The sequence below is a fragment of the Plecotus auritus genome (assembly GCF_963455305.1).
Source record: "Plecotus auritus genome assembly, chromosome: 4".
Classification (NCBI taxonomy): Eukaryota; Metazoa; Chordata; class Mammalia; order Chiroptera; family Vespertilionidae; genus Plecotus; species Plecotus auritus.
This window is the reverse complement of record NC_137775.1, coordinates 13,045,098-13,189,276: the sequence shown is the minus strand read 5'-3', so window position 1 is coordinate 13,189,276 and position 144,179 is coordinate 13,045,098. Positions and strand designations below refer to the sequence as shown.

The following is a 144,179-nucleotide window of genomic DNA, read 5'->3' as shown; positions in this document are numbered from 1 at the left end:
AGAAGGGAAAAATACCTGATGATTATTCAAAACCAAACCTGGTAAATTGGGAGAATAATCAATCCAGTTGTGAAGAACAAGGTGTGAGTGATAAAATTAACAAAATCAAATTTTCTTATGTAAGATTGTGAGATATACAATGATTAGGTACATCCTGTATTTCCATCACAACACACTTTGGCCCCAACCCTGATGTTCATTAGGGAGCCTGCACAGGGACCTACTATTGGCTCACCTATTCAATGACTGGTGTCCAAGAAAGGGCCAAAATGATGATCTAAGGGAAATGCATTAATTTAGCAGCTGGTGAACTTCGGAGCAAGACAGATGGTGGAGGTAATGATCTTGCAGGATTTCCCTTCTCAGCAAGATTACCAAAAATGTGCTCCTCTGCTATTTTCTCAACTGAGGAGAAAATAAGATGTAGGTCAGTGATGAGCATGACCTTCATAAATTCTTATGCATGTTTTAAATGGGGAAAAATTAGTTTCATAATGATAAAACAGTAAAATGTTCTTTTGTTAGGACTTCTGAATTTATTCTATTTAAAGTTTTGATTCTGTTTCTGGTATAGTTGGTTGTTTGCCACATACAGCTAAATGTAGCCAAAATCAGACTTATCTTCTGTCCCTGCCCTCCTTACAAACCATCATCAGATCTGAAGTTTCCTGTTGTTATCAAAGGCTCCATTCTCCTGCCAGCCTTTTATGTTCCTAACTTTGTCAAACCTTTGCTTCTATTACTTAGTCCAGAAAAACAGCAATCCCATGATTCCTTGCTCTACAGAGCTTCTCATAGCCATACACTGTCTTTATTCTCATTGGTGCAGGCTGGATTGGACCTCAGCACCATATGTAGACAATGGGAATAGCTTTTTCTTCTCCCACCTTGAGTTTCTTCCTTATTCAAACCATCCCGACCAGCAACAAGCATTCTTTTCATGACTGGCCTGACAAAAAACTCACTGTCTTGTATGCTCCTGCTGCGGCATCAAACCTTTATCGTCCCTTGCTTTGACCGCTTTCCACCTCTGAGGCATCCACAGACCATTCGGCCTGGCACCTTCCACCAAGTAATGCCACTTCATCCCTTTCCAACACTGTTCAAGATTGTCCTTTGTCATGAGGTTTTCCAGAGTATATGAGTTTTCCATGTTTCATTACCACAACTCTCAACATCCTTTTATTCCTTAGGCACTGAATTATCAATACAAATAAAGGTAGAAATTAAAATTTTACATGCAATTGTGTTTGCATTTCTACCCTCTCCATAAATTGCTCAAACTTCTTTTGTGCAAGAGTCAATCTCAATTTTCTTTTTTTGTCAGTCTCATTTTTCATGCCACACCCAGGCCTTGGGCAATCCCCCCACACAAGTCAGGTTTCCATTAGTCCCATCCCATACCAGGGTCATCTTTAAAAATTCCACGTTGAAAAAACAACTTTGAAGTCAGAAAGTCCTTCCCTGTTCTATGTAACCAAACCTCTCTTGCCAGATTTAACCACCCACTGAACAACTTGATCTCCTTTGCTGAGCATTTTCTCCACAAGGAAATCATTGATTCTAAAGGCCGGGTTTAAAGAGAATTCTTTCTTTGTACTAAATCTTATTTATTTAATGTTGTGTGGCAAAGGAGGATTTGAGATTTTTAGAAAGCAGTTTCTGTCTAGATAGACAAGTTGTTAATCAACCTGGAGTTAAAATGCCTACTAAGCTATTCAGCTAGGATATGTTTATTTTTTAAGTACCAGAATTTGATAAGTAGATTCATGTGTATCATTTACCCTCACAATAATTCTTTGAGTTAGATTTTGTTGTTCTTATATTATAGGCACTGAAACTGAAGCTCAGCACGTTAAACTACACATTCAAGGTAACAAAGCTACAAGTGATAGTAAAGTAGGACTGGTCCTTAACCAATTTAACCCTTTCTTACCATCTACACCCTGCACTCTCCTAATCCAGAGCTGTTCTGTGCTAAGGGCTTCTGGTTAGCACTGAGCCTCTTAATGAGGAAGAGGCAAAGGACCACATTTGCATGGTTGATGATGGTGGTGAGGCAAACAGACTCAGGGGAACGTGCCAGGTTGCTCAGATATTACATTTCCGTATGCATTTGGAACTATTTCTGGGCATTAATTCAGTTCCATTTTTTACCTGTTTATTTATGGGTTAGTACCACACTCTTAGTTATTGAAGCTTTATATTTCAGTATCTGATAGGACTAGTCCCTCCCCTACTACATTCTTCTACATTTTTCTTCTTGTTTTACAATCAGTTTATCTAGTTCAAAACATCATCATGAAAGTTTTGGGATCTTTTTGGTGTCAAACTTACAGATTAAATTAGGGAGAGTTGACATGTTGAAAATATTTTGTGTCTTCCCAGCACAGAACATAGTAGGTTTTTTTCATCTGCACCAGTGTTCTCTTGTGTCTCCCAGTAGTAGTGTTTTTACTAGATTATATAGGTACATCTTTTTTTTTTCCATTTAAAGATAATCTCCCCCCTCAGTTCAGTCTCTGTGTTTCAATGTTACTTTCTTTTCCTCTCTCTCTCTCTCTCTCTCTCTCTCTCTCTCTCTCTCTTTCTCTCTGACTTTCACACAACACACATGGGCACATATAGTAACTTCTTCATTCACAGTGTCATCAGGGCATTTGAAAGAAATTGAACAAAAAAAGTCCTGGACTTTCGCCTGGCTGGTGTGGCTCGGTGGTTGAGCATTGACCTATCCACCAGGAGGTCATTGTTCAATTCCTAGTCAGGACACATGCCTGGGTTGCAGGCTTAATCCCCAGTGAAGGGTGTGCCCGAGGCAGCCAATCATTGATTCTCTGTCATCATTGATGTTTCTATCTCTCTCTCCTTCTCCCTTTCTCTCTGAAATTAATAATATATATAAAGTCCAGGACCTTCTGTAACAGGTAGTACACAATGTGTTCTTTCTGCCTGGAAGAGCATGGTTATCGTGGGCTTCATGATGGAGGGACTTCGATCTGTTTTGTTCACTGCACTTTTCCAAGTGCCTAGAATAGTACTCAGCACATAGTGGCTCTCAATAACTATTTAATGAGTGAATAAGTGAAAAATCTAAAACATGCATCCCTAACTCCTATTGGAACACGTAAGGCCCTTGGTTTGTTTTGCCATCAGGTGAAACTAACCAGGTATTTTGTTGAAAGTCTGTTGAGAAGAGAAGCAATGATAGAATATAAATATCTTCCTGTGCGTGCCATACTGACCTATTTCTCTATTCGAGTATTAACAATAAACACCCAAAGCTCTATTGAAAATAAATTACCATATTCCTTTTTGCTTCTTATTAGCCAAATCCTTGAAATTCACACTTGCACAATGATGGCTCTAAAATGCGTCCTGACAGATGGATACTCATGAGCTGTCATAGGCCTATGGAGAAAATCCTGTCAATGTGTGAGTTAGTCGGCAATGAACAATCATCATTTTGAACCACATTATAAAGCAAGGCACCAGCTCCCCATCGCTAGAGCGTTTCCCAGCCGCGTGCAGGAAACACAGTCACATTGTGGTTTTACACGGGAGCTCAGGTTGCCTCTTATGAATATGCATGATGAGGCTGGATCTTGCTGTGGCCACTGGAGTTTTCTTGAGCTTCACGTAACCCCCACAACCCCATTTCCTGCCTATCATTTGAAGACGTTCTTTGAGGAGATTTGAAAAAGTGAGTTGTTTCTCCAATTTTACTGTTTTATTTCTCTTAAAGATGACAAACTGCACCCCCCCCCATTTCTTCTTATTCACTGTGAGTCATTTGCTAATCTTATTTTATAGATAGTATTTTCTACATCTTACTCAGAGGGAGATGGGAAAGTTCAAGGAAAACACCCTCTGGAAAGAGGAAAAGTGCTCTGGTCTGGATGTGTGCGTTGGTGTCATTGCTGGGGGAGTGTTGCCACGAGGGAATAAACAGATGGCAAATGGTCCTCGCCAAGCAGCCTTTACACTGGGCTTTCTTTGTTGTAGAATGGACTGCTATTCTGCTCTGTCTGTGAGCTCCACGCACCCCTGAGAATGCAAACACAAGTTGGAAACCCTTCCCCAATATTCACGGAGCAGGTCACTGGATCTGAAGAGCGCTTGGCCCGTGGGGAGCTCGCACGCACACTTGCTAATTGTTATTGCGTGTTGTCCCTGCGAGAGGAAATGGGGGAGGGGAGAGCTCCTCTGAAGCCAAGAGGCAGCCCTCCAGGAGCCCACGTGGTGAACAGCATGTGCTGGGAAATGCCAGCATGTGTTGCTCCTCAACTTGGCACGCAGACTCAACCCCTGTTTGACAAAATTGACAAAGCAGACAGGGAGCAGTGGGGGTGTTTTCCCTGGACAAAGAGTAATGGGCGAGGAAGTGGCCAGTGGAGGTTGCTATGCAGTTGTTTTGCTGTTGACATGGGAGCGATGCCAAGGAGCACTTAGACTCTGGGAACATTTTCGTTATTCCATGGAGGTCCCAGCCTTTCCGTAGAGAACCATGCTAATGCCTTTTCCTTGGAGGACAATAGTTGGGGAGAAAGTGTGCCCCCTTTCCGGATGAGCTGCTCTGGTTTCTCTGCAGTCTGGCCGTCCCTTCCTGAGATCTGCTACTCACATCGCCTTGGTCATCAAAGATGAGGAGTTTCTAAAGAGCTATCTGTTGTGTTTGCTTGCTTTTAATATTAGGCATTCCTTTCCTATATAGCATTCATGCTTTTAAAATTGCTCAGCACTGTTTTGGCATTTGAAGTTCATGATTTAAGAGCTGATGATTTTGCCTCGTTGTTAAATGATGAAATAACAGGGTCAAAGTGAGGTTAGCAGGATTTAGAATTACAATGTGACGGAGTCTTTCCTTCTCCTAAAAAGTGGTGTGGAAAAAGAATGGAAGGAAGGAAGAAAGGAAAGAACCAAGGGAGGGGAGAGGAAAGGAGAAAAAGTCTCCTCAAGGAAGGGTTGACTAGGTGAATTAATGACTAAATCCCAGTCTATCTGGGCTAAACGTTCTTATGTGCTCTTCTCGGGTCTTACTTGATTGGTTCAACAGATACCTTTGAAGAGTGTGCTCTGTACCAGGCATAGGAACAAAACAGCATTTTTGGCTACTGTTTAATAATGCAGTCTTTTGATTCTATCCCCAAAATGCAAATCCTTTTTACATTGTGCATCTCCTATTCTGTCTCCACTGCCATTAGAACAATTGGATTACCTGTGACTTGTAGTAACATGATTTTGTTTCATGAAAGTTTATGTTTTCCCTATGACCAGTTATCTTACTCTCTTAAGCTGTCCTGGACCACAGAACTTCATTCAAAACCTTAGAAACATGCTGTATGTTCCAAAGTCATGCAAATTTACTTTTCAGTGAGGTTTTGGCAGCCCTCCATTCCAGCCCCCAGGCCGGAGTGCTTCCGTAGCACCTCTCTCAGGAGCCCGCACTGCTTGTGTCCATCTCCCTCATTGGCTGTTAATGCCCTGAGGGCGGGGCCTGTGTCTTGTTCATTTCTAAAGTGATGGCAACATAGTTAGCACTTAACAAATATTTGTAGAAAGAGATGAATACTGCCCAAAACAGCTTTGTTTATATATTCTGAACTTTTGGCCTTTTATTTTTATGGAATTGGATTCTAGGAGTGGGTTTGTTGGTAAAAGTCTACATATGTTTTTAATATTAATAGATGCTACTAGATGGCTTTCCAAAAATATAAGCGAAAGCAACTTTCTCTGATATTTTCACCAGTAATAAGTTTTACTGATCTTTTAAATGTTTGCCAGTGTATAGGTATAAAGTGATATGCCATTGTTTAATTTTCATGGCTATGAATCGGTTTGAATATCTTTATGTGTTTGATGGTGATTTAGATTTGCTGTCGTGTTAACGTTTTGTTCATTTTGACACAAAAGTTTGCATTTATTTCAATATATATAAAAACAAAAAGTATAAAGTCCTTTTTTACCTAAAAATTCCAATTCCAGGTATGTATCCTACGGAAACACTTGGAGGATATGTAGACAAAACTATATGAATATGCATTAGACCATTAGACCATTGTTTATAGTAACAATAAAATAAAGTTTAATGGCAAGAAAGTAGTTTAATAAATTATGGTGCTTCCTTATTGTGGAAAAGAATGAGGAGTTAAAAAGAATGAGGTAGAATCTATTTGCATAGTTCTATCCAAAATTACGTGTGTATAATTGTAGAAGAAACTGACTTTCTCTTAGGAACTATCAGAAATGAGTATTTGACTCATATTGCAACAAGCATATAGCAATGATAAAAGCTAGGTCAAATTCCAAAAGATACACTGATTATTTATAATGTGGGAAATATATGACTATTTCAAGGTGGGAAAGAAAGATAAAAATATATAAAACCCAGTGAGTCAGTTCCCCAGGGGATCAATTAGTTCTGAAGTGACTAACAAGAGGCACGATTTATTATCTATCAATCATATATTGCCATACGTTATGACTTTCTATCTTATTTTGAACATGTTTCACAAACCCTGATATGATAACTAAGGGTAGTTTACACTTCAGATTGGTATGAGCTGTGTTTGTAGTAAAAACATCAGAGTCCTTATCTATCTTTACAGATCCTGTCTGTTTCCTTATCCTATATAATAAAACCCTAATATGCAAATCGACCAAACCATGGAATGACCGGCGGAACAACCAATTGCTATGATGTGCACTGACCCCTGAGAGGGAGGCAACCAGCGGTGGTGGTGGGGGGGGGGGGGGGCGGCGGCCAGCGGGCAGTGCCAGGTTGCCAGCCAAGATGGGTGCCAGCAGGGGCCTCCCAATCGCCCCACCCGCCGGTCGCCCCACAGATCAGCCCTGATCACCGTCCAGGCCTAGGGACCCTACCCTATATATTGGGAACAGCCTCTTAGATTTAAAAATTAAAACCTGGCCAGGCTACTCTAACCTGAAAAAACAGGATGATGCAGCGATGACATGCGTGGACTTGGGCTTGCACATTTTGTGGTCAGCCCAGATTCTGACACTTATAACTGTGTGACAAAGCCAATTACTTAACTTCTCTCTGCTTCAGTGTTTCCACCCATAAGATGCGGAAAATGGTACTACTGCCTCAGAAGGATCACGTTATGTACTACTTTTTATAATCAGGGCAAAAAAATGTAGCTGCCCATACAACAGCAAGATCCCTTTCACCTGTATGAAAAGTATGGTCGCTGGAGCATACAGTGTCCTGGATTGCGACACAGATTCCGACTGCTGGGAATCGGGCCTAAATCGGCAGTCAGACATCCCCTGAGCGGTCCCGGATTACAAGAGGGCACAGGCTGGGCTGAGGACCCCCGCCCCCCCATTCACAAATTTCGTGCACCAGGACTCTAGTTTAGATATAAGTTGTGACAAAAGCAAGTAACAAAATTTAATTTTACTTGAGATTATCATCTCAACCTGATGAGTCAGCAAGTAAGTTCTTTGTTTTGTTTTCTGGATCATTACTCGTTTCTATCATTTAGCTTGCTTATCAGCTTATAGAAAGTAGCTTAAGTTCAGGTCCAAATGATTTGCTTCATAGGGAATGAAGTTAATTCCTATTTAAGGGAAGACACTTCTTTCTAATGTTTCCCTTTCCCCTGCTCAGAACGACATTTAACCAGCAGTTTTCACAACTTAGATGTGTATGCATATGTCTGCAAACCGCTTCTTGTTGTAAACCCATAGAAAGGAGAACTGTATGAACACACATCAAGCTCTTAACAGGACTTATGTGCAGGGACAGGAAATGGGGTAGGGCAAGGGGTGTTGGGAGAGTTCACTCTTCTTCTGAGTACTTCTATAATGTGTGAATTTTTTTAAAAATGAGATTATTTTCATAGTTTGTACTTAGTAATATTAAAAATGAAAAGAGAAAATTAGTAGTTAGAAAAAATTAATATTTCATGTATCTCTTGGGACAATATATAAGGAGAGTACAACTTTTTAGAGTGAGCATACCCTTTAATGATTGAATAATTTTCTGGACAGTCATATGATAGGAGTTGCACACTTAGTATTGGTTTAGAAAACAAACAGCAAAAGGTACTACAAAACCTTTCTTTTATTATCTTGTTCATAGTGTTTCTCTCTAATATCTCAGCTCCCTTGCCCTTCATGAGCATGGTAAAGCCCCAGCCTTGAATGAGTTCACATTCATGTTTCCTCTGCCTGCACCCAGGCTGTTGAGGTCTCCTGGAGAAACAACACGATTCGGCCATGTGTGCTAGTCCGACTCCATGTGTTCCCATCAACCCTCCTGTGTTTCCCAAGCCATTTTGATGCCCACTCACCATAGTAAATATTTCACCCACGCACTATTCTCCTAAAAAATTAGCCTCCAAATAATTCACTTCTCTTAAGTTTATTTAATTTCAGTTTCTAGGCTAGATTTTTAGCTCTCTGAGGAGTGAGACCTCTTTATCTCCTAGAACCCAATATGCTGCTAGAGTGAGCATCCAATAAATATTTAGGGAATGAGTAAATACATGAATGAATGAATGAATGAATGAATGATGCTTTATAACAGCAAGTAGATTCAGAGGAATATGGCAGCTTTGAGGAACCCATGCTTGATGACATGGAGCTGAAATGGCAGAATGTGCTGTTTCTCCAGAAGACCTCAGTAGCATGGGTGCAGACGGGGAAAACATGAAGATAAACCCATTCAATGCTGGGGATTTGCCAGGCTGCTGAGAAGAAAGGGCTTGAAATACCAGTACTAGAGAGAGTAGTCCAAGTGATGGATCACGGGATCTCGGCTGGTTAGGGAAGGAACGAAGAAAGGAGGAGACTAAAGGGAAAGAATAGGACGGAGCCCATGAAGGGAAAACTCTCATGGGGTGTGTGCAAGGTAGCTAAATGACACCTGGAAGAGGAGGGCATTATGGTTGGAGAGAAAATTTTTCACCGAAAGGTTTCAGAGGTGAAGCAGTCCCAGGGGATGGGTTGAGGTTGTGACTGAGGAGGCTGTACTGGCTGAATGTAAAGGGGTCATTAGTTTTGAAACTTCAAGACAGATGAGAGACCTTAGGGCACTGAATATATCACCATGTACAGGTTCCCAGTGGGAAGTAAGTTGGTTTCTGGGAAGACTGCCACAATTTTCAGTGACAGAAGGAACTGTGAGACTGTAGATCACACTGATAAGGAGGGATGAAAAGGGATAACTGAAGTAAACATAGAGAGATGTGAAGAAAAGAAGTAATATGACATAGGTGGTGTTGACCGATACCTCAAGTTTGAGAGAAGAGAATTAAAAGAGAAATGAATATGGAAGGGTAGTGAAATTTTTGTATAATTCTCTGTTGTTTAAAGTAAGCAGTACCATAAAACAAAAGTTCCAGGAACTTCAAATACATATTTCGTTAATTGAGATAATGATAAAAACTGCAATATTAAAATTTTATCAACCTCTCAGAAGGCCTAATATGTCAAAAGAGCTTGATTCCAGAAGGAAAATTGTACTAGCTTGCCAATTAGTTTCCAGTTCTGGTCAGGCATTCTTAGAATACCTTGGAGTGGGTTTTAGTCTCATAGGAATCCCACTTTCAGAATATCAGCAGGTCCTGACAAGTAAGGCTCTTGAAGTTTTTCTCTACTCAAATGCTCAGTCTGCAAATCAGGAGAGTGACAGAAAGACATAAGCTTCATTTCTAGCCATTTGATTGTTGATGAACTTGGACTTTAACACAAAGAAAACTGTGTTCTCTTCTCTAGAAAATGAAACTAAAAACAACTCCCTGGTCAGGGTATCTGAGTTCTGTGATTAAATTTAAGGCAATTTATGGAGTAGACACTACAGGTAGGATGTGAGTCCTTCCTTCACAGTCAGCAGTACCTGAGGAGTAGGAACACACACCCAGTGAAGGGCTATGGTGTTATAAACAAAGCAAGCCCCAATGCCCCGTTAGCTCAGCGCTGACTGTGGCACAGAGCTGAGAGCATCCACGTGGGGCAGGGTTACCAGGGAAGGCCTCTTAGGCATTGCATCAATGCACACGGAGAGAGAAAGAATTTACACCAGGGAGGGAAATTATTTCTGGCATTGCAAGGGTGAAAGGAGATGTCTTCAAGGTCCTGGTATCTCTGTTACTCTGTCCTAGCGTGTGGACACATGGAGTCAGTATCACCATTAAACTATTAAAATGTGCCGGAGACTTGGAATCTCTTAAGAGCAGGTTGTGAGGAGGGCTGACACAACTCCAGTTATGCTTTTGGTCCAAGTGCCCTGTCAGATCGATGTCTGGAAAAGGATTGAGATTTGGAAAATGGCACAATGAGTTCTTGTACTGCTTTTATCCTTTATTTTGTGTGAACCATGCTCAACGTACCATTAGTAGCTTCATCACAACTCAACAAGAAAAAGGTTTGTAAGAGGGACTTGCTAGCTCTCTTGATCCCTAATGGAAACCTCTTAAAACTTGGATTTGCTTCAGGGGCTAGGCAGAAGCCCTTGTAGCTAACTTTAATCATTCTTCCTTTTGTTGTTCCTTTATCAAAAAGCATATCCCTCCCTCCTATCCATAAATGGTTTCAGCTCAAAGGGATGTTTTGTGCTTTTTTAGTGTTTTCTCACAGCCTAGGGCAAATCATCAGCTAAAACAAGAAGCCAACATCTAATAAGAGGAGGCAGGGTGCGGGAGGGTGTGTACCCCCTTGGAATGAAGAGAACACAGAAGCGCCCTTCATTTCCTTTAGAGACCATTTGACCTATGAGCTTATAAAAGCAGCAGAAGAAATGAGCAGAGAGTGGAAAAGGGTGTATGTGGGTGATGTTACTTAGCAACAGAGAAGCTTCCGGCTGATGTTCTGAATTGAACAAAGGCTAACAGCTAGGACAGCATGGAATAAATGAATGGGGGAAAAATGAAATGGAGGAAAGCAAATATGATGGTGAGGGAGAGGAGAATGAAAAACAAAACAGTAAAGAGAAGCATGAAAATGAATATGGTAGTACTTTATGCATAAAAGTCATTTTGGGGAAAAAGCAAGTGAAAGAAAGGTGAAACCAGCCAGAAGCGTAAGAAAGCATCTGCAGTGGAAGCTGCCAGGTAACTGGTGGAATAAATGAATGTAGTGAACTCTCAGCTTAAAGCGCGACTTTTTTCTGGTGTTTGAGGTCATATCAGAGTGGACTTGAGGCAGGTGCCTAGAATGAACGCCAAGCCACTGGAGTCTGACTGGGCCACTCAGAAGATTAGCTAAAGAACATATATGCATAACCCATAGATACAGGCAATGGTGTGGCGTTGGCCAGAGGAAAGGGGTGGTGGTGGTGGTGGTGGTGGTGGTGGAGGCTGGGTGGGAGCAGGCAAAGGGTATGTTGCGGGGGGCGGGGGGGCGGGTGGTATGGGAATGTGGACATCTGTAATAGAGTCAATAATAAAAATAAAGTTTAAAAAGGAAAGATGAGCCAGGAGGTAAGGATGCGTAAATATTTTCTATAATATTTTATGATAAGTATGAACCCTTAGAATGACCCCAAAATAACATATAGGTTTTAAACCACTGCATCAGGCCTGAGTCCCCTCTTCCCCCAAATGCCTGATAATTGGATGTACTTTAGATCAGGCAAGAAAACTAATAATTCCAATTTCAATTCCTCCAAACAGCTTATTGCAGTGTCATGCAGAGAGGGTCATGCATATTTACTATGGACAGATATGCCGTGACGTTTTCTCGGGGCTTCTATCAGGGCATGGGTGTGTTTATTTCTATTACATGACAGGTACTTCTAGATCTGTCTCTTGAAAGGGCAACTGTGTTTCCTAGCCCATCCTCCATATTTTTTGATCATTTACATGTGCAAGCAAAACTATTGTGAGCATTTCCTTCCAATGTATGTATATTTTAATTCATAAACGATATACATATTTTATCTTTTGACATATGGATCATTAGAATATGATATACATATTAAGAATGATAAGAAAAAATTAAATATACAGTATATTTTAAATTTTATTTAATTGTTTCAGAGTTTTATTTTGTTTAGTAATGGAACCTTCACCTCCCCATCTTCAACTTCAAGTCCCCACCCATCCCTCAGTTTGCCTGCCTGCCTAACACTGGGCATAACGCAATAGCACATAGAGGGGCTCATTATATATTTTTAATAAACAGAAGTGGAATGGTATTTTCCAAGTCCCCACTCAGGGTTATTACATCATATTTTATGGGGATGCATAGAATTACTTACTAGTATGTTATCATACTGTCATTTGCTGAGGTCATCTATCCCCATCGTACACCCAGAAACTGGATAAATAATCATGCAAGGGATCAGGGGCCTAGTCACCATGGGAATGGCAAATACAGATTAGCTTTCATGATTGGATTGCTGAACCAATCACCAGGAACGGGGAAGGAATTAACATGATGGCTCAACCTAGTCCATTTACTCCTGAACATGAGGTTAGGTTGCATACCACTGAGGCTTCCATTAGGAAAAGGAATGGGGAAATGTCCATATAGTGTAACTTCTACTGATATAGCACAACATCTATTGAGAATGAGAAATTTTCTTTCACTCAGTAGTCAGAGAAGAGTAAAAATAACACATATATTATTTAAGGTTAATGTGTAATCTTGGAAATAAATGCATTATTTTTTCTTTATATTTACTCTCCATAGATAGCTCTGCTTTGGCATAATAGGACTTTCACTTTTTGATATCATTTTTTAGTTACATCTACTTAGATATATGCCAACTAAAGGGCAGAATTCCCACACTGACTCCTAACCTGCTGAGGGGAGGCTAACGAAGTTATCATGGTAGGGAGGGCTTAGTGAAAGCTCAGGAGCTCAACTTCCCAACCAAAATAGTAAATCATAAAGAATCCTGCTCTACTTCAATAAAAAATCACTGTAATTTTAAATTTTATTTGATTTACTTTTAGGCAAATCGCAAAGATGAGGCTGCTATGTTTTCTAGCACATCCCCACTTCTAGCCAGTGCAAAAGATGGGTGAGTCTTGAGCATCACAGGGATTACTGTAGGTGAAGTGGTGACCCCAACTGCATAGGGTCTTCTGAATCCAGAGGCTTTATTGTAGCAAACCCATATACACTGTGGCGTACGGACTGCAGCTTTTAGCTGGACAATCCTTTTTCTCTGTTCCAATAAGCAGACAGTACCAGAAGTAGTTTGATTTCACCTAAAATGGCAGAAACATATTTTTAACTCAAGCTTATTTTAACTCTCTATTCTCAGTGCCATAAATGAGTCTATAAGAACTAGGTTGTCTCTCCAAACCCAGGACTAAATTGGTGATCAGCTCCAGAGAGCAGGTAGTAGTGAGTAGTTTAGATAGAATTATGTGTGCCAGAAAGTGGGAAATAAATCCTAGCAGAGTAAAGTTTCTTGGGATTTGTGTTGTGTGGCATGTGAGTTTGTCCTCTCCAAGGTCAAGGACAATTTTTCTCTACCTCTAAAAAATGTCCTGTGATTGGTGGTGCTCCTTGAATCATAGAAGCAGCATATATCATATGCTGTGTGCCCTGCAGCTCTTTTCTGAGTGACCTGAAAGGCCGTCAGCTTTGAGTAGGGTTCAGAGGAAGAGCCTCCAGCCGGTCCATATGGCCTTTTCCATATGGCCTTTTAGGACCCAGTGAGATCGATGGTGCTCAAAAATTAAGTGAAATCTGTGGTGCAGAAAGACCGAATACACGGTTCACAGCAGAAACATCAAGGTTTTAGAACAAAGCTGTACCTTCTTCAGTGAGTCACCACTCCTCTTCGATGAAACACTACTTGGCTTAGCTGGGCTCCGGTAGAAACCAGGTGACTCTGAAATATAAGCTACCTATTGTGAACTCAGTGTTATCTGACCTACCCAGCTATAAAGGCAAACACATCCAAGTGGAAATAGTATATAAGTGAGTGCATCTGAGCAGGTCCTGAAAGCTCACGTTTCACATGCTGATGTCTTCCTAGTATGCCTACTTATACACTGCCACCTCTTCACCAATCAATACTTACAACATCATGACCAATTCTCTATTATCAGTTAACTGAATTAAAAAAGAAATACCATACTTCATAGATGGCTTTGCATAATCAGCTGACACCAGCCTCAAATAGATTGCTGAGTCCCACTCCATCCACTGAAGTGAAGGTGGAAAATTCTCCTTCTGTGTATAACTTTGAGTGGTATAACATCTTTGCTTTTTCCTGGAAAGAGAAATGAGTTGATGGACAGTAACAAATGGTGTGGTCAGATTGTCATGGACATGGAAAGAGTATGAATACCAGAGGATTAATGACAGGGGATTTGGGAAGAAGCATGTGGGTGTATCCACTAAATGGGCCCATAGTGTAAGGACATTTGGGTTCTGTATAAATGTTCACCACATGAGTTGTCAACCCAATAGCTATTCTCCTTCTTGTGAACAAAACCACAATTTTGTACAATCATCCATGCTCTTCTGTGTGACTTTATATTCCAAGGAAGGCTAGTCACATCTTTATCCCAGCAAGCAAATCAATGAATATAGCCAATCATGGCTAGTCTAGTCTCCTGAGTGGTTGGCTTAAAAAGGGCCACGTGACCCAATTTTGGCAATAAGCTATTGAAAGTCGGCTGTGGGGTTAGTTCTGTGAGAGTTTCTTTGTTTATTAAAAAGAAAATGAGAAGTATTCCCTTCTCCTACCTCACTTGGAATTGGGAGCTGGTCTTACAAACAAAGAGAGAGCACGTCTGCTTGCTGTGGTTTCCAAGCCTTGCCAGGGGCATCCACGTAGCAGCGAATGCATAGTGCCAACAGCGTCACGGCGCAAGCTGTGCTACCTGACACTAAGTGGCGGCAGCCTCCGTGTTCTCACGGACTCGTTTTGTGCGTGATTTGGGTTGTATCCCTGGCTGCATGGCTTCCGAGACTGATTGCTCTCCTGGGGAGTCTGTGAGCTAACGACTGTCCTTTTGGGAATCTCTTTTCTGCCCAAACCAGGCAGAGTCCATTTCTATTGATTGCAATGAGGCTCCTTAGCTAATAGAGTTCTTCTGCATCAAGTTATCTGTGAGATATTGGTCTAAAAAATATTTTTGCAGCACTAACATTTTTCAGAATTGAGGGTTTCTTTGTAAGTTTTATTTTTTGATGTTATTCAAACTTAGGAAAGACACATTCTATAATAGAAAGAGCTCCCTATCTCCTCTAATTCCTAATGGAATCACAACAGACCATTTTCCTCACAGAACAGCTGAAATCACCTATTCTCTGTAAAGCAATGGAAAAATATCCTCAAGTGAGGATTAACAAAATAATAACAAAATAAAACAAAAAAAATAACTGAGAGGCTGAGGATTTGAAAACAAGCTAATGTCCCTATGAACTATAATTTTTCTTACTAAAGAAGTTGAAAACCCATTTAACCTGAGATACTTTGAGCTTTCAACTTGGACAAATAATTTACAATGTAAAACCCTCCAAAACTATGTAAGTCATAGACCTAACTTGCTTTCCCTGAAAGCAGAGGCTGAAACAACTTGGCCGCAGGTCATTTATTAAGGAGGTGATTCCAGAAACAGGAGTAAGGAAGCAGGGAGGGCGAGACAAGAGAAGAGGAAAAGTCTACCAGCCGTGGGCAAACTACGGCCCGCGGGCTGGATCCGGCCCGTTCGGCTGTTCTATCCGGCCCGCGGAGCTCAAAGAGTGGAGGGTTCTCTTGCTCTCCCCTCCGCTCCTTTACTTTGAATTTATATTAGTTCACACAAACACTCCATCCATGCTTTTGTTCCGGCCCTCCGGTCCAGTTTAAGAACCCATTGTGGCCCTCGAGTCAAAAAGTTTGCCCACCCCTGGTATACAATGGTGTGTTATCCAAGTCCCTGCTAAAGTACAGGAGCTCAGGTTGGTTGGGACTTCTGCGAAGTATAATTTCCCCCAGAATTTTCTATCTGAGGGCAGTGAGGATGAAGCCCGGCTCCCACATTGGGTGATGGCTGACATTCACCCTGGAGAACATTTACATAGCCCACTTCAGGCCATACTTATACACATTCCCAGTGGCTCCCGGGCATGAGAAAGGCTGAAGGCGGAAAGCTGAATCATTCTGTACCTGCTTGATGTGGGACCTAGCCAACAGGAGGTGAGTCCGAACTCTCAGCCACTGACACAAAGGTGGCCAAAGGAACGGAAAGAGGGCTCCAAAATGTCTGCTACATAAAACAAATATGAGAAGGTCAAATATGGTACATGGTTTGCCAGTATCGGACTTTTAGCCCCTTGGCTTAGAAGTTCACAGATGAATTCATAGCATGGTCTCACTCATTTCTCAGAGATTCTAGAGATAGTGAATTGTAAAAAAAAAGGGGGGGGCAAATTCTGCTTTTTTCCCTCCAAAAATATACATATATATTTTATTTCAGAGAGGAAGGGAGAGGGAGAGAAAGATAGAAACATCAATTATGAGAGAGAATCACAGATCGGCTGCCTCCTGTGTGCCCCCCACTGGGGTTCGAGCCTGTAACCCGGGCTTGTGCCCTGACCAGGAATCGAACCGTGACCTCCTGGTTTATAGGTCGATGTTCAGTCACTGAGCCATGCCGGTCGGGCTCTGCTTTTTATTTATGCATTCATTCAACAAATTTACTAGTAATGAACATTTACCACATGCTAGGTGCTGGAGATATACATCAATGAACAAGATAATAAAGAACCTGCCTCATTGAGCTGGGATTCTGGTTGGTGGCCAGTCAGTAAACAACAAGAAAGAGAATTGTAAGTTATTCATTATAGGTGCGAGTGGAAAATGAAACAGCGTAAGCACATAGTGAGAGAAGCGTGGCTGCTCATTTAGGTAGGGTGGCCAGGGAAGGCTGCTGCACCTGCATGATATTTGAGACGAGAACTGAATGAGAAGCAGAGAGCCAAACGAAGATGAGGGAAGAGCATACTAGGCAACCGGAATAGCTTATGCAGGAGCCCTGAGGGCTAAATAAACTTAACAAAATCAACACTGTTGAAGTTGAGAGGAAGAAGCGGAAAGAGATGAAATGAAACATGCCTGCAAATGTCGGGCTAGACAGGGCCCTGCAGGCGATGGCAGCACTGGGGCTTCATTCCGAGTGAGATGGGAGGACACACGGAGAATTTTAATCAGCGGAGGGATGTGATCTGATTCTCTGTTTTAAAAACTTCACTCTAGCCCTAGCTGGTTTGGCTCAGTGGATAGAGTGTCGGCCTGCAGATTGACGGGTCCCGGGTTCAATTCTGTCAAGGGCATGTACCTTGGTTGCAGGCTCCTCCCCAGCCTGAGCCCTGGTCGGGGCATGTGCAGGAGGCAACCAATCGATGTGTTTCTCTCACATTGATATTTCTCTTTGTCTTTCCTCCTCCCTTCCACTGTCTGTACTGAGTATGTGTATTTTCCTTGAACAAGTGAATCTCTCTGCCATGTTTTGCCTAAAACACATATAAGTGTTCACACAAAGACTTGCCTACAATAATTCTTAGCAGTATTATTTATAATAGCCCAAAAGTGGAAATAACTCAAATGACCAGTAACTTGTGAATGGGGAAACAAAATATGCTCATCCTCAAGCACCTATCCATACAATGGAAAGCTGTCTATCTATCTATCTATCTATCTATCTATCTATCTATCTATCTATAAGCCTAAGCAACCGTTACAACCAGATGACCGGACGACCGGCTGGTAACTATGATGTGCACTGACCACCAGGGGGCAGATGCTTAACGCAGGAGCTGCTCCCTGGTGGTCAGTGCGCTCCCACAGCCAACCTCCCGTGGCTGGCCAACCTCCTGCAGTCCCTCCCCCCCAGCTAGCCAACCTCCCGTGGTTGGCCAGCCCCGATTGGCCCCCATCAGGACCAGGCAAGACGGCCGATCGGCTGGGAGGGACCCCACCCGTGCACGAATTTGTGCACCCAGCCTCCAGTTTAACAATAAAAAGAAATACTGATAAATGCTCCAACATGAACATCAAAATCATCATGATAAATGAAAGAATCCAGACACGGAAAACCATATATTGCAGGATTCTATTTATATGAAATGTCCAGAAAAAGCAGATCTATATATAGAGAAAGCAGATTAGTGATTGTCTGGGGCTGGAAGTTGGAACAGATTAACTGCAAAGGAACAGAAAGGGTCTTACTGGAGTGATGAAAATATTCCAAAAAGTGTATGATGGTAAATGTACTAGTGTACAACATGGTAATAAACCTACTGAAAATCATTGAATTGCATACTTAGGTGGATTTTAAGGCATGTAAATAATAACTCAATAATATATTTTTTAAAAATGTATAGATATTTCTAAATTTAGAACATATATCTCCAGATTATATAGACCCTTTGTCTCCATAGACTGTGCTTGGCCTGACCTGAGATTCTCCTCATCCCCCTAAGCTGCCCGGCTTCCCACAGTCAGCAGTGGCCTGCTTTGAGAACCAGTTGAGTTAATGCTTCTTTCTCTCCCAACAGTTTCCTCTCGAGATAGCATACTCATTCCAAGATTTCCCCATTTCTTCTGTTTTCAGAACTCTCAGGTTGGTTCTTCGGTAAGAAATGTCTATCGTCTATATTAGTTCATTCACTTTTTCTCTCTTACTTTTCTAATTCTTGCCAACTGTTTTAAGAAAATGTCTTTACTACTTTCTTTTCTCTTTTTTTTCTCTTCGCTTCCTCCCTTTTCTGCCTCTATTGTCTTCACTACCCCTCATCTTTCTTTCTCTATATTTGTTCCATTTGTGACACCTCAAAACAAATATAAAAGTCATGGCCTGTATGTGGGAGAACAGTAGTGGGAACGCATTACTATCAAGAGACAGGAAAGACTAAGCAATACATTACCATATCAACTTCTAAACATGAAAGTACCCAAAAGTCCTTCTCAGGAATATTCTATAAATTTCTTTCTATCTCACTGTTGTGTATTTAACTTGCTCTCTCCCTAGAACATTCACAGAAAATAAAAATGTTGTTATTAAATCATATTTTAAAGTTTTGCATATTGTATTTTAAAATTATTTTTTATTATGAACAATAATATTTCATTACAAAACATATTTTATTTATAGCACTGTACTTTAGTGGACTGACCCAGCAAAAGGAACACTATCACATTATTTCTCTAGAAAAAAAGATGTCTTAAGTCCAATCAATAACTTAGAGTTTATTTTTGGTTTATTAATTGGAGATTGCCATTACTTCACTGATTTTAAGGACCTTTAGGTATTCTTAAGTACTATGCTGTCATTGTTCTATTGGCCAACACATATTTTGTTTCATTGCAATTTTCTTCTGTTATATTCTTAAAAGCAAAAGGACAGTAATAGATATAACTAAGAAAACTACATTTCCCTGTCAGTAGAATATATGACAGGTTCTTAATTTTCTGGTCTTCCTTTCATGTAAAACATATCATTCTAGGAATTATTAGCATGCTAATAGTCTCTGTTGTCAGAGTTCATTTCTTGGTAACAAGAATGTAAAAAAAAAAAAAAGAGAGAGATTCTAATTTCTTTAAATTCAGTTTTAAAAACAACAGTCAGGACTGCAGGTCATCATGCCCTGTTATGTGAAATCAGGGTTATTATTATGTCTTGCCTTAAGGGAGATGAATATATTCAGACATGCTGTGGCAGTATAAAGAAACTGGGGTATAAAGAAACTGTTTAGCTGTGTTGGGAGAAGCGTAGAGAGAAATGCTAAGCTTTCATTTCCTGTAGGTTGCTCATAAATTATGAAATGTGTCTGCAGCTTCGAATACCTTTAAGCTTTGCATATACTTGTTAAGCCACAATAATGAAACTCAGATCATAAACAGCAAAACTCCATTTAACTGCAGGGCAGATTTTTTTTAACGTAACCTAGGGGGAGCATATCTCAGCAGAACTTTATGTTTTGGTTTGTAACTGTTAATTATAAAATAAGCTGCCATAGAAAAGGGTGTGAGTTTGTTTTAGCCTTGGTTCCCACTTCCTGCATCAGTCCTTTGGGATGGATGCTAGGCACAGATAGGAGACCACTGGGAAAAAACAAACAAAGAGGAAAATATTATTATGAAAAATAAAACATTAATTTTCCACTTAGTTCTTTGACAGGAAAGTCAATTTGGCAAGGCAAAAAGGACTTTGGCAAAACATTGGCCCTGAGGCCTCCACCTAGGCGCCCCGCAGAGAGGACCCAGTCTTTTGAAAGATCCTCTCCAGACAGGAGCAGGCCAAGAGCCAGCAAATGCTTCTTCACCCCACAGGTTGAAGTCTGCAGGAGACAGATGATTAAGTCTGGGGCTTTTACAGGAGTTGGCCACGCTTTTGAATTCTGCCCTTTAATTAACTATAAACTTCACAGCATGAGGTAGCTGTAATAGACATAGTTACACCCAGGTGCTGATCACTTATTTCAGTAAGAAAAACATGGGAATTTACAAATGGACATCGGTCTGTCACTATACGATCTTTGTCAAACCACACTGCAAATGCACCCAAACCTGCATTAATGTTCCCACTTTACTCCTGCAGTTGGGAAGGAGACTTGAGACTGGCCAGTGTCTACTTTGAGGAATATTACTCTCCTTTGGGCCAATGACTTCTGGAAATGCAGCTTATAAGAGATTTAAAAAGTTAAGTTTTCGTATAAAAATGTTTATGGTTTGTCTTTCCATATAAACATTTAAAGGGGGGAACACTCCCACCAGCTTGAGATGGAAAAGTTTGGATTCTCCTCCAAACGTTGGTTTGGAAGTCTTCCCAAAAGAAAGCTCTCGGATCGAATTGCTAACATCTTAAGTCGTGAAAACACAATGCAATGTATTTAAATGTAGCTATCAGATTTTTCTGATTATAGTCTAAGAACCCTCAAAACCATCTTGCCGGGAATCTTCAGAAAAATACACACCGTTGTGGTTTAGGATGCAACCCTCTGCGGAGGACTCCACAAACCTCACAACTTCTCTTAGTAGCAACCACTGGATTCCAACTGCCTCATCTTCATGTCTGTACACACGCGTGCCTTTTCACATTCAGGCCATATCTCCCGCTTGGCATTGTTCTGGTTTCCTTGTCCTCACTGGGGATATTATTATCACCCTGGAAATTCAAGAAAAACTCAAACTGATGCATCTAAGCTCTAGAAGCATTTCTATATTGGATCTGTGAACTGTAAAAATAACGTTTCATTGCTATGTACTTGATATTCAAGAGCAAAAACTTAGAGCAACCTGAAAGTGTGTGGGTGTGCCTGGGTATTTCAAAAGTGGGAGGATTTAATTGTAGGGTATAATACAGGGGTGAGCAAAACCAGGTTTACAGTTGTAATACAAATAAATAATACAATTAATAAATAATAATTCAAGAATAAACTCTGGCCCTGCTGGCATGGCTCCGTGGTTGAGTGTGGACTTCTGAACCAGGAGGTCATGGGTCAATTCCTGGTCAGGGCACATGCCTGGTTGCAGGCTGTACTCCCAGTGTGGGGCGCGCAGGAGGCAGCTGATCAATGATTCTCTCCCATTATTGATGTTTCTATCTCTCCCTCTCCCTTCCTCTCTGAAATCAATAAAAAAAATTTTTTTAAGAATTAAAAAAAGAATAAATTCTATGTTTTGTGTGCTCACAACTGTACCTTCGTTTGCTCATCTCTGAATTCAAGGTTTCACCTGCCTCTACCTGAAGCACACAAACCAAAAAATGTAAACAAATAAGGAGTGAAGGGGACACTTAGTTTCCTTGTGCCGGACGAAATCACTTGTTTCTTTACCACACATACACGGCAAAGACACTTCTTTAATGCTTCTTCATGGCATTAACCTGTGGGCTCTTGGAGGTGAGGCCCACATTTCACATCCAGAGAGCCTGTGATTCTGAATCCCAGCATCTAGTATAATCCCATTACATAAAGTACCAAATTGATGAATAAAAGAAATCAATGAAATAGTAGCCATGTATTTACAAACTGGTGTAACTATGAAGTGTGAGGCCTTACTTAATAAAATCAGTTTATGAAATTAAGCGTGAATGAACAGGTGCTCGGGTTTTGAAAGCTACCACACTTTATTTTTCCTTGATTGTTTTTGTTTTTCTGAGATTATTTTGAAATGAGTATTAAAGTAGGTGAAAATATTATTAGAACTGCATGATGGTATTTATACCACAGGTTTAATTATAGTAAAGTAATAAAATAGACTTGGATTTTAAAGGTACCTCTAAGAGACTAAAGTTTTCTAATCCCTTATCTAAGATAGTCTTAAAACTCTATCCCTTAATATCCTAATGGCATTACAGAAAAATTTCACAGGGGTACCAATACTATTAAATAGAAAATTTCAAAAATTTAAAAATTCAGTGGAAAAAAAAAAGAACTACAGATATTTTAAAAATCTTCTAAATTTTCTTGAAAATACTATTAACATTAGGTCTGCTTATGATTAGTAATGTACATATTATCTTTTCTACTCCAAATCCTTGATAATGAGTATTCAGACTAGTCCAATTTCTTCCTCCCAACCATTCTCCCTCTTATGAGTCTATAAGATGAACCCAAGAATACCTGAACATAATACACTCTAAACAAAAATAGCAGTTTCTGGTAAAAAAAAAAAAAGAAAAAAAAAAAAGTGGTTTTGTGTTTTGTAATTGTCTTCTCTCATTTGACCTGCATAAATCTACATTTAAAATTTTTCAGGACTGTACTCAATGCTTTAAGATAAAAAACTACTTTTTTATGTTGAGTTACTGGTACGTTTTCTATGTTGAATAACTTGGCAACCAAGTGAAGCTTGTTTACGGACTGGACTCAAAAGCTCTTGTTTACTGTCCATCCAGAATTCAGTTCTCAAGGCAAATATCATACACACAATAGTCCTGTTGTGGATTCAGAACCAAGTTCCATTTCAACAATTCTAAACTCCTCCTCTCCAGGCCTGTCCCACAGACATCTGGTTTCAGGCCCTTCACGGTCACCTCAGGATGTCTTTATTAGTTCACTTGGGTCATAAGTGCTTATAGATACACAGCTGTTTAGAAAAAATTTTTTTTCCTGCTTACCAGCTACCTAGCTTTGAGTATGAATATCAATGCCATAATTCTACAAAGCACCTCATGCATAAACTAAAATGCCAAATAGAGGCTGCTCACTGGTAGAGAAATTTTGAGAAATTATTTTCAAATTTTTTCCTATATCTTCCAAAAAGCTTTTGTTAATTTTGTAACAGAAGACCATTTTTTTTGTTTGTTTAGAGAAAAACAAAAGCAGTACCAAGCGTAGATATCAAGATATTTTGTATAGAAGGAAAAGATTCTTTCTCTCCCCGCTCCCCTCCCCCCTTTTTTTGGCCACCAGTGAAATGTCTGATCTAACATTCTAGGAGATTGTGAAACCACTTCAGAAAGTATTTATTTCTTACTAGAAATATAAAAACATCCTCTTTTTTTTTTTTTTTACCTGTTAAATAGGTTGCCCTCATCTCTTCTCACTCAGTTTCATTATAGTTGAGAAAATACTTGATTTTCAAATATATAGAAGTGGAGGTAAACCAGCATCTTGCAGACCACATCAAGACCCAAACCGGTGTTGTTTGGTGACCACATGACTTAAAACTTGAAATTGAATGCCCTTCACATGAACATTTGGTTCCCCACGGTCCCACCACACCTTTAGGTACTCTATTTGGCATCAGAAGGCATTTGACATTCTTGGACTAGCATCTAGTAAAAAAAAAATGGGCTGAGAGATGACGAGACTAAGCTATGTTAGGCAAAGCAACAATTGTGCTAATGTCATCACCTGTTGTTCATTTTGTATGTGGGAAAAACTAATTCTGGAAATAAAGAATTACAGCCAATTCACTTTTCATGTACATGTCTCTTATATAATCTTATAATCTTCTCCTCTATATCTTCCTCCCTGTTTAGTTCATTCTATACACACTTCCTAGCTGATATTCTTAGAACTTAATTTTATTCATGTATTTATTGTTTATTAATTCATTCTTTCATTCTTTACCATGTGCCAGACCCTTTAGGTGCTAAGGAAGTAAAAATGAAAAAAAAGATCACAGTCTCATATCCCCTGAAGGGGATCAGATGTGCAAATTAAAGGTAACAGGATTGTGGGAGTTGACACGAACTGCTTCTGTAGAAACACAAAGAATGAATATTGTGAATATGTCTGGGAAAGTTTTCCAAGGGTGACAACTGAGCTGACTCCTGAAGGAGAAGTGGGCATTCAGCTGATGATCAGGTCAGATGAAGGCATTCCAAGCCAGAGTAAAAGCATGGGTTCAGTGGAAGGTGTGGGAGATTCAGGGACCTGCAATTGGTTTGGTTTGCCTGGAGCACTGAAGAGTAAGGAATGGGGAGAAAAGAAATCTGTATTATTCATTTATTTAAGGATTCATTTGAAAAATTATTTAGTGACTTCCTGTGTGCCAAACATTGAGGATGCAACAGTGACTTATACAGTCAAAGCATGTGTTGCACAGAGATCACAGTCTAATGAGAAATACAGAGGAGTAAAGAGGCAATACAATCGAGTGTAGGAGGTGTTATAATAAACAGTGGGGGTCAAGGAACACAGAAGGATGTGCACAAGTAGACAGAGCATGGTAGATTTTCTGATGTGCTGCCCAGATCCCCCTTAAGGAATGAAGAACTTGGTCTCCCAGCTTCTAGGAGTGCTTCCAGAAGACAACCTCAAATTATAGTGTCCCAAGTCATTGCTTCCTTTCAGGGACATCTTGCATTTGATGCCTGATCAAGGTGTTAAATAAAGCTCTGGTTCCCTCACTGCAACTTGGAACTATTCTGAAGGGCCATGTAGCTACGGAGCTCTCTGTGGGATGGGCTGAGAGGCCTTTGTTGAAACTGCAGCACAGCTCAGCTTCTCCTTCTGCCCAATCCTGCTTCCTTCTTCACCCTTCCATGAGTAGTGACCTTCAAGGAACTCTCTAATAAATGTCCTGAACATTAGTCTATGTTTCAGAGTGTTTTTTTTTTCCTGGGCAGATTATAAAGTATCCTTGAATGATATTCTAAGTAACTTTGGTTTTGTATTGCTATCAATTAGAGCCAGAGAGGACTTTTCACAGAGGAACAATTTGATCATATGTGTAAGTTGAAAGGGTGCAAAACTGAAGTTAGGTTAGTTAGAAAGATGTTAAAATAGTCCAACCAAGAAATGTTTAGAATCTGAATAAAGACAGTGACAATGGAATGGAGAGAAAGAGATAGATGTAAGAGGTATTTATGGGAAATATTGGCAGAATTTGGTGATTGATTATAGGTGGCAGATAAGCAAAAATCATGTAGGAGCTCTCCTAGAATTTTGAGTTGGGAGAAAGAATAAATTTTTATGCCATTAATCAAAATGGACAATACAGTGGAAGAAGCAGGATCATTAATGAATATGAAAAGTTCACTTTTTGAAGTAAGCTCAATGCAGTAAAATGCAGGTGATGCTTGGCAGATAGTGGAAAATATGAATTGAGAGATGAGAAGAGGTTAGTGCTAGACATAGAGGTTTGTGTACCATTAGTATATATGTGGAATTTAAAATAGATGTAGATGATCTCAGACTATCACTGTTCTTTTCTAAAGTGGTCAGATCTCTATATTGCTTAACAAAGTAATTCCTAACTCCTTCCAATAGCATTCAGACAAAACAATGATTGTTCAGCACTATGGACAGGGGCAGGGTTGCTTGCCTTCTTTCTCCCACCCCCACCCCGCCCCCATTTTTTAATTCTGTTAGATCAGGAATTCAACATCTCCTCCTGTCTAGCTTTCTTCCTTTACCTCCTACCACTCCCTGGCGCATATCATATATTAAAGTCAACTGTGTTAAAAGTAATGTAGTTCAAGCTTTTCTTTGTTTTTATCAGCTGACAACCCGAGGCCCAAAGAGGCTAAATAATTTTCTTAAAGCCATGTTCCTCGTTACTGGGAGCTGGGACCCAGACCTCCAGGATCGTGGCTGGCTTAATGTTCTACTGCAGTACAACATGGGATAGTGACTCCACAATTTTCCAAGCAAGAAGATTTAAGCCGACTAATGAGGGTAGAAAAATAAATAAAATAAATAAATAATAATAGAAATAAAATTAAAAAAATAACTTCCACCCGAGTCTCTGGATCTTAACTTCTGCTCAGGGAAATTTTAAAAAAATATTTATTTGATGAATTATGCTATCCTCTTAAATATATATATTAGATATCTTAGATCTGTTCCCAGTGCATCTCTGACTTTTCCAAGAAATTTCAAGAAGGCTCACAACCACTTATACAGCCAATTTTCAAATTGCTTGGGATAAGCACAATTTCTCCCAACTTACAGAAACCAGAGAGAAATTTATCTAAAGGCTAAGTGTAGTCTGACACCATCTTACAGCCAACACAGCTGTTTCATAGAAGTCATTTTCCAATATAGGCTAAGGACACACAGGTCTTTACACAGAAAGTTCAGTAAACTGATTTTATGTTGGGCAGTGTTTTCAGCTGACAATCCTGCCTGTGGCCCTAATGAACATGTCCATGGTCAAATGGAAAGGCCTCGACACATCTAATGCAGCTCAATAGCCTTAAAGAAATTTTCAGATCAGAGGACATATTGTTGGATAAAATTCACCAAAAAACTGAAAGTGCAAGAGATCTATGGTATCAGTCTGCTACAATAGTGCTGCATAACAACCAACCACAGCTTTTAAAGACTTAAAACAAGAAATGCTTGCTTTTCTAGCTGAAGGTTATGGTCAGCTCCACATCTTTTCGTTCTTGAGTCAGTGGTTCTGCCAGTAGATTACAGAGGCAAAGGAAGTAAAGCCAAAGACAAACCGGTTTAAAGCCTCCGCTTGCATCACATCTGCTAACCGCAGTTGACCAAAGCAATTTACATGGCCAAGCCCAGTATGCATTAGGTGGGGAAATAGACTCTGCCTACTCGGGTGGAAGGTACTGCGAAACCAAGGCCACATGGAACCCTATGAGTTTAGTTCATGAGATAAATATATGATTAATGTTCTAACCTTCAATCTCCAGAGGGAAAAGCCTAGATTGGCTACGGATGTAAAGAGTTTGGGTAATACACTGAAGGGAGACCTTAAAATCTAGCGCCTGACTTGGAGACATTGAAGAGTTTTTTTCTAAAGGAACTATTAATAGAGTCTGAGTTGTTATTTAAAAATAGGTAATGTTTCCAGAAGGAAATGTTTAGCTTGTTTCCCAGTTGCTTACTATTGTCTTCCTATTTCATCTGACAAAGAATCAGACGTAAGAAGGGGCAGGGCGGTGGGTAGGTGGACTGAGGATGGAAGCTTGCCAGAGATGGAGGAAAGATATTAAACAGGCCTTTTCAAGTTGACTTCTGTTTTTTAAGTTTCCCTGATGTCCTCCCTAAGGTAAATCACTCATGGCTATGTGTTTGGCTTACTCCTCAAAAGCAGATCCGAGCTGGTAAGCGAGCAGAAATGCACTGAAGTAGGGTTTGCTTTGAGAGACGGGAACAGCTGTTCTGCCCGGAGTCCCCAGCAGACACGGAGCCTCTCCATTGCCTCAGTGTTCCTAGATGGTATTGCTTACAGCCCTTTTTGTATTCTGTTTAATGTTCCACTTCTGTAGGTCAGTTTGACCGAATATTACTATTTTTTAGAAACACTTAATAGCTAAGGTAGTATTTGTTATTAATGTCCTTGCCCAAGTTTGGCAGCATCTTTAACATTTCATGGTTTTACATCCAGTTAGTTTACTTCTGCGAATCAGCTCTCCAGGCAAGAAACTTGATCCCTGTCGATGATATTATCTCGGAGGAATGCAGGGCTAGGCAAGAGGGTAGTTTTTCTGAGAATCAGTGATCTGACCACACTTAATAAAGCCAGACAAGAAGCAGTCATTCAACATGAAAAACAAGAGTAATAATTTAGCTATACAACTTTCAAATAGAAACACAGGAAAAAATACAAAATATGTATTAAAATAATTATTTCCTATATTAATGTTGCTCTGTTGCCTTTATTTTAGCCTGGAACAGATGATCCCAAAATTTTCAAGAATGATCCCATTTTTAACAACAACAGCAAAGGAATGTCATAGAACCCCACATAATAGTAATGGTGATATTTTAGAATTTGAGAAAATATAGGACAAAACACTGTTATAAGTTTAGTAATGCTTATAATGAAAGTCATACTTCATTAATGAAAGAGCATTTACTTTTATTTGAGAATAGGCATACATATCAATGCAAGCCACCTTATTTAAGATTCAGATAAGTGTACTTTATGGAACTGTGGAGTCCTCTCATAATAATTTTAAAGCCAGTAGATGTGAATGGCTCATAAGTTGGGATCTAAAGATCTAACCTTTTGCCTGGCTGGTGTGACTCAGTGGTTGAGAGTTGATGACCTATGAACCAGGATGTCAGAGTTCGATTCCTGGCCTGGGTTACTGGCTCCATCCCCAGAAGGGAGCATGCAGGAGGCATCTCATCAATGATTCCCTTTCATCATTGATGTTTTTCTCCCTCTCACTTCCCCTCTCTGAAATCAATAAAATCAATCAATCAATTAATAAAACAGTATAAAGACCTACACTTTTGTCCTTTATCTCTTATGCCTGTCAATTTTGGGAGCTATCCAATGCAGTGATATCATTGGTCTGTCATCTACACATGTACTGCATATTCTTGCTAGTTGGATAAAACAGGGCAATATAATGAACTGAGTCCTGTCTTTTTTAAAAGTCCGAAGGCTGGAATTTGGGGTCTTTTAAAAAAAATTTACTAGTACGTTCCTCTGAGGAAATCAATATCTTTGAGACTGTTTTACCTTTTTCAAAATTAAGGATGTGGGCTGGAGAGATACTTGCTCTGTTCAACTCAACAGATTATTGTGAGGATCAAATTAGATTGTGTAGGAACAATAATTGGTAGCTGGCCAGTCAGTATTGTAGTACAATGTTCCCATTAAGAGCTCAATTCTTTGCTGTTACAGTACTAGCAATGTATATTTCACCCAGAGTTGCATTGGCCTGGGTGAATGTCATGCTCTCCAGACTCAGTGGCTTGGGGGCCAGGGATTGGAGATCTGCAGTAGATGGGCCTAGTTTTAAGATTTACCTCTGCCGCCGAAACCAGTTTGGCTCGGTGGATAGAGCGTCAGCCTGCGGACTGAAGGGTCCCGGGTTCGATTCCAGTCAAGGGCATGTACCTTGGTTGCGGGCACAACCCCAGTGGGAGGTGTGCAGGAGGCAGCTGGTCGATGTTTCTCTCTCATCGATGTTTCTAGCTCTCTATCCCTCTCCCTTCCTCTCTGTAAAATATCAATAAAATATATTAAAAAAAAAAAAAAAGATTTACCTCTGCCATTTCAGTGACTCATTTAACCTCTCTGGTTTCAGTTCTTTGTTGATAGAGAAATGGACCAAAATCTCAGAGGTGTTCACTTTTTGCAACGAGGCTTTTTTTTTTCCCTCCTAAAGAAAATATTGGGAAATTCCAAAATATAAACCTGATACAAAACAATGAACAATATTCACATGCAGTTTAAAACTTGCGTTGTTTGCAGATGAGGCCCTAGAAGTACAGCTTGAAAACCGCTGTTTCATTTATTTATTATTATTATTATTTTTTTAATTTTATTGATTTTTTTTTTACAGAGAGGAAGGGAGAGGGATAGAGAGTTAGAAACATCAATGAGAAAGAAACACCGATCAGCTGCCTCCTGCACACCCCCTACTGGGGATGTGCCCGCAACCAAGGTACATGCCCTTGACTGGAATCGAACCCGGACCCTTCAGTCTGCAGGCTGACGCTCTATCCATTGAGCCACACCAGTCAGGGTGAAAACCACTGTTTGAGATCATATTTAAAATCCAGCTCTGAAGGAAGATGTCCATTTATTAAGGAGCGAGGTGTTCCTGCCCAAAGAATTGCTGGGGGTCATCTTCGTGGGCCATCTTGCCCTGGGGGTCATGTCTACTCAGGAAATAAAACCTTAGATCAGAACTTTGAGCATAAAATAAATCAAAGCAAGTTCTATATTCTTGAGAACTAGTTCCATCAAACAATGTGAACCAATTTAATGCCCTTCATTATGCTAATAACATTTTTCTCTACTGAACGGGACAGGGAAATCGAGACTCTCAGCACCATCCCCCACAGACCAGCATTGGAAGAAACACTCACCATAATCTTACCCTATGTCTTTTTATGCCTCCAGATAGATCTCCATACGCCTCTCGACATGACTCTCTTCCTAACATTCAGAATATGGATCGTGAACTCCAGGATGAGAATCTTTCAGGTTATCATGTTTGAATGCTCTTCATAGAATCCTGGCCAGGTGGTCATCCAGGCGCTGCTTGCCCATCTTCTATGCTGGAGGGTTTGCTACCACTGGCAGTACAGCCATTTCTCTTTCCTCCAAAGAGTAATCTTAGACATTACCTTCATACATTTACCTAAGATATGACTCTCCATAACTTCAAGTATTGTCAACTGTGTAGCTGTCTAAGGAATACGTCATATCACAGCTTGCTCTAGATTGCACAAGATTCTGAGCTACTCTAGGACTGAGCCTGGACCTGAAGGATTCATCTCTGTTTGCTAAGTGCCTAACAGTCCCTGCCTTACAGAGGACACTTGAATGACTAAATTGAATTTGTAAAAACTCATTAAGCAAGAAAAGACTGGATTACATTATTATTTTCAAAAGTAGCAATTATTAAGTTTATAATTCAGTTTGTCAATGAGCAAATCTAGGTGAGACCCCCAACAATGCCCCTTCATTCTTATGGCTTCAGAAAACTGAGTTTCCAAATCACACGGATCATTTTGAGAGTGCAGATTGAACTGTCACCCAGTATCTGCCTTCATTTTTAGTCACTGAAAGCATGAGGCTGGTAGAGCATGGCAGCTAATGATGGGAACCAGAGACCGATGACCCAGGTTCTCATCTTGATCTTTCCCTTTGTGAGCCATGTGACTTTGGGTAAGTCACTTCCTATCTCTGTATCTATCTAATGGATGTTAGCTAATATGAGGATTTAATGAATTAAAGCCCCTAAAGCTCTTAGGACAGACCCAGGCATGTTGTAAATATTCAATAAGTATCGACTCTCATGAATTCAGCCTGGTTTAGTGGAAGGAGCATAAGCTTTGAATTAGGCAAGCCAGGCTTTTAATTCACAAATTCACACTCTGGCTCTTTTTCTTGGGTAATCATTGACTTTCACTAAACTTGTTTCGTCTTGTGTAAAATGTGGATAATAACATAGCAGTCCGGGGAGAATGCCACTTAACACTACAGCAGACTACAGGCCTCTGATTCCTAGACTCTTAAGTTTAGAAAAACAACCTGATGGGCCTGCTTTGGATATGAAGGGAGAAGACCTAGGCAGAGAACGGAATCGCTTGCATGATAAAGTAAGAATTTTGATCATCCCTAAGCTTGACGTGAAAGCACCAACCCCAGAAAGGAGAGATGTTGGGCAAAATAGCCAGAAGCCTGGGGCTCTATTTGGTGCAATGGTCTACATATACAATGATCATTTGTTTATTAATTGGCACTGCAGTGGACCATCCCTTACTTTTTGACCAGAACATAAATAGATGTTTATTACACCAACAGTAATACATAGGTGATATTTTGGGGAGTGAAGAAATGGGGGGGATGTGTTTATGGTGTTGGAAGGTGATACAGCAGAAGAGAAAGCAAACATCGGGAGGTGTAGAGGAGAGGTGGAGAATTTGGCCTGGGCAGAAAAACAGAATACACAGGAAGAGAAACCCAAAGATGTAAGGAAGAATAGCAGATTTCTCACCAGTGTGTGAATGGCAGTCAGGCATGTCATTTTACACTGATCTTAAAGGATAAAAAACAAATAAACAGACTAATCAGCATGGCTCAGTGGTTGAACGTTGACCAATGAACCAGGAGATCACAGTTTGATTCCTGGTCAGGGCATAAGCCTGGGTTTCGGGCTCGATCCACTGTGTAGGGCATGCAGGAGGCAGCCGATCGATGATTCTCTCTCATCATTGATGTTTCTATCTCTCTCTCCTTTTCCCTTCCTCTCTGAAATAAATAAAAATATATATTTAAAACAAACAAACAAGCCCTAACTGGTTTGGCTCAGTGGATAGAGTGTTGGCCTGCAGACTCAAGGGTCCCGGGTTCGATTCTGGTCAAGGGCATGTACCTTGGTTGTGGGCACATACCCAGTGGGGAGTGTGCAGGAGGCAGCTGATCGATGTTTCTCTCTCATCGATGTTTCTAATTCTCTATCCCTCTCCCTTCCTCTCTGTAAAAAATCAATAAAATATATTCAAAATAAAATAAAAATAAAACAAACAAACAAACAAACATAGGGCCCGTTGAAGAACCTAAGTACCCTTAGGCATCTGAGTTATACACTCAGCAGGATTCTTAAAATTCGAGTTAATGGGTGTAAACTTCTAGTACAAGGTAATCATTCTATAAATGATAACTATCATCATTCATCCTGCTAATGCATATATTTTTCAGTGAATATATATCTAAACTAAGGAAGCCAGACAAAGAGCAGCTGGTGTATGCAGGGGGCAGTGGAGCATACAGGTTCATTCACCTTCCCTGTGGGGGACACTTACCTACCACCCCTCTCCCTCCTCCCACATCTCCACCTCTGACCTCTGTCTCCTTTCTGCACAAGAAAATACACTTCCTGAAGGAACAACATCGGCTTTCGGGTGTGCCAGGGCTGTGGCTCTTGGGGAGCACACTTGTGTGATTATCCAAGATTGTTCCTAAGCCATGTTCATGCTTCAATGCCTGTAGACTGAAAGGTTTAAAATTATTTCATTAATCAACTCAGTTAAGGTAGGAGCGACAAGCAGTGTTCTAAAAACATGCAGTTATTTTTCCCATGATCCATTTTCCAGGAAGAGACTACCAAGATAGCTGGTGCACAAGAATAGGTAATGGCTTTGTTTTCCCAAGATGTAGTCATTGCGATTATTTTTAGATAAAAGATTTGGAGCCAGAAGCACAGCTCACAATTATGTTGCTATGATTTGACAACCAGTTGTTTTGAGGCATTAACTCAACCGTGACAACTTTAAAGTCACCACATTTTCTGAAAAAAATAAAAAATAAAAAAAATCAGCAGATAAAACCCGAAAATAACGGTTTCCATGACGTGAAGTGCTTCCTCCTGCAATCACCTCACATCTTTCTACTTTTACAGCTTGCATGTCCTCTTCCCTTAGGCCCCCTCCTAGTCCTCAGCTCCTACCTGCTCTACCAATTATTGAGGCCCACGGACATTTCTAAAGACCCCAGCCTGATGGGTCTCCTCCTCCTCTGAGCTCCTACAGTGATTGTGCATTGTCTACAACCTTCCTTGGAACTTTTCATCACCTCCCTTGAATTCTTGTTTGTTTTCATATATACCTCATCATTTCTTGGTTCATGGGTCGACGCTCAACCACTGAGCCACACCAGCTATCTCATCATTTCTATAGCTAGGTTGGTACTATGTAATAATTTTGTATTACAAAAACATTTAGTCAGAAATCAATATTATGAAAAATTTGAAAGAGAGAGGGAAGAAAAATATTCAAATCTCATCGCTTGAACACTAATTCTGTGTGCATCATTTCAGGGTGTTTTTTTTTTCTAAACTTCTTTCTATGCGTATTTTTCACTGATTTAATTCTAGTGGATATGCAATTTCATGTTTTACCTTTTTTTTCAGAGGAGACTATTAACCCATGGCCCTGATTTATCAAATCTTAACACATTTCCATATTTCACTAGTTTTACATAAATAAAATATTACATATACAGTTGAAGTCTTGGTATGCCCTTTCCCAATTCCACTCCTTCCCTCCCGCTCCTTAGACAGCTAGAACTAAATGTTTATCATTCCTTTGCATTTCCATTTCCATATCATTTAATTGTTAAATCTTTGATTACTAACGATGTTAAGCCTTTCTCCATAGCATAGCTAATATTAAGGTACTCAGGTTCTAGAGCATGTTAAACTGGTTTTGAATCCCTGCTCTGCCACTTGCTAACCTTCTCTTCTTGGAGACCTTTCTGTGCCTCAGTCACCTCATGTATAAAATGGACATAATAGTCATTCCTACTGTTCTTTATTGTGTTGTCACGAAGATTAAATGAGACAGTGCAAGTAATATTCTCGGCACTCAATACCTTTCTTTATTACTCTAGATTCTCTCTTTTATTACCCCCCATCTTCTTAAAAAGATTTGGTGACCTAAAACTTAGAAATACTTTATCAAACACGATCGTGTTTAATCGAACCAGCAATTTGGTTAATGGGTTGATGCTCAACAGCTGAGCCACACCATCTGGCCATTAATGTATTAGTAATAAACATTTCAATTTAAATAACGAATATTGATGCTGATTATTTATTAATAGTTAGCTGGAATAGGATTACAATTTTATGATTTATAAAAATTAATTTTAAAAGAAAAATAATAAGGCTTATTAAGTATATTTCTAAACCATATTTCTCATACACTATTTTTAATATTTTTCAAGGCACAAGGAAAAAGTATACTGGATATAGGTTATCATATACTCCTGCATGCATTAATAGGTCACATTTATAAATATCCATTTTGTTTACACAAACTTTAAACTACAAGAAAGTTTTAAAGTTGTCATTTTATGGTAATCATATTTTTCTCACTTTATCAACACTCACTTTTTTCTTTGAGTAGTCTGACATCTCTCCCATTAAGTGACATTCTCCTTATCATTCGTAAGAAAATCAGACTCAAAGCACCCAGGAGGGTTGGCGTTAATGAGGCAGTTACAGACAACATTGCAAAGCCTGGGGCCTGGTGAAAGGAGGGACCCTTAGTGGCAATTGGAGGAGCAGAGCGCATCTCAAGATTCAGGAAAAATGTGAGTTAGCGGACACACAGTATTGCATTTAGTGAAATAAATGCTGAAGTATTTAGAAAAGACCAGTATAGATCCAGCCAGCTTAAATTCAGTGTTTGTTTTGGTTTTATTTCAATAGGAGAATAATCGGGTCCTTTTTTCTTCCAGAAACCACAGAGTTCAGATAAGTGGCAGTAAGGTTACTGCCAGTCTATAAAAACCGTTACTTTATAAATGACAGTCTGCCCCTCACCTGGCAATCTGCCAGTTCATCCAGCTACTCACTGTAGCAGTACCCTGGGTCTGGCCTTTGGCCAGTATCTGAGAAGGGATCAAGGCATCCGAGCCTCACTGTAGCTCTCATTTGAGGGCTCCTTCAGCGGACACCTTCTCCGGGAGGCCGGCAGTCATCGTAACCGCCTGGATGAAAAGGCCACGGAAACACGACAGTGCCTGGGACCGGCTTCCTGGGTAGCAGGTAGGTATTTAGAGGGTGGTAACTACCTTAGCCCTGAGAGATGCACACATTCTCATCTGCTAACTATGAATCATTTCCTCTAAGAAATTTTAAGCAATCTGTTATAAAAGATGGCATGTGGGAAGATGAAAATTCTTTGAGAAATTCGGTAGTGAAACCCCAACTCAAAACCGGGGCCAAAGTGGCATTGCTCTTCCATGCTTCGATTAGGCAGCGGGCTCAGGAGTTGGACGAGTTCAGGGGCCATGTTAGGGCAAGCCGGGGGGATTAGATGTTCCAGTCTGCACTGTTCTCCTACGCCTGCCATGATCTGAACTTGAGCCTTTGAGCCTGGGCCAGAACCAGATTGATGTCCCAGGGTGAGCAAAGAAGGCAGCAGCCTTCAGGCATCTGCGGCGCAGAATTCTCTAGATAATTTTCTCTCTCCTCTCCCAAACACTGGTCAAATGTCCCAAACTTCTTTCCCCGCTTAGTGTCACTATTGGTCCCTACTGCTGAAATCATGTACCTTTTTAAGATTATGTAAATAAATGCTGTCACCTCTATCTTTTGAACTCAGTTGAAAAACAGTTATCGTTCAGCAATCTTTCACAGTTTAAGTAACTTGCTCAGTTTTACTAAGGCTAAAGTTTGCTCCATAACTTCATTAGGAAATTATCTGTAATGGAAAATAAAGTTATTTAGTATCAAGAACAATTAATATAAATATTTGCATTATATCCCAATTAGGAAAATGTCATAAATGTATATCATATATATATATTTGTAATTTATTTTGTCATCATTCGCAGTCCATGTGGGAAGAGTAAAAATTTCATTATAGATGCTTTATTCATTGTTAATTCATTTCATATTCTCTGTGAGAACTTATGATGATGAATGCATTTGACATTCAGGTGGCTTTCCGGTGCTTTCATTTGCAGTTCAATAATTGGTGATTCAGGGTACATAAAACATTAAAAAGCAAAATGCCTCAATTACTTTAATGAAAGTATAAATTAGTTATTCTACTGGGTTTTTAAAAACTTTTAAGCCTTACAGGATTATAAGAAAAGTCTGTGAGATGTTATTCTTTCTGAATTCAGTTTTAGGTGGCATGTTAAAAATAGACTCCCCTAACATAACATTACAAAATATGAGAAATATTTTTAAAATGCCTTGTCTGTGGCTCCAAATAGAGAAAAAAAAACAATTTTAATTAATTTAGTCCAGATACGTCCAAATATAAAGTGATCCCATTTGTTTTCAGGTGTATTTAAAAATATGTTTGGGGCCACTTAATATGTTAAAATGTTGGGATATTAGTGAAATGTCCACACAATATTAGTTTACTTACATATATTAAATATAGAAATTTAGGTTTGTATTTGTAAATGTTGCTTTTTTTTCACAGTCACATTTAATATATATTTACAATCACTGCAATATGATAATTATTGCACTACATTGTAAAGTTATCTTTTAAAAGCTCAGATTTTACAAATTGAATTTACGCTAGACTAAGTGACTTCTCCCATCAGTATGTTGTTGTTCAAAATAAAGTAATTAAAAGAGTGACCCCTTAATATGAGAGGCCGTAAAAAATGGAGTGCAAAGTGACTTCATCTTTTCTGGGAGGTAATTTGGGTTAAAAAAAAAAAAAGTTAAAACAACTCTCACCTTATCTATAATATTTAAAGCATAATATGCTAATTAGACCAGACAGCCGAACCACCTTCCTGACGGACCTTCTGGACGAAGCTGTGAGGGCTGAGCCCCTTGCACGAATTTCGTGTATGGGGCCTCTAGTAAATATATATGTATGTTTACACAATAGAAATAAAAAAATTATAAAGGATTTTAGTGAAGTAAGCCAGAGTAAAGTTCTCAACAAATATTTACTAAATAAATAATGAATATTTTTATACTATCTTCTTTCTGTTTGTTAATAGGTATTCTTTTTTACAAGCCGAAAAAAAGACACAAAAAGAAATTTATTCCCCCATACACCTGAAAATTGTAGCTAGATGTTTCATTTTCTGAATACTTGTTAAAATTTCTGGCCTCCGTTGAAATTTTGGCACGAAGACCCAATCCTTAAATTAGCCCAGATCACTTTGGGGATTGTGTTATTGCTGGTAACTATCTGTAGTTCCAAAGATCCCCATGTTCTTGCATTGTGAAAGGCAACAAGGGGACAACTCTTTGGAATGAAAACCTACCCAAGTTAACAGTGATTGCAAAGAATTCTCTTCAACTACCTACAAGTGAGGAAGCCACTGTGAAACTGTCTTAATGTTTTCACATTTATTTGGGTAGTGAAGTTGTAACCGATTTAACTCTTATTGAACTCTTAATTAAAATCCTGCTGACCTCAGTGTAGTCAGTACGTTTCACAGGGTGTAAGTACTTTGGAAACTGGCAAACTTTTCTAACGAGGGCAGCAGCTGCCAGGGCCAGCCCAGTCCAGTCTATGGGGGACTTTCTCCCAGGAGTTTCATGTGTGCCCACGTGGTATTCTGAATCCACTTAAACCTGCGGCTCCTCTCAATCCTGCCTTCCTCTGCTGCTCAAAATGTCAGGCGTGATTTATCCGTACTATTGAAGAGTTTTAGTCCGTGTTGCTATGTGCTGCCTTCCTGGTAACTCGCTCTGGGTTGAGGTCCTCAGAAATCTTTTCATCATGCTCTGTAGAACCTCCACTTTACTATTTAAAACAAACAAATAGAGGCAAACCCAACTCTTTTAGATTCTTCACAGATTGCTTCAGTTGGCTTCTCTGGGAAGCAGAAGCTAAAATGGAGTTAAGAGTACAGGTTTGTTGGAGGGTAACACCTCTGAAAGATAAAGGGGGCAAGGAATCAGATTGGAAAGGTCTCGGTGAACTCAATGGTGAGCTAGAGAAGAGCCTGATGATTAGGAAGTTCTGCCTGGGAAAGAATGGCAGGCCACAGGTCTCTGCAGTCCTTATTCATTGGCTGGGGCTATCCAGGAAAAGTGTGGCCTCCACTCAAAAGCCGAGGCAGATCCCACAGGTGCTAACAGCTGGAGGCTGTCAGCCAACTGTGCTCCTTGAGGCTGAACATCAAGGTCTTTCTGGAAGGGAGATCAGAGAGACAACTCCAAATGCCTTATAGATTCATTCCTCCACTATGCCCTCTGAAATTTTAAACTCCAACAGCCTAGCACTCACCCTAATGCCCTATCTTTTCATCATTCACTCCTTTACTCCCCTATCTGTTGATTTCATATGAAACTTCTACTCTCTTATTCCCTCAACATTCTTTCAACATTTCAACTCTCTCCTGATTTCACTGTTTTCTCCAGATAGGCTAGCCTCAGTTCTCTATCATTTCATCAGTTCTACAACCCATTTTCTTAAATTCTTTACCACTCTGTCCCAAGTGCCCACATTGCAAGACTCTGTTGATCTATCTGCCTTCTTTCTTCCTGTACTCAAATTGCTGGCTGCAGCTAAAGAAAATCATACAACACTGCAGCTTAATGTCACATGGTTTCCAATCTTGGCTGAACCCTAAACATTGTACAGAAGTCCTATAATTAGGTACTTCCTTCTCACATGGCATCTGAAGAAACATCTTATAATTTTCGTTTTGCAACATGTTCGAGAGCATGATGGGGAAAAGCATGGACTTTGGGGTCATATGGATTAGGTTTGAATTCTACCTCTTTACTGCCTGTAAGGCCTCACTTGACTTCTCTGGGTCTTTCTCAATCTTTAAAATGGAGCTGATATTAACTATCGATGACAGATTGTTTTGAGGATTACAAAAAATATGGTTTAGGGAGATGGGTTAAATCATCTAACATACTGGTATATACGCTAAGGTTTTTCCCAGTAACTGCTACCAACTGTACAAAAACCCCTTTCACCCTAGCTGGTTGTTGTTCAGTGGATGTTAGAGCATCAGCCTGCGGACTGAAGGGTCTCAGGTTTGATTCCGACCTCGGTTGCAGGCTAGATCCCTGGTCCCAGTTGGGGTGCATGTTTCTCTCTCTCCCCCTCCCATCCATTCTCTCTAAAAAAATCAATGGAAGAAATATCCTCGGGTGAGGATTAACAACAATAAAACAACAACAAACACCCTTTCCACTGAGTATATCTAAATCCAATTCCACAATGTTTCTATCAAATATCAATTGTTCTTTAGGAACTATTTTAATCATTATTGGTTTGTTTGATTTTTCTATGTTCTTTTTGTTTTGGTATTTTTTTTTATTTTTGTAAACATTAACTTCTCTTGAGATTTCCCCATATTATGCACAAGATTTTCTTCTAATTTTAAAATATTACTTTAATCAATTGTTATATCACTCTTCAGTTCTCTGGTTGTTGTTTGCTAACTATGACAAACTTATATAAGAAAAATACATGTAAGTTCAAGTTAATAAGTTCAGAGATTCATATCCAAAGAATTAAATATTTATGAGTGGAATGGTTATTTTTCATTTTAAAATAATCTCCTTTGAATGTAACATTTAAAATAAAGAGTTTAACATGGTTTTATATTAACTATGGTGTTTTAGTACTATTTTCCTTTATCTATTTTATATTTTTTAAAAGTTCCCTCATAAAACATTAAGTACCTGACTTTCACATAAACAAATAAATTTATGTACATGTACAGACGCACAAGTCACTATTTTCATTACTTGCATTATATTTGTTTAAAAGACTAATTACCAAAATACTGAAGTTCAATAATAAATGTTTTTGCTTGAGACTCTCCTTGTAGTCTTTACAGTCTGTCACAACAAAACAAAAATATGCCAGTTTACAACATTAGGCTTAGTGCTGGTTAGGTAGTCCTAGGCTCTGGATCTTGTGCTTTGATAAATTTTAATAATTTTGAGAACCATGGATACTGGGTATATCATGATTGTGGGGGAAAATATAAGCTCAGTATATTCTCAGAATCCATGTTTTAAAAAAATGGATGGTTACAATCTAGTTCATATACATAATATTTTCACTTAGTATTTCCATTACTTTAATTGCATTAGATCTCTATCACCCCCAGTTTAATTAGTAGGAAAACAAAAATATTTCTCTTTGGTGCCAACTGCCAACATAGCAACTTGTTTTTACTCTTTGCCTTTACTCTTGTAATGGGTATTGAAATATTTTACATAGTCTCAACTTCGTATGTACTTTGTGTGTGTGTGTGTGTGTGTGTGTGTGTGTGTAGTAACATGCCCTTCACATTGATAAAAACGTGGAAAACTGGAATAAACTATTTTTTAAAAATACTGTTTAGGATTGAGTGGCAGTTGGCCGAGTTTGGGAATAACAAGTATGTATTACATTCCTGAAGGACCAAGGTATATGTATAATAGTTACGACCTTTTTCCACCCCCCACAGTGACCTATAAACGATGTTTGTGTAATGAACGGGGATGATTTTAATCCCAATCCCTAACGAGACCGGGAATCCCTTTCCCTTCTGGATTAGTCTTTATCTCAGCGGTTGTGTTGCGAATGCAGGTCTTGCAGGTCTCTTTGAAAGGTGCCCTGCAGGGCCTCAGGGATTATCCAAGGAAGATGGGGTCCCGGGCCCCGTTACCGTCTTTTTCTTCTATCGCAGGGCACGGAGATGGGGAAGGAGGGATGCAGCTAGCGGGCTGGGCCGACCTATTCCACCAAGACCAAGGGAATACCCATCGCGACCCGCCCGCAGTCCCGCCCCCCGCGCCGCGCACGCCTTATGTAAGCGCCGAGGCCCCTCCCCTCCAGGCCCCGCCCCTCCACGCCCCGCCCCCGGCCAGCTCCGGCCCGGGCCCCGCGGGCGGAGGGGGCGGAGAGAAGCAGCCGCTGCAACTTCGCGTGGAGCCGCGGAGCGTGGGCTCAGCCGGACACCGAGCCGCCGTCGCCGCGGAGCCGCCGCGTCCCCGGCCCGGGCCCCAGCCCAGCCGGCTCGGCATGGCCCCCGCCGCCGCCGCGGCGCATCCGGCCCCAGCGCCCTCCGCTCGCCGCTGAGCAGCCGTTATCAGCCCGCCCTCCCGCCCGGCCGCCGCGGCCCAGGCTCCGCGCAAGTTTCCGCCGCGGGAGGAGCGGGAGGCGAAGGCGGGGGAGAACGGACGTGGGGAATCGGGCGCCCCCAGCCCACCGCCCGCGATGTGGGGGCGCTTCCTGGCCCCGGAGGCCGGCGGCCGAGACAGCCCGGGCGGAGCCCGCAGCTTCCCGGCGGGTGAGTAACGGGACAGTCCCCGGGCTGGGGTGGGGGTCGCGGCCGAGCGCTGCGCTTTGGGACCCGCCGCCCCCTCCTCGCCCAGGCCTGGCCTCCCGCCGCCGGCTCCCCGACGCCGCCAAGCGACCGCCCACCCGCGGCGTGGCCTCCCTGCCGCCGATACCCCGACCCCCGGGCTGACATCTGGCGGGCGGCGTCCCCGGCCCTGTCCGCTCGCATCGCGGCCCCAACGTAAAGCTCTCCGGGACCTTTTCGGATTGGGCTTTGTTGTCCGTCCTCCTCCCTTTCCCTCGTGGGGTGTGTGTTGCAGACGTGGATAACTGGGCTCACGGGGACCCGAGCGGGAAGGTCGCTGCGACCGTGCTGCGGCGGCAGCGGCGTCTTGGGGCGCGCTCGCGGGGCCGGGGTCTGCTAAGCCCACGCCTGCGGCCGCCGCTTTAGGGCGCGTTTAGGGGCGAGAGGAGGTTGCTGGTGATGCCCTCGCAGCAAGTGACCCCCGAGGGGAGTCAGCCCGGCACTGAAACCTGGTAACCGCCCGCATCCCTCTCGGAGTAAGGGGGATGCCACACGTTCTGCAGGAGCCAGTGGATCTTGGCGCAATGAGGGTGTTAATCCGTTTGCAATCCGTTTGCATCTCCCTTTCAGTTTTGGGGTTTGCTGGCTTGGGTGTACGAAGGGAGCTGTTTGTGTCGGACAGCCATTTCACGCCAGCATCGCTCAGAAGTTGCGTAGGAGCCACCAAATCAGGATAAATCTTACCCCAATTTGGGATAAAAAAAAAAAATAAGGCTAGGGTAGTCTGTGACAAGTTGTCTGAAGTTGACAGTTCCTCCAAGCCCTTTAATCTTAACTGGATTTTTAACCCCTTTGAGAAGCTGAAAGTTATATGGACCCTTTATTCAGAAAGAAACTTCGTATGTATATACACACTCCCCCCCCCCTACTATTTTAGGTGGTTCTAGGACTCCTACTAAGTAACCTTGTTCCATAAAATGTTTGCGCTCAACTTGTGTAACTGACATTTTTGTGTACCTTTTTCAAAGCTATTTGCAAAACAAAAAAGCAGAAGCAGTATTTGGAAGTGGCTTTTTTTTTTTTTCCTGGTAGTAGTTTCTGCTGTTTAAAAGTATTGAATACAAACTCAGAAGATTGCTAATTAAAATGTCAAATAAAGCAATTCTATGACAAATGGAAATTGTATATTCAAGGTGTCCTACTTGATGTTTTCATATGTATACATTGTGAAATGACTCCCACAATCAAACTAGTTAACATATTCATCACCTCAGTTTTTTTTTTTTGTTTTTTTTTGGTTTATGCTGAGGACACTTAAGATCTACCCTCTTAGCAAATTTCCATCATACTATACAGTATTGTTAACTCTAGTCAACATACTATATATTATACCTAAATATACATAAATTTTATAACCCAGGGTTAGATTTGAAATTTCTTGTTAAATTTGATCATGCAACACTTTTAGAAATAATGGTAAAAAATATAAATAGGGAATTATTTTCTCTAAAATGTATAATATTTGTATACATAATAGAGGAAACAGCTGTTGAGAGGGTTCTGATGCTTACTGGATATTTACAATCCTGAAATCAAAGTAACTTAAGTGAGAAGACATTTCTTTATCCCTAATAGGCTGGAGGGAGTCTTTCAATTATTAGTACATGTCAAAAGCCATCTGTAATGTTTTTGTGACTTAACCTCTTAAAGTTTATTTGTAATAATAACATGTTTAGTGGTGTAATGTCATCCAAGCATTGTATCAATGTTTCCGTTGTTATATCTATGATAGAAAACTATCATAGTGCTTAGAAACCTTTGCTGTGGTAAAGAATATAGAAGAAGATACCTTATAAATCTACCCAAGTTTAAGGAATTTGGACAGTATTGCTTTACAAAGCATATATTTTATCTCAGCTTTGATATTGTTGGTAAGTCAGGACTTGCCTTTCCAATAAAAAGTTTTTCAGCTGTATGCTGATAATTGATTATAGTAATAGTGACGGCAGTATTTATGTTTCTTTATTCTGTTCTTGAGCAAACAAATATTAAATTTTTTTATTTAGTTTAAAAAAGTTATATGTTAGATGAAAAACTGTGTGGTTTCTTTAGCAAATGAGCAGATGGTTAAGGTCAAGATAATGACCTCTTAATTGATTCATGTAGGGATTTTTTTCTGTTTCTGAGAATTTGAAGAAAATTCATAGTTTTTGAAATTATTGTCCAGTACATCTTTTGATTAACTTGAGTGATTTTAGAGTTTTTCTGAAAACAAAGAGAACCAGTCTTCTGATTCAGTGTATCAGCAATCATTTGGTCCTGAGTGCCAGTGTGAAGGCATGGATAAATAATTCCTGCTATTTAAATAAATTTATCTCAGTATGTGGGTCAATTCTAAAACTAGTTTGTTTATACAGATATGTAACTAAAGGGAAACATAAAGGCATTATAGACCTAGTGTTCTAAAAAACTGGAGGAAACTTTCTTTTTAAAGCAGTGGCAGTAAAAACAAATAGAAATAATGTGTGGTTTGGAAAATACTGAACTTTTGACCTTTGCTTTAGGATTTAACTTGGTTTTGGCTTTACCAACAATATTTCAGCTTTATAGATTAACTGTGTTATAAATTAAAATAAGATAATCATTTTCTATATATCTGTACAATGAAACACCTTCCCCCTTTTTTTCTATTGGCTTGACAAGTATGGTTAAAAAAAAAAGCTAATTTTAAGTAGAACATGTGGTTTGTCATTATGCATTTGGTTGATTTTTCAAGAACAACCTATTCAAAATGTAGGTGCCAAAGTTGGATGAAGGATGGATGTATTTCCTTTAGGTGTTAAAAATCTAGTATGATATAGAGCTATTTTGAGTACTTATACTTAATTATATTGAATTTGTTCCTTTTTGTAAGTCATACTCTAAAGATATTAATATATTCATGTGGAGGCAGGAGATGCCAGTTTAAAGTGTACCAAAAGTAAAATGTTATAGAAACACTTACATGATCTGAAGAAGTGTCACTTGCTCAGTGCCTCCAGCTTTTAAATCTACCTCTTCCTAGTTGATGCATGGCCATAGGTGTTTCGTGATGTCATAATGAGCGTGGTAGTAATTGGTATGATCGCAGCAAATACTAAAGGTTTCTGCTGTGGTTCTGAATTAGATGGACCTATAAGTACTATGGTAACAATGAAACATAACTCTTTTGCCTAAACGCAGTTGGACATGTTCTTTTATAATAGGCAGTGGGGGGTGAGGGCTTCATCTCAACTTTAGTGATGACTTTTGTGAAATGAACTTGATTAGTAATTGAAGCTCTGTCACTTCTTGGCTTGAATGAAGTTAATTTGAGGCCAGGCAATAAATGGTGAGTTGACAACGTCTTTCGTTTCACTGTGAATATTTCTGTATGTTGAGAACAGAAAGGCTTTACAGAGTCGTGATTTTTCTGACTGGATGAAATGTGTTGTATGTGTACTCTGAGAAAAAGATGAAGATGTGAAGGCTCCTAGGTAGTATTTTATTGAGTGATAGCTTAATTAGTTCCCTCAAATTGTACATTGAAAAATGGAGAATGTGGTTGTCTAGATTCCTAAAGCTACAGTGAGATACTAATTATTTTGCCTACTTTAAGGATATTCATATTTTACACTGGCAGAATAATATTCTAAAAAGTGGAATTTATTGTATAAGGCTATTCATTTTAAGAACAGGATTGATCAACATAAAAAGAGCATGAAATTGCTCTTTATACTAATATTTTACTTCTAGTTTCTATTTTTCTATGATTAAAAAACTCCATTGTTGTTACTTAGCATAGTGCGTGGCACATGAGCACATAGTAAATGTTTGTGAGTGGTAGGCATTGTGCTGGACTCTAAGGATACATCATTGAATAAGAACCATAAGGTCCCAGGTCCCTAAGGGAGCTTACAGTGTAGTGGAGATAAACAGTCTATAAGTAAACTAACAACAAGACAATTCTGCTAGTGTTAAGTACTACAAAGAAAAGGGAACAGGGTGAGATGGCAGAGGATGGGTAGAGAAATTGCTTGGGGTAGGCTGGTCAGGGAAGGCCTCTCTGAGGAGGTAACACTGTATTGAGACCTGAAGCATGAGAAGGAGCCAGACCTGAGGGGTGGAGCGTTCTGTACCTGAGGGTACAGAAACAGTTCCATGATGCGAGTGAGTTTGGGGAGTTTGAGGAAGGTCACAACCAGAGAGTCTGGAGCAGGGGTCCTCAAACTTTTTAAACAGGGGGCCAGTTCACTGTCCCTCAGACCGTTGGAGGGCCGGACTATAGTTAAAAAAAAACAACTATGAACAAATTCCTATGCGCACTGCGGGCCCGGGACGAGTCGGCTGCTAAGCAGGACAGGCAGCAGCACCCAGCGGGTGGGATAAATGTCCTCGGAGGGCCACATGTGGCCGCGGGCCGTAGTTTGAGGACGCCTGGTCTGGAGCATAGTGAGCAGGATGAAAGGTGAGGGAGGCCTGGTAATGGAAGGCATTGTATGAAGTTTGGATTCTATTCTACATGAGGGGAAGCTACCCATAGAAGGGTAGGAGAGATGACCATTCATTCTTTCACTCAGTGCACATTGAGTGCCTGCAATGAGACAGGCATTGTTTATGGACCAGGGAACGAAGCAGGCATTCCTTATCCTTGATATTTACAGATCTCTCCTGGCTTTTTTTTTTTTTTTTGCGGGGGGTGAGGGGGAGGGAGAAATTGTGGAGGGGTGAGGGAAAGAATAGCAGTAGAGAAGTAGGTTAATAGGTCATTGTAGTAATTATGTGGGCGATGATGGCTCAGACTGGAGTGGTTAGATTGGATTAGGAGAGAAGATAATGTGTTTGGAATACATACTTAAGAAACAAAGCTGACTGAATTTACTGATAGTTTAGAGGTGGGAAAGGAGAGTCAAAGATGGTATCTTAATTTTGGCTTCAGTAATTATAATGGATGGTGGTGTCATTTCCTGAGGTGGGGGAAGAGTGTGAGGAGAATAAGTGGACTAGAGTTCTATTTTGGCCATGTGAAGTTTGAGATGCTTTTTTAGAGGTTCATGTGATAGTTGAGTTGGAAGTTGGGCATACAAGTCTGGAGCTGAGTAAGGACATGGGAGAGGTGGAGGTAGGAATTTTGAGTGTTACCTGTGTATATATGGTGTTTAAAGGTGATCACATGGAGAGAGTCTAGAGCAGATAGCGGAGACTATAGATAAGACAGCAGAGGATCAAGCTCTGGGACACTTGATGTTCTGGCCAGGTAGAGGAAGAGGGACCATCCAAAGAGACTGAGGAGGAGCAGCTAGTGATGTAAGAGTGTGGTGTTCCAGAAGAGAGGAGACTGATGAAGAGAGGAGTAATCACCGAAGTCTGTGCTTCCAGGAGGCCATGTAAGATGTCAGAAGAGAATGGATCACCTTAAAACTGGCGGAGATGAGAGATTCTCTAATCTAGCCAGCTCACTTTATTATGGAGAAATTGATGTATAAGGTGGTTACATTATGCTTGTAGAGGCAAAGATTGTGTGTTGACTGACCATTAGAAATACATATTGCCTTGCCATGACATTACTGAAGCTTTTCTGAAGCCTTTTCATTAATACTGAGCATTCTATCTCATTTTAGGAATAATTTACTGAAAAGTTTGACTAGAAAGTAAGTTCCTTATTATTGGGGAGATATTTATAAATTTCCTCAACTTATTTTGGGGTGTTAGTTTTAATACACTGCAAAGTAAGTTGAAATTTAACTAGACTTCTATTTGTCTCCATGTACAAAAATTAACTCAAAGTATATAAAAAAACCTAAATATAAGACCTGACACAATAAATTACATAGAAGAAAACATAGGTACAAAACTTATGGACCTTGGTCTTAAGAAGGATTTTCTGAATTTGACCCTAAGGCAAAGGCAGTAAAAGAATTAAATGAATTGGTCTATATCAAACTAAAAAGCTTCTGCACAGCAAAAGAAACTACCAACAAAACCAAAAGGCAACCAATGGAATGATAGAAGATATTTACAAAAAACAGCTCTAACAAGGTATACAAAAATATAAAGAACTCATACAACTCAACACCAAAAAAAGGAAAGAATCCAATTAAAATATGGACAGAGGACCTGAACAGGCACTTCTCCCAAGAAGACATACAAATGGCCAACAGATATATGAAAAGATGCTCAACTTCACTATTAGGGAAATGCAAATCAAATCTACAAGGAGATACCACCTCTCATTTGTTAGAATGGCTATTATCAACAAGACAGTAAGTGTTGGAGAGGTTGTGGAGAAGAAGGAACCCTTTCATTCACTGCAGGTGAAAATGTGAACTGGTACAGCCAACTATGGAAAACTGTGGAGCTTCCTCCAAAAATTAAGAATAGTGACCATATGATCCAGCAAACCTCTCTTCTGGGTATCTATCCGAGATATTTGCAAATATTTATTTGCAAAGATTTATTTGTACCCCAATGTTCATTGCAGTATTATTCACGGTGACCAAGACATGAAAACAACTGAAGTGTCCTTTGAGAGGCGATTGGATAAAGAAGATGTGGTACATATATGCAATGGAACACAACTCAGCCATAAGAAAAGATGAAATACTGCCATTTGCGACAACATGGATGGATTTTGAGAATATCAAGCTAAGTGAAATAAGTCAGAAAGTCAAGACTACATGGTTTTACTCATGTGGGGTATAAAACTGAAAGCAGCAAACGAACAAACAAGACAAACAGCTCACAGAATGGAGGTTACCAGAGGGAAAGGCTGAGGGGTAGTAAGGTAAAGGGGATAAATACACGGTGATGGAAGAAGGTTTGACTTTGGGTGCTGGGCACACAGTGAAATGTACAGATGATGTGTCATACAGCTACACACTTGAAACATGTAATTTTATTAACCACTGTCACCCCAATAAATTTAATAACCAGAATTTTTGTTTTAGTTTTTGCCTTTAAATGTATTGTGTAAAGTACTTCGGTTCCCAGTGTCAGAAAATAAATGGCTAATTGAGAAATAATTAATCTACTCTGCTTCCTTTGGAAGCCAATGCTACATAAATAAAAGTAGCATGTACAGAATTAGGTCTAACAACTTTTTTATTTAGGAAGTGTCTTTTAATTTTTTCCTGGGTAATGATAATACTTCCTTCTTAGTTTTCCCATCATTTGCTACCTTGTAGAATATTTTTCTACTAGTTGATATTATTAAATAATTATATTTAAAAACAAAGGTGTAAACCCCTCTGGAATACCACTTGGTATACTCCCTCACGCTTGTAGTGGTTAAAAACTTACTACTTTTTACCATACCTTGTTTTTTCAGTTTATAAACAGAAACAAAGGCTATGAGAAACTAAGTTAAATATGTGGCCCTCATTCCTCCTATCTACCATAAAACTTTTGAATGCAGCATTTCATGTAACCAGAAGATAGGGCTCTTTGGCCCGTCACACACTGAAATCAACAGGCATGTAATTTTTTCATAGAAGGAGATAGTGTTATCTGTGTTGGTTGCTAACTTAACCCCTCTTAAATTCCTTGTTTTCATAATGAGTACTTGGGGTGAATATTTATTGGTTTGAATTAATACTTTTACTGTGAAAGGAGAACCACTTATTTATCCATCTGACTATTGTTCTTAATTGAGGTAATTTAAACCTCAACCTGAACCAACCTAGTTTGAAGCTCTTCCTTGTTACACTAGAATTGAAAATAGGAAATTCAGAATCACTTCTGAAGAATATAGTTTTATACCTTTTGTGGTAATGTTTTTAAAGTTAGTTACAGTAGTTAATGAATGAACTTCCAGATTTTTTTTAAATTTAGAAAGCAAAGAATACTAGCTGTCAATTACTTAGAATTCAGTTTAAATCCTTAACTGCAAGAAAGCCAATTCCAGTTGGATTGAGATATAATTGATATATAATATTGTATTAGTTTAAGGTATGCAATATAATGATTTGATATATGTACATGTTGCAAAGTGATTACCACAGTAAGTTTAGTTGACATGCACCACCAGACATAGTTAACTTTTTTTCTTTATGATGAGAACTTTTAGGGTTTACTCTCTTACCAGCTTTCAATATGCAGCATAGCATTGTTAACTATAGTTACCATGCTGTAAATGAATCCCTAGAATTTACTTATCTTTTCACTGTAAGTTTGTGCTTTTTGGCTACTTTTGCCCATTCCCCCATCCCCTGTCATTGGCAACCACCAGTCTGTTCTCTGTTTTCATGAGTTGGCTTTTTTTAGATTTCACATTTAAGTGTGCTCATATGGTATTTGTCTCTGGCATAGTTAAGGTAGCATAATACCCTCACAATCCATCCATATTGTAAGAAATGGATGCAGGATTTTCTTCTTTTTTTAATGGCTGAATAATAATATTCCTTGTATATAAACATCACATTTTCTTTATCCATTCATCTGTTGATGACACTTACGTTGCTTCCCTTTCTTGGCTGTTGTAAATAATGCAGTAAAACATGGGGGGTTGTGATATCTCTGAGATTTTGTTATATATATATGCCCTGAAGTGAGGATTGCTGGATCATAAGGTAGTTTTATTTTTAGTTACTTGAGGAACTGGAATAAAGAAAATAAAGTTTCTTCTATCTTAGTTAGTAATTCTCCTGTGTAGAGCAGGATTTTCTGTTTTCTTTTTTTCTTTTTTGTGTGGTTATTATTAATATGAATATCTTAAAATGTGTTTTAATGTTACATTTAAAATTTTCATTACTTTTTTTGGTGCTTTGATCCTGTTGGAGATTGTTTCCCCATGTTTATTTGGAATTTTGGCTATGAACTCCTCAAACCACTTGTAATTATTAGTATATTTTTAGCTGCTTTGGAAAATATTTACTGATCTTTAAATAGATACTTAAATGTACACTAGCTCCAGGGAGAGTTTAAAAACTCCTGTATTTAAAAATAAACAACAACAACCAAAAAAGAAAAAAAGAAAGAAAAGAAAACCTTCTTCTTCTAAATGGAAGAATATTTTTTTAGATCTAACAGTCTTTGAGAGTTTTAATTTTATACCACGGACATTTATCGAGTACTCAGTGGTAATAATAACAGCATTTATTGAGACCCTGCCTAACTGTGAAGCTCTGTGCTAGAGACTAAGAAAAGAAAAGAAAAGAAAAAGTTGTTTTTCAGTGTTCCCAGTTTGGTTATGGTGAAGAAAGTCATAGACATATGGGTTAATTTAGATTAGTAAATGCTGTTACAGAATTTTGAATGATATATTGGGAGAGCACAAAGTAGTAATTACTTAATAGCACCTGGAGGAACCAGAAAACACTTAGAGCAAGCTAATTCTGTACTGGGACTTTTAAAGAAGGTACAGCAGGGAAATAGCTTGGAGTCACCAAAGAACCTAATCCGTTTGGAGGCAGTGATTAGGTATGTGTGGCTGGAGAGTGTTTGTCGGGGAGCCGGAATTGGGGAGGTAGGGTTTGGGAAGTTTCAGAAAATGAAGCTTCTAATTGATGAAGAAGTTTGCCAAACTTAATGAGTTTGAGTTTTATTCAATATGCAGTAAAGAACCAACAGATCTATGTAAGCAGGAGAATGACATAAATATGTTGATTTTAAGAAGATAATCCTGATAGTAGCGTAGAGGCTGGCTCTTGATAGAGTTACCCTAGCAGGAGATCTTTGCAGTAGTCAAGCCAAAAGGTATGATCTGTGACAGTGGGGATGGAGAGGAGGGCTCTAATTGAATTGGCACTTCTGAAATGACTGAACAGTTTCAGAAATAGATTAGATGTATGGGTTAAGGAAAGGAGATTTTTTTGTTGTATTCTCTGCATTCATTCTTTTTAAGTTAGTTGTACATTAATTTCTATTGATGGTAGAATAGGGCAATTGAAGGCCAGTGCTCTGAACTTTGTGCAGAAATACTGTGTACTTGTTGACATTTCAGAGATATGTGCATCTTATAAAATGTGAGATATGTGCGTCTCATGATGTCATATAAGGGTTAATGTGCTTTGATATTTTCTGTTCTATTCTCTTTTATTTAAAAAGGTTGGTCTCAATCTACTGAATGGGTGATAACCTTCACTTTGAAAAAAACACTGCAATTTGTATCTATGATTTGTAATATGTATTCAGCTTTTTATGGAAAAGTGTAAATCTGCTTTGTCAGTGGTCTTTTTTAAATTTTCTTTTGGCTCAGAGTTGTCATTAAAAAATAAGATTAGTTGTTTTTCTAAATGTAGTTACAGGCATATTAACATATTGTAGAAGACTTGGTATTGTATGCATTTTTGCTTCCAATTAAATAAAATCTTCAGAAACAAAATATAATAGGTTACTTTTTTAAAATGTAATCTTCCTATATTTTCAGTGTGAATTTTATTACTACTGGGGCAGTCAATTGTCTGTGTAAAAGGTTTCAAATTTATTTTAAAAAATGTAACATATTGCCTTCCAAAGAGAAGTTCAAATGTATGCTGTCTTGGGATCTTTGCTATTCTTACAGAAATGCTCTTTGTTCTAGAGAGAACTGATTTTACACAATTATTCAGTTACTTTAATATGAAAGGACCTAGGTAAGACTTGATTGTCACAGTTCACTGAACCTTAAGTTTTTGTTAAGTGCTTAGCACATATCTAGAAATTAAGTAGTTCCTCTTTCAGTAGCATAGTCATAACTATTATGTGAGAAAATTATCCTAATGTATCACCTGGTGAGTATATTTCACAGCTAGTTCTTACTGCTTTGTGATTCTGGATTGACTTGAATAGAGACAAGACATATTATTCTTTGATGCAGTCAATCTAAAATAAAGATTAGAATGTTATTCATGATATTTGTTAATTATAATCAATATTCTAGTTACATAAAATACATTGAATCTTTTTTAAAAAGAAGCATATTTAAGTGTTAAGACAAATCTGAGTTCAGGCTGGAGGAGATCAACATATAGATAATTCTATCATTTTATTATGTTATTGTCATTTTGGGAAACCTGAATGATTGCTTGGCTTTCGTTAAAGGAAAAGTTTGACAAAAATAAGATCATTGTGCCGAAACCGGTTTGGCTCAGTGGATAGAGCGTCGGCCTGCGGACTGAAGGGTCCCGGGTTCGATTCCGGTCAAGGGCATGTACCTCGGTTGCGGGCACATCCCCAGTGGGAGGTGTGCTGGAGGCAGCTGATCGATGTTTCTCTCTCATTGATGTTTCTAGCTCTCTATCCCTCTCCCTTCCTCTCTGTAAAAAATTAATAAAATATATTTTAAAAAAAAAATTAAAAAAAAAAAGATCATTGTGATACCCTCATAAACAAATTAACTCGAAAGGGAAATGTGGTGTTAAACATTTATCGAAAGATAACTGAAGAAATAAAATCAATTAAAATAATGCAAAATAATTTTAAATTTTAAGTGATTAGGACCGTGGTCGGCAAACTGCGGCTCGCGAGCCACATGCGGCTCTTTGGCCCCTTGAGTGTGGCTCTTCCACAAAATACCACGGCCTGGGCGAGTCTATTTTGAAGTGGCATTAGAAGAAGTTTAAGTTTAAAAAATTTGGCTCTCAAAAGAAATTTCAATCGTTGTACTGTTGATATTTGGCTCTGTTGACTAATGAGTTTGCTGACCACTGGATTAGGATATTGTAGAAAAAAATAGATTTTTTTTTTTTACCTTTCATGAGCATAATCTACTTATATTGCCATGCCATATGATTCAGTTAGACTTTATCTGAGCCCCAGTTCTCAGCTAATGCCTGTGTGTGGAATCACAGATGCCTACCTATCAAATATTCCAGAGCAGAGTATTTCCAGATACATGGATGATGTGTTTGACATTTTAAGTAAGAGAACAGTATGTGTTTGAAAGTTCAGATATCTATATGCAGATATCAGAGTCCTTCAGCCAGAGGAAGCTGCTAAATCAGCATTGAATTCAAGTTGAATCTTACCTACCGTTGACCTATTTTAACTGTTTTGGGCAGAATATAACCTGATGTGCATTTTTTTTTACAAGGTTGAAAAAGATATCTTCTTTCTACTCACAGAGATTATAAATGTATTAATTTTTGCACATTTTTCTTTGTAGGCCCAGATTATTCTTCATCAGCATGGTTACCTGGTAGTGAATCATTGTGGCAGGCCACAACTGTTCCATCCAACCATCGAAATAATCACATCAGGAGACATAGTATAGCTTCTGACAGTGGTGACACTGGCATCGGAACTTCCTGTTCTGACAGCGTGGAAGGTGAGTTAAAATTCTTAATGTTTTGATATAACTACTTGGAGAATGGTTGAGTTGAGAGCATTCAAGGGATATGTTTTATTGTTTTAGACCAAGAAATTTAAAAGTAGTGTTTGAATATTTAATGATGTTCAGTGTTGCTATTTTGAATAAATTATAGATTCACATGCAATTTTAAGAAATAATACAGAGTTTCTGTGCACCTCTCTCCCCCATGGTTATATCTTACAAAACTACAGTATAGCATCACAACCAGGAAATTGATTTGTTATAGTCAAAATACAAAACATTTCTGTCAGCAGAGAATACCTAATGTTGCTCACACCCACTTTCCCCTCCTCAACTCCTGGAGACCATGAATCTCCATTTCTATAATTTCGTCATTTCAAGAATGCTGGATAAACAATCATTCAATATGTAGCCCCTTGGAATTGTTTTTTTTTCCCACTGGAGATTCATCCAGGTAGTTGTGTATATCAATAATCTCTTCCTTTTATAGTTGAGTAGTATGTATATAGCAATGGTGGTACTGAATAGACCACATTTTTCTTAACCTTTCACCCGCTGAATGACATCTGGATTGTTTCTAGTTTTTTGCTAGTAGGGATAAAGCTGCTACCAGCATTCATGTATAGGTTTTCGTGTGAACTTACGTCTTTATTTCTCTGTGGTAAATGTCTATGCAATGGCTGGTCATATGGCAGTTGCATGTTTACTTTTGAAAGAAACTGTCACACTATTTTCCAGAGTGACTTTTCCATTTACATCAGTAATGGAAATGGTTTAGAATGTGTAACCCAATATTCTCTTTATCCTTGCTAGTATTTGGTAGTTTTCAAATTTTAGCCCATTTGATAGGAATTAAGTGATATCTTATCGGTTTTAATTTTCAGCTCTTTAAAGATTAACAGTGTTGAACATTTTTCACATGGTTATTTGCCCTCTGTGTATTTTCTTTAGTGAAATGTCTCTTCATGTCTTGCTCATGTACTAATTGGATTATTTCCTTTTTTTAGTGTTGAGTTTTGAGAGTTCCTTATATACAGGGTGTCCCCAAAATGTATACATACTTTTAACAGCTGATAGCTCAATTTTGAAAATGAAATGTATTTTAACAAATACTGCCTTTATAATTACTTATATACAGGGTGTCCCCAAAATGTATGTTTTCTTGGGACACCCTATATTTTAGATACTAATCCTTCGTTGGTTTGCAAATATTTTCTCCCACTCTGTAACTTGTCTTTCGTTCTGTAACAATGTCTTTTGCAGAGCGAAAGTTTTAAATTTGATGAAGTTAAGTGTGTGTGTTTAGGTGTTCCCAAGACCACGTTTAGTCTTAGTGATTTGCTAGAAGGAATCGCAGAACTCAGAAAAGCTGTTATACTAACGGTTATGGTTTGTTACAGCAAAAGGATTCAGAATTCGGTCAGCAATAAAAATAGAAGTAAAGGGCAGGGTCCAGGAGACAACAGGCCTACACATTCAGTTTGGTCTTTCCCAGTGAAGTTGATGGGCAGTGTTTTACTCTCCCAGCAGTGGTGAATGACGCCCATATGGAGTATTGCTACCTAGGCAAGGGCACCTCGTTATTGCTGGATGATGGTGAATATCCAGGTGATTAGGCCTCCCCTCACATAACCTGAGTGTGTGTGGGTGGTGAGGGTGGGGGCCTTTATACTCCCAGAGAGAGAGGAAAGTCTTGTTTCCCTCCTTGACCTTTGTTACAGATGGGTAAGGTTGGAAGTCCAGGCTCCCTCTTTGGCTTTTGTTGGCCTGGGTGGAGGAAGGGCTACAGTTTTTCCTTTGGCTGTTGTCTGGACAAGAGTAGCTACTGTCTGAAAACGTTCAGTCTTGTTAGGCTTCCTCTTTGGTCCATTGACTAGGGAGAGGAGGTTTTTGTTGGGACTTTTCGGGGCTGTGCCTTTTGGTTCTTTGTGTTGTTGATTTTTTCAGCTTCAGTTCTGGAAGATAGGAGGCAAAAAGAAAACCCAGGGAGTTTACCAATGTCTTGTTCCTTGGGTCCTGGGGTTCCTAGCCAATTTGCTGCCTTCTTTCCAACTTTTAAAGTCTATATTTGTTTTATATTATAATGTCCAGGGCTTTTAGTTGTTCTTAGTGGGAAATTTAGGGAAGGGTATCTTTTCCATCTTCTAACAATAATTTTTTATGACTATTAACAAAATCTTGTTTAACTACTACTGTCATAACTTTGCTAGCAACTACATAGAATATTAACTTTATTATGGTCTTGTATCTAATATCAGTTAACTAAAACAGGGCTGGGGAACCTTTTTTCTGCCAAGGGTCATTTGGATATTTATAACATCATTCGCTTAATGTAATTCACGTAATATAAATTTATGTTGCTATGAAAGAAGTTCCTGGATTTATTGAATTTCAAAGTTCTGCCTGTGGTTGCTTTGGCAGGGCCAGACCAAATGATTTCATGGGCCTTATACAATGGCCCGCAGGCCGGACGTTCCCCATGATCTAAAACATACAACTCAAGCCCAGCTGGCATGGCTCAGTGGTTGAGTATTGACCTATGAACCAGGAGGTCATGGTTTGATTTTCGGTCAGGGAACATGCCTGGGGTTATGGGTTCGATCTCTAGTGTGGGGCATGTAGGAGGCAGCCAGTCAATGAATCTCTCATCATTGATGTTTCTATCTCTCTCTCTCTCTCTCCCTTCCTCTCTGAAAAAATACATTAATAAAAATATATACTAAAAAATAAAAATGTAAATTTAATTTTGGGGGTATAGATCAAAGTATATGGAATAATTTTTATTTAAATTCTGTGGTATATTGCTTTAAGTAAAGAGTACATCTGTGAAGTAAGTCATCCTCAAACAAACAGAATGTTACTGTCTAGTTAGACCCCTCACTGCCCCCTCCCCCAAACCCTCTCTGCTCTTTAGTATTGTTGGCTGATTTTCCAAGTGATGCTCTCTGGACACTGCTAAATCATCTAAGCATCCTGTGAATCATCTGAAAAGTAACTTGCATTCTTCTTTATTTTAATGTTGTATTTTATTTTAATTCTTTAAAAACTTAAAATTCATACGTAAGTGTAAAATAACTCAACACAGAATATAAATGCACTATGAATTACAAATACACAGTTTTATAAGTGACCATTATATAAATAGAGATACCTTTCCTTTCCTTCTCTAACCTACAGCTTTTAGAGGGCCATTCATTTTTTCACTTAATAAGTACTTATTCAGTTATTGCTGTGTTTCAGGAACTGAAGAATTGGAAAGAGCAAAATGGAGGAGAGGATTACATCAGAGTCTCAGCAGGGATGGGACTTAGGACAGAACAGTATTCTGAATTGCCGTTGGGTGATTTGCTTTTAGCTGTGGTATTTGGAGATTTAAAATACTGCTAAATAAGGGTGTGAGATTTTTACATTTAACAAGAAGTTGAAACACTAATTTAACATTAGCAGCATCACTTTTTTAGCTGTGGTAATTTGTTCATGAGGTGTCGAGTTCCAGGTCGGTAGGAAATAGACCTGTGACATGAGGCTGGATGCATCTGCAAGCCTACCAAATTGTAACATAAGTCACACCAGCAGATCACCAGTTTCTTCTTAGGTTTTTCTTTGCCAAGACCTGAAGGCCATGTTAATAGCTGTTGCCACAGAAATGCGTTTGAGAGGGAGTTGTTTTTGAAGTATGCAGCATATGTTGTGTAGGGCATGACCTATAGATGTAGTGCCAGAGTTGAGTGATTAAGGGAGAAGCAGAGGAAACTAGGAGTGGAGTATAGGACCCTGAGACAAAAAAAAAACTACTTAATTTTGCCTCAGGGTTGGCTCTGAAGCCTTCTACCAGACAGTCTTTCTCTCCTGTGTCACTTGGCGCCAGAGAGGCAGGCTCTCAGGCAGTTCTTCTATCTCATAACATCTGAGTTCTTAAATGTAGCTCCTAACTGTCTGTTTGGGCTAATTTTCAAGCATATTTATATATGTTTCTTAAAAAAGGTACAGATAGAGTTAAATATTTTTTTGTTAATTTCCAGCTGCTAATTTGTATTGGAGATAATTTTCTTATCTAATTAACCTCATTTATTTCAAATAGGAGGGACTGATAAAAATGGACTTCAATTTAATCATATCTTCATTAGTTGCTTCTACTAAGAAATAATAGGGCCATTGAATAATATAAATTTTGAGGTCATCCTGTGAATATAGATCATAAAGGAAGAAAAGGCAGAAAAGTTACCATTTAGTGCATTGTTTTTATCTTATGGAGAAACTAAGGTCTTTTAAGATAAGGACTTGTTCAATCATTTATTTATTCACGTAGACAGTATTTATTGTGTGTTAGGTGTCAGATACTGTACTAAGGGTTAGAATTAAACAGACATTTTCCTTGTTCATTGGATATATAAAGTGGAGAAGACAGACAGGAAATCATCAAATATGATGAGCAGTATGACAGGCGAAGTGCCAGGGTAGGTGACATACCAAAACCCAGTAGATGAGGGGAACGACCCTTGGCAGAAGTGATATTTAAGCCGAGGCCCCAAAAAGTAAGTTAGGACTGGCACAGCAAAGCCGGGGGAGGGGGAGAGGAGAGTAGTCTAGGCTGAGAGAACAGCATGGCCAAAGGCTGGCAGGTGAAAGGACATTCTGAGCTTGGGTCAGGGGAGTAAAACTGGGTGATGCCGGGAGAGCACCTGTTGCAAGTAGGAGCCCATGGTGACTTGTTCAAAAACAAGAAGCAGTGGGAAAGGAGAAAATGAGATGATTCAGGAGACATTGAGACAAAACCATACATTCTTTTTTTTTTAAACTGCTTTATTCAGATGGAATTCGCATACCATAAAATTCACCCATTTAAAGTGTACAGTTCAATGGCTTTCAGTATATTGGCATAGTTGTCACTGGTGTGAGTTTTCAGACATTTTCATGACCCCAAAATGGAAACCCTACTTCTCTTAGCCATCATCCACCCACACCACCTTTCCCTAAGTTCCAGGCAACCACTAATTCTGGGAGACTTCATAAAAGTTCCCCAGGGCTCGCTCTCTCCTTTGCTTGTATATTACAGTGATTAGGTTTTATTAGTTTATTTTGCCAAATAGATTCTTTAAAACACCTCATCTTAATGTAAAACATCTTTTTGTTCTTATTCTTTCTTTCCCCCCTTTTTTTTAACAGAAAATTTCTAACATAAAATAGAAATAAGAGAAAATGGTGAACCCAAATGTACACAACATCAAATTTATACAATTACAAATTATATCATAAATCTTATTTCAGTTATTCTCTGCTTACCCTCAGGTCCTTTTAACCTTTTAATTATAATAATAGTAACATTTATTGAGCACTTACCAGGTAAAAGGCATTATGATAGAAGTTTACATGATTGTTACAGGTAGGTGTTATGTACAATTATATACCGTATTATAGGTAAAGTAAATGGTACTTAGACCATTCTCTAACCTGTTATCCTTGTTTTATTTTATTAGTGGTCAGTTCATTGGTGAGTAAAATTATGTTTTTGAAAGTTTATAGTTTTGAAACTTCTAGGACTCTGATAATGGATACTTCAATAACATGACTTTCAGATATTACAGTGGATTAGTTGGTTATTTGGCTTTCACTTAACAAAAAACCATAAATTTTTACAATATTACGTTTTTTATTTTATACATGATTTAAACTATTTTTCTTTACAGAAATTCTTCTGAGGTAAAATGTAATTATTTTCATTTTACTTACTGATGAAAAATTAAGGTTCAGCATGACGATAAACTGTCTGGGAATACACTGCTGTTCAAGTAGTAGAGCTAAGATTCTTCAAGTCAATCCAAAGCTCTGCCCTTATCCCTGCTCTGTTAGATAGCTGTACTCAGGAGGGAGATGCAGGAGGGCAGAAGCTCCTAGGGGGGTAGTGTAGGAGCATTTGGGTAATATTAGATTGAGAAACAGGAGACCAGGATTCTATTTTGAGATTTGTACTTTGTCAAGTAATTTAACCTTTATGGACTTTAGTTCTGCATTTGCATATGAAATAGGTCAAAGGTTATGCACATAATACTTTTTTGCTTGTGAAATCAAATAATTTCAAGGCAGTATTCAAAATAATTATGATTTACATTTTATTTCAAAGCAAATAACCCTTTTCACTTGCCCTCTATTTCTACTTAATTTTTTGTAGTCTACATTATTGCTTAAAATGAAATGAGCATTACAGCTCTCTTAAGTTTGCAGAAATTAAAATGGTTTGTTGGAGGTATATTTTGTCTGTTTATGGACTTCATTTTTACCTACAGTGTTATACATATATCCATTTATTTATTCACTCATTTTTTTTTTTTATCGTTTTGCTTCTTGGCTGATAGAATATGAATGCCTGTACTTGACCAGCTGAGCTGAATTTAGTCCGTTTTAGAGACCTGTGATGAGCCATGCGTTTAGGGAAGAGATAGTGACTCTACTTCCCTTCAGACTTGCAAATAGAGGAACAAATAATTTCTTGTTTGTTCAGTCATTAAGTAATAATTTTGTTCCTGAGAAAATTTGCATTTTCAAAAATCATATCTCATAATTTAAGAGATAAGAGTTATATTTGATTTGTAAAAATTGTTATAGAAGAGAGAGAATACTTATGGCTCTCTGCAAGTAAAATGCTTGATGATACTTAATCTTAATTGAAATTAGTAGGAGATATCTAGAAAATGCATACAACTTCATGAAATTTTAAGTTATTGAAGAAAAAAAATTAAGTTTTTGTGTAAATAAAAAGTGATCTGTTTTTCCTGACCAGCTTTTCAAATGAGTTTAGCTTTGAATTGTTGACCTCTTTAAGCTATATCTCTCAGATTTTCCTTTAAATAAATTGCCAATAATCTAGGTGCAGATTAGAAATACCGCATCTAATTTGTGAATGGTAGACTTCTGTAATTTCTTTTAAATATATATTTTATTGATTTTTTACAGAGACGAAGGGAGAGGAAAAGGGATAGAGAGTTAGAAACATCAATGAGAGAGAAACATCAATCAGCTGCCTCCTGCACACCTCCTACTGGGGATGTGCTCGTAACCAAGGTACATGCCCTTGACCGGAATCGAACCTGGGACCTTTCAGTCTGCAGGTCGACACTCTATCCACTGAGCCAAACCGGTTAGGGCTGTAATTATTTTTAACAAGTACTTTTTTTTTTTTTTAAATATATATTTTATTGATTTTTTACAGAGAGGAAGGAAGAGGAATAGATAGTCAGAAACATCGATGAGAGAGAAACATCGATCAGCTGCCTCTTGCACACCTCCTACTGGGGATGTGCCCGCAACCAAGTTACATGCCCTTGACCGGAATCGAACCTGGGACCTTTCAGTCCACAGGCTGACGCTCTGTCCACTGAGCCAAACCGGTTTTGGCAAACAAGTACTTTTAACTTTTCGCTCATTTTTTTGGTCTTAATAGAATTTGAAGTGGCTTAACAAAATGCAATTGAAAAAATATAAAATAGACAAGAAAACGTAATAATGATTAGGCAGTAACACAACGAGAACTAAGATTTGCACAAAATTGCATACTGTTACTAATCATGTACAGTGGCTAATAGGCCATACATTTGGCTGTTGGGAAACAGAAGTTTCTATCTTTAAATATAAAGAATAAAAGCAAGCAGTTCAAGAAAGCATGCTTTTTATAATATTGATACCTGGCATATAGTTTTCCTAATGTTCTTAACCATTATTATTGTATGATTTATTTTTTTCCAATCATTCTCAGACTCTGCAGATACAATAACGCCAAAATAGGACCTAATATTTTAGATGTATCTTTTATAAACATTTAGCTGGATTAAAAAAATTATTTGGACAATTTTGTTTTTTGAGTGAATTTTCACTTACTGTAATGATTATGTTTTTAAAAATCGTGTTGTATACTTTTTCTGCTTTTCTCAATTTTTCATCTTTCTTGCCTTCTTTTGATTGATTCTTTTTTTCTTCATGTCATTTTTTCTAGTCTATTAGAAATTGTAAACTCTACCTATCTTTTAAAAATATAGCTTTATTGAGATATAATTCACATACCACACAGTTCACCCTTTAAAGTATACAATTTTTAATATGTTCTCAGAATTGTGAAACTATTACCACAATCCTGTTTTAGAACATTTTTAGCCTCCCTAAAAGAAATTCATTAGTTGTCACTCCCCATCTTTCCTTCTAGCCCTAAGTAACCAATACTTTTTCTGTCTCTGTATATTTCTTTGTTCTGGACATCCTATATAATAAAAGCCTAATATGCAAATCGACTGAACAGCAGAATGACTGGCGGAATGACCAGTCGCTATGACATGCACTGACCACGAGGGGGCAGACGCTCCCATTCAGGAGCTACCCCCAGTTGCAGGCCCCAGGCCAGCCAGGCGAGTGCCAGTGGGGGTCTCCCGACCGCCCACTGGTCGCCCCACAGATCGGCCCTGATTGCCGGCCAGGCCTAAGGAACCTTCCTAGCACAAATTTTGTGCACCAGGCCTCTAGTCTATAATAATCTATAATAATAAAAGCATAATATGCTAATTAGACCGGACGAAGCCAGGGTGCAAGGGAAGCCTGGGTCCTGGGTGCCTGCTGGCGGTTGGAGGGAAGCCCGGGTCCCGGGTGCCAGAGGGAAGCCTGAGTCCCAGGTGCCAGAGTGCAGCCAGTGCCGGCAGCCAGGGAAGGAAGGACTACTCTTGCACGAGTTTCATGCATCCGGCCTCTAGTTTCATATAAATGGGATTATCTAATTTCCTTAGTGAAGGACTGATTTTCACTTACCATGGTTTCAAGATTCATTAATATTGTCATATGTATTAGTGCTTCACATCTTTTTTTTTTTTTTTTTGCCATATACTATATTCTGTTGTTTATATGTTCATCAGTTGATGGACATTTGGCTATTAGGAATAAAGCCCCTCTGAATATGGTTTTATTTCTATTGGGTTTATACCCAGGAGTGGAATTGCTGGGTCATATGGTGATAACTCCATGTTTAACCTTTTTGAGGATCTGCCAACCTGTTTCCTAAGCAGGGACACCGTTTTACATTTCCTCCAGCATTGTATGAACAGTTCAGTTTCTCCATATCCTTACCAACACATTATCTTTCATTTTGATGATAGCCATCTTAGTGGGTGTGTTGTGGTGTCCCATTTTGGTTTTAATTTGCATTTCCCTGATGACCAAATGATACCGAGCATCTTTTCATATGCTTTAATAAGGCCATCTGTGTATCTTTGGAGAAATGCCTATTCAGATTCTGCACCTATTTTCACATTGGGTCATTTATATTTTTATTATTGAGTTGCAAAAGTTATTTATATAATTTAGATACAAGTCTCTATTAGATACATGATTTACAAACATTTTCTTCCATTCTATGAGTTGTCTTTTTACTTTCTTGCTGGTCTCATTTGCAGCAAAAATTTTTCAAATTTTGATGATGTCTAATTTTTTTCTTTTGTTGCTTGGGATTTTGGTGCTGTAGCAAAGAAACCACTGCCTGACATGAAGATTTGCACCTACGATTCCTTCTGAAAGGTTTATATTTAGGCCGTGATTCATTTTGAGTTAATACCTGTGGATGGTAAAAAGTAGGGGTCCAACTTTATTATTTTTTCTGGTGGTAGTACAGCTATACTAGCTCTACCTATTTTTTTAGTTGTTACTGTAGAAGTTATAATATGCATCCCTAATTTGGCTATCTATAATGGTGGTTAGAATCTCTTTCCTTCTCTCGCAAATACAGAGACTTTTAAACACTGGAATGCTGATCCACCCTTGTTTTGAGATACAAAGACTTTTAAACACTGGAATGCTGATCCACCCTTGTTTTGAGTTGTATATCGTAGTTGTCAAATATTTTGTTTTTATCTTGTTTTAAACCTACAAATTTGGTATTGTTTTTATTGACTTATGCAATCATTGTCCTTAGTTTTTAAAATTTAATTGTAATTTTACTTTAAAAAAATTCATTCCTTTTTACAATTCAGGGCTGCTTCTTCTTGAAAGAAACTAGGGAGATTTTAGTAGTTCTTTTAGTGAGTCTCCTGGTGATAAGCTCCATTTTTGCTTAGCTGAAAATATATTTTGCCCTCAATCTTGAAAGATAGCACACATTTCCAAACAATTCTTGGGTGCCAGTTATTCACTCTAACCCTTTGAAGGTATTATTTCACTGTGTTCTGGATTCCATTATTGCAGTTGAGCATTTGGCTGTCATTCTGAGAGTTCTTTTATGAATAGCCTGCCTTTTCTCTGGCTCACTTCTCCTTGTCTGGTGTTTTGTAGTTTCCTTATGATAAACTAGCCCTGCTCTGCAGCTGCGTGTGTAACAGTGAAATTGTAAACCCTTAGGGGTAAAACTGTACTCATATTGTTATTGTGAATATGTTTGCATCATCTTTTCTACCTAGCACAGTGCCTTGCACATAATACAGTCCTCAGAGAGTCTTTGGTTGATTATAGTTAAGATTCTGTAGGTAGCCCTTTTCCTACTAGAGTGTAGTTTAGAATATGTTAAAATATATACCTAAAAATATAGTGAATGCTTAGAAATGTTTGTTTGTTTGTTTTGTTTGTTTGTTTTTAAAGAAGAATGAGGTTACATGAAGCATTAAAAAATTGTTTTTCCCTCATATGATTGTGGCAGTAGTAGGGGAGGAAAAAAGTATGGTGTTGTATAAAATTGAATTACTGACTTTGGGTTAGAGTTAACATTTTTGTTTAAAAATATGAAATATAATATTTACTATTGACAGATAAATACATTAAGCTGTTACATTTAAAATCAGCATATTTTGGTACAGCGTTGTATTGTTTCCTGATTACTTTTTCTTTTAACTGTAAAGACTCATGATTTATTGTTATACTGTATGTCTGGAGGGTGTGGTCTTATTCCTTTTTACTTTAAGAAGGAGAGAGCAGAGAGAGAGCCTCTCCCTAAAAAGAGAGAAGACACAATCAATGTATTTATCCATTGCCAGGTATGACTAACATGCGAGTAAAACCGGAGGCTGGGATTTTCTTCAGAGTTCAGAATATGTTATCCTAGATAAAAAAAAGAGGTAATATGCAAATTGACCCTCACACTCTCCTACAAGATGTCCGCCCCCATGTGGTCAAAGATGGCTGCCACAAGATGGCCGGCAGGGGAGGGCAGTTGTGGGTGACCAGGCCAGCAGGGGAGTGCAGTTGAGGGCAATCGGGCCAGCAGTGGAGGGCAGTTAGGGGTGACCAGGTTGGCAGGGGAGGGCAGTTAGGGGTGACCGGCCCAGCAGGGGAGGGCAGTTGGGGGCAACCAGGCCTTCAGGGGAGGGCAGTTAGGGGGCAATCAGGCAGGCAGGCAGGCGAGCAGTTGGGAGCCAGCAGTCCTGGATTGTGAGAGGGATGTCCGATTGCCTGTTCCTAAACGGGCAGTTGGACATCCCTTGAGGGGTCCCAGATTGGAGAGGGTGCAGGCTGAGCTGAGGGACACACACCCCCGTGCACGAATTTTGTGCACCGGGCCTCTAGTCTTAAATATAATTCACTTGCATTATCAGAATGCATCAGTGTCCTCTTAGAGTTTCCCTCACAAACTGACATCTGTCTGAAACCATTAGCTCTTCTGTGCTCTCTGTGAATGTTATAAACCTTGCCTCTGGCTTTTAAAAGAACTGCCCTCTGCTGGTTTCAGATTTCATTGTTGTAACTTACATGTGGGCTAGATGCCATTGTAATAATTTGCATTTGGGATTTGTGGCTACAATTAGATTGTATAATAAAAGCACATTAGGAATTGCACTGCATCTACCTACCTCCAATTGACTGTGTTTTATTGGGCCAAGATAACATTTTTAAAGTGTTAAAATTAATGTTTTCTGGACTCATCTCTAAGATATTATGGTCCTTTTTCAGATACTCATCTTGTCAAATTTTTAATTACTTAATTCATGTTGTGTGTGTACATGTGTATTCATGTGCATATGTATGTGAATGGCCTAAGCTTTAATCCTTAGTTTTGACAGTAATGAATTCTGAATGTCACAGGAAATCAGATTTTACATTAGAACTTGGATGTTGGTGATGGTTGAACTTAGGATATTCCACTTGAAGGCTTTAGAACTGGAATTAGACCCAGGTGCAGTAATGTTGTAGTGAATAGAACAGCAGAGTCCCTTCTTAAAAAGTGTTATTTCCTGGACACCCTCTCTACTTTACCTGGATCACAATCTCTTGGAGTAGGCTCTCCATGCCAGGTACCTTGTTTTATATGCTCAAGTTTGAATTGTTAGGGGTGGGGGGAGAAGAGGGTCCTAATAAATGGTGACAGAAGACTTGACTCTGGATGGTGGGCACACACGGTGAAATATACAAATCTTGTAACATAGAAACCCAGACCTGAAACCTATATGTTCATGGTAACCAGTGTCATCACCCCAGTAAATTTAATTAATAAATAAAAATTTTTAAAAAGTTTGAATTGTTTTCAGATTTGTAGAAGTAAATATTAGCCTGATGTGGAATTGTTTTTTTTTTTCTTTTTATCACCAATTGTTGATTTTCTCTGCAGGTGGGAAATAATGAGCCACCAAAGAGAGACAAGAAAGTAGCACACTATCAGATATAAGTGGCTGCAAAGACTGGTGATCTCTGCTCTCAGAGGTTTCAGCTGTGACATGGAAAGTGAGCCAGTCAGTCACCTGATATATTATTCATACTTTAGAACAGTGTTCTTTGAGATATTTCACACTCTTTGAGGTCACAAAACAGGACATCGTTGCAGAAGTTTGACTAAATGGTAATGCTCTTGAAAAGAAATTATAACAAGACTTTGTATAAAGTGAAATTGGAAAGCATTGATCTATTACACTATGCAGGGGTTACCTTTGTTAAGTTTTGGGTATATTCTTTCAGACCATTTCTCATGAATAAATACAATTGTATTTATATATATTCACTTATATGTTTGCATGTTTTAAGTTATATATATATAGATTGCCCCTCTTCTTCCAAAAGCTGTAACAATTTATGTTCCCATCATCGAAGGAACATTTCTTGTTTCGTGATTTGCTTACTGATTTCCTTTGCCTATTTTAAAATTTGGTTGTTAGGTTGTTTTTGTTTGTTCGTTTAGTTCTTTGTGTAGTCTACACATTTAGCCTTTTGTCTGTTACATTGAAAATAACATTTACTTTTAGCTTTTCAAAGGTGTCATACATCTTGCCTTGTGCCAGTTCTTTTTCTGAGTCTTTCATGTGTACTGTTTTATTGAGTCCTCACTGATGAGGTGACTGTTATGCGTGGAGGTTAAATAACTGTTGGAGCACACATGGCTACTAAGTGGTAGAGCCAGGATTTCAATGTAAAAACACTTATTTCAAAACATTCCACTATTTCTTAAGAGGCTACAATGATTTTAATACAAATATTTAGGAATATAACACAAACATATAAATACTAGTAGCCCTGCGCATAAATCCATGCGCCAGTAGCTCGCTGCTGCCCTCCTGTAGCTCTCCGCCTGCTGCCCTGCCCTCCTGTAGCTCCCTTCTCCTCCCCACCCCCCTCATAGCTTGCTGCCCTGCCCCCTCCTGTAGCTCTCCACTGCCTGCTTGTAGCTCGCTGCCACACCCTCCTGCTGATCCATGATCCAGTCGTTACACCGTCGGTCATTATGCTTCACGGCGTAACGACCATTTTCATATTGCATCTTTATTATATAGGATGACAAATAGATAAAAGGCCAATATGCAAATTGTCCCCTCGACTAGGAGTTCGGCAGGCAGGGAGTTCGATCAGGGTGTGGGCTAGCCAGCCAACCCCCTGCAGCTCCTCCCCTGGCCGGCCCCACCCCTGATCTGCCCCCCCCACCCCGATCGGGGGCAGGGCCAGCTGGCCAACCTCCCGCATCCCCTCCCCCCTGGCTGGCCAGGCCTGGATTGGGGCAGGCCAGCCAGACCCCACCTGTGCACGAATTCATGCACCAGGCCTTTACTACTATAATATATTAATATTTTTGGGGATATTTTTGCCCTGTTTCTATTTAGAACTGACCTTCAGTAGCATATTCCCCTTCATTTTCTTCTTCTATTGATTTCATATAGCCTGTTAATCTCCCTCTTGCCAGTCATTTAGCTTTAGTACATCCTCAGCCCTGCTACCACTCATTCCTTTGTTTGGAAACTTGCAGTGCTATCACATTTCTTGCTGAGTGAAGGCCAGGCTCTTTCCTTTGAGAGCCTTTGAAGACCTGTACAACTCTGCTCCACCTTTACCTTTCAAGAATTGTCTAGAGCAACTTTTCTTGACACTCCATACTGCTGATAAATGGGATCATTTGTTTTCCTTCTTTTCGAACCACATTCTCTGGCTTCCTACTTGGATCAATTAGTATTCTAATCAGCAGAAGAAGCTGAATGTCTGATTGAACAGCAGATGAGGAGTTTATGTAATGGTATCTGTTACCTCACAGAATTTTGGGGAGAGCTGGAGAACCAGAGTTAAGGTTAAGCTTGCAGGTAATATGCCCCAAATCACCTCTGAGAACTGTTCCTCTCCTGTGCCACCAAGTGCTGGAGGAAACCGCCACTGCTGCCCACCTGCTGCCACCTCTGGGCTGGAACTTGGCTTGCCACCTCTGCTGCCACCTCTGTGGAAGGCTGTGCCTCTGCCCTTGCCTGTGCCAGCCCAAAACGGTAGCTCCACAGAGTCAGCCCTTTTTCTCATGTGACTCCCTTCCAAACTGAAATCTTGTGCGCATGCTTCTGAAGATATGCATCATAGTTGCAGGGTATATGTTGGTAATTTGAGGTCTAAAATTTATTTTGGGAGGTTAGGCTTACAAGGAATGAATTTTCCTGAGTGTAAAAGATTCTGCAGAAGCTGATGAGAGAAGCTTGAATATGATAAATGTCCACTATAATATTTCTGCTTATATTCTTCCATCATAATATTTTCCCTCTTCATCTCCAGATTAATAAATTCCATGCAAAGACCTACTGGAATTCCATTTTTGAATTAGTCTGCTTGGTTCTTTTATCTGAATTTTCTTACGAAATTTTCAACATTTCTTTCCCCATTACTTTATTTCTTTAAAACAATGTAAGAGCTCAGAAGTAATATTTAAATATATTCTAGTATGAGTTAAACAGTTATGGAAAAATATAGACTAAATTGTGAAAGTTGCTTTTTACCAATCACCTCCTCTACCCCCACACTTCAGATTGCTATCCCCTTTATAGATATCCTCTGGTAAAAGTTATAATCTTTGCTTTTAATTTGGCAAGTATGATGATTATTTGGTACTTGATGGTAAGTTCATTGAGTATAGAGGCACTTATTCATTCTTTGGGCTTACATAGAGTCTACTAAAACTGTTCCTGTGTATAGGATAATACTATGTGAAGGCCCATCTAAGGCAGTAGCTGTGTAATCATTTTGGAAGTGAATGTGCAGAGAAAGATAGGAACCAAAGTATGCTCCAAACAAGAGTTCTAGTTTGGGAAATAAATCATTGATGATGCCATTAGGGAAGACTGGGACCGTAAGAACTCTGCAGATACGTTGCTGGAACACTTTCTGATTATTTTCTAACTAGAGGCCTGGTCCACGGATTTGTGCACCCGTGGATCCCTTGGCCTGGCCTGCAGGGATCAGGCTGAAACTGGCTCTCTGACATCCCTCGAGGGGTCCCAAATTGCAAGAGGGCAGTTCTTGGGTGATGCACCCTGGAATCAAGTTCCCTCCTTTCTGGTTCTGGGTGCATCACCCAAGAATCACAGCTGCCAAGTCACTGCAGCTCAGCAGCTCCTGTGTTGAGCTTCTGCCCCCTGGTGGTCAGTATGCATCATAGCTATTGGTCAGACTGTCAGACGGTCACTTAGGCTTTTATATATATAGATATTGCAGGAATTCCTTTACCCATATTTCTGATTTGAATTAGAGTTTGGGGAAAGCACTAAAATGCTCAGATTTGGCACAGATTTCCACAGTTTAGGAAAAATAATGAAAAATACAATTTTCTGATAGAGTTGTGTCTGAGTTGTCAGTGCTGGATTATTAGTAAGAACTGTCAGTGGGGAGCTGCATTTTTCTTTTAAAGGCACAACACTTAAATGGGATGAATATAACATATCTCAGCAGATGGTAAATGGGCATACATTTTGTTATGAATTCATTTTTAGAAAATAAGGTTTGAAAGCTTGGTCTGTTTCAGATAACCTAAAGGAATAATAATAGTAATACTAATTACTCCCTTGTTTTGATAAAGTGCATCTCAAAAAGTGCTGGGAAACTTGTGCAGAGTTTTGTTTTGGCCTTTAGCATTTTGCCTCTTTTCCTGTTAATTACACTCATTTGAAATTCTTTCCTCTTTCCAGATCACTCAACTTCAAGCGGCACATTAACTTTTAAGTCTAGTCGATCATTGGTTACTCTTCCTACTGCCCATGTCATGCCGTCTCACTCCAGCGCTTCCGCTTCCAAACACAGGGAGTCATTGACATCAGATGGCTCAAAATGGACTACAAGCCTCCTGCAGACATTGGGAAGCCACAGTAAGGGGGAGCAGGACTCTTCACTAGACATGAAGGACTTCCGGCCCCTCCGGAAATGGTCATCTTTATCCAAACTCACTGCCCCGGATAACTGCAGTCAGGGTGCTGCTGCACACACTGAAGAGTCAAGGAGTGGTCTGGAAAAGACAGGGAGGGGCAAGGCGTTAACATCACAACTAAGGACGATTGGGCCCAGCTGCTTACATGACAGCATGGAGATGCTTAAGCTAGAGGACAAGGAAATCAATAAAAAACGGTCATCAACTCTGGACTGTAAATATAAATTTGAGAGCTGTAGCAAAGAGGATTTTAGAGCTGCTTCTTCCACTCTTAGGAGACAGGCCTTGGACATGACATATAGTGCCTTACCTGAAAGCAAGCCCACTATGACAAGTTCAGAGGCTTTTGAACCTCCGAAATATTTAATGCTTGGTCAACAGGCAGTAGGTGGAGTTCCCATTCAGCCTTCTGTGAGGACACAGATGTGGCTGACAGAGCAGTTGCGCACAAACCCTTTGGAAGGCAGAAGTACGGAAGACTCTTACAGTCTAGCTCCGTGGCAACAGCAGCAGCTTGAAGAGTTTCCACAAGAAAGTGAAACACCAATGCAGGTAAGGCGCAAAGTCTAGCGTTTGCTTCCCTCCAGAGGAGGCTGTGCGTACAGTAATAGCACACGAGCCGTAACAGATGGCAGTGTGTCCATAGGCTCAGACTGTTCTGCTTTTCTTTTGCCTGAAAGCAAAGTAAGCCTAGATGCTGTAAATGCCCAAACTATTGCATTGATAGACTAAACTTCAAAAACATCTGAGGCTGACTAATATGAAAACCTTGGTCGTTACTTCTCGTTTATGCAATGGACATAAAAATAAAATATCAATTCTAGAAAAACTTGAAACAGAAACATAGGATCTAGCTTGTTATCATAGAACATTAATTTTGGGAATATGAGGTCTTGGATTTGTTTCTGTTCTGTCCACTTCAGAACCTAGATGATTCAATATCCCTGGGCCTCAGTTTTTTTGTTTTTTCGTTCTTTTAATTGAGATATAATTGACATATCAGTTTCAGGTGTATAACATAAGGATTTTATATATTTATATATTGCAAAATGATCACCACAGTAAGTGTAGTTTAGTTTACATCTGATGTTTTTCTGTGATGAGAACTTTTGAGATTTACACTCTTAGCAGCTTTCAAACTTATAATACGGGCCTCTACCCCCTCGCCTCTGGGAACCACCTCCAATCTATTCTCTGTATCCATGAGTTTTTTGTTTTTTAAGATTTTACGTATAAGTGAGATCATATGGTATTTGTCTTTATCTGACTTATTTCCTTGAGCATAATGCCCTCTAAGATTCAACCATGCTGTCACAAATGGCAAGGTTTTATTCTTTGTTATGCCTGGAAAATATTATATTGTGTATAGGGTGGGGCAAAAGTAGGTTTATAGTTGTTTGTATGAAAAATAATATAAAAATTAATAAATAATAATACAAGAATAAACTATGTTTCTCATACTCACAGCTGTAACATACTTTTGTCCCACCCTGTATGTACCCCATTTTCTTTAGCTATTCATCCATTGATGGACATTTAGGTTGCTTCCATCTATTAGCTATTGTAAATAACGCTTCATTAAAAAGGGGCATGTACATATCTTTTCAGATTAGTGCCCGCCCCCTTTGGATAAGTCCCCACAAGGGAAATTGCTGGATCATATGGTAGTTCTATTTTTAATTTTTTGAGGAACCTCCATACTGTTTTCCATTGTGAGTGCACCAGTTTACATTCTCACCAGCAGTGCACAGGGTTTTCTGTCTCTACAGTCTTGTTAACACTTAGTCTCTTGTCTTCTTGATAATAGTCATCCTAAAGGCGTGAGGTGATACCTCATTGTGGTTTTGATTTGCATTTCCATGATGATTAGTGATATTGAGCACTTTTTCATATAAACAACTTAATTATAACAAAAACTGCAAAATTTCCCTAGAGCAAATTTTTTAAATTATTATTTATTCCTGGTACTAATAAAAGTATTAAAGATTAAAAGAATATATTCTATGAAAGAAAAAGGAGATCGCTTACCTAGGAACCTCACAAATCTGAATACAACCCCAAACATACATAACTTAACGTGAGAACCCTTAACACATCCCGCATGCCGCCTTTGCTCTTGTGTTGAACTCTAGTTCTTAAAATCTTGGTTATGTATATTTAAAGCACATAATTAGACAGAAGCATCATTATGATATCTGAATTACAAGTCAGAAAAGGGCAATTTAACCAGATTTATTTGTGATTTATCAATTCAAGTGACTGATAGAATCACCTAATTTTAAAAATACTGTATTTTAGCTCTCAAATGCTTGTTATAGGAGAAGTGGGATCAGGCAGTCATTTCTCCAGGTGGTCTTTGCACAGAATTGTAGTTGTCCAGAGAGGCTGAGTATTCCACTCCAACCTGAAGTGGGGGCTGTAGAAAGGTAACTGAGAAAATTGGTTGAATTTAAAGGTTAAGTGTTAATTCACTCCTTTCATTCTGCTTAGATGAATGAATCTCTGCCATAAACAAAGTTTTCCCCAATCTAACAGTGCAGCGAGGGTAGGCATCTTGAAGGTGTATTGTGGAGCAAAACTTACTTTTAAATCTTCCCAGCACATGGTAGAGGAAGAAAGCTACTGAGGGACAAAATTTGCACGCACCCTGGAAAGTTCTGCTTTTTTATTAACCCTGTTTGGGATGATCTCTATAGTGCTTTAAAGTTTTGGAGCAGAAAGATGAAACTAGGTTAAGAAAACTCAGACACTTAAATTGCAATGTTTAAATCATCACTTCTCATCTAATTCCCTTCTAGGACTATTACAGAAAAAAAATATTTTTTTAAAAAAATGTATTTTTATTGATTTCAGAGAGGAAGGGAGAGGGAGAGAGAGAGAGAAACATCAGTGATGAGTGAGAATCATTGATCAGCTGCCTTCTGCACGCCCCCTATTTCGGATCAAGTCCGCAATGCGGTCTTGAGCCCTTGACTGGAATTGAACCTGGGACCCTTCAGTCCGCAGGCTGATGCTCTATCCACTGAGCCACACTGGCTAGATTTAGAAAAAAAATCTTAAATAACTTCTCCTTGGAGTGTCCAATGCTATCTTTATTATTTTAAAAGCTCTTATCTTAGTTGTTTTAAAAAAGATTCTTTAAAACATTGACTTCTGTTGAGTCTAATTTTTACATGGAGGGGAGAGCTGCAATAGGATCAGCTTATTCTTTCATGTGAGCATGTGTATGATTTTTAAGCACAACTACAAAACTCTCGCAGTGAAAAAAAAATTTTTTTAAACCAAGAAAAGGAATCTGGCGAGTCGTGATCTAACACCATGATTGGTTTATATAGAACTTTGTAGCTCTTGGAGTGTTTTATCTCATTTGATCCTCACAGCCTCCGTCCCCTCTTATTTTCCTCAGATGATTAATATTGTAACATGGAAGTTTTGGTCTTCTGAGGACTCAGTCCAGGATAATTAGTGAGTCAGCTTCACAGTCTTCTGTGCATTAGTGTTCCTTGATTCCCACGTTTTCTACCAAATCCGCGACAGTGCAGGTAGCGTAGTGCTCTGAGGCATTTTCCTTTGTGAGTGAAGAGAAGCCATCTGTGCCCTCGGGTGGTTGGGGTATAGGCCTCCATGTGAAATGCCCACCAATGTCTTTGGTTCTTTCCTCTGTTGTGCATCACCCCTCTCCTCCCACCCTCCCCAGAAGCTGTCTGACCCACAAGAAGAGAAAACAAAGTCTTGTTTTTTCTTTGGAAAAATGTATGTCTTTCCATGTTCCTGTTGCATTTCTTCTCGGGGGAGGGACTGGGTATGGAGAGTGTGTACTTCTACACACAGCAGTATCCATTGGACACATTCATTAGTTAGTGAAAAAGCATATAAATGAATTTTGTATACATGTTTTAATAAATAAAATTAGTAATACTTGATTTTTTTTATCTATCAACTTTCCTATATAGTATTAGAATATAATTTTTAGACATTTTAAAGTGTGCTGTTACTTAGAAGAGCACATTTTTTTTGGAAAATTGATCATTTTTCCACTTTGCCATAAGACTGAAAACTAAAGTGTAATTCATTTCTAGGTAGAAGGAAATTCATTATTTTATGTAGGTCTGCCCTCTTGTGTCTGTACTAGAAAATCTTGATCATAATGGGGATAGTCACCAAAAACAACCCACAAAATCAAAACTGCTTATATTAGATTTTTTATGATAATACATCATATCAATCATGAGTGAACTAAAGAATGATTTCACTGAGTTCAAGAAGGTCATTTTAATATAAGTGATTTGCATTAAATAAACATTGTAAACTAAAATATAAAGGCAACATTTTAAAAAGTAATTAGTTTTTAGAACTGAAGTTTGGAATTTATTCTACAGTACAAAGTATTTGAGCATTTGGCATTTACATTTTAAAAAATACATTGCTTTATTATACATCATGCATGATAAACAGAATAAATGACATTTAAAGAACGGGTTTTTGTTATGGATTATACCTGAGCTACAGTGTTCTGTAATCATCAAGTATAAGGTTTTAATTTCTATTAAAGGCAGAATGAAAAACAAAAATCTTTACTTGTAATTTATTAAGGAAAGCCCGATATCTGCACACTTTATAGTTTGAAGTTGATGTTGTGATGAACAATATATTGGAAGGAATAGAGCTTGTTATTTCAAATTTTCCACTTACTTATAAGATCATGCAGCTAATTATATAACTTGGTTACTTTTTGCATGGGTAATTACACCAGTGAGGTGAATGTGTGTCTTATTTATAAGCTTTCTAGTTGATATTAGGGGTCTCTAACCCAGAGATAAGGCTTTGCTCAAGAAATGCCCTTGTCAGTATGAGATCCTTTCCCCTCTGTTCCTCACCTGTCAGCAAACCCCCTCCCATCTCCAGTACTGCTCAGGAATTCAGAAAAATTTTAAAAATAATGTCTCTATCACTATTCTGCTGCCAGCACTGGTGTTACAAATCAAGGTCAATGTTGACTTTTCAAATACTTTTAGTAACTTAGTAACCATATTTTAACAAATCATACAGTAAATTAAATGTTCTCTACTCCTTTAATGATTGCTATATTAGTAATATGTCTTGAACTGAAGTTAAAATTATTGCATGATACAGTATGTGTAAACCATTTTAGACTTCATTTTCAACTGAGTCCACTTAAATTACCAAGTTTTGATTGAACATATTTTTCATCACTAATTTTTACTTCTATTGTTTTATGAGTAGTTGGAAGACGGGAAATAGAAAATGTATTCAGCAAGAATAATTATAGATTAGCACTGTGGGGCGTATGATTTAGTGTAGTAGAGTGGCCTACCATATAAGTGTTTATCATCTGGTTGGTAGATTAAGGAAAGTAGCTATATTCTGTCATAAACAATAATAAGAAAAAGTTCATTTCAAAATGTAATCAAAGAATTAGTTTTATTTTTCAATACTTGAAATGTTATATTTTTCTTTTCTTTTGTTTGCCTACATTGAGTATGAGGATAGAAGACAACCTATAAAATATGAAGTCTTAAGATTTCATGATTCCAAAGATAGAGTATGGCAAGTTATATACTCTAACTCAGATAATCAACTACGGTGCCATAAATTAAGGTTAGACTCTATGCTATTAGTGTAGTAATTATGGCTAATCACACTGTCAGCTGTTAAATTAACCAGCACTTCTCCTTTATTTATCATAATGTCCTGGAGAAAATAGATTTATGGTTATCTACATGCACTAGCATTCTATAATTCTTTAAAAAAATAGTTAAGAGAAATTTTATTTATGTAATAGTATGGTCTTCTTTTTCCTACTTGATTCTCATGAACTTCAAACAATGTTAAGGTAAGTATAGGAAAAGAATGCAATTTCTATTTTAGAATGGAGGTTATGATAGTTACTAAAGAGACGTCTGTATAATAATAATAAAGAAAAAGCGAGGAATCAGTGGGCTATTTGAAATAATGACATGTCATTTGAGTGATTATTTTGGTACTGGTGAAGACCTGAAAAATACTTAATAAACATAAAAGAGGCTTTTACAGTACAATATAAATTATATTTACCCCAAACAGTGAAGCTAATGCTTTATATATGAAGTGACTTGTTAGCAGTACAGTTTCAAAACTAAACTCCTAGTTCATCCTCAGAAAAGATTTGGGATTGAAATTTATAAGCTCTGTTGCAGAAATCAACAGTTACATTATGCACACTTATAGTCATTTTAAAGTTAATTTTGAAAATAGAGCCTTTTTCATGTTTACAAGATCCAGCAGATGAATACATTTGCTAATAATTTCTTCTGAACCTTGAAGAATTTCCTCTTCCTGGGAAGTGGTCTCTTTTCCCCTCTCCGTGGGTGACAGACTTAAGCTGATGGTGACAGGTTGCAGCACTGGACATGGCAGCAGCACTTCAGAGAAGCATCACGATGATGCAGATCAGCAAGAGGCATATTAAGATGAGACAGAAGTTGATGAATAGGTTCTGGAGATTTTGACGTGCTTGTTGAGGCATTTCAATGGTTGAAGCTCTTCTTATAGCAGAGCGAGTGAGGTATTGGACTTTCTCCATGACTCGGAAGGCAAGGAAGTCTGAAGTTTTAAAGGATCAAGAGAAAGGAAAAAAGTGGGCAGCCAAATGTGAGATCACTGTGAGGTAGCCTGGAATGTAGAAAGAGTAAATGGATTAGGATCACATGTGCAACCTGGTTTCTGAACAGGTAAAACACAATTTTGTATTAATTAATCTTCCTCAACGTTATTTGTATTTATCACATCTTCTATCTCTGTAGTCTGTACATGTGTCGCACACACACAGGTGTTTCCTTGTCTGTCGTGTCTCTCTGGGTTTTTTTGCTGAAGGGCACCATGATGTCATATTTGTCTTGTGTTTGGAATGTGATAACTTTAGTCCTTGCCTCCTCCTCTCAAAATGACTAGAAATGTAGTTGTTTTAAGGTGCACCTTGTTTTGGGCTATTGTCTTGGGCAAAATGTTCTTACATATAGTTTCATTAATACTATATTTCTCTATGAGCGTAATTGTTGTAAGCATTAGTGTCTTTTTTTTTTAAAATATATTTTATTGATATTTTTACAGAGAGGAAGGGAGAGGGATAGAAAGCTAGAAACATCGATGAGAGAGAAAAATCGATCAGCTGCCTCCTGCACACCTCCCACTGGGGATGTGCCCGCAACCAAGGTACATGCCCTTGACCGGAATCGAACCCGGGACCCTTCAGTCTGCAGGCCGACGCTCTATCCACTGAGCCAAACCGGTTTCGGCGTAAGCATTAGTGTCTTAACTGCTCTAGAGCAAATCTCGTAAGAAATGCATACAATAAATTATTCTTCAGATGTTAATCTAGTCCAAAATAAAATAGTTAAATGAGAATTGTTTGACCAGTACTACAGATTCAAATATTTGTCATTCCTTTTCATGCTTTCACTAGAGGCCCGATGCACGAAATTCGTGCAAGGGGCTCAGCCCCCACTGCCGCGGCGGCTGCAGGCCTCTGCCTGCCATGAAGGACGTCTGGTCTAATTAGCATATTGTGCTTTTATTATTATAGATAGTTTTGTAGAATATGCTGTTTTAAGTAATGTTTTAACAAGTTTTGAAACTAAGTACTGAAGATTATCAGGTTCAAAAGTCATCCTATGTAATCCTATATAATAAAGAGCTAATATGTTAATTAGACCGTACAGCCGAACGACCTTCCAGACGACCTTCTGGACGAAGCTGGGGCTGCTAGGGCCGGCAGGGCTGCGAGAGCCAAGCCCCTTGCACGAATTTTGTGCATTGGGCCTCTAGTAGCAATAAAATAATCAATAGTTACCACAGATGGTAACTATTTATGAATGACCTGTACTTACAGGCAGTGGGTGGTGACATTTGCTTTTCTTTCAGAGCTCCCACAAGCTGTTCTGCATGATTAATTTATTAGTTGCTACCTTATTATTTGTAATAATTAATAAAACAAAATAAAACCTAAAGCAACACATCACTGTAGAAAGATAATAGCTACTAAGATTTGAGGATATCTTGTTGTCAATCAGGATACTTCTATATAAATTTTGAAATAAGAAAAATTATGGAATAAAAAACTATCATTAACTGCTTAGAGATTATTTCTGTTGACATTTGTTGAAAATAGCATTATTAGTCAAGATGTTACTGCCTTACTCCAGCTACCAGATTTAATTTTCTCCCATCTCTCTCTATCCGATGGAAACCCAGCTTAACCTGTTAGCTCCATTTTTGTAGAGACTAGTGATGAAAAAAGCAGAAAGGAGAATGAGTGGGAAAGAGGAAGAGATGGATCAGTGAGACCTTAGCATTCATTTTTACAAGGAAACCCTGTGGTAAATAGTAGTTAGATTCTGTAGTTTCAGTACTTCAACTTGGCTGTATTATGATTGGAATTATATACTAGACCTGTGGTCGGCAAACTGCGGCTCGCGAGCCACATGCGGCTCTTTGGCCCCTTGAGTGTGGCTCTTCCACAAAATACCACGGACTGGGCGAGTCTATTTTGAAGAAGTGGCATTAGAAGAAGTTTAAGTTTAAAAAATTTGGCTCCCAAAAGAAATTTCAATCGTTGTACTGTTGATATTTGGCTCTGTTGACTAATGAGTTTGCCGACCATAACTAGACCCACTTTCAATGCTGGAGACTCTGGCCTCCTTCATAGTGTTGGTCTGTAGTAAGGAGATCCCATTAGCCAACATATCACAAACTTCATTCTTTTAAAGAGTTGGTAACAGCCTGTGTTAATCTAGTATACATTCTCTAACAATTCTTAATTGTCCAATACCAGTGGCTGTTACTTAATTTATCTATAACACTCTACTTAGAAAATGGCAGCTTAAACTTGTTATATATTTAATTATTTTTGTTTCAGTTCCTTAGATAAAGTACTATAGAAATAAAGGGGGTTTCTCTTATTCTTTAAGAAAATGCATTTTTAAGTTGTTTCTGCTTATATTTGCTTATAGTAGATACAATGATTTTATACGATTGGGTAGTTGTGGGGAGGATTTTCTTTATTGCTTTTTATATTTGGATGTATAAGGATATATTAACAGTACAGTTAAGAAAGGAGTAAGAATTAGATTGGCAATTTCTATTTGAGCTTGTATTTTTGTGCAGTTTTCGGACTTAAATTGTTTAAAAGATCTGAATTTAAAAATTGTTTTGAGACAAAACCTGGAAAAGGAGGAAGCTAGCCAGTTGTTCATCATGAAGCATTGTGCATACAAGAGTCATTCCCTATCATGACACTGGTGAGTGGTGTGTCAGTCACATGAAACATGTCACCTTTCCATAAATACTTCATTCCCTTTTATGATTCTGTCGTTTGCACATGTTGTTCTGTCTCTGCCTGGAATGTTCCCCCCACGCCCCCACCTTGGATTCTTTGCCAGGCACATTTCAGTTGATACTTAAGGCCCAGTTTAAATATCACTTCCTAATAAAACCTTCCATTAAGTTAGAATGATTATCAGCTCTGCTAGTTTTCACTAGGGCATTAGTGTTACCAATATCAGGATAGCAGTCAGGCTGTGTTTCAATTTTGATTTACATGTTTGTTTCCTCAACTAGATTTCTAATTCATGAATAAAAGGAGCCACGTGTTTATTTTGTGTTCTGTCACTTGATGCATAGTTGGTACTGTTTGAATAACTCAGTGAAGTTGAATACGGGATTTTTATGATTTCCTTTAGTATTTTTGGAAAATTGATAATGATCAAAGATAGTTCTGTGATTAACAGATTAACCAATTAGAGTAACAGAATTTGATAGTTGAACATATAATCCCCAAACACTTCTCAAGTCTCTTTCTGTTACAGATGAGGAAAGTGAGGCTTGGGGCATTTACATCAGATGATTACAATTTAGAAAAGTTGTTGTCAATGATTAACAGCATTAACCTGAACTAGGCTTTGTACAAATGGGTATTTGGTGTTTGTGAAATACAAAGTGGTGTGCCCCAAAGAGATGAGCTCTCTACTGATAAAAGTATAAGGAATATACTTTAAAGATGATCTCATCTTTCAACAGCCAGCTATTATTGAAAAAGGATAGTTTGTTCTTGGAAGCAAATTGAGTATAAAGATAGTGGTTTGTTTCTTGTCAATCTTAGAAATGTTATAATTCTGAAGTGATTTGTAGTCACTTTATAATCTTATGCTAAAACTGAAAAACAACTCTGCTTCACATGCTGAAGTGTTCGTTGTATGCATTCAATTCATTGGACCCAATTCATTTTACAGTGGTACAGCCTGAAATGTGCTGAGTCCTATTCTGCTGAACTTCCAAAATTTGTATGATGATAATAAGCCAAAATTCATTCATGCCAGAAGAGGCTTCCTATTTCATGTTGAGAATTGAAAAGCTGTGTGTGGGAACAGCACAGTCCTGTTTTTGGAGGTGTCTGTGACCTTTACTACATCATAACAACATAGTTGTCAGGGGTTTATCTTTCTTTCTTTCTCTGCAGTCATAACCATTCTGAGTTTAGAACTCCCCCTTCTTAGAGCCAAGCTCCAACAGTAATATTTGGTGGAGAACGTAGAAAAATAGTTTCACTTTATTTCCATTTTATCTGAATTTTTTAGAGCATTCTTTTAGGATAACCAGAAATAGATTGTATTGGGATGTTCTGAAATTGCTTCTGGCTTAAACAGCCATGAAGACAGAAATAAGCCCTTACCCTCTCCCCCATTTACAGGATGATGATATATAAGTTAGGTATTTGGAACAAGAGGAGTGAGGACGTTTTAAAAATTAATTACTGAAGCCCTAGAATTAGAATATTGAAAATATGAAAGATGCTTTGATAGGAGTTCAGTTGTAGAAATGCCAGATCCCTGTCTCTTGGGTAACATGTAAGAGGCAGAAAAGTGCCCAGAGTTATCTTGTGAGTCTGTGGCATCTATAATTATTGTAATTTTTGGAGGGATGGGAGAAATAACTCTTTACTATTCTTTGTAAGATTTAAAAGCCTTTGCTTGTTTACTTTTCCTTTTTTTGTCAAAAAGGTAAACTTGGGAAGTAAATGCAATGAAGTTCAGGATAGTATCCTGTTTTCTTGAGGTGGAAGAAAAAGACAAACCACAGGCAACTCTAATCCTTCAACAAATGTGTGCCACGTTAAGCAAGTTTTGGGTGGAAGGTACTGCATCAGTTTCTGCAGGCGTCCTCACTGAGTCATTTCGTATGTATTAGCAGATGCATCTTGTGCAAAAGGAACCTCAGAACACCTTTGAAAACGTTCCGTGGTCTGCTTTATGAATTGCTAAGCAATTAATGTGTATGCTGAGTATTCATCCCCACCTATAGTTTAAGTATTTTTAGTCCTTTGCAGAACTTTCTGAACCAGTTTTTGGGGACGCTCCCTCTGCTGAATTATAAATTTCTGAGATTTAAAAATCTTTATTTGTGGAATTCAGATTTTTGCTTTCCTCTTATTTTTGTCTGCTTATTTATTCTTTTAGTAAATGTGGGCATATTATGCTAGTAAATTCAAGTCTGACATTTTTTTATTCTCCACCCCCCCCCCATTTAATTGGTTCACAAGATTAGAATTCTGTATAGATTTGTGCTTACAGGATTTGTCTGTATTGGTATTATTTTGCGATTTTATTTTTTCCTACTATTTGCTGTCATTTTTGTAGATAATCTAGAAGTGATTGTATATGCAGCTTTTTTATTTATTAAATTAGGACAGTTCATCATTAGATTTATCATCATTCTGTTAGCATCCAAAAGTTATTTTGATAGAATTATTTTCCTTTTGAGGTTGCCTAATGCTAAACTTGGAAGTCCTAACTGAAGTTAAATGTGACAGCAACATTTCAGAGCTTTGTTAGTTCACACTGGCTAATTGAAAGAATCTTCAAGCTGCTTCTGCCTGGTTATGAAAAGAATTGTATAAGCATAAAAATCAGTTTATTCTCAAACCTTAAAATGACTCCATAGCCCTAGCTGATTTGGCTCAGTGGATAGAGCCTGCAGACTGAAGGGTCCCGGATTCGATTCCGGTCAATGGCACGTACCTTGGTTGCAGGCTTCTGGCCGTGGTCGGGGGCATGCGGGAGGCAACCAATTGATGGGTCTCTCTCACATCGGCGTTTCTCTCTGTCTCTCTCTCACCCGTCACTGTAAGAATCAATGGAAAAAATATCCTTGGGTAAGGATTAAAAAAAGAGAGAGAGACTCCATAATGAAATGTTTCCATTGCTTTAAAGCTGTGCCTTGAGGAAACTTGATTGAACAACAGTGCAGAGAGATTTTCTCTTTGAAATTGGCACATTGCTGTTGCTGTTTTGTCTGTAGGCTTGTCTTTAATATTAACAAAATAAACATAATGATTTATTTGCAATTAAAATATTATTTTTAACCCTGCAGTAGTTGAGACTTTAGATTCTTCTTTTGAGAAAAGATTATGTGGGGAGGTAGTGTAGGTGAACTTTTAAGGAAAAATGAATGCCAAGTTAAATATATGCCCAGCAATGTGAGAGGATTTTTTTTTAAAGACCTGAAGGTGGAGTACATTATAAAAAGCACTAGAGGGCCTCAGTTGACTACAAGTATACTGGGGTGGAGATGTACACTCAACTCAGGTCTCATTTTCATGTATATTTGGTAATAAATGCATCAGAATTATATAGGGTAAGATCACTGAGCACTATTTCTAGAACGTTCAAGGAGACAACATATTATCTGGCTTAGGTCACTGTTATTTAGAAGGATTATTTCCTGGATTTCTAACCTTCAAGGTTTACTCCTTTGCTGGTATGGTCAGCACTGTGTTAATTCACAGCATTGATGAAGGCTAGTGATTTCCATAGCATAAATGACAAAATTCCTCTATTCAAGCAGCCCAAAATTTATGGGGTTGAATATTTTAAATGGTAGAACGTGAGGAGGTCAGAAATGAAATTAAGAAAAATTAAAGATTTAATATATAACTGGGACAAAGTATGAAAAGTTTTGAAAAGTTAACTTGGATTTTAGGTTATCAAAACTAAATAGATTAAAGGCATGAGTATTTCAGCAATGAAACAAGTTAAAGGAAACTTAAGTTTGATTATGTTATTGTTTTTTAAAGTCTGTGTAACTATTTTGAATTTTGCCTTCCAGGGTGTATTACTTAACTAAGGTCATCTATAATTTTCTTATATCCCTGGCTTTGAAAATGATCAGGATAATATTATATAGGCTATTAAGGATATAATACCTTATGCACAAATAAACTTTAAATGAAATGGAGTGATTTAAATTACAAGTTTTTATCCTCTAACTTTGCTTTTTAGAGTACCATTGATAGTATTTGAGGACTTTTATTTTGTTTTTCCAAGTCATAATTTATTTTTAAGCCACGTTAATCTGTGGATAGGATGTGCATGTGGTTTAGAGTTAGAAAATCTTGGCTCTTGGCCAAGGCTCCACCATTTCCTAGCTCTGTGACCTTGAGAATTCACCTTTTCACATCTGTTTCCTACATTGTAAACTAGAGATGCAGTGTGAAACATATAGGGAACTAAGAGGATCAAATGAAATGTTTGTATACACCAGTGCATTTAGAAAATTGTTCAAGAATAAAGGAGGAAGTTTTAATTGAATCTTTATTTCTAGGATTGGTAATAAATATACAGTCTTAGAAAGGCAATCTAATCTTTACATTTAATGTTTACTTAAAATTTTAATATATCATATAATTAAAATATTACATAATACATTTAATAAGTTAAAAATATTATTCTTTATTTTTAACTATTTTATCTATACAAATATTATATCTCTAGTGAGATTAAGAAACAATATGTACAAATATGAACCAAATGCATTTTTTTCTGGAATATTTTTTTTCTTAATGTTCACTGAAATACTATTAAAATAATTTTTGAAAGTTGAGTTTTAGGAAATGACAGTGATGTAACTGATGTCTCTTAATAAAGCAAAGTATTCTAGCTCTATCAAGTGTTTTTTGTAATTTAAACATCTTTCGCATTTCTTCCATTTTATTCCATCTGACACTTTCTTAGCACTTAATTTTAAACCACATAGCTTTATAAACAAAGACCATACTTAAATTTTACCTTATGATAGAGATGAACTATTTGGGATAAATGTCTGGCACTGGTGCATACTATTTGAAATTTGAACAATAGTCACTGTTAATTTGGACACACTATCTGCGGAAAACCTTCATAGCAGAATTTATGCTCTTTCTAGAAATTGTCAGTTTTTTGGAGCAATATGTGATGTGGTGACATTCTGATACTATAAAGACTCAAACATCTCATTTGAAATGTGAGGATGTAATTTGGTATTTGAGTGAAAATGAATAAATATGCATATAAAACACCTGCACTGAGTGACTTCTGTTTAGTAGCAAAGGAAAAACATGCTATGGATAAAGTGATATTCAGAGGCAGGTGGGGTGCCTCAGTAGACAAAAATTAAAAATGATTTTGCATGCTTTAAGGAAAGCTGCTTATGGATATACAGTGTTCTTGTCTGTATAAAGCAGCAGAGTTAACATTTGTCATGGGAACTTAGAACTCTAGAGGTAAATTTTATTTTGACATACATAAAAAAATAATGAAATAAAATTGAAGTATTATTCTTTATGCCATAACTGAGATTTAAGAATGAAGACACATTTTATATATTATATTGAGGATTATAACATCTTGAGTAGAGTAGAATTCAAACAGAAGTTATACAATTTATTGTGGCATCTTTATTCCTGAGCATTTCTTTCACTTTTTTCCATTTTCCTTTACCCCCTCCTAAATGCAGGAGGGGAAACTGAAGAACACTCGGAGATAGTAACTTGATAAAGGCATATTCATTAAGAGGCAGAATAAACACTCATTTTATCATATTCACTCAAATGAGATATTTAGGAATGTTTTGCTTTCAAAATAATGTCTGTTTTTAAAGTGCTGCACTACTATTCTGTAATTTTAGAAAGAATTTTGCATGTGTTTTTGACAAGTGTTTTAAAATTTCCAAACTCGTTATTGATGCTGTAATACTGAATTTAATATAAGTAACTCAATTTATTAAAAGCTTGGATGTTTTTTAGCAGTGTTTGTTAAAGTTGACTGGATTTTATAGCAAAGAAAAAAGTCTTCAAAAGCATTTTAAAATAGTTTATATTATATATTTTAACACCAGTTTATTAATATTCCCTATAGGGAATCATAATGATAATATTGGAATAGTCATGCCAGTAATGTGCATGTTGTACAATCACACAACTATTCATAGTATTCCAGATGTAAATAGCCCACTCCCATCCTGTTTCTTATCAGAGTGACAAACAACAAAATGAAGCCATTGTCTTTGCATGGAGAAATCAACTCATCACTACCACCAAATATAGTAACATCATTGAAAGATATTTTAATTGGCAGAAAAGCACTTTTAAAACGCAAATAAAAGTGAAAGTTAAACCAAAATGACAAACCAATAATCAGGATATCAAAGATGAATAACCTTTATCATTTCAAAGTTGTCATTCTTTCTGTCGCTGAATGGATAAGCATTTATTTAGAAATTAAGCTTTTTTGTCATAGCAGACATTTTATTGTCTAACTTTGAACTAAAATTTACAATATGCCATTCTTTTTTTAAAAGTTCAGTAAGTTTGAATTACAGAAAGTATTACCAAAATCAATGAAGTCTATTTCTTACCTTGACTGTTGTGATGATCCCAATATATAGAGTATTGTGAGTAGTATGAAGTCTTATCGGCGTTTAGCTGGAAAGTTTTCTCTGTTACCAGATTTATGGGAACAATTGAAGTAGGTGGAGGAGAAAAAGTGTTTTAGGGAGGTCTTATGATGTCACACAGGAATTCTGAAGTTACGATTGGTTAGCCATAGTCTTATCACAGCCAAACTTTTTAGAATGCCATTTGTCTTACTTTAGGTGTGGAAAGGTCATTAACATTTTGTGCCTCATTTTCTTATTTTTAATTTTAAAAAGTTTGAGATAGATGAATGAAATAAGTTTGGGGTGTAGAAAGCTCTTTTTAAAGACTCATGCAGCTTTGGGCTTAGAAATGATTGTATACTGAGAGTGATAATGTTGAAGAACAAAAATAGTTACATTAATAAGAATTTTAATAGAGTGAAAATAGCAATAGTGACTTAAGCCAAACAACTTTTGTTGAACTGCTGTTGTTTTAATTCTGCAGTTTCATAATGTTAACTTCTAACAAGACAATAATTAAACATTTTCACAGAAAACAAATTTTCTACCTTTTCCTGTTTTATTTTTACATTGTTTCCCCATACTTACCTGGTATGTATGTCAGAAAGCCAGGCCAACAACTAGTTTTTGGTTTTAAAAAATTAGCTTTTTCTGATGGCTAAAGTAAGAAGTAATAAATGTACTTAATACATTTGTGTTTCCTTCAATTAGGGTTTTAACAATATATAAACAGTGATTCTCATATTTAACTGATGCATATCACCACAAGAAAAGTTGTACTTTAAAGTGGAAGTATTTAGGATTTTATAATAGTTGCATTAAATTACCATAAAATATTACTAAAATTTTAATAAGTTGACACAGAATCAAGCTTAACATTCTAGCAAAAGAGAAATAATCACAAATTCCTAATCGCTGGCATCCTAGTTAATGATACTTTGTTGACAATAGGTGTGCGTGTGTTGGAAATTTTTGTGTATTATTTCTAAAAGGAAGTGCCTCATTTAATGCAGCAGTTTTCCTGAAAATTACTGTATAAATGAAATTTTAGTAAATGGGATGACATTTTGGACTTCCTGGAATGGTTTATCTTAAGGTGGAAGTAGGAAAATAATTCTTTTGAAAAGCCAGGCATTGTTCCTGTTTTATTCTGATTTTTGTTTATATATTAGATTTACTTAAATCACCAGACCTGCAAAGTCTGATTTTTAAGTCTCTTCTGTAATTTTGGGAGAACTATTTGTTAATATTTAATTTTTTAATACTTAAGCAGAGTGAACTCAGCCTGCTTTCTCATGGGTAACTAAAATGTGTTGCAGCGGCTGCTGTGTGTCCTTAAATGGAGATGATTTTGGCTTCCTCCAAAGAAAGATAAAATCATTCTCTAGAGCAAAATCTTTCATTATTTAAAGAATCAACTAAAACTAATAGAAAAATAATATTTCTGCAAATATCTCCTATGAACATTGCTAAGGGAAAATTTACAACTTAAAAGTAAAACCCAATATTAAAAATACTGCGTGAATAATGTTTGACATTTGCTCAGTGCTCTATAAGCATATTTTTCTTTCAACCTTTTTATAATAAGAATCTCTTATTATCAATTGCCAGTGATGACTGAAATACAAAATGTAGGCTCAAAATACAAGCATAAAATGGTTTACCGTTATTTGTCAAATATGACATATCTTCTGAGAGACTGAGGATTCCAGTCCATATGTTGAGTTATAATTCACTGACAGATTGGCATGTTTGAGTCTGCTTTAAGTTTGCCTGCCAGATATACATTCATTTGAAAATGACGCTTAGGGGATAGCTCACTGTAGTATAAGCGCCTTTAGTTCTGAGAAAGAGAGTTAGTAATGCTAGTAATATCTATTTGGATAAACGAAAGAACTGCCATGGACTGAATAAAATATGCCATGAATATCTCCCATGTTGCTGTATTTGCTTTAGAAGCATACATAGGTGTGACTCACATGCATAAACACCCACCTTAGAAGGATATTAACTGTGTGTGTCAGAGTCAGTGAATAGACGCAGAAATTTTCTTTTCAGATTTGTACAAAAGTGGGAGGTTTCTGTTTACCCATTTCCTTTTGGTTAGCTGCTGCTCCTAATTATTAGTCCGAAGGGAGCTCTAGGAAGTGTTACATTTTCGTTTTAGCCTGATGCAGCCTAAACAGAAAGTTGTTTAATAGGAGCATTGGTGAGCTATAGTATAATCAGTAGGGAACTCTTCAAAAATTCCACAACTCGGGGCTGGAAACTGTTTTTGGAGGTGCTCTGTCAGAGTATTAATTTGGAGTCACACTATATAATTCGAATCCACTTGTGGTCACATGACCATATGCAGCTTCCCTGGCTGCCTTGTCTGTGGAATGGGTTTGTTGTGAGGGTTTAATGAGATGAAGTATGTGTAGTGACTATTAAGAGATTCTGCAACACGGTGTCTCCATTTAGTGTTAGTACTTACTTTCTCTTTTTCTTTAGAAGATGATCCTTAACCTACAGTCCATGGATAGAGTCCAATGGTCTTGAACTTGGATAGGAAAGATTACATCTTTATTTTTACTAAACTCTCCATGAGATGTAGCACTTCTTAAGTTTTGACTATAGTCCACAAACTGCAGAAATGTTAATACACTTGATGTCACTATAGCAATCTCAGAAAATTTCAGAGCTTGAAATACTGTTGATATTCCTCACTACTTTGAAATTACCATAATTAGACCTGCCTGTAAATACTGTAGTTTAATGTACTAAAGAAGCACAAGTATTACATCACAGATTTGTTTTTAAAAAATAATTATTTTAGGATAATTCATTTTCTTTCTAGTGCTATGCTTTTTTTTTTTTTTTTTTTTTAAGCTGGTACAATGAACTGTATTGATGGTGCATGACAAGATAGGGCTCCCTAACCTCCTCCCCTTCTTCGGGGGGCATTTAATTTTTTAGGAAAATTCTAAATTTGCAGAATTAATGCAAATATAGTACAGAGGGTTTCTGTATACCCCACTCACCATTTCCCCTATGGTTAATACTCTGTATTAGTATGGTACCTTTGTCATAAGAGTTGCACCAAGACATTATTTTAGCGAATACCCATACTTCATTCAGATTTCCTCAGTTTTCTGTAGTGTCCTTTTTCTTTTCCAGCATCCCAGCCAGGATACCAGATTAACTTAGTGGTCATGTCTCCTTTGGTCCTCTTTGTTGTGACAGTCTCTCAGACTTTCCTTTTTTGATGACCCCAAACATTTTGAAGAGTGCTGGTCAGATATTTTATAGAATGTCCCCAAGTTGGAATTTGTCTGATGTTTTTCTCATAGTTAGACTGGTTAATGTGTTTTCAAGAGGAAGCCCATAGAGGTTAAATGCCATTTTCATCACATATCAAGTGTACATGCTATCAACATGATTTACCACTGTTATTATTAAACCTGATCACCTGGCTGAGCTGTAATGTCCGTCCGGTTTCTCCATGTAAGGTTACTCCCTGCCCCTCCTTACTGTACTCCACAGAAGAAAGTCATATGCATAGCCCACACTTACGCTTCCCTGCCTTTACAGTGGAATGTCTGTAAGCATTATTTGGAATCCTATGTATTTTATGTATATAAAACACCTTAAGAACAAATCAATAGGCTTTAGCAGTCTTCCAGAAAAGTCCATGGCATGAAAAGTTGAGAATTCCTGTGTGAGAGGGTATTTCTGTAGCTGTATGGGGCAGCCCTTATTTGAAAGAGGAGGACTGAGTTCTCACGCAGGCTCAAATCCGGACCTCTTGGTTTGCTTTTTTAGGCCCTGTCTTTCTAGCTTCATCCCTTATCACATTCCTTTGTATTGTGTGCTCTGGCCTGTACAGCTGCCAGCGACTCTCGGAACAGGCTATTGTTCTATTTTAAGCCTCCCTACTTTTTTTGTAGGAATGTCCTTCTTACCAACCTTTCTGCCCAAGTGCTGTTTCAGTTTATATCTGCTGTGCAGCCCTCCCTGCCTTCTGTCAAACAATTTTGCATGTACCTCTGTTATCATGTCTCTCTTTATTGCAGTTATAAGTATATGTGCCTAGACTGCAGGATCCTTGAGAGCTGACCCAGTAACTCATATTTATACTGCTATTTATTCTGTATAGTACTATTCCCTAGTACAGAACCTGGCTCATAGTAATTCTTATGAGCCAGGTTCTGTAATTCTTAAATCCTGATTAAATGGATGATTGATGAGTGGATAAAGGGAGAATCAGGAAAGATTGCCAGGTTGGTAGTGAATGAGTGGTCCTGTAGAAGTAAGTGTTAGGGTCAATTATAAAATCCTTCTCCATTTTAAGCTTATTGTAGTGGAGGAGGAAGAGGATGGGATATTAGGGATTAGAGTAGAATAATTGGGAAAGTAACTTTTATTCTTGTCATTTAAAAAGGTTTAAATATATTTGGAGGGTAAGAGTGAAGGAAGGCCAAAAAAAAAAAAAAAAAAAAAAAAAGGAGTGGCGAGCAAAGGAAGGCCAAACCATAAGCACACATTCTCTAAACATATTTATGTTTTGGGCATTTTTATGTGATTATATATTAAATGAGTGTTGTTTTTACAGCATATAAATGTGCCATAATATATTGAATTAGTCTCTTATTGGATATTTGGTGATTTATAACTTTTGCCATTGTAAACCATATATAAATAACCCTTGATGAACATCTGTGTAAATAAATTTGACCTCCCTTTGTCTTTTTCAGTCTTGGCTCTGTAAGCTTGTTCTAACTAAATGTCAGTTTATTCAAGGATAATCAAGCTCTTAAATGAATTTGATTTGTATTTGAATTCCAATTTAGTAATTTCTGAAAGTTTTGGTAGTTAGGTGACAGCATTTCCTTTCATATCAATAAACTCCTTTGATAAAATTATCTGTGAATAGAATTGTTTTTGGTGAGGATTAGACTGAAACTGGTCAACATGCAGAGTAACATGACTGAGTCACCTTACCAACTAAAGGAGTCACACTGTGGCTTTAGGTCAGGTGGCCCTTTTAACTGTGCTCCTGCGCTAAGGATGGGGAGATACCCTTACCTTAATTTAGGTCTGAGCTTTTACATAAAGACTTTGATTTTAACGTTTAAGTCCTTGATTGCCTCAGGGGAGACCCTGTAAAACATAATAGCCTTTGTCCTTCAGTTACACAGTTGGTCAGTCCTCTTTAGGTTTCTAAGACACAACTGAACCTTGGTTTTTCAGTATAGATGCATTGTTGAGGAGGTTATGGAAAATGGATTTTGATATGTGGAACTCGTGTTTACCTTATCAAGCAAGAGATGTAAAGTGTCTTAGTGAAAAAGATTAATAAGTTTACTTTCTTGATGTGGAGACATCGTAATTTTTTATCAGAACTTTAATATACTGAGAGTTGTACATTGTTTTAATATATCTCAGGACATCTGTGCTTTATCTTTAACCATCTTCGAATTAAAAGTTTATAAACACAGCCAAAGGATCTGAACATATCATCTGCTGTTTTCATTTGCCCTTGAGTCGGTCAAAGGTGGGTGGCAAGTGGGTTCCAGGACAGCCCTGCGTCAGTTTCCAGAGATGCTTTTGGCGGAGTTGTTTACTAGGCTTCTCTGTTAATGTATTCATTTTTATAGGTTTATTGTTTAGTCGGGGCCATGATATCTGCAGAGTTTATTTTTGATTCCAGCATTAATATATTGACATTTAAAAATCTAACTTGAGAAAATAAAATATCTAAAAATTCAAAATTTGGATAATTAAAAATCTGTGTAATGTATGTGAGAGAATCAGAAAGTGCTGGAGACTTCACACCTCCAAAATAGAACCCACTATGGCCACCAGTGACTATATTTCACATTTATCTCTAAAATGCAAGCTAAAATTAAATTAGTTATGTAGATTACTCAGAGAGCTGCTAGGTCTGAGCGAAATGAAGCTAAATCAAGGCTGGAAAACATGATTTTTATTCAGATGTTAAGTTTGTGGACTGTTCTTTAAACTGTATCTTTAAAGTGTATATATTTATGTTACATACATCATTGCTCTGAAAATGATAATAGAGATTTTAAGTAATGATAATTTGGAAGATGGCAGCCTTTTGTAGATAATTTTTAGATTGCTCAATATTTAGCAAAGATTGTCAGGTTCTGTGCTGAGTCCCAGGGGTTATAGAAGATTACAGCCTGGCTTACCATGATACAGACTAAACTGGAAAAGGAAACACTGTCCTGATTACTATCATAATACTCTAATTACAGTACCTTCCTGTGCTGTTGGAAATATTTTTAGATTTTTTTTTGAAGGCTGAGAATTATACTTGAGGGATTATAGTTAATCGTCTTGTTTTTGTTGTGTGCTATGGGCCAAGTAATAAACTAGGCTCAAATCACTAACATCTCTGGTTCCTAAACATTTTAGAAAAATATATGAAGGGATGTTAAATTGAACAGCAGTCAACTTGTTCTGATTTTATAATCTTGTATTTGCCTTGCTCCTCAGCCTTGGATATACCATTTTCCCCCTTCACTTTTGCATTGAGACTGTAATAAGATTGTGTGTTGTGCAAGGATCTTTCCTTTGTTGGCATTAAAAAAACACACCATGGTAATAAAAACACATATTGGACATAAAACAAATTGATTTTTGAGAGGGGACATGTTCCTTCCTGGAAATAAAGGGTTTAATAGTAATTAGTTGTTTAGCACAGTGGAAATCAGTAATACCTCTAGGTTCTCTATTTTTATGCACCTGTATTTTTATGACGTAGAAAAAGAGATATATGCTCTCATTAGTTTTTTTTTTTTAATCATTTGTTTCTAAGGTCTTTTACCATTGAAGATAGCATAGAGTTAGTAATAAAGGCAAAACAAAGAAATAATATCATTAATAGCTCAGTTCCTTCTGTAATTTAAATTTCAAGTGTCAAGATGTAGACTTGGGTCTTAAATAGGTCACTCTAAGGAAGAAGTTATGGATTGAATATTTTTTATATGTTTTTTGTATTTTATTTTGTGAGAGAAAGTGTGTAGTAATATACTTCATAAATAATTACATGGACTTAGTTAATATATAGATTTTTATTAAATGTACCGCTCTTAGTAATATAGTAAGATGCAGATTTTATTTTAATGCACAGTTCTTTTAGTAATCATATAATCCATGTTTTTCCTTCTCTTGCTGAATCAAAGTTCTTTAAATTCTATGTAATTTGTAGTTCATTTTTATTTTTGAGCTTTATGAATTTATTTTGTGGGTGAAGCATTACGATTATTTTACCAAAAAGCTCTGATAGGGTATCTCTTCAGATAGACTATTCCAGGAAACAGAGGAAGATTTGCTGTGCTATTTGACATGTTGTGAGTGGTTAATGAGCTAAGGAACAAAAGCAAATGAAGGTGAGATAACAAACTTGAAGAATCGCAGAGGTTGTATTCCAGTTAAGTGTGGTAGCGCTAGATTATCTAAATTTAACAGTATGTCCAGGACGAGGCCAAGGAATTTGGAGCTATTTTCAGCTGCAAATAGTGAGCTTATTTTAGAAGCATGTTTGACCATTAAGTGACATATTTTGGCAACTTTTCATATCATTGGGTCTCATCTAAGTAGCATGTATTTGGGTTGTTGTAGATGCCCACTATCCCTATTCAGGTATGAGCGTGGAAATTGCTATTTACAATAACAGGTAGGTTGTATATGTATCATAGGCCTATGAATCTGGATGATTGGGTCTAGATGCAGAGAGTTTTGATTCTTCCTTGTCTGATAAACTACTGTTTTCTTCTTCTAAATCATCATTGCAACACTGTATCTTACGCATTTTTAGGTAAAACATCTAAATGAGGACTTTTCTTCTGTCCCTGAGTTTGGTAACTACCAAATATGTATGAAAAATGTTTACTAAAAGTAACTATATTTTATTTATATACAGAGTAACTTTGTGCCATAGTTCCACCTGTACAGATTTTGGTATGTTTGTTACTTTGATGACCTCCTTTCCTTTCCATACTTTAAATTAGCTCTGACAGTTTTCATATTATGAAGAAGGATTGTCCTCTGTCTTTTTAAAAAAATATATATTTTTCAGAGAGGTAGAGAGAGGAAGAGATAGAAATATCAATGATGAGTTATATTTCTTTGTAATTATCTTTTAGATCTCATGTACATGTCAGTTGAAATTATGTTATTCAGAAGCTATAAATATAAATTGTATATTCATAAGTTTAAGCAATTATGTTCTCCTTGATTACTTATATTGGCAACAGTCAAGTAGAAATATGACTAACTGCTTGAAATTCTAAGAACAGCATAATAGTAATTTTCTACTTTATTGATATGTGAATTTTGAAACTTTTTTTCTAGAAATATTTAAATATCTCTTCAGTGTCCTATTCAGCTTCCATCAAAGCAATATCTATGCTTTCTGGAATATTTTACTACCAATATATAACTGCCACAAAATGGTATGCCTCTCCTGAAAGTTACAATGTTATTTAATAGGAATTCTTAGTTGTTTTCTTACTACTTGGGATAAAAATATGTTACTAATGGGTCACAGGAGGAAAGAATATTTGAATATAAACTACTTTTCTATTTTTTCATATTTTGAAGCAGGATTGTCCCTATCTTTTTAAAAAATGTATATTTTATTGATTTTAGAGAGGGAGAACCCATAACCTGGCATGTGCCCTGACTGGGAATCGCACAGTGACTCCTGGTTCATAGGTCACGCTCAGCCACTGAGCCACACTGGCAGGGCTGTCCTCTATCTTAACAGAAAGCCTCTTTATTCTCCTAGAGCAGGGGTGGGGAACCTTCTTTCTGCCAAGGGCCATTTGAGTATTTATAACATCATTGGTGGGCCGTACAAAATTATCAACTTAAAAATTAGCCTGTTGTATTTGGTCAAACATTTAACTTACCCCTAATGCCTTGTCAGGGCCAGACCAAATAATTTTGTGGGCCTTATATATGGCCTGTGGGCTGGACATTCCCCACCCCTGTCTTAGAGAATTGACCATCTTTAAAACCAGCTGTAGGTTGTTATAGGAGAGAAAAAATAATTTTATTTCTACCCTTCTGAGTTAGTTCTTAGCTGAGACGCCTGTAATAAAAGATGGTTAACAAGAGAAAAACAAATCAATTTATTAATATGTATATATCTCTCATGTACACATGGAAGATACCCAGGGGAAAAGGAGGGACTCAAAAAGACAATTGGGTTCCTTTTGGAGGATCTTCAGGAGGATGGATGGAGTTCAGAAAAGTCTCTCCCTGTATGTTTTTTCCAGTGCTTGCAGCTCAAAATAATGTCAAAGCAGCACATTTTGGAGTGGCATGTCCTGAAGTCCCACAGTGATATTTTGGCATACCAAAATGTGGCACACACAGTATTTACTTCATCTGGTCATTTATCTCAGTTATTTGCATGTGTAGAATAGCACTAACGTGACGAAAAGATGAAACTACCATTGTGTCATATTAGTGTACCTTTGAGTACTTAAGTATTCTCCCCTAGCAGACAAGGTCTTCATTTCCCTCTCAGTTCTACTTTAGAGAGAAAAATAAAGTATAGCTGTTCTGTGTGGTAATTATATATTTTGTTTTTGTTGAGGTCTACTGTCTACACGCGAAATGCTTAACTGTATTAGCCTTAAGTGTAATAAGAGCTCCATTCTATTTAGTATTGTATTTGGCAAGTCCTTTATGTAGTGATCGATCCTGCCAGTGGTTCAAACCAAGTAGTATTAAACCAAGTAGTATTGTCATTTGCTTTTCTCTTGCAGACCTATTTTTCCTTCTGTTTACTCCCTCTCTTTCTTGATGCTAAATCAAGAAAAGGCTTTTCCTTAGGAAGTTGTTAGCATGGGAAATTTTTTGAGAAGATTACTTATAAAGAATAGAATAATGTCTTCTTGAGAAGTTCATCATCTCTTGCCTAGGCACTTACTTGTCTTATTCAAATAGGCACAAGATTATAAGGCAGCATGGCTTCAAATATTATGGTATAGGTCTTTCCGGAGGTGTGATGATCAGAAATGGAGGAGCCATTTTTAGATCTTTGGAAGAAGAGACCATAGATCTTTAAGTTACCGTATATGTTTTTTGTTAAGTGTGATAACAATGTATAAAACCAATATTGAATATATTTTCAACTGGTAAAAGTATATTAATATCTAACTCAGTATATAAATAAAATATAGTTACTTTTAGTCACCAAATAAATGATACATTTAGTATGATAAACTATAGCACAGATGTTTCACCGAATCATTCTGGTAATTTCCAGATTTTATGTTGAGTTTTGGAATTATTGATAGGGTATTTAGTTTTGCTTAGCCTTTATTGTTTTAATTTTTATTTGAGTTACATTTGACAAAATAAATTTTATGAAATGATTTGCCTAATAAATTGATAGTCATTAAGTAACATGAGTTGAAATAAGTAGAGACTTTCTCTTAATGTCAACAATATTTGTTTATGGTGCTGAATCTTAGTTTCTAAGAGCAGTTAGTTTCAGTTTTTTTTCTAGCCCTTGTGATAAAATACCTTCTTAATTAGACCATAGTGGAAGCAGAGTAACAATTTGGTGCTCTTTTGTTGGGCTGCCTGGGTATGAATCCTAGCTCTTCCAACTAAATATATGTTGGTAGTAGTGTTGAGCTGGGAGATTGGGGGGCTGACTAATGCAGGAATCAATCAAACAGAAAGGATGCCATTTATGAATGAACAGGCTCTTGAGAGGGCTCTTTTTCATGTGCCAAGAAGTAACTATTTTTTGTATGATGGAATGTCCTGGGCAGTGGCGTGGGTAGTGGAGAGGACATTCAGGGGGTTTGGGCAGTAGCTAGTTACCAACCACAGTGAAAAGTAATTTAGTATTGTAACAACTAACATATCTGTATTGGTGTATACTAGCTGAATATAAGCCTGAGGTGTATGTTAGGCAAGGGAAAGAATGAAATGCAGAGATAGGGTATCTGATTAACCTGCCCTTGTAACACTATGTGTCACACTCCCAATATCTGCCCATCTGACAGTTATGTGTTCTGTTGTCACCTAGTTTCTTCTCTCTTTGTCTGTTCATCTTGCCCTGTCTTTCTGCCTGAAACATCCCGTCCTATATACTTGGCAATCATCTTAACTTAAAGGGTTACTCTATGACTAGTTGATGTCACACAGTTAATGGTTTATTCAGAACTAGGTCTTGTCAGTAGCATCTTTGGAAAACAAAGGATAAAAATATCGTTGCACATTTGAACTGTTTTCAAGGTGCTTTGTGGTGTTTATATAGCATCATTTAGCTTGTCAAGGAATTTATGTTCCTACTTGATTTACCAATGAATTAGTTTCCTGGAGTTGCCATAACAAAGAACACAAACCAGGTAAATTAAACAACAGAAATTGACTGTCTCACTGTTCTAGAGGTTTGAAGTCCAAAATCATGGTGTCAGCAGAGTTGGTTCCTTCTGAGGGCTGTGAAGGAAGAATCCGTTCCAGGCCAAGTTTCTAGTACTTTTCTGGCAATCCTTTATTTTCCTTGGCTTGTAGATGCATCACTTCAATCTCTGCTTTCATCTTCCCATGATGAAAATGTCTCTCCCCTCTGCATGTGCATGTATGTGTTCAGATTTCCCTTTCTCGTGGAACATTAGTCATACTAGTTAGGGCCCACCCTGATGACTTCATGTTAACTTGACCATATCTGCAAAAACCCTGTTTCTGAGATGTTTGGGGGTTAGCACTTCAACATAGCCTTTTGACAGGACACAGTTCAACTTAATACACCAATATTAAATTTTTGTTTCAGCAATAGAAGTTTGAGGATATCTGTCATGTTGGTTTTTATTGTCGTTGATATGTTTTAAATATCTCAAATTTTTCTTAAATTCTAAGAATATTTTTTTCTAAATGATATTTATACTAGAGGCCAGTAGTCACCTAGATTATCTGCTTAATATATTATCTATGGATATATTGTCTATGGGTATATTTACTACTTTGTGCAAACATTTTAGCTTTTGAAATTTTAATGTAATTAAATGATGATGTGATGAATGACAATTTGAAATCTGAATGCTACAGGCACTGTTTTTACTTCCTTTTGGAAACCCTTCTGGTAATGTTTGTCTAATCTAGACATTGTATATTCTTTTACTACACTCTTTCTTTAGGAAATGATGAATCTCTTTTCCAGAAAGCTTCCACAAGAAAATGAGAACAAGATTTTATATATAGTAATACAATAAGCCAGATTAAGTGTTGTATTGTCACTAGTTCTTCCTTAGACTTGGACATTTACTTTGGAACTTCCTTGATGGTTTTCAAGTTATGTTGTGTTCACAAGTGTGATTTCAGATAGTCTTAAAAAATTTTTTCAAAGGTGGAGTTCTCCCTTTTTTAATGAAAATCATTGGGAAAATACTAGATGCTATATAAATATTTCCTTTAGACACTTTTATAATACTAACAGTATAAACATGTTTGTGCAGGTTTTGGCTGGATCATCTCGTCAAAGTTATTCACCTTCTGGCTATCAGGATTTCACAAAGTGGGAATCAGTGCTGAAAATAAAGGAAGGATTACTAAGGCAGAAAGAAATTGTAATTGATCGGTGAGTCTATTTTATTTTAATTACTAAATATTTCAGACACACAGAAATGTAGATTTAAAAAAATACCTTTGTATCCACTATGTGGAGTTTAAAAAAATAGAATTTTACCAAATATATTGTCTGTCTTTCCCCAATCACAGTCCTTTTAAGAACCACACACAGAACTAAAGGTTGGTTGGTGGGTCGGTCTGTCTGTCTTTCTTCTGCCATACTCCCAGTTACATTAGAGTAATGAATTATTTAGAAACTCATGTTCTTTGTACATGTTCCAAGTTAGCTGCAATGTTAATGAGCTATCAAAGCTGCAAGTAAATGTTTGTATTTTACACTTAGGAAATATCAAATTGGAAAGCTACTTTAATATCATTTCCTTTAATGTATGTTAGGTATAAAGGCACAGAAACTATGAAAATCATGAATATTTAAAGTAAATGAATTACAGATCAGAATTTTGGATATGGGGATATATTCCAAAAATTTTGCATGTTTGAGTACCAAAGCTCTGAAAAATAAATCTGATATACTTAACAGTTTTCTGATTACTTTGAGCAATAAACTAATATTATTTAATTATATTATCTGCGATATGTATTGGTTCTTTGTCACTTATGCATACTTTTGAGATAATTTAACATGCTCAGTATCATGGTGGTTGGGAAATAGTTTGAGGAGGTGTTTAATCAATGCTAGTTACACTTATTTTCATGTGCTTATATGGGTAAAGTAGTAAACATTTTAGCTTTAAAATTAGACACTAATTCAAACTTTTAAATATATTTAAGAGTTGAAATTTCAAAAGATTTTACTTAGAAAGTAAAGACCCTACTGGAGTATGAACTAGAGCATAGACATCTGGACTTTCTTATTTTCTATTTTCTCTTGAACAGAGCCTGACATATAGTATATGCTTAATGCTTGATAATGAAGATTCTAAAAGATGGTTTTAATTGATTTTATGAAAAAGCTTTAAAAATACTTGATATTTCTAATACAAGTGAATTTTGTACCTATGAGTAGTCACAGATCCACCACTGGTATATATTTTGAACACTTATAATTTAGTGCATTGTATAATCCTGAAATTAATACTTTAATTTTTTTAAATTTATTTTACAATTACAGTTGACAGACAATGTCATATTAGTTTCAGGTGTATAACATAGTGATTAGACATTTATATACTTTACAAAGTGATCACCCCGATAAGTCTAGTACCCATCTGGCACCATACATATTGCAATATAATGGACTATATTTCCTATGCTGCACTTTTTAAAAACATTTTTTATACTGTGACTTCAATTTATGTTTTGCAGGCAGAAGCAACAAATTACTCACCTACACGAGCGGATAAGGGATAATGAATTACGGGCACAACATGCCATGTTAGGACACTATGTAAATTGTGGGGATTCTTATTTGTCTAGTTTGCAGGTAAGATTGCAGAGGATTTTATAGTTGTTTTATTAATAAGGCATTTTAATTTTATACTTAGACTTGTTCGATGCAGGGTTGCCACAAACTTTCATTTGTAAAAAATGCAGTAACTGCCAAGTGTAATAATGACAAGCACAATAAAATAAGGTATGCCTGTTTTTTCTTTGGAGAAAAGTCTGTTCAAGACCTCTGTCCAATTTTGAATTTAGTTGTTTGTTTTTTTGATCAGTTTTAGACGTTCTCTATGTACTCTGGACATTAATCCTTTATCAAATATACAATTTGCAAACATTGTTTCCATTCTGAGTTGCCTTTTTACTCTGTTGATAGTGTCTTTTCGTGTACAAAATATTTTAATTTTTATGAAGTTCAACTTACCTACTTTTTTTTTTTTTTTTTACTTCTGTCTTTGGTGTCATTTTCAATAAATCACTGCCAAATCCAATGACATGAAGCTTTTCTGCAATTTTAGGTCTGACATTTAGATCTTTGATATATTTAGAGTTAATTTTTATATACAATGTTAGTTAAGGATCCAATTTCATTTTTTTTGCATGTGGACAATCCAGTTTTCCCAGAACCATTTGTTGAAAAGACTCTCTCTTCCCCATTAACTGGTTTTGGCATATTGTCAAAAATCATTTCACCGTATATGTGAGGGATTATTTCTTTTTTTTTAAAATATATTTTATTGATTTTTTACAGAGAGGAAGAGAGAGGGATAGAAAGTTAGAAACATCGATGAGAGAGAGACATCGATCAGCTGCCTCCTGCATGCCCCCTACTGGGGATGTGCCCGCAACCCAGGTACATGCCCTTGACCGGAATCGAACCTGGGACCCTTCAGTCCGCAGGCCGATGCTCTATCCACTGAGCCAAACTGGTTAGGGTGGGATTATTTCTGATAACAAACAATATTTTAATAGAACTGTGTAGTTTATCCTTGTAATTTTATTATTTTGAATAAAGGCTTTACTTCAATAATATAATTATTATATTACCAATGATATGTAAAATATAATGTGTACCCAAAAGCTGAATAAAATCCTTTCTGACACAGCATCAGGCCAGTAGAGGGCTCTCCAAGCCAGTCAGCCAGGACAGATAGAAATATGGAAAAGGGGCAGGACTACTAAAACTATTATAATGATTTTAAATTATGTGGATAATCAAAATATTTTTGAGAAATTTGATTTTAAATGATTAGGGTAGTTAACAAAAGGGAGATACCTGAAGTGTTAACTGGATAGATATGGAGAGCTGATTAAATGGAAGGGGTTAGAAGAAACAACAAATATGATGATAAAACATTTCTTTAGCAAAGGGGTTTTTACCTTGAATCTATGAACATCTTTAATTTTAATGCACAGCATTTTGTATATGTACATTTTGGGGTTCATAGCTTGTTCATCCTAATTCCATAACACATTAAACAAAATAATACCTTCAATATTCTGTATATTCTAGGTTAAATAAAATAAGTTTTTGAAATAAAATAACATTCATTTATGAATTTATAGGTGAAAAACATTTTCTAGAGAAGTAATTTCTATTTTCCTATTGAAAACTTTTAATAACCTTACAGTCCTGATGACCTGAGACATAGGTATTACCAAGTCTCAGAGGCAGGAAATGAGAACTAGGTCTTTATCCTGAAATTCATACTGCCTAGATTGTTTGAATAGCAGAATTGGTATAACCAAAGTGATTTGTACTATAATGCCTTATACTAAAATTTCAACCTGTGGTTAACAGGACTTCATGGAAAAACAAAACAAAATGTGGACTCTTTTGTTAAAGAAAGAAGGAAGACCAGGCCAAATACCAGGACTCTCATAAAATGCCAGGAAGTTACCAAAAAAGCCAGGGAATTTACAAACATAGTTCACACTCTTCTGAAATCATGTTACTTGCTTATTCTAAAAACATCACTGGCTTTCCATTTTCTATGAATTAAGGTTAAACTCTGAACCTTGCTATTCTACAATATGATCCACTTAGATTTTGAAATGTTTCTTTATACTCCCTGTTCTTATAACCTATACCTTAAACCAGTGGTTCTCAACCTTTCTAATGCCGCGACCCTTTAATACAGTTCCTCATGTTGTGGTGACCCCCAACCATAAAATTATTTTCGTTGCTACTTCATAACTGTAATTTTGCTACTATTATGAATTGTAATGTAAATATCTGTGTTTTCCGATAGTCTTAGGTGACCCTGCTAGTGGTTCTCAACCTGTGGGTCACGACCCACAGGTTGAGAACCGCTGCTATAGAGCCTAAGACCATCAGAAAACACAGATATTTACATTATGATTCATTAACAGTAGCAAAATTACCATTATGAAGTAGCAACGAAAATAATTTTATAGTTGGGGTCACCACAACATGAGGAACTGTATTAAAGGGTCGCGGCATTAGAAAGGTTGAGAACCACTGCCTTAAACAGACATGAATATTCTCTGCATATATTCCATCTTTTGCCTTTTTGAAATGTTCTTTTTTTCTTTTTTCTATTCCTGCTAGAATCTTTTCTATTTTCAAAATCTATCTCGAAAGCCACTTTCTCAGTAAACCCTTTTTTCTCATTCTCTCAGTGCCGTCATCATTTATCCTCACACCTCCTGAGACTTTGCACTTAATATGACTTTTCTTTGTCTGCCATATTATATTTGTCCATTTTATAATTATATAGGTTTCTTTTATGCCTCTCATTATAATCTATAATAATAAAACCATAATATGCTAATTAGACAGGACAGCCAAACAACCTTCAGGATGTCATTCTAGACGTTCTTCCTGATGAAGCCGTGGCAGCAGAGGCTGAGGCAGAGGCAGTTAGGGGTGATCAGGCAGGCAGACAGGCAGAGTGATTAGGGGCGATCAGGCAGGCAGGCAGGCGAGCGTTTAGGCCAGCGGTCCCGTATTATGAGAGGGATGTCCGACTGCCGATCCCTGTGAGATAGGGCCTAAACCAGCAATTGGACATCCCCCGAGGGGTCCCGGATTGCAAAAGGGTGCAGGCTGGGCTGAGGGAACCTCACCCCCCCACCCGCCCGTGCACCGGCCCTCTAGTTTCAGTTAATAAAAGGCAGTGCTCGACGCTGTCATCTTTGACATACCCTGAACATGATAAATCTATTTATGTGCTTTTTTATTGCATCTTCACCTTTGGGACAGGTTTTTTTAAATTCGACTATAGACTTTATTCAGATTTCACTTTTTTCAGAGTGTGTGTGTATGTGTCTGATTTCAGTTCCAGGATCTTACTCAGGGTCTCACACAGCTGGCTTGCTTTTTTTTTTTTTTAAGATATGTTATAATTTATTTTCAGATGTAAAATATGATTTTATGTAGCTACCATTAGTTTTTTTTAATTTAAAAACTATTTTAAATATAATAATGTTACATGGAATAAACATTAATATCTCAAGAAAAACTATTTTAAATATGATAATGTTACATGAAATAAACACCAATTATTCAAGAAAAATGATCTTACATATAATAATATTACATGCAATAAACATTAATATTTTAAGAATGAAAGGATTTTAAGTATAATAGTATTACCAAAACTGTAATAACATAGTATGATATCACAAAAGTTGTAGGAAATATGAAAAATTTTCAAATAACAGGATTATTTCTATTATAGTCTAGAATATTTTTTTCCTCTGACTCTATTTTTGTTCATCAGTTTATGTTGTTCATTATATTCCACAATTGAGTGAGATCATATGATATTTATCTTTCTCCGACTTGCTTATTTCCCTTAGCATGATGCTTTTAAAGTCTGTTTTGTCAGATATGAGTATTGCTACTCCAGCTTTTCTTTTTCTTTTCCATTTGCATGGAAAAATTTTTTCCATCCCTTCACTTTCATCCTGTGTGTGTCTTTTGTTTTGAGGTGGGTCTCTTGTAGACAGCATATAGTTGGGTTATGTTTTTGTATCCATTCACTACCTTACACTTTTTGATTGGAGCATTTAATCCATTTACATTTAGGGTTATTATTGAGAGGTACTTAATTATAGCCTTTTTAATTCTGTATGGCTAGGTTTCTCTCTCTGTTTCTTCTTCTCAGCAATCCCTTTAGCATTTCTTGTAATGCTGGCTTGGTGGTGATGAACTCCTTTAGCCTTTTTTAGTCTGGGAAGCTCTTTATTAGTCCATCTACTGTGAATGATAGCCTTGCTGGATATAGTCATCTTGGTCTCAGATCCTCGCTTTCCATTACCTTGAGTACTTCATGTCATTCCCTTCTGGCCTGTAGAGTTTCTGATGAGAAATCAGGTGTCAGCCTTATGGGAACTCCTTTGTAGGTAACAGTTTTCTTTTCTCTTGCTGCCTTTAAGATTCTCTTTTTGTCTTTAATTTGGGGCAATTCAATTATGATGTGTCTGTGGGTCTGTTTGGGTTCTTCTTGTTTGGGGTTCTCTGTGTCTCCTGGACTTGTGTGACTTTTTCCTTTACCTGGTTAGGGAAGTTTCTACCATTATTTCTTAAAACACCTTCTCTATTCCTTTTTTCCTTTCTGCCCCTTTTGGCACACCTACTATTCTAATATTGTTACGTTTCACATTGTCCCACATCTCCCTTAAGCTTTCCTCCTGTTTTTTAATTGTTTTTTCTTTTTGGTTCGCTAATTGAGTGATATTTTCAACTCTGTCTTCTAATTCACTTATTCCATCCTCAGCTTCCCCTAATCTGTATATTTCTTCCAATGTGTTCTTTATTTGTGTTATGTTATCTTTATCTCAGACTGTTCTTTTTCATAGTTATTATATCTTTTTTCATACTGTTGAGCATTTTTAACATCATTACTCTGAACTCTGTTTCAGATAAATCCTTCATTTATCTCCTCTTCTGGAGAATTCGCTAGTTCTTTCATTTGGGGGTTGTTTCTTTGTTTCCTCATTTTGGTTGTCTGTTTGGGTTTGTGACTATGTTTTAGGTAGATCCTCTATATCTCTCAATCTGTAGTGCAGGACAGTGTTAAAACCTTTGGGACAGTTTGAATTCTTTAACACCTCATTTGAGTTTTTATATGTATGCCTATCTAGAAAGCCTTTCCGTAGCTACTACACATACAGCTATCTTAGCAGTTTGACAGTTTCATTGTGTTTTAGTGTGTGACACTTTATTAAATGAGGGGCAAACTGGAATTTATGCCAAGATTTGTTTATTGCTAGAGCTTATATGTACTCGCCCTCATTTCCAATTTCTTTTCATTTATTCAAGACAAGTAAGCTTTTAAAGTCTTCTTACCTGTGTGTTTTTTTCCTAATAGCCACAATATGAGAGCACTTCACTCCAGACTCCATTTTCAGATCCATCAGTGTCCAATTCCCAGCAAGAGGAACTTGAGCAAAAGCTTGCATCTACTGAGAAAGAGGTTTTACAGCTTAATCAGTTTCTCAAACAAAGAATAAGCCAATTTAGTGAAGAGAAGAAGAAATTAGAGGAAAAGGTAAGTATTTTTAATGAAGTTAAGTTAGGCCAACAACATTTCTTCAACATGCATGAGCGGACCCCATCAGAAGTAAGCAAAATCTTTAAAAAGTTCATTATTGTGGGGAGAAGAGGGAGATAGGCGCATGCATCAGGGTGACATAGGGGAGGTACTTGCCTGTCAGTCTAGCCTGGAGAACAAAGGACTAAAGAAAGAATAATTAGAGATATCGAAGATGTCAGAGTGGGTGCATGATGAAACGAGTTCCTAAGAGAAATAGGGATAGGTTGGTAACAGACAACAAGGTGGAAGATGCACTCTTGGAAAGCAAGAGGAACTGCCTTCTGTGGAGTGAAGCAGTGAAGAATGGAAATGTCTATGCCAGGGAAACTTGAGGAAGGGGTGAATGTGGAGGCTAAAGTTTGTATAAGAGAGCATGGAGATGAGTTCCGAAGGGAGTGTAGAAGCTGGAAAATACACTCATTGATAATGCATCAACTACACAGCACTTTGGGCCCACATGAAATTGGATTGCATTGTTTCCTTCTCATGTATTTTCTCTAATGCTGATCAAGACTGTTTTGTTTTATTTACCAAAAAACATTTAATGTGTTAATAATAAGTATCTACCTAATAAAAGAGTAACATGCTAATTGACCGTACCTTCGCGACGCCCACCAGGCAGTCAGGAGTGAGTATGCAAATTAACCCAACAAAGATGGCGGGTTAATTTACATATGCAGCCGCTCTGGGACTCTGAGCAGCGTAGGAAGGTGGAAAGGCAGCTCAAAGGCGGCTCTGGCCAGAGCAAAGGCGGTGCCGGCAGCCAGGGAAAGGAAGGTCCATCTGGCACAAATCTTTGTGCATTGGGCTTCTAGTAATAATAATAAAAGAAGTTACTTTTTAGTGAGCTCTTTCTTGTATGTGTCGGACAGCATGTTAATGTGCATTCAGGGCATTTTCTTACTTAATTCTAACCTTCAGAAAACCCTATGAGATATATACTATGCCCCCCATTTTAAAAAATGAGGTAACTCAAGCTTTGAGAAAAGTGATTTGAGAAATTTGCCTAGTTGCATTTGAATAGAAATTGTCAAAAAGATGGGAGTAAAATTCAAGACAATTTAACTCCACAGCTGATGCTTTGGTTGTAACAATGATTTGTAAAACATTTACAGAAAAACATTTCCCCACTAATCTGTTTTCTAATTATTGTATTTAAAATAAAGAAAAATAAATTTGTTTGTTAACCTCTTCTAAAACAGGGCTGGCCCTCCTGTTGCCTTCTAAGAATGATCTTAGTGTTGCATAATACTTCCTGGAAGAAAAAACACTTAACTTTTATAAATAGAATAGGAAAGATTTATTAGTGATACCTCATTTACCTGGGATAATTCCTGGAATTCAGACTTCAGTAATCTCTGTTAACCTGAAACAACACAAAACTTTGAAGTTAAAAGAACAAAATAAAACAAAAACAAAGAGCTTCTCATTAGTGAGCAAGGCTGGAAAAAAACAAGACCCAGTGGTTATGAGTTATCAACTTGTAGTCAACAAATAACAGAGGTTATCCAGTAGGAGAATGTTGACAGAGATTTGTGATCAAGGGCAGCAAGCCTGGCATCATAGCAAAGAAGGCAGTTGACCGACCAAAGAAAAAGAAGAAAACGAGGATTTCTTTGCATAGTAGAAGACCACATGACTGATCTGTTCCAGTGGCTGCCTTTTGAGGACATCACTGTGTCATGTTTAAGACACTTAAACAATTAAGTGTAAATTCTGGAACATTTAGTAAAATAGACTGGTAGTTACGTTTACTTCTATCACTTACAGAGTTACTTGCTAAGGAAGAGCAGGCTTTGTTGATGTGCAATCCAGCACAGCTGGTTGTAAGAGAATTTATGGAAGTCTGGTTCATAGTATAACACTGAAGGGACATTGGCTTTAGTGTTCAGTCAGGCAATCTGTACTTATCCCAACTCTGTCTCTGAGATTTGTGGTTAAGTCACAAAAGATCTCTAGGCCTCATAATCTGAAAGCAAATTGTACTATGTGGTCTTGCAGGTCACCATCAGTGCCAGCAGTCTGTGAGTTGTAATATATCACAATTAAGTTGTCATACCAGCATACTTGCCTTTAGTCCTGAGAAAGCCCCACTAAATAATGGGATTTGTCTGTTTTACCAGTTTTGCTTTTTACCCAAGGTAATAAATGGATTCTGATGTTACTGATGGAATGAATGAGGTGTGATTCATTTTTCCAATTGAAGTTGTTTTAATAAAATTTGTTATACATTGGACCTGAAGAAATTAGATAAGGCATGAAAGAAACTAAATTTTGGACAAGTGTTAGCTTTTAGTAAAATAAGAAGGACTACTCTATTATACCACTAATTACTAGCATATATTTCCCTGGAGAAAATGGGAAAAGGCTGTAAAAATGTTTTAAAACCCTGTAAACTTCTAAAAGGATGTTAAATGTTTGGAAGACTGGTGATTTAAGGTAAATATGAGTTTAGAGTTCACTTTTTAGGTAACTGTTTATATATGCGTATTGTTTTTAATTGATCTTAAGTATGAAAGAGCTTTGCATATAAGATGAAATTTAAAGAGTTTATTTTACATGCAAATGTGAAAAAAATTACTACATAGAAATCTGAGGTCTGGCCTACACAGATTGGGATTTTCTAATGTCATGTACTCTATGTGTTCTATAGTAGGTGCTCACCTAACATATTTCATCAATCCTAAATTGGTAAGGTACACCTTTATTTTATGTAATTTTTAGAACACAGGCTGCAAGTTTAATTATGCTACTTCCTTAACAATGGTCTTGTTTGAGGTATGGATTAGTATGGCTAGTCCCCTTATCAAAGTTCGTAAGTATTTAATAACTAGAAGCCCAGTGCACAAAATTTGTGCACGGGGGGTGTGTGTTCCTCAGCCCAGCCTGCACCCTCTCCAATCTGGGACCCCTCAAGGGATGTCCCTACTGGGATCAGGCCTAAAGGGGCAGTCGGACATCCCTTTCACAATCCAGGACTGCTGGCTCCCAACTGCTCGCCTGCCTGCCTTCCTGATTGCTCCTAACCACTTCTGCCTGCCAGCCTGATCACCCACTAACTGCTCCCCTGCCAGCCTGTTTGCCCCTAACTGCCCTCCCCTGCAGGCCTGGTCCCCCCTAACTGCCCTTCTCTGCAGGCCTGGTCCCCCCCCAACTGCCCTCCCCTGCAGGCCTGGTCCCTCCCAACTGCCCTCCCCTGCTGGCCATCTTGTGTCCACATGGGGCAGCCATCTTGTGTGTTGGAGTGATGGTCAATCTGCATATTACTCTTTTATTAGATAGGATAGAGGCCTGGTGCACGGGTGGGGGCTGGCTGGTTTGCCCTGAAGGGTGTCCCGGATCAGGGTGGGGGTTCCCTTGGGGTTTGGGGCGGCCTGGGCGAGGGGCCTGTGGTGGTTTGCAGGCCGGCCACGCCCCCTGGCGACCCAAGTGGAGGCCCTGGTATCTGGGGTTTATTTATCTTCTATAATTGAAACTTTGTAGCCTTGAGCGGAGGCCAGGGCTGTCCAGGTCGGGCAGGAAACTTGGCTTCCTCCATTGCCAGGGGCAACCCAAGCCTCCTGCTCTCTCCAGCTCCATGGCCCCCACCATCTTTGTTGGGATTTATTTATCTTCTATAATCGAAACTTTGTAGCCTTGAGTGGAGGCCAGGGCCAGCCAGGGTGGGTGGGAAGCTTGGCTTCCTCCATCGCCAGGGGCAACCCAAGCCTCCTGCTTGCTCCAGCTCTGTGGCCACCACCGTATTTGTTGGGTTAATTTGCATATTCACTCCTGATTGGCTGGTGGGCGTGGCTTGTGGGTGTAGCAGAGGTATGGTCAGTTTGCATGTTTCTTTTTTATTAGATAGGATTTTAGTAAGTTCTCCTAGATTTTTTTCAGTTATTTTTTTAAAAATCTTTATTTTTGAAAGTCCTTCTAGCTTTGATTGCATTGCTTTAGTCCATGATAAGCAGTTCCTTTGCAAGTTGGTTAGCAACAGAACAGCTTTAATTATTTGCAGGCATCTTCCTTTCTTAATTCACATAAAACATTTGAATATAGCTTTGCAAGAAATAAGAATTGGACTCATTCCTCCAGAGAATGACTTGCTTCACTGATTTTGAAATTATACCTCATGGCTCTGTTTCTGTGTCATGCTGAAAACCCAATAACTTTTGTCAATGCCAAATTGTAATGTAAAATTTTCAACACATAGTTTCAACATGTACATAACACTTTTGAAATGCCAAAAATAAGAATAGCCTTGACCAAATTTTCACATATGCAGGCCTTAAAAACTATATTAAATAATACAATAAAAACTTTATTATTGCTATCTGGCTGACTGCAGTTCATAAGATGTCATCAGCTGTAAATGAAAACAAAAAATTTCAAAAACTTGATTTCAGTGCTATGAAATTTGAAAAAATGTGAATATTAGAATTGATGAAATAAAGTAAATCTTACTTGAGTTGGTGGTGGTATCAACTATAACCTAGAACTATTGGAGAATTCAGTGATGCCTAAGATTAGAATGTTTGTTTTGTTGTTATTTTTTCATGGCACAAAACCACTGAAGATTTACAATCTTTTTATAGCTTAAAACTAGAGATAGATACATCAATAGCCTGAAAAAGAAATGCCAGAAGGAATCTGAACAAAACAAAGAAAAGCAGAGAAGAATTGAGACCTTGGAAAAGTATCTGGCTGATCTCCCAACTCTAGATGATGTCCAGAGCCAGAGTCTACAGGTAACAGGAAATCCAGTGCTCGTCTTTAAATGACATGAAGAATATACTTTAATGCTTTAGAAATTTCATAACTTTTATAATTTCAAATTTTAGTTAAATAATTGTCTAATTATAAGTTAAATCTGTTTAATTGCTGTTTTTAGGATTAACTTTAATTAGAAACTGTTCATCTAAGCATGAGTAGATCTTTCTTGTTAATGTTAACCTTCCCAATGAAACTATATGTTAACTCTCTCAATTAATGTTCTACTCTCAAAGGTAGTTTCCAAACCAGTCTGACATACCTACCATACACACATTTACACAGTCTGACATACCTACCATACACACATTTACACAGTCTGACATACCTACCATACACGTATATACGCGTTCTGTGGGATCTCTCCAACAAGACCTTTTTTTACTATCTTACTTACTTACTTACTTACTTTACTATCTTACTTTACTACTTACTTACTTACTATTTGATTTGTTTCCCTCATCCTTCTTAATTTTTCCACAAATTGTTTTTTATACTTTATGATCTCCATTTACTCCTTCGCCTTCTTTTCTGACCATTTTCCTTTCTTAAGGATACCCGCCCCCCCTCCAGAGTCTTTCGACCAATTCTGGGGCCTGTCCTCCTGAAACCCTATTTATAAACCACCTATTTTTCAGTCTTTTTTCAAAGTCTTTCTAATCATGGCATTTTCAGCCTCAGCACTGTTGACATTTGGGGTGGATAATTTTTTGTTGTTGGATTCTGACCTGTGCGTTCAAGGTTGCTTAACAGTATTTCCGGCCTCTACCTACTAGATGTCAATAACACTGCTTTTCCTCCCCCCCACCCCAAACCAAAACTGTTTGCAGACATTTTCAAATGTCCCCTGGGAGGGAAAATTGCTCCAGTTGAAATCATTAGTCTAACTCACAGAGTGCCACTATTCTGCTGACTCTAGACCTACAACACATTCTCTGTTTAAGTTAATTTATAATATGTATAACTAAGGGTGACGGAAGGAGGAGGACAGGAGTTTGCATGACCAGGAACAGCAAGGAATATAGGTTTTAAGACATGGGTTTATACTACCTGGGTTTATACCCCATTAAGATGGCTAACATGAATTAAAAAAAAGAAGAAAGCAAATGTTGGCGACAACGATGCGGAGAGTTGGATCCCTTATGCACTATTGGTCAGAATGTAAAATGGTGTAGCCACTATGGAAAATGATAATTTTGTCATCAAAAATTAAAAATATAATTACCATACAGTCCACCAATTCCACTCCTGTGTATATACCCAAAAGAATTGAAAGCAGGGTCTCAGACAGATGTTTGTACGTGATGTTTGTTCGTAACAACATTATTTGCAATAGCCAGAAGTTGGAGGCAACTAGTGCCCACCAGTGGATGAATGCAAAAGCAAGATGTGGCATGTGCACACCATTCAGCCTCAAAAAGGAAGGGAATTCTGACACATGCTACAAGATGGGTGAACCTGAGGGCAATTTCTTATGTAAAATAAGCCAGTCACAAAGAGATAAACATTGTATGAGGTCCCTGGAGTAGGCAGATTCAGAGACGGAAAGTCAAAGTGTGGTGGCCAGGGGCTAAGGGGAGAAGTGGATAGGGAGTTGTTAATGGGTATAAAGTTTGTTTTGCAAGATAAAAAGAGTTCTGATTATTAGTTGTACAATTATGTGAATGTACTTAACACTACTGAAATGTACAGTTAAAAATGGTTAAGATGGTAATTTTTCTGTTATGTATATTTTGCCACAATTAAAAATATAATTTAAAAAAATCCCCCAAATTGAGATCATTCACCTTCTCTCGCTGTCTTCTAGAACTTTTTGATTCCATTCTCTTCTTCTCCATAACTTCATTCTCCCAGCTCTTTTTACACAGAGGAGGAGAGAAAGTGTTAGTAAGTGGATGAAAGGGAAACACGTAGTGTGATTTTAACCAATGTATTAATCTTTGAGAACACAGTAACAATTTCTAGTAGAAAGACATTTAATATTTCATGTTTCATGAACTTTAAAACGTTTCTTCTTAGCTGCAGGTTCTAGAAGAAAAAAACAAGAATTTGCAAGAGACTTTGATAGATATGGAAAAAAAGCTTGAAGAGATGAAAAAACAGTGTCAAGACAAAGAGGCACAGTTAATATGCCAGAAAAAGAAAGAAAAGGAGCTGGTAACTACGGTTCAGAAGTAAGAAAACCTTCAGTAATGCTTTTGTTATTTTTAAATTATTTATATTTTTCATAAAGCATTTCACTTAAAAGACATTAATTTATAATTATTACTCTTTATTCTTTTTATCTTAACGATGTATTATTAAGAACCAGAAGTACTGTGTCCTTAAAACAGGTTGTCTCAGTTGTTGTTTAACATTTTAATGCACCGTACTGACATCTTGCCAAAGGGAGATAAGTGAAAACGCTAAGTAACGGAAGAGGGGCAGCCAGGCACTCGGGCTGCACTCCTCCGGAGGCATGTCCAGTGAAGTCATTGGCTCCTCTTCACCGAGCCGCAGGGGGACAGCTAGGGCCGTTTGCCACGTACTTTTCAGTTTGGCTGACACATCTTGCCTCATGGGATCTTTGCTTTTAAATCACTGCAGTTAGAATTATAGGGAATGTTTTTTGTTAGTATATTTAGGTACTATATTCAAGCTGGGAATTAATATTGGATTCCTGAAAAAATCTGGACAACTGTGTTATATATGCATGTACACATACTCTCTTATCTTGTAAAACTTAAATTTAATAGATTATTGATCATAAATAGATAAAATATCCTGAAGAATGAGACAACAAAGCAACAAAAAACTAAATTTAAGAAATATACTCTTCATGCTTATATCAATTATATATAACTCATTATATTCTCAACTGTTTAATCAAAATCTGATGATTTCATGTTAATATTGCTTTACTACTTTCAGAGTCTTCAGTATGCCTGGTCTCCTTTTTATTCTTGCATTTCAGTGCAGAAAATTCTAATTTCTGGGACAATTCAGTATTATTAGTGTTTCTGAGCTAAGTTCCAGAAAAATTCATACACTTTGATTCTACCTTTACTTTTCTCCTATTTTCTGCTTTCTTGCTCTTTAAGGGAACTTTTTATAACTCCACATCTTATATTCTATCTCTCGTCTCAAAATAGCTTTATGACTTCCACTAATTCTACCATATATCTTTTTCTGTCATCTTACTGATAAAATGAAAAGAGGTAAATGTATCTGTTCTCTTTTAATAGGGCATTATGATTATAAACTCAAGCTGTGTTGTTTTATGAATATAGAATTAAGAACACTTGAAAATAATTTGAATGTTTGTTTTGTTCCAGTGTGTGCTTTTACATATTTAATATGATTTTATACCTTCTCTTTTATTTAGATTTTTCACTTTTATTAGGTTTTTGGAGAACATTGAGACTGGTATTTTTTTATTTGGAAAGACTTAGTACAGTGCATTTCAGAATACATTTTCCATTTCCTAATTTTATCTTGATACTCTCTGAGATGATATTATCCCAGAAAATTTCGCTCGATTTCAAATGGGTGCAAAGAACCAGAGAGGGTCTTCTATAATTCTTCAGTACTTGTATGGCTATGGCGTCACTTGACTTTGGGGGCAGGAGTGTTACTTCCATTTCCTCAGCTAAATGACGCAGTATTCCTTAAGTGCCAGAACTGCAGATATATATGTGACTTCGAATTACATCATTACAGTTTTCGGTTTTGTATATTATCTCTTAAGTTCCCTGCTTTGTAAATACATAAGAACTTTTGAGAAAAGTTTTCATATTACAAAAGTAAGTAAATATGTGGGTGTGATCCCTAATAATGCAATAGTTGATACCTTTGCTGGTCAAGAGATTTATTACTTTTCTAATTGATCATGCTTTATAACATAAAGAAAATGAGAATGGATACATGAAAAAAGACTTACTTGGTATTTTTCCATGACAGTACATTTTCCTCTCCTTATTGTTGGCTCATTTTTCAAAAGTTTTATGTCTTTTGGAATGTTATAAATACATAGTTGTGTCTTGACTGCACTGGGGAAAAAAAAAACTTACTCTGAAATTGAAATAATGTGTTTTTCACTTTTCAACTGGGAAAGCAAATTTTTTCATGGCAGGTAATATATTACGAAGCAGTACACTACATTTGTAATACATATAACTTCTCTAGTTCCATTACTTACCAACACATCTGAAGCCCATATTGTATATTAGGACTGTCAATTCTTTGTCCACAATCTGAATATGGTATTTCTCTTTTGAAATTCTGTAAGCATGTATGGAGCCAAACTGAGGACATTGCCAGGAAACAAATCACAAATGCTCCTTTGTGTGTGTTTTTTTGTTGTTGTTGTTTTTTGTTTTTGTTTTTTTGTGGGGGTTTTTTTTGTGTGTGTTTTTTTTGAAAGACAGAAAACACAGGATAGCCTTAATACTTGAAAGGAGAAAAATAATGAAAATAGCAAAACCCAAATAAGATGAAGCCTATTTCTTTTAGTATTCTGTAATTCTTGAGTATGACCACAAACAAGCTAAAGTGGAGCTATTCCTAAGTGTCTTTTTGTTATATTTTGGTTTTGGTCATTATTGTAAATGCTATAATTCTTTTTAACCCAAACACGACTATTCTACCTTTCTCAGGGCCAATACCATCCCCCCATTTACCCTTTTATTCTTAGTGTGCCAGAGGGTCTTTTCTTTTGTCTTTTGTTCTTCTAAAATGCAACTCTGTTTCATGGCTAGCATGAGAAACTGTTAGGTGAAGTAATATATACATTAGATTGGTGCTCTTATTAATAAAAGAGAAATGTAATTCTGCTGGTTTAGGCAACAACTATCTTTACAAACTTTCCCTGAGCTCAGAATAAAGGGCAAAAGATGTGTATTCATATTCTTAGGCTCCCTACCACAGTCATCTTAACCAAGTAACTCTGCTTTTGGAGGAGGGAAAGAAAGAGGGCTTAGATTTCAGAGCTCGGGTTAGGGTAACGAGGGCCTAAGGATGTCACACACTAAGCAACTTGACTCTGGTCTCATTCCTGAAAAGATGATCAGCCTCCAGTATGTTTTTTACTTTCATGAAACATAGGTACTCATCTTATTTATATACTGTCTGTAAGTCTCAATTAAAAAATATTATAGACCCTCAGAAGGGGCTGCATTTATGTTGACATTTCTACCAAAGTTAGCATATAGAGCCCATTTTCTTTATATAATTGTTTTTCTAAAACAGTTTGCAACAAAAGGTAGAAAGATGCCTTGAAGATGGAATTCGCCTTCCTATGTTAGATGCAAAACAGCTTCAGAATGAAAACGATAACCTGAGAGAACAAAATGAGAATGCTAGTAAGGTCAGTACATATCTTCCATAACAACATGAAATCTATACTGTGTGGTCATGTGTGTAGATATATAACTTAATTATTCGATTTATATTTTTATAATATTTAATAGCTGATGGAATTTTTAGTTTGTATGTTTTTATTTGGAAAGAAAATACCCATTTAAGTAAATTTAAATAAAAGCCAAACTTGGGAAATTATATTCTTAGGAAAAACAAAAGGATATCTTTTTCCTTCCTACATTATTCAAAGTCTGTTTTAAAGTTATTTTTGTAAATTGCATTAGAGAACATCTTTATCAAGAAGTAGGAAGACTTGCAATTTTACATAGATGATTATTTAAAGGATACTTGGTATGATACTTTTATAAAAAATTACACCCTAATTTTTAAAAAAACTTTTAATTTCCTGTGATTTTCTTTTTCTTGAAATACCAGTACTTTTAAAAAGCAATGGGGAAAAAAATTGATTCAGACTGATATGTTTTCTGTGTTTTAGATAATAGAACGCCAACAAGATGAGATTGACAGAATGATTTTAGAAATTCAGGTAAGAAATGTTTTGTGCTCATTTTAATTTAGCTATTTGCCAATTTACTCTTAATGGTTACACAACCTAAAAATATTAAAGCATATATATATTTGTATGAAAAGATTAATAGCACTTGAGATGAAGTTGCAAATTCTTTAATATTAATCTTTCAGTTTTTTAGAACAGAAATGCTACTCAGTAAATCAGTTCTTCAAAAAATTGTGAAGATTGTCTATTCCTTACTTGTCCTTGTTTTAATTGGATGTAGTCTATCTCTACTACTAAACACACATTTAGTTAAGGTCATCATGATCTAACTAAAGACAATGGGACTTTTTATTATTTTTTATTACTATAATAATATTTATTAGATAGGAATACATTTCAAAAACCTCTGAGGATTTTTCATTTTCTTTCCAAAATGATCTGCATGAATTAGTTTATGAAGTGTTGTCCTCATTTCTGTTTGTTCACCTACCAGTGGGAGGTCTGATAATGGTCTATTTTTAGTTCACTGTGATGGCTAGAGCCTTCTCCTTCATAATAATTCTATATGTATTCTTCCTGTATTATCAAAACATTGACTTTGTTTAAGTATCTGTTTATGTATTATGTAGATTTAACATATTTTACCCAGATTAAAAACGTTCTTGGAAAAGATGGTGTTTTTTCCCCGTTGTAGACATCTGCTCTAGGGGTAATATGGTTTCATTTAAACGTGAGCGCTTCATCTTCCAAAGGGCTGGGGAGGATGATAGATCTAATCTATTCAGAATCAGTATTCCTTGTTATTTACCAAATTGCATTTTGCTTTCAGTTTTAACATGCTTTGTTTACAATTCTCTTCAGACTATGCAAGGGAAACTTTCTGAAGAAAAGCTGACCACTCACAAGATGATGGAAGAGATGGAAAAGAAAGAAAGAAACCTGCAGAGATTAACAAAAACATTGCTTGATGTGAGTAGAAGAAATTCAAATTACTTTCAAAGGATGTTTCACTGTCTATTTAAGTTAAAGCAAATGCTTATTTTGTACATATTCAAAAACCATTTTTAAATTGAAGACTTGATTTTGATGTGCCAATTAATTAAATCCATTATGTTTCTTACTAAAGTTATAATAAAAAGACAGACTTATTTTTTTGTCTTAGAATACAATTTCACAGACATTACTCTAAGTCAAATGTTAGATAGAGATTAGGCCCCAAAACCATCGAGTAAGGCATAAATGGAATGTACAAAATTACCCTAGGAAATCTTTAAGGAAGATGCAGTGTTGACACTGTCATTGGAACAGATTACACTTTCTTCACTTAATTATGAGATGAACTACTTGGCTTGCATTTAAGGACATGTTATACAGATAATACTTAATTTTAGTCTTTAACTGTCATTGTGACATTTGCCACTTAAATACTTCAGAATGCATTTCCAAAAATTAGGGACATTTTCTTGTATAACCATATCACAATTGTCATGCCCAGTAAGAATAATATGTCTTAATATTTGCTAATATTCCACTTCTTTACAAATGCTTTTTGTAGTGACTTGAAACTGGCATTCAGTAAAGACAGTGAGTTGCATTTCATTTTGTCTTATAATCCTAAGGCCCCCTTCTCCCACGTTAGTGACTTGTTGATAAAACTGTGCCTGTTTGTCTTGTAGACTTTTATTTGTCAGACTTCTAGGTTTGTCTCATTGCTTCCTAGTGGTGTCATTTGTCTTGTTCTCTACCCCCTTTATTTTCTTGTGAGCTAGAAGTTAGAGCTAAAGACATCATTAGATTCAGGTCAAACATTTTTGTAGGTGTTGTTCACATCATCAAATTATATATGTTTGGTTATTTCACTGTAAGTGACACCAGTACTCATCTCATTGGGTCAAGGGGTGACAGACCGATTTTTTTCCATTGTCATGTTAGAGCCTTGCAAACAGCCGGCATTCTGTGGGTGATGCTCAGGCACTGTGTGAATATGTAGTTCGCCAGCACCCTTTACTTGGTTGGTTTTAGTGTCCACCAGTGATCATTATCAGAATCATTAGATGATTAAAAGAATGGTATTTCTTTCTAATTACATCATTCCTTTTACATTTACTGGCTGGCACTTACCTATTTTTAAAAAATCTTTTCCTCATCAACACAGGCTATTTGGTTATTCTGAAACACAGTCCCGGATGGAAAGCTAATTAAACTTACCCTTCATGAGCACTTTCCAGGAGGAGGAGTAGACGATGACAATGGGGGGATGAGGCGAGGGTAACTTTCTCGAAGTGTAGTAAATCATGAGTCATATTGATACTTCCACTTCAAATTTAACAATCTACAGTTGTTCCGGGTCTTTTTTCCTTCTTTGATTTTTTAGTTCTTTTTTCTCTTACACTGAAAATTTTGGTTCTGGTTACTATAACAACATGCATACTTAGTAACTAAATCACTATTGCTACTAATAAAACCACAGGTTGTAAGTTCCTTTGTGGTTCTTTTTGTTCTTAGGATAAATCTTGTTTTAGAAAAATACATATACAACCAAGATGCTCATTATGTGAGAGACTCCTCGAAACGAAGACTGTTTGGAGTTGTATTTCCTCTGTAGGGCAGAGGAACCATTTCCATTATTTAAATTATTTTTCTCTCCCCCCCCCCCCACTAAATTTGGTTAATATGCATATAATATTCCACTGTTTCGTTTATAGACTTAGGGGGGAAATGTTAACCTGAATGGCTTTTGAGTACCTTTCCTCTGTTTTAACCATTTTTCCTTCATCCGTTGCAGAACCAAAGACACACAGAAGAGACATGCTCAGTGTTGGATCAGGGCCCGGAAGCAGACCAACCCAGGCAGCAGCCGGTTCTTCCCAAACGACCTCTCTTCGATTTGAGTGTGATTGACCAGCTGTTCAAGGAAATGTCCTACTGTTTGTTTGACTTGAAGGCATTGTGCAGTATTCTCAATCAGCGTGCTCAGGGCAAGGAGCCAAATCTTTCATTATTACTGGGAATCAGATGTAAGTGGCCCGTGACTTGTCCTTACAGTATTGCTTAACTGTTAGAAACCGGTCTTCGTGAATTAGGAACTTCTGGCTGCATTTTCCGTATTCGTCTTTAATCTCCTTTCCTACATAGATTCCTAAATCTCTGAATCAATCTGTGGGTCGTGAATACATGTTTTTACTTCTTGCTAGGATTTACCTCATGCTTACAGAAGTGAGCATGGCCATCGTTGATACGGATTGGCACCTGCCAGATGCCTGCAAGTCTGCCTGCATGCTGAGCTGTGCGAATCCCTGAGGGAGTGATGATAGGTGTGGTTTCCTGACCACTCTTCGAAACATAATAATTCTGTAGGCTGTCAATAGACCCAGCCAGCTGTCCACTGGACAATCTTGGAGAAAAGACACTCGCTCTCCTCTGTAGCCTCTGTTCTGTGGAGGTTCTCATGGCCTACAGGTCTCCTGCTCTTGTCATGCATACCTGCTGGCTTAGTCCCTTTCGGTGGGTGACAGCTGCCACAGGATGTCCCAGTGTCACGTCCCTTCTGTGCTGCGGTTGCAGGAACACTCATTTCTACATGTGCTTCTCAATTTTAATATTGATGTGTTAGTCTCCTTTTAATACAGAAGAAATGGACTTCAGTTAGGAGGTAGGAATGGGGTCAGGTCATTTATGCAGCAACATGTTGTATTGAGTAATTACCTAATAATATAGTAAATATGTACCTAGAGAGGGGACTAGGTTTTTTCCCCAGTTTTATAAAGATTCCACCATCTTGGATCATAATAGTTATTTTGTCAAACCAAATACATAATACTCTTGATCAAAGTGTACCACTTGTTAAATGAAACATGTAACTGTGCTCAGAGATGTTAGCAGGATTTCCCTCATATTCATCAAATGCCTTCTACAGTCCAGACATGATAATGCAGATAATTAGAACACAGCCCTTGCTCACACATTAACCAAATTCTTAGGGCATTGTGATAAGTATAATTGAGATGTGCACACGGACAGTCGGAGCGCAAGGGAAAGCAACTAAATCTACCTGGTGAGGGCTATGAAAACTCCATGGAGTGACTGGTGTTGGCTTGAATCTTAAAGGAGGAGTTTGCTAGGTGAATATGGGGTGGCTCAGTTAGCAATGATCTCTCAGAACAAGAAGCAAAAGTTCAGTCTCGGAACTCATTTTCTCCACCATTTCAGAGATGGCCACTTTCACTTATTCTGTAACCTACATCTGCACACTCCTAGAAAATATTTGTTAACTTCTTCAGTAATAGGACAAGAGAGCTATCTTAATATGAATAAAAGGGAGGCTTAAGAACCTTACCACAGTGACCTCTCCATGAATACTCTTTCCAGTCTTTACAGTTTAACCCCAGAATTCTTACCTTGTAGTTCAGCATTGTACAGCTAATTCTTTTGAATCCCCATCTGGTCACTCCGTGGATTATCTGTTGGCACTGTTCACCCATGCTTCCTAAACGCTCTGCCACCATGGTGTTCATGACATCACTCTCTAGGGTCTGCTGCTACCTTTATGACTGCTCAGCCTCAGACTTCTATGGAATTCTCTGCCCCTGAAATATTGGGCTCTCCCAGATACCTTATGTTGTTGGGTTTTTGTTTCTCTTTTTAGATGTTTTCTCTGAGTAATCTTATTTATATCCTGTTGTTGTGTTCTGTTATCACTGTACCTCTGACCCATACAGACACTTACCTCTTATTCTGCCTAGAATGTGCCTTCTAGGCTCCTGATTATATTGACTTGTACGTTAGAACCAGCTGTTTTATAGGCATCACAGACTCAATATGTCCAAAGCAGAGCCTACTTCTCTTCCCTCTGTAACCTACTCTTCCTGTCTGTGAGTAGCACCACCATCCACCCATCACCCCAACTGGACTTTATCTTCTTTCCTCCGTTGTGTGTCCCATACACAATCCCTGGCCCCTATGCATGTTGAGGTTAGTTGGGCTGTGTCATTTTTATCAGTCTCTTCCTGCTCCTGTCATGTATTTCTGCCCTGATAACTTCATTGCGCTGTTGCCTTAATTCAAGCTTTCCTCTGGACCGGTCTCTCTGTCAACCATCTTGCCCGCCCCCCCCCCGCCCCGCCCCCCGCAGTCCATTTTTCACAGTGCTGCCAGAGTGATCTGTGGACTTCCTAATACTTACACTCCCCTAAAGCATAGATAGGTAGCTCACACCTGTCTCTTCAGCCTTATTTCTTGGCACTCTCCTCTCTCATAATTTGTGCTCTACCATATTAGAGCTGGTTACTGATTTTCTTGAACTTTTTCAAATTCTGTCAGACTATTTGGTTTGCTGCTTCTATACCTTTGCTTACTCTGCTTCCTTGGCCCATCCAGTGAACCTATCTCCTCTCCAGTCGGGGCACATATGGGAGGCAACCAGTAGATGTTTCTCTCACATCCATGTCTTCTCTCCTCCCCTCCCCTCCCCTCCTCTCCTCTTCCTCCATCTCTGGAAACATGTCCTCAGGTGAGGATTAAAAAAATAATAAAATAAAAGAATAAGCCACTATATCTACAGGGTGCCCCCCCCCCAAATGTATATACACTTTAATAGCTGATAGCTCAGTTTTGAAAATGAAATATATTTTAATAAACACTGCCTTTATAATTATTCAAAGAGTGTGTGTACATTTTGGGGGGTTACCCTACATTGTTTTTGCTGATCTCAACATCTTGGATCATGGCAGGTATTCAATTAATGCTTGTTAAAATAAGTTATCTGACTCTTATGGCTCTAATAAGCTACCAAGGTCAATGAAGATATAAAGAAAGGTTTATTTTACAGTCACTGGCTCCACCTGCTTTTATGTTGAGATATGCTGACAAAGAGAGGAACTGGAGTAAATGATTAAAAGCTATTTGGCTTAGGGCCTCACCCTCAGTTATTCAGCCATTGGGTACCTAGCAATCAGCCTAATTCAATTGCTTGGGATTTTGGGGTCCCAGTTCAAAATACACACACACACACACACACTTGCCATATATTTTGAACATTTGTTTTCATCCCAACAAACCCACTTTGCAGTGTATAAAATGTGAGGTATCACCCCTCACTGCACAAGTGATTTTCAGGTTTTTGTCAAATGGGGAGAACTGAGTGGTCTAAGTAAGCTGTAATAGAGTTGCTAGAGGATGGTTTTTTTCTACTTTTGGAATATTGTCATCCATTAAACATGAATTTGTGTGCATTACTGTATGAATTTAATACATTTTAATGAACAGAATTTTGAAAGGACCAAGTAGATAAGATCTATTTAATAATGAATGATGCATAATTTAAATCTGACCCCGAATTGTGTTCCGTGAACAACACTGTATTGGCAATGATAAGTTGAAAATCCTAAAATGACTTTGTTCAAAAAAATGTGAGACATTCTCCCCATATTTTATTTCCACAGCACTGAACTGTTCAGCTGAAGAGACTGAGCATGACCACAGCCCAGAAACACTCACTAAAAAGCTGTCCGATGTATGCCAGTTACGGAGGGACATTGATGAACTAAGGACTACCATATCAGACCGCTATGCTCAGGACATGGGAGACAACTGCATTACTCAGTGATCAAGTGTTGGTCCCACAGCAATAATGACCCGTTCTTAAATGCTGCTGTGTTAGTCTTCACATTTCTTTTTAGGAGCCATGTTGGTCTATACCACCCTGAACGCACCCAGTCTCGTCTGATCTCTGAAGGTGCCATGTTGGAAAGTTGCAAGTAACATATGACTTGCACATAGGATCTTTTTTCTGTGGATTTCTTTTGTTGGGGGGAAAGGGGATGTAAGGCAGTCTCAAAGGGCTTATCTAATCAGGACAAACAATCAGATTACCATTTGAAAATGTGATTAAGCATATAAGGGCAAAAAATTCTGTATTCTCAAACTACTGAGGGTAGGACCAAGCTGTGAAGAGTGCCCTTCGGATAAAGGGGGAGGATTTCTTTTTATCCTATGTTTTTGTGTGTATACGTGTTTGTGTGTGTGCGTGTATGTGTGTTTATTCATAAAATAGTAAGGATTTCTAGGGTCAGAGCAAAGCTTCTGAGAAAGGCACGCACTTGTATTTTTTTTCTTTCATGTAGAAGCTTGTGTTAGACTTTGGGGGTTTCAAAGGCTGGCTGAGCACGATTTCCCACAGCAGGCGAGTGTTCTAATAGTAGCACAGGAGGCAGACGCATTGTGTTTTGAGCAGCCGCTGTGCTGAGATGATGCCGTGCGGGGCTGAGTTGGTTGTAGTACTGTAGCTAGGTCAACTATTTTTCCCGAAGGATTGTGGATTGCCTTCAAGGTGTGAAATTTTGATGTGATCTTTTTCACTAGCATAGTAAAATTACATAGTATATATCACAAGGCAATTTAACATAATTTGAACTAATTTTGACATGTCCCTTACTATTTATGGTTTCTACTTATATGTTATATATATATATGTATTAATGTAAGCAAAGCCATATATAATTCAGACCTTTTAAGGCCTCCCTTCATTCTTGTAAAAGATTAACAAAATGACTCTAGAACAATGGCCTATTTATCCAAATCTCAAATGTTTACATTTTAACAGTTTTCTATCTGTTTTAAAGTTGAAACTACTTTAAGAAAAAGCCAGCCTGTCCTCTTTATATTTGAATTATCACTAGCATAAAACAAAATTTAAATTAGGTGATATTTCAATTCCCTTTATTAGGTAAGGTACATTAAAAACAGGCGTGTTCATAGAATACAGACTTGGTCAGGTTAGTTCCATTGGAGTACATGCTATCACTAAGAAATGGAACTGTTATTTAAGTAGACATGCAGTCAGTTAAACTTCCAAATGAGTATCTCCTTGTTTTAGTTGGTATTGTGGAAGGACTATATATTCTATTTCCTTCAGAGCATTCATTACATTGTTTTGAATATACTTCCTTATGACAGTCATTGTCCTTTATAAGTTGGTTTGTCTTCTTGATGCAGCTAAGTCTCATTAAGTCAAAACGTAAGAGGTAGATGGAATAAGGGGTGTGGGTCAAGCACAATAAGAGCAGGGTACGTGTCTGTTTTCTTGCCAGGCTTATATCCTGGTGTAAAGGCTGCTCCCAGAAGAGATTCTTCTGAAATACTTCCAGCAGTGAAAACTCGTGGTGTAAGGCCTTGAAGAAGACTGCCCAGTTCAGCATTTGGTTTAATACAGCTCTCAATAAGTTACTTTTAGTTACATTGCAGCAGTCAATTATAATACATTGTGAGGGCATCAGACTTCCCTCTGTTCAGTGCCTGAGTCCCCCCTGCTCTTCCTACTTCCTAGGATCTGGGCACTAAGAAATCAGTGTACGACAGTGATTCTGTATCCCTAGCCCTAGTAAGGAGGGACTGATTCCCTGTAAGAACTTGGCTTTCTCACGTGTTCATTTGCTTTCTTATGTTGGTGGGTTGAGGACATTCAGGGAGTAGTAAATTTGTGCCCAAAATCTGAGGCAAAGAATTCTGCCTTGTAAAAATTAATATCTATAAAAATGACCCTTTATAGTAAAGTAGGAAGGAGCATTTAAATGCAGCATGTATTTTGATACTCTCTTTTAATAGAATCCCCACCCCCTACCCCAACCTTCACAATTTTGGAAATTAAGGCACCCTAAAATATAGTACTAATGGGCAAATGATCACTGATTTATTTGGGTCACTAGGTTCTTACTTAAATATCTCCTAGTTTTTTAGTATATGTTTGGGGATTTTATGGTTATTATTATTGTTTTAAACAAACTTTTGGTCATTTGTTTTAATCTATTATAGATACATTTTTGTTTGTGGCTTGGGATAAAATATTTTATTTTTTAAAATAAGTTTTCTAAAACTTCTATAGAATTTCACCTAATTCATATATCTTGAGGTAAAAAAAATATTTAACTTAGTAGGAAATTAACAAACTACTGCTTATGTATTTCATTTTCCAAAATATATACACTCCATTAAAAAAGGAAATTAAGATGTGATAGTTTAAGTATAACCTTGAATTACAAAATGTAATCTCTTGGAGTCTGGAGTTTGGGAAAGGACATAGATAAGTAGATGGCCTTGGAGCATATTTTGGGAGAAAATCAAACTAGTATATTAATTCATCGGTATTTAATTTTGATTTTCATTTTTCAGAAAATTCCCCTTCCCAAGACAATCTCTTGTGTTAGTTTGAATGAGGGCACTCTTGGAAGTTATTACAGTGATATAGGTCTGAGGTGAAAAGTAACCTAATTTTAAAGTAAATCTATTTGAAAATTTCCTTAGATATGAAAACTTTTAAATTATGCTTTTGTGATTAAATGCTTGTCTTCTAAGGAAGTATCTCATGCAGTATCAAAATTTACTATTAGTCTTCTGGGTTTTGAAGTTGAACTTATTCAGCCTCAGTCACATTAAAGCAGAGATAAAGTAACAGTGGTCTCAATAAAATACCCAGATTACCTGTGCAGATCAAAGGCACAATGGTTGTCTTTTCATTTGATGTCAGGAAAAAAGGATGACTCTAGTTAATTGTTAGTAAATTTGCAGTGGTCTTTCATTTTAAAAAGCCTCATTGTATTGACTAGATAATTTCATGCCTGAACTTTTCTTTTAAGAAGTGTGGCCCTGTTTTATATTTGAATAGGATTCAATATTTAATGTTAACAATATTATATTTTAGTGAAATTTATTTTGGTTATGACAGTGATTAAACTGAATTAGATTTCTTTTAGTAGTTTGTTAGGGACAATCTCAAGGGCTAGGAAGTGTTGCTAAAATGGATATTGTACATTTATGACTTATGAATAAGCTTATAAATTAATGTTGTGATAGTTCAAGACTTATAAATATGAATCTCTTAGAGGGTATTTTTAAAGGAACTACTTTATTGGGAAAACATTTTTTCAGTATCAGTCATAGTTCATTGAATAGCAGCTGAGAACTTGGACTGTGGTTTTACATAGCGCAGTTCGGCTCAGCCATACCTGTAGTGTGGATTATTGGCGTCCTCTCACATAGATTTCTATCATTGTAGATAAGTAATTACAGTAATAAGCAGTTCTCATAACCATGCTCACTTAGACTGTATCACTTGAAACTGCCAGTAGCTATAGCTCTCTGAGCCAAAGCTAATTCATTTCATTTCCATTCTTAACAATTCTTTTCAGTACTCACAAAGCAAGAAAAACTATTTATTTGGTATATAGAGTATAATTTCCAAATTCACCCCAAAATGCCATGGTGTGGTATATTGCATTTAATAATATTTAATCATGAAGGGGAAAGATTTTGGTTTTTTTTTTCTTATTTATAGGAAGTATTGAGTATATTAGGAATGTATTTTCAAATCAGTAAGTCATTAACACTCTTGGCAGCTGCATACAGAGAGAACCTTTCGTGCCTTTTTGCCTGCAGTAAGCATTCATTTCTATTTTACAAGAGCTATAAGAATGTTGATGACTATCGCACCTTGTTAGACTCATTAACGATTTTTTTAAAGCAAGGAGCAGTTTTTCATTACTAGGTAGGTAACTTAGTAAACATGACAGGAGGTGTCGGATATATGTCTTTGGAACCCAGCCTTTTCCCCATATTGTGAGCAGGAAACTCATTTGGAATGTCATGTGTGAATGTGTGTGTACATATATGTATAAATATAATTTAAATATATAAACATAAAATTCAGCATCACGCTGGTGTGATGGCAAGAGTGGTAAGGTGCTCGGTGGTCACATGAAAAGCACAGCAGAGTGTATAATCAGTCACTATGGCTGGTGGTTTTTGTAAACGAGGTTCAGTTTTGAACCACCCAGAATACCTCATGTGTAAATACAGTGCTCATGACTTAATTGAAACACAGTCCTTGTAAAAAGAATGTGAAGCCACTGGTTGGCTTATGCCTTCTGATCTGTCATTCTTGCCTCTTTTTTGTAAAGGGGCTTTTTTTCTGTTTTGTTTTTTAATAGGGTTTACAGCTAGAATTTTGAATGCCAAAGTTCTATTTATTAAATTTTTAAAAAAAGTTTTCAATGTTAATGGCTAAGTATTTTTCCACTGGATTATTGTTTGTTGATGTTGGAATTTGTATTTACAGAGGAATAAAATTTTTATTAAAAGATTTATCTCTTCCAAGTGCCTAATTTTAATATAACAATGTGTTTGAAATTTCAGACTCGAACTTTCAGTGATAAGAAGATACTGACTTGTCCTTTAGGTACAAGCTTTCTATAAACAAGAGAACCTATGACTAGGAAGTGGAGACTTCTGCTTCAGTTACTAAAAAGCTTTTTCTGCTGAAACGGGTTTGGCTCAGTGGATAGAGCGTCGGCCTGCGGACTGAAGGGTCCCAGGTTCGATTCCGGTCAAGGGCATGTACCTTGGTTGCGGGCACATCTCCAGTGGGAGGTGTGCAGGAGGCAGCTGATCGATGTTTCTCTCTCATCGATGTTTCTAGCTCTCTATCCCTCTTCCTTCCTCTCTGTAAAATATCAATAAAATATATTTTAAATAAATAAATAAATAAATAAATAAATAAATAAATAAAGCTTTTTCTCATGGCCTTCCCATGAAGGGCACTGAGATTTTTTTATGACAGGTGCTGTAAATACATATCTATATCCATTTCAGCTAATAGTGCATGCCCCCCTTTTGGATTTCGAAAATCCCTATTTATATCAAGAGAGTTTTCTTCTCCAACAGAGAAAATTTGATTTTAGTTTCCCATATTGCTAAAAGCTTGGACTAGCAAATCAAATATTTATTTCTCCTTCTAATCAAAGTTGAAACCTGACTGAAACATGCTACGAATGTGAAAAGGTCATACTATTCAGGGACCTTGACATCTCCCCTTTGATGGTTTGCCAGCCTAGACCAGAGATGCCCTGTGGATGGCACCCTGGGTCCTTGTTCTAACACGTGTGGGCTGTGGCCTCAGTGTCTCTAGGAAGTTGGTTACTATTTGGCTTAGCAGTATTTGTTTCCAGCCCAGCTAACTTGACATGGCTCTGTCAGAGTCTTTAATGAGGCAACTGATTGAGTTAACAGAAGGAGCACTGAGAAATCATGCATCATAGACTTTTAGGTTTCAAGCAAATGTCTTAGAAATAAAAGCAGAGTGGACAAAATCCTAGAATATTTCTTTGGCAATTGGTGTAGAGGTTTCTCCCTCGGGATGGAAGATATAATTATTTTGATCTAGTTTAAAAAATGTTTTGATGGGGGAGTCAACAGCTTTTGACAGGGTGCATCTCAGTGATTTTGAGCTTTTAATGCCAAATCCCCAACAACCATTTTATGTAGAAATTCAGAGGACAGTTAAGAAAGAGGTGTGAAGGGTGTTAGTAATGGGCAGAGTGGGTCAGCAGAGCAGACACCTTCTTGCAAAGAGCACTCTAACCTCACGGCAGTCGAGAGACTCCCTGATTTAGGGGAGAGTCCACTTTGAAGGCTGACACTATGATGACAAATTTCTAGAATGTTTAAGTAAAATTGCTGCTGATGAAAAAAATTTAGTGTATACACAAAAAGAAAAAAATCTTTGCATTTTAGCCAACGTGATTTTACTTAAACACCAGTGTCACTTCATGATCTCTATTGACTTGCTCATAATAGAAGTTTTAAACTGAATTTACACCTAGCCTGTAACCCAGAAATTTCACCCTAGATATTTGATATAAATATAAACATATGCCTAAAAAGAAACTTGAAGATGAAGGTTTATAGCAGTTTTATTTATAATAACCAAATACTGGAAATAGTCTTTCAGTATGAGTTCTCCACCCAGAGTTGAAAAAGCATTTTTCTACAATCTTGGGTTCTAAGTGATGGTCTATATACTTTTTTTTGGGGGGGGGGGGATGGAGTAACATTTAATACACAAGGCAGTGGAGAGTCAGAGTTGGAAAACCCTTTCTGTGAACTAGAGGCATTTGTGTTTATACTTCCTTCTGGGGCATTGTCCTCTGTCTTGTTGCCACCTGTGTTCTCCGAGTCTTCACAATTCACGTGAAGGGCTTGGTCGCATCCTCACTGAAACAAACTTTCTATGCCATTGTTTGTTATTGGGGTGCTGGTGATACCTTATCTTACTGAGTTTTGTGTTTAATGAGCAACTAGAATATACCATCCTCCAGCGATGTGCAAATATCTGCCCTTAGCTCCAGGAAGTAAGAACCCTGATAGCAAGGAGAAAGTGTGGTTTAAAGCATAGCTCACCCTAGGAGGTTGTGGAGTTTGTTTACTTGTTTGGAGTTTATGAAGGAAGAGGGATACAGTGATAATAAATCCTATTTGGGCAAGTCCCATTTTCTTCCATCTCTTGGATCTCCTGTTCATCTTTCATGTGACTACAGGACTGAATACGGTTACTTTCCAACCCAGAGCCCCAAGAGCACAGCATTTTCAGGCTTTAGGCCAGCTGTGCAGGTTTTGTAAGGGTAAATCCAAGGTGTGGCTTAAAAGAGGAACACAATACCAACTTAAAAGGCGAATGCATATATATATGTATATATGTATGTATATATGTATGTATGTATGTATGTATACACACACACAAGTGGTTAACATTATTTAATGGCCCATAATTACTAAAAACTGCACAGGAAATGTGTTCTCTATCATCATCATCCAGCATTTGAGCACGTGGCAACCAAGTACAAGGGCCTTGCATTAAGTATCCCATTTATTTCTTTATGTGATGCTCTATGAAGAAGAGCATTATTCTCTCCACTTCAGACAGAGAGGAGGCACAGAGAGGTTTGATATTTTGACCAAGTTGCAGCAGCTTGTTAGAGGCAGAGCTATCATAAGAACAAGCCTGGCTCTGAACCACTCACTGGACAGTGATTCTCAACCATCTTCATCTCATGGCACATGTAAACCAGTTCCTAAAATTCTACAGCACACCAAGAAATATATTTTTGGCTGATCAGACAAGAAGAATAACTAAACCCCTCCGCCTTCCCTAACCTGCTTCCTTCTTAAGCGTCTCTATGCCTGTAAGTTACACACCTTCATTCCAAGAATCTTTTCTGGTGATTTTCTCCCCATGTCCCCATCCTATTGCCTCCGTAACAAATTGCCACAAATTTATTAGTTTATAACACAAGTTATTATCTTAGAATTCTGGAGGTCAGAAATTCAAAATGGTGTCACTGGACCAAAACTGAGCTGTTGGCGGGCAGCCTTCCTTTCTAGGTTCTGTGGGAGAATATGTTTCCTTGCTCTTTTCAGCTACTGGAGGTTATTGCATTCCTTGACTCAATATCCCATTCGTCTCTCTTCAAAGCCAGCAATGCAAGGCCCAGTCCCTCTCCCACTGCCATCTCTGCCCCCCTCTTCCCCTTTAAAGGCCCCTGTGATTACATTGGGCGCCCCCCCCCCCGCAATAGTCCAGGATAATCTCCCTCTTTTAAGGCCATCTGATTACCTTTTATGTGTAAACAGCAAAGGGTGCAGAAATATGGAATGATGTAAGACTCAGTGCTAGTGTTTGCCCATCAATGAGTCTGGGGCAGGAGTGGACAAGAAGAATGAGTCTGGAGAAGAAGCAAAATCCCTCCGTGGTACTCGGGAAGGCCACGTGACTGACCGAAGGCATGCTGGCTTCTCTGTGATGTGAGTGAAGAGATGTTGGGGACATTGCTTATTCCAAAACTGCCACCAATCGTTCACAACTAGCGAGTCACACTTTTGTGTTAAAACAGTTTACTCACTGTGCAATCCTTTTTGAATGGATTTTGTTTTTACAACACTTGTAGTTTTACAGAAAAGGGGCACAGAAAATAGACCTACTCTCCCTCCGCCTCAGTATGCAGTTTCCCTGTTAACATTTTGCATTAGAGTGTGGTACACCTCTTATAACTGATGAACTAATATCGATGCATGATTATTAACTAAAGTCCATAATTTACATTAGGGGTCATCTTCATTTGGACAGTACTGTGGGTTTTTGTCACGTACCTACCATTGGAGTATTAATAGACAGAAGTTTGGTCACCCCGAAGATTCTCTGTGCTCCAACCTACACTTCCTTCCTCCCAAACCCCTGGCAACCACTGATCTTTTCACTATAGTATCGCCTTTTCCAAAATGTCGTATAGTACGTAACCACTTCAGATTAGTCTGTCACTTAGCAGTATGCATGTAAGATTCCTTCATATCTTCCCATGCAGTTTACCCATTCCCTTATTGAAGGATACTGGTTGTTTCCAGGTTTTGGCAATTATGAATAAAGCTGTTATAAAAATTCATCTACAGGTTTTTGGGGGGACATAGATTTTCAGCTCCTTTAGAAAATACATAGGAGCGTGATTGCGGGATTATGTGGTAAAACCATGTTTGGTTTCATAAAACACTGCCAAACGGTCTTCCAAAGTGGTTGTACCGTTTTTCATTCCCACCAGCAATGAATGCTGCTTCACATCCTTGTCAGCATTTGTTATCATCTGTGTTTTGGATCTTAACCATCCTATATAATAAAATTGTAGTATACAAATGGTCTCCTCGACCAGGAGTTAGTCCGGGAGTTTGAGCAGGGGGCAGGGCCGGATGGGGGAAGGGAGGGAGGCCCTGGCTGGCAGCGGCAGGTGGCCAGGGGAAGGGAGGAAGTACTTGGCCAGCAGCCGGCAGCTGCTAGGGACCCTACCAGTGTACGAGTTTCGTACACTGGGCCTCTAGTTCCACTCGGTTAGGGAATAGTGGCATCTCATTATTATTGTTTTAATATGCATTTTTCTAATCTATATATATAAACAGCTAATATGTAAAATGTGCTCTGACCACCAGGGGGTGGTGTGGAATGAAAGAAGGCCCCAGCCAGGAGCCGGAAGGCCCCAATCGGCCAGGCTTAGGGACCTACCTTTGCACGAATTTTGTGCACCGGGCCTCTAGTCTATAATAATAAAAAGGTAATATGCTAATTAGCCGCAGCAAGCGGGGGCCGCAGCAGAGGTGGCAGAGGCCCCCGGCTGCGGTGGTGGCGGTGGCACAAATTTCATGCATTGGGCCTCTAGTAACCAATGATACTGAGTGTCTTTTCATATGCCCATTTGCATGTCTGTATATATTCCTTGGTGAGGTGGTCAGATCTTTTGCTTACTTTTTATTTGGGCTGTTTGGTTTCTTATTGCGTTTTAAGAGTTCTCTGTATATTTTAGATACAAGTTCTTTTTTATTCTTTTTTTAAAATTCATTTTTATAGAGAGAGCGAGATAGAGAAACATTGACGTGAAAGTGAAACATCCATCGGCTGTCTCCTGCACGTCCCCTACCCGGGACTGAGCCCGAAACTTGGGCATGTGCTCTGACTGGGAATCGAACTGGTGACCTCTCAGTGCATGGGATGATGTCCGACCAACGGAGCCACACCAGCCAGGACTGTTTTTGATTCAAGTTCTTTATCAAATATGTGTTTACAAATACTTTCTCCCATTCTATGGCTTATCTTTTCATTATCTAAATAGTGTCTTTCTCAAAACAGAAGTTTTTAATTATAATGAAGTCCAGCTTTTCAATTTTTTCTTTGCTGGATTATGCTTTTGATGGAGTATCTAAAAAGTCATCACCAAACCCAAGGAAAATAGGTTTTCCATATTATCTTCTCAGGGTTTTATAGTTTTGTGTTTTATATTTAGGCCTACAATCTATTCTGAGTTAATTTGTGTGAAAGCTTTAGGGTCTTTATTTAGATTCTTTTTTTTTTTTTTTTTTGTATGTGGTTGTCCCTTTGTTCAAGCACCATTTGTTGAAAGGAATGTCTTTTCTCATTAATTGCCTTTGCTCTTTGTCAAAAATCAGTTGATTATATACGTGTGGGTTGCAATTCTTTTTAAAATAAAGCTCCTCCTGGGAAAGGTAATGTTGAAAGTTATTGGTATTTTAGTTTGAAAGAATTATTCAGAATCTTCTATTAACAGGTAGGGCTGAGTTAGGGAATACTGGCTGTTGAGGTAGTCATAATGGATTGACATAAATTGACAGCTAACATATACCCAAGACATACTCTCTAATGTATTCTTAACTTTGCCTGGGGCCTGAGTGTGTGGGAGTGAGGAGGTTATCGGCAGCCAGAATTTTAGTCCAGGTGCGTCCCTACCCGCAACGGGAAGGATTGGACTGAAGGGTGCATTCCCTTTCCTGCTGCTTCTTCACTTACACTGCGAAGGTAAATTGTGAACTCATTATTCAAATGCAATAGCTATTGCATTGTCATCAAGTGATAAATTATCTTTAGAATTACATTGCTGTTAATCTCAGCTTTGATGCTGTAATTCACAAAGCAAACCAAATGAATTCACATTTTCCATGACTCGATCCCAATTATTCCTTAAGTGTGGAGCAGAGCTGGTCCGAAAAATTTCCAGGCAGAAGTCATAAAAAATGAGGACACTATGGAAAAACAATACATCTAATAACCTTGAACAATCAGTCCATCTATGCATGGATTAATGCTTTAATACAAGAGTGCTATTCCAGAAATATGTAAATTCACTTAAATTTAATCTAATATCTAGATTCAATTTTCAGTAAAAAATTGAAGGCTTTTCAATCTGAAAATGGTGGCGTATTTTCTTGCATAAATCTGTTAAAGGATAATTTTCAAAAAAAGCAACATGACTCATGAATATAAAGTGAACATGTGTCAAAGATTTTATTTAACTCATTAATTAAATGAGGGAACTGGAAAAGCTATTACAATTGATTCAAAAGAGAATCCAGAGGAAAAAAAACACAGTTATAAATCAGGAATATTGAAATGCATTTGCAAGCGGTTGCAAAATGCTTTTCCATCCTGGGGAAGGAAAGTCAATTGAGCCTCCACTAGTCAGAATTTATTGTGTATTGATAGGTAAGAATTGTCAATAGACAATTACTTTGCCTTATTATTAGTTATCTACAACTTATACGATTTATAAAATAGCTCCAATGCTTGATAATTCTTGGAGCTCCAAGGTGCCAAGAGTTATAAAATGGCTCCAATTGCCTGGTTTAAATCAGATAACCTCAGACACTGCTCTAAATGATGCATCGTTTTCTGTTGAAGACACCCAGTAACCATTTTTTCTTATTCCAAATTTCCCTACAAATGTTTTTGTGCTCCTATTCTTCTTTAGATTACAGGGCATTTGTATCACTTCAAAAACTATTAAGGCTTATGGGTATAGGCAACTTTTATAGACTCTCCCTGAACCAGATCCAGATGATGTGGTTTTTCCTCACTGGGCAACTTTAGATAAAACAACGAAGGACTGAAACAGACAGGGATAGATGTGTAAAATACAGCTGTAAATACATTATAGTACAATATGGTTATTTAGAAAATATATTTTTACTTCATTTGGCTTTTATTTTCTAATTTTTGGAAGCACGCCTCATTTCTCCCTCCTTATTATCAACTGGATAGTTTTGTAGCTTGTGATCCATTTTTTTTTCAGCTTGTATATGTGGTACACAGGCAATGAGTGTGTGACAGCGCTCTGTATTTTGAAGTAATACTTTTTTATCATGGCATTACCTAGGAATTGTTCTTTCTTCTGGATTCTTCATACAGGTCTAGATGTTTAGAAAGGGTATCTCTAAAGGAGTCTGCAGAAAGGTGTCAGCAATACTTTTGCACGAATTTGCTTATTTTAGTTCCCATAGTCCCAGAAATTATTGTCAACAAGAAGAAGGTTACGAATGGGAAGGCGAGACCTATGCAAATCATGATATTCCAGAGGGAGCTTGCTGAAAGGAACATCCAAAGGCGGATTTGAGGCAAAGCTCTTGTTCTATTTTCTTGCCTATAACTGTGAATGCTGGGAACACTATATCTACAAGATTCATCAGAGGGCTCCAACCCCAAGCGAGGTGATTTTTGACCTTGAATGACCCCATCTAGTGAAAAGGTATAATTTAAAAATAAATTTTAAAAATCTGTCTACTGTCTACTAATCCAGGTTGCAAGATGTCCTCTTTTTAACTTGATAATTTTTTTATATTTAGAATATTAGGAGTAGCAAGTAGAGCTGAAAGGAGGTATACCACTGTACTAGGTCGAATGTTCTCTCCAAATTCATATCCACCTAGAACTTCAGACATTTGGAGGTAGGATCGTTACAGATGTAATTAGTTAAGATGAGATCACCCTAGATTATTGTGGGCCCTAATCCAGTGACTGATGTCCTTATAAAGTGAGACACAGACACAGAGGAAGAACATCATGTCAAACGGGGCAGCCCTAACCGGTTTGGCTCAGTGGATAGAGCATCGGCCTGAGGCCTGAAGGGTCCCAGGTTCGATTCTGGTCAAGGGCATGTACCTTTGTTGTGGGCACATCCCCAATAGGGGGTGTGCAGGAGGCAGCTGATCGATGTTTCTCTCTCATCGTGTTTCTAACTCTCTATCCCTCTCCCTCTCTGTAAAAAATCAATAAAAACATATTAAAAAAAAAATGGGGCAGAGATTGAGGGGATGCATCTCCAAGGCCAGGAGGACCAAGGATAGGTGGTGATCCTAGAGGCTAAGGAGGGGCAAGGAAAGTTCTTCCCTAAGACCTTGAGAGACAGCGGGCCCTGTTGACACCTTGGTTTTGGACTTGTCATCTCTAGAACAATACATCTTTGTTGTTTTCAGGTACTCGGTTGGTGGGACTTCGTTACAGCATCTCTAGGAAACTAATACAGCTAAATGCGAGCCCTTAAGCAAAATGGAGGTCAAGGTAGCATTTGGCTTCTTTGTCCCTGACCCCCCTCTCTCTCCTCTTACTTAGGTATTCTTCAATGGGTTTCATTCCAGTGCTTTAAATGGCCCCCAGAGAGACACATTTCAAAGGAGTGAAGGCCTGTGGTGTCCTGTTATACGTGTAGCCCCTGCCTGGGAAGGCTCCTAAGGGCAAGTGGGATCTTCCCAGAAGCTGTGGAAGAACTCCCCTTCTCTGCAGAGTAAGGGATTTTGTAAAAGCAGGAGCCATAGCTCCCTCCTGCCTTCAAACAAGTCGTGGGGAGTGGACACCCAGACTTCCAACCAGCCTCCCCTCACAGGTAGGGCTTGGCTCTTCTCCAATCAGAGGGGCCACGATGCAAAGAGGCATCATGACATTTACTAATCTGCCACATTCCTTTGTCGCCATTTACTGCGCTGCCCATGGGTCTCCTGAGTATTTTCTCAGGTTAACGGCCGTGCAAACTCACAGCTGTAATGTGTAGTGCAGTCACCGTGCACATAAAACTTGCTGCTCAAGCTTTATTCCGAACATCATCAACAAGCATCCAGGCTCTTGATCTGCACTGAATGGTTGAGGGAATATTGCCACCTCCCCTTGCCCACAGCAAACCCAAGGAAAAGTGCAACTAAACTCATTTCACCAGTTTAGGGTACAAATATGGTTATAGTTCCCTATTCACAGCTAAACCATGGCATCTTGCCTGTGAGCTTCCCTCCCCCGTTGGATTGGTCTAGAAATGAGGGGTGCTGAGTTGGGTCAGATTTGGTGAGTTCTGCCTTGTACCCAGCAGGACACTGGCAGGTCAGCCAGATGTGGAGGTGCCTGCAGCCACCCGCAATGCTCTGTAGACCCTTGCTCTCTCACATACCTATGGCACTTAGTTGAGACAGAACCACCAGCCATTGTCCCTGGTATTGCAGGTGAATTCCCCAGGTGAGCTCTGTGGTGTCCTCTCCCATCAGCCCTTTGGTCTGGTCCACTCTGTCGGTTAGAACATACCATGGGATTTGGGGAAAGGGGTTTGGAATCGGGCTTTCCCTTCCAGAAATATGCAAATTATCATGACACTTCCCAGAGCTCTAAGTCACAGAAAGTAAAAAAGTCAAGTTAAACCCTATTCCCAGGGCAATAGGTACTTAATTTTCTGGGGGAAAAAAAAAGATGTCTGCTCCTCCTTCAACTAAAAAAGAAGTGAATATTTAAAAAATTTTATAGCAGAGAGACCATACTTAGTCATTCTCAACAAATCATGTATCTTATTTTTAAAATACTTTTACATTTATGAAAATAGTATGTGCTCATAGTAGAATATTTTTAAAAGATAATGTATTTTTAAAGTGACAAAGTGAGGTGCCACTTGTCACTCGGACTCCCAAACTACTACCAGGACATCCATCATGTCTACTTGGACTGAGCCCAACGAGGGGAAATAGCCAACATCTGAAAATGTCCAAACTTGGAAAGAAACCCTGGGCTAGTGTACAGGAGAAAATTAAACTCAGAATAGCTCCCCTGACTTTAAAGAGAAAGAATAGAGAAGCAGAAACTCAGGAGGCACATGGGTAATGCGATCATCAACCAAACAGAAAAGTCAAACTCCAGGTGGTAGAACGCTGTGATTATGGCAGAAATCCTCATAAATTGCAACCTCTAACTGAGTCTCCCCATAAGGATTTAGTGAACAGGCACAATTACCTTCCCCATTTCTTCCTTTTATGAAAAAAGGAATTGGTGATCACAATTAAATGTCACTGGAAAAGCAGAATTTGACAAGAGATTAGGTAAATCTGCTTTCAGATTGTTGCTGATGATGCTCATAGAAATGTAGGATTTGCTTCATGCTGTTATGAGCAATTTTCTTTGAGTCCAATTGACAGACAGGTTTATCTGTGACTTTTGCTGCAGGTCACCAGTTAATCAAGTCTAGTGACATCAATCTGACTGTTGGGAATGGGATGCGAATGGTTCATAATTGAGTCTCTGAGCATCTAGCTAATGAAAACGTAAAGTCCTAAAATACCCTGCTGCGAACATCCATCATTACCTACCACTGGATTCACAAAACAGGCCACAATGAAGATGATAATTACAGCTACACTAATATCAACTTACAACGGACGGCATCGGAGCAGCACTGGAAACACCAATAGCCAGCGTAAGGAAATACTGACAGAAGATAAAACACATGTTTTCCTAAAAGTGCAGGAATTCTAACTATGTGTGTGTCTTGTTTTATGCATTATATTTCTCTTATTAAATGGACGCTCCCTGTGAGCAGGGAGTTTTTATTTGTTTACTTGTTTTGCTCAGATGTACTCCCAATACCCAGACCAGTGCTTAGCACACAGGCAGTAGCCTCTGGTGGTCTCAAATGAATGAATGCACTTTATATATTTACCAACCACTGACACAGGGCCAAATCTCCCACTGGGGACCCCCACCACTAAGCAGCACTTATTCGAATATAAAAAGTAAAGTCTGGAATTATACTTTATTCGCCCCATAAAGTGAGCCCTCAGCCCTCCATGCCCAAATCTGACCACAAGACCTACTTTGAAAATCACAGATCCAGAGTAGTCTTTGCTACTCAAAGTATGCCCTGGGAACCACCTACATCCTCATCACCAGGATCCGGGTAGAAGTGCAGAATCTCAGGCCCCCGATCGGACTTACTAAAGCAGATTCTACATTTTATCAAGATTCCCAGGTGATGCATGTGCACATTTGAATTTCTATCATAGGTGAGGTAGCTTTTGAGGAGAGTGGGAGTACGGGTCAGATTTGGAGGAAGTGGGTGGAAGGGAGAGTATTCCAGGCATCAAGGTTTTCCCAGAGATGAGGCAACAGAGGTCATGTGTGATAACAACTAATGATGGCATCTGACAGCATTAGAATGTGGGGTTCAGGTCACCTCGTGGAGAATGTTAACTCTAAGCTAGGGGTAGGAGATCACTGAATTTGTAAGTAATCTTTAAATCCCTTCCCAATTGCTTTTTCCAAAGCCAAACTTGGTCTTACCTCTTTGGCTCATAGCTTGGCAGGAGAACTGCTTTTCTCCTTTTATGTGTAGTTGGTTTCATCCACCCAATTACTCTTTCATACATCTCCCAGCTGTTTTTAAACTTCACTTGGTTACATTGCCTGTTGCTCAAAATATTTTAAGAACCGAAAATAGAGGACAAAGGTAAAGCTGCTTAGCCTGGCATGTGGTGCTCTGCAACCTGACTCTGACTTCCCAATTTTGTTCCCTGCGACCTGCTCTAGACCTTTCTGCTCTAGCCAAGCTGGAGAATTCGCTGCTTTACAATAAACTGAGTGCATTTCTGCTTTATGGCCATGACCCCAGCTGGTATGTCTTTCCTTGTCCTCCAGGGCCATGAGCTCATCTTCCTTCTGCATCCAGCTCCTCCAGGCTTTCCCTGTCTCAGCCCACTTACAACCATCAGCTGCCCTCTCTTCCCAAAATCCTTTGCAATTTTTTTCTTCCATTCAAATACAAACTTATTCATTCTTTTATTGAGCTGAAACTTGTTGGATGCCTAGTATGTGTCAGGTCCGAGGAGAAGAAACTCTCAGCCCCAGCACTGGAAGAGCTGACAATCTGGTAGGAGAAATAGTCACAGTTACAATAGAATGCGATAGATGCAACCATAGCAGTAAAATTGAGTAACAGGAAAGCACCTAGCACAAACTAGTGGGGGGATGGAGGGGAGAAAAGTAGAAAGGGAAGGGGAAAGGGGAAGAAATAAGGGGAGAAGGGAAAGACAGAGGGAGGGAGGGAAGGAGAAAGAGGGGGAGAGAGAGAGAGAGAATGTTTTAGTTGTAGATATTTCTTTCTGGATTCCCAGCCCAAGCATCAACTCCTTTCCCTTAATAATTATTTTTTTTTCTCTTAAAATGCCTAAGTTTACACCCTGGTGTGTATTCCCACAAGGCTATCCTCTTCTCCACAGAGATATGGTCAGCATATCAGGATGCCCTATCATCAGAGCATGTTTTGGGAAGACTGGGCCCCCATTCAAAGTTAAATCTCAAAACTCAATGATATGTTTACATGTCTCTAATGCTTGGTGGCTTAGATGCCACAATTCCAATGCTAATGACATTATACATTTTCCTTTAATCATGGGAAATTGACAAAGAAGCAACTGTTTTTATTATTGAAGGCTTTAAAAATATGTCAGAAAGAAGGTAGTTAACTGTCCTTTTATTAGTCATCTTAAAGCATTCCATAATGAAGAGTAGGTGCCATTAGGTCGGGTATTCCTGAAGGATATTCCAAACCTGCATACCTACCGTATTTTGATGTCCTGAATATTTTAAAGACCCAACATCTCACCTCCCCCTCTCCCACCATTTCCACATCCAAATTTCTCCCCTTGAACAAGAACCTTTCCACGTAACTCCTTGGCGAGTCTCTGCCTGAACATGGCCAGTCACGTGGAGCTCCACGTAAATGCCTTGTTTTCACAGGGATTTCATCAACCCGGGTCCATTTGTCACTATGAAAAAGAGCACCATGGAAATGCCACGTAACTGGGCTGGCCGCTCTGGGCAGACGCTGCCCCTGCTGACTTTCCAAACAACTCCAATGCCATCCAATCTCATAAAGGGAAGGATATGGAGAGACGAAATTGTGGTTGCCACCTTAAAGTGGGAGTTAGCATATCATACGACCATTTTTGGCAGGAGCTGGGCTGGTCTCTTTCCTGCCCTGCTCTGTCCTCTGCTGTGCCGGCTTTATTCTTAGCTGCCTTTTCAAAGCGGAGCCCCCACTGGTTTTTGCATCAGACAGAAGGCAGGGGTCCTATTCTTTCAGCTTCTTGAACTGAACTGGAATTTGTGGGTTGGTACCGGGAAATGCATTGTCTGCATTTTCTTTCGTTCTGGCAAGTATGGAAATGAAATGCAAATTGAAGTCTTGGTTGATTTTTAAGACCACGAGAACGATTCCTGCAGAAGCACTGGAGCTTTGAGGAGAACTATTGGAGACTCATTGGGCCCTAAATGAATATTTTTGCACAGTGCCAACTTCAGGGTGAACTTACCTAAAGGGCCACGCTTTTAGGAGGTCAGGATTATTGGGGAATAGCTGCCTAATTTTCAGCTAATATGTGTTGGATACTTTTTCGGAAATTTCTGCTTGTAGATTGGGGATTGCTTTGGAATTACTTCCGTTGCCCTAAATCCTGTAAATTCTGGTAGTGACCTCATGTATTCAGGCGGCATCGGAAACTTCCCCTTCCTAACGACTTCCACAATTGCACACTTTGTATCACAAGTCAGACTTTAGTTCCCCTCCCCACTGACATCTAGCTCCCTCCTGGGGTGGGAGCCCTAAAGAAGTACAGGTCACTTGGCAGGACCAGAGCCTGCCTGATTTTCCACCCTTTCCTGCCTTTGGGCTCTCGACTACTGTTTTTCCCATGTTAACCACTTGAATCCTCTCGTTTCAACTAATCCAAACCCTATTCTTTCATCAAGACTCTTATTAGGAGTCTGGTTTCCACAGAGGAAGGGATTTGTCCCCTTCTCACACCAGGGTGAGTGCTGAGATTGGAAAGTTTGCCTCTCTCCATCTTCTTACTCTCCCTTCCCTATGGGAGAAGGAGGGGGCAATTCAGTTAGAACTTGACTTCTGTTGAGTTTGAGCCAAGTCTGCTGGTGGGAGAGTAACGGGGCCAGGAAGCAAGATTTAGGCTCCACCCATTTGCTTTCTTTCCCTCCCTCTCTTCAGGGGCAGTGCCTTTCTCCTCTCTCCTTCACAGCTGGATCCTTTGCTTTCTGGCCTCAGGCAGTAAGCACACCTGGATGGAGCCAAGGCCCATGGCAGATGGTCCTATTACAGAGATTGGGATAGCACCATTCAAAATCTGATCTTCAAATGTATGCACTTAATTGTCAAAGACAAGGTAGGCACAGTTATTACAATGGACAGCCCAGCTGAAGTAGTTAAACCATGGTCTAACCACAGACGTCTTTGGCATCGCCAATCTATTGAGGTGTCCTTAGCATGGAAATAGATGGGCATCCTCCTGCTTTTTCCAATCCTATCTTAAAAGCCTGGCGAGACTTCCAACTTTTCATCTAAGGAAAGTGTGATTTTATTCTGATTTTTCTCTTTGATCCTGTTTAAGATCCAACCCATTTTTTACATAGATCTTCTTTCTCCTTGAGTCTGAACAAAATTACTCCTTTCAAAATGTTCTCTTTGGCCTTTGGGATGTGATGGGTCCACTGGGATTTTTCACTACTTTAGCTTAAACAGTTGGTAAGGGCCCTTTCCCATAAAGGGCCCATTCGTTCTTCTTTATCTATTCGTGGACAAAACATACTTTTCCTAACTATAGGAATTTCACAATTGTGTTCAGGGCTTACATAATTCAGAGCCAAATTAAAGCAAGCATGATAGAAATGATACTCGATGCCTGGAGTCAAGCCATTTCAGTTATTTCCTTAAAATTTTATCTTCATCCCTGGTTATAGTTCACAGTAAAATAAAGTGGGACAGACTTGGTCTTAGCATTGGAACGCAAAAGTCCCAAATGGCAGTCCCAACAACTACAGCGCCACCACTTTGATCAGCTCTTGCCCTTATAGCTATCAGCTGTTTTATAGCTGTGTTCCAGGTTGACAAGTTAGTTTTAAAAAAAATTATACCACGAATTATTCTTTCTACTCATGGCTATCACAGAGGTTCTGATGGCTCTGAAACAAGCCTTACAAGATTTACTGGGGGCTTTGTCCTCTGAGTGTTGTAGTGTAACCCCCATCTTACAAAGGACGCCTCAAAAAAGGTCGAATTATGGAGTCATTTATTAAAATCCGGTGGCATAAGAGGGAGCAAAAGCACTCCAGACCTCGCAGCCCCAAACAGCTTGCTACTTCTGGCTTATTTTGACAGAATATCACAAAAGTATTGATTACATCGTTGGGTCTGGTATGAGGAACCTGTTTCGCGAAAAAGCATTTTTTACAGAAGCAGAATTTGAGCAACTTAGTTATCTAAAGTATCTATGAATCACTGAATCAACAGAAATGCATTATCTGGGACCACCTGGACGATTTAGAATAATTGTGCTGCCCAGATTCTGGGATCACTGAGTCAACCAAAACTCAGTTATCTGTAGCTACTGAGACAATTTAGGATCACTATCTGTCCTGGGTCCCAGAGGAATGTGCTTCCATGACCAGTGAGATCACAATCAATGGGGTATTCAAACCGCCATCAATGGAGTTTTCAATCATACATAAGTTCAGAAAATCAAAATAACTTTTAAATGAGTACAGAACCCAAAACAGCAAGGTTAAAATATTAAACAGCAATTTTTACCCAAGTATGGTTGCTACCATACTTCATGAGGTCCCTAAAAAAGTGAAGCCACGCAACTGGTCTAACCTCTCAAATGCAGAAATGGATCTCTCTACACACAAGAACATTTCTCCTCACAAAGCTTTAGGTTCTAGGAAACCTATCTGGATCCCAAATGAATCTTCTTCTTTTTAAAGAAACAAACTGGGCCTTGTGTTGCCAGGCAAAGCTGTAATCACTGCACAAGCACTACAGCTTGTGGGGCTGTGCCCTTGGCCACAACACCCCAAGGGCATCAGCTCCAGGAACCACCCCACAACGCTGGGCTCCCCATGTGGTTCTCTGCCCTCCAGTTGCTACTTCCTCTGTCTAGGTGTAAGTTGTCCTTGCCAAAATGCCCTACGCTGAGCCCTAAGGTGTCGATCACTCACAGACATTACTTCCGGGTTCCTAGCCAATTAAACAGAGGCAAAGGAAGCCGGAAGCACTTGCTGTAGAGTTTCAGCCGCCCTGGCTCCACAGCCCCTGATAAACTATGTTAGATGGTGCAGCTTAGGCTTAAGTGGAGGCTGCTATTTTTTCCTTTCCGCAGCCTGGGCCTTCTTCCTTCCCTGTAGGTAGGGCTGTTTCTGCAGAGCACACCTTTTCCCCAGCCAACCATAGAGACGTGGCAGCTTAATAAGTCAACGTCCGGCAGAACAGAGAGGGCCAGCTAAAACAGGGCCAGGTGTGCGGCCGGCCTTTCCATGCTGTGCCTCATGCCCACCCTGGTCGGCTTGGTGAATATGG

The 144,179-nt window shown here is 38.0% G+C and overlaps 2 protein-coding genes across 3 annotated transcripts; one reads left to right on the top strand and one right to left on the bottom strand.

The window, feature by feature from the left end:
• The first annotated feature begins 41,138 nt into the window (after positions 1-41,138).
• CEP85L (centrosomal protein 85L) lies at positions 41,139-123,144 on the top strand. Its single transcript, XM_080664816.1, has 13 exons — positions 41,139-41,551; positions 53,667-53,828; positions 70,205-70,992; positions 98,679-98,800; positions 100,117-100,234; positions 105,531-105,710; positions 110,333-110,485; positions 112,527-112,681; positions 115,734-115,851; positions 116,341-116,391; positions 117,223-117,330; positions 119,147-119,378; positions 122,802-123,144. The coding sequence occupies exons 1-13, from the start codon at positions 41,479-41,481 to the stop codon at positions 122,963-122,965; spliced, it is 2,424 nt and encodes an 807-aa protein (XP_080520942.1). The 5' UTR covers positions 41,139-41,478; the 3' UTR covers positions 122,966-123,144.
• Positions 74,627-86,278, bottom strand: PLN (phospholamban). 2 transcript variants are annotated; one of them, XM_080664818.1, is made up of 2 exons: positions 86,164-86,278; positions 74,627-77,043 (listed from the first exon to the last, which is right to left on the bottom strand). In XM_080664818.1, the coding sequence occupies exon 2, from the start codon at positions 77,021-77,023 to the stop codon at positions 76,865-76,867; it is 159 nt and encodes a 52-aa protein (XP_080520944.1). In that variant the 5' UTR covers positions 77,024-77,043; positions 86,164-86,278; the 3' UTR covers positions 74,627-76,864. The 2 variants fall into 2 exon arrangements, with proteins under 2 accessions (XP_080520944.1, XP_080520943.1); XM_080664817.1 differs by having other exon boundaries at positions 74,634-77,112; positions 86,164-86,242.
• Positions 123,145-144,179: the final 21,035 nt, after the last annotated feature.

Bases quoted from the DNA above. Each gene is read 5' to 3' on its own strand.
- PLN (XM_080664818.1), bottom strand. From the start codon at position 77,023: ATGGAGAAAGTCCAATACCTCACTCGCTCTGCTATAAGAAGAGCTTCA.
- CEP85L (XM_080664816.1), top strand. From the start codon at position 41,479: ATGTGGGGGCGCTTCCTGGCCCCGGAGGCCGGCGGCCGAGACAGCCCG. The intron at 70,993-98,678 runs GTAAGGCGCAAA...ATGTTTGTGCAG, and splicing joins AAAGTGAAACACCAATGCAG to GTTTTGGCTGGATCATCTCG. The intron at 112,682-115,733 runs GTAAGAAAACCT...TTTCTAAAACAG, and splicing joins CTGGTAACTACGGTTCAGAA to TTTGCAACAAAAGGTAGAAA.